Below are 142,339 nucleotides of genomic sequence, written 5' to 3'. Positions count from 1 at the left end.
ATTTTAGATGTTAATGATAATGCTCCGTCGTTTATTGAAAAATCACAAAGTATCAATATAGCAGAGAGTACATTACCTGGCTTGAGATTCGCCCTAGCAGAGGCAAATGATGCGGATGTGGGTAAGAATACTGTTAGTACATACATGCTTAGCCCTAATGAATACTTCGCTCTTGATATACACAAAGGAGGAGAAAGTGTGTGTGCTGAGTTAGTGCTGCAGAAAGCTTTAGACCGAGAGAAACAGTCTGTTATAAAGCTCACACTGACCGCTATTGATGGTGGCAACCCACCGAGGTCGGCCACATCAGAGATTGTAGTTAATGTTTTGGACATCAATGATAACGCTCCAGTTTTTAGTATCTCGTTGTATAAGACTCGACTTTTCGAGAACGTGGCAATAGGGACAACAGTAATCATTCTGAATGCGTCTGATGTCGATGAAGGCATGAACAGTGAAATGGTGTATTCGCTCAGAAGTAAAGGCCAAGATCATATATTAGATAGATTTCAAATCGATTCTAAAACGGGAACAATAACAGTTAAAGGGCATATAGATTTCGAAGAAAGTCCTGCCTTTGAGATCCGTGCAGAAGTGAGTGACAGAGGCCAGCCCCCGATGGCAGCTCACTGTAAAGTGTTGGTAGAGGTGGTGGACCTTAACGACAATGCCCCTGAGCTCTCTGTGACGTCACTCTTAGACACAGTGAAGGAGAACGCCAAGATGGGCACTGCTATTGCTCTCGTGTCCGTCCTCGATAAAGATGGTGGCAAAAATGGAATAGTGAATTGTGATATTGTAAATAAAGTTCCATTTAAACTGGAGACAAACTATAAAAACTATTATTCGTTAGTGGTCGACGGGCCTCTTGACAGAGAGAGTGCTTCTCAGTATAATGTCACCATCACAGCTACGGATGAAGGGACCCCGCCTCTCTCCAGCACCAGCGTTATTACTGTACACGTTTCTGATGTGAATGACAACGCTCCTCGCTTCTCAGAACCTGTGATGAATGTTTATGTGAAAGAGAACAGTCCGGTAGGAGACGTCATTTATACGATGTCTGCTTTTGACCCAGATTCAGATGAAAATGCAAAGATGACGTATTCATTATTAAATACAAGTGTTCCAATATCATCATCTGTAAATATAAACTCGGATACTGGAGATATAATCAGTCTGCAGTCTTTTAACTATGAGGAGATACAAACTTTCCAGTTCAAAGTTCAGGCCACAGACTCTGGTGTTCCTCCACTCAGCAGCAACGTGACTGTGAACGTTTTTATCCTGGATGAGAATGACAACAGTCCTGGGATTCTCGCGCCCTATTCTGAACACGGCTCCGTTAACGCTGAGAACGTTCCCTATTCTGCTGAAGCGGGCTACTTTGTGGCCAAGATCAGGGCTGTAGACGCCGACTCTGGCTACAATGCGCTGCTTTCTTATCACATCTCTGAGCCCAAGGGAACCAACCTCTTCCGAATCGGAACCAGCACCGGGGAACTAAGGACTAAGAGGCGAATGAGTGACAATGACCTGAAAACTCACCCGTTGGTCGTGTTGGTTTCTGATAACGGGGAACCCTCACTGTCAGCGACTGTGTCTATTGATGTAGTGGTGGTTGAAAGTACAGGTGAAATCCAGACTCAATTCAGAAATGTGCCGAGAAAGGAGGAGAACTTCTCTGATTTGAACCTGTATTTGCTGATCGCCATTTCCTCGGTGTCAATGATATTTTTACTGAGCCTCGTCAGTTTGATAGCTGTAAAATGCCACAGGACAGAGGACAGTTTCAGAAGGTACAGCGCCCCAGTGATCACCACACACCCTGACGGAAGCTGGTCTTACTCTAAATCTACTCAGCAGTATGACGTGTGTTTCAGCTCTGACACACTGAAGAGTGACGTAGTGGTTTTCCCCGCTCCGTATCCACCTGCAGATGCAGAACTGATCAGTATTAACGGAAATGACACGTTTAACAGGACTCAGACATTACCCAACAAAGAGGAGGTAAGAACTGTAGTTTTAACACAGCAATTCGTTTTCCTTCTATCCTTTCCTAAACATGTCTTTGTCGCTTTGTTTTGATTTTGAATGTTTTTGGTTAACTTTGTTATTTGCCTCATTATCTAATTTGAATGAACAGTGAAATTATAGACATATCACTGCCTATTTAAGATGTTAAACTTGCTTGCTATTTTCCCACATTGAAGAGAAACTTGGACGCGCTGTCCATGGTGCTGAAACGATTCACCCTCTTTTGCAGGTTGTCGGAACTATAATTTAGCAGAAGAGCTGAGGGGTATCCTATGAAGCAAGCTAGATGTAATCAGGGTTTTCTAAAGCTAACCATATTCAGTGAGCTTCGCATTCCCGCTCAGGCTTCATCCGTACTAGAACGGTGGATATTGCTGGTCTGCCTGCCGCTAATTGTAGCAGGCTTGTAACTGCGCGTGCATATCGCACAAGGCTAGTCGAACGCAGAACTCTTCATTGAGACAATGGTGAAACATCAATTTGCCTTGATGACACCTTTGCACACTCTTGGCATTCTCTCAACCAGCTTCATGAGGTAGTCACCTGGAATGCATTTCAATTAACAGGTGTTCCTTGTTAAAAGTTAATTTGTGGAATTTCTTTCCTTCTTAATGCGTTTGAGCCAATCAGTTGTGTTGTGACAACAAAAGATAGCCCTATTTGGTAAAAGACCAAGTTCATATTATGGCAAGAACAGCTCAACTAAGCAAAGATAAACGACAGTCCATCAATTACTTTAAGACATGAAGGTCAGTCAATGCTTAATATAAACAAACAAAAAACATATATTTTTTTTACACCATTTTCGTGGTATCCAATTGGTAGTTAGTCTTTTCTCATCGCAGCAACTCCCGTACATACTCGAGAGAAGCAAAGGTCGAGAGTCGTGCGTCCTCCGATACACAACCCAACCAAGCCACACTGCTTCTTGACACAATGCCCACTTAACTCGGATGCCAGCCACACCAATGTGTCGGAGGAAACACCGTACACCTGGGGACCGTGTCAGCATGCACTGTGCCCAGCCCGCTACAGGAGTCGATAGGGCATGATAGGACAAACCCTCCCCTAACCCCGACGACACTGGGCCAATTGTGCACCTCCCCATGGGTCTCCCGGTCACAGCCGGCTGCGACAGAGCCTGGAGTCAAACCCAGAATCTCTTGTGGCACAGCTAGCACTGCGATGCAGTGTCTTAGATGCCTGCACCACTCGTGAGGCCAAATTTCAAAATCTTTGAAAGTTTATGCAAGTTCAGTTGCAAAAACCATCAAGCGCTATGATGAAACTGGCTCTCATGAGGACCGCCACAGGAAAGGAAGACCCAGAGTTACCTCTGCTGCAGAGGATAAGTTAATTAGAGTTAACTGTCCCCCTGATATTGCAGCCCAAATAAATGCTTCACAGTGTTCAAGTAACAGACATATCTCAACATTACTGTTCAGAGGCGACTGAGTGAATTAGGCCTTCATGGTCGAATTGCTGCAAAGAAACCACTACTAAAGGACACCGATAAGAAAAAAAGACTTGCTTGGGCCAAGAAACACGAGCAATGAAAATTAGACAGGTGGAAACCTGTCCTTTGGTCTGATGAGTCTAAATTTGAGATTTTAGGTTCCAACCGTCGTGTCTTTGTCAGACGCAGAGTAGGTGAATGGATGATCTCTGCATGTGTGGTTCCCACCATGAAGCATGGAGGTGTGATGGTGTGGGGGAGCTTTGCTGGTGACACTGTCAGTGATTTATTTAGAATTCAAGGCACACTTAAAACTTCTTACGGCTGAAATCCCGCTAACGGGATCGATATGACAACAGCCAGTGGAAGTGCAGTGCGCCACATTCAAACAACAGAAATCTCATAATTCAAATTTCTCAAACATACAAGTATTAGACACCATTTTAAAGATAAAATTCTCGTTTATCCAACCACACTGTCCGATTTCAAAAAAGCTTTTAGGCGAAAGCAGAACATATCGTTATGTTAGGTCACCAACTAGTCACAGAAAGCATACAGAAATTTTTCAACCAAAGAGAGGAGTCACAAAAAGCAGAAATAGAGATAAAATGAATCCCTAACCTTTGATATTCTTCATCAGATGACACTCCCGGGACAACATGTTACACAATACATGTATGTTTTGTTCGATCAAGTTCATATTTATATCCAAAAACCTCAGTTTATATTTGGCTTTGCCTCCAAAACAGCCCGTGAATTTGCACGGAGCCACATCAATTTATAGAAATACTCATAATAAACATTGATAAAAGATACAAGTGTTATTCACAGATTTAAAGATATACTTCTCCTTAATGCAACCGCTGTGTCAGATTTCAAAAAAACTTTACGGAAAAAGCAAACCATGCAGTAATCTGAGTACGGCGCTCAGAGACCAACACAACCCAAAAAGATATCTGCCATGTTGGAGTCAACATAAGTCCGAAATAGCATTATAAATATTCACTTACCTTTGATGATCTTCATCAGAATGCACTCCCAGGAATCCCAGTTCCACAATAAATGTTTGATTTGTTCCATAAAGTCCATCATCCTATGTCCAAATAACTTATTTTGGTTTGCGCATTGAGTACACAATCTAAACTCAGACGCGCGGGCAGGTCCAGGCAAAAGTTCAGATGAAAAGTCATATTACAGTTCGTAGAAACATGTCAAACGAAGTATAGAATCAATCTTTAGGATGTTTTTAACATACATCTTCAATAATGTTTCAACCGGAGAATTCCTTTGTCTTTAGAAATGCAATGGAACGCAGCTAACTCTCACGGGTGCGTGCAAGAATGAGCTCATGGTACTCTGCCAGACCTCAGGTTGAAACAGCTCTCGTTCTCTCCCCCTTCACAGTAGAAGCCTCAAACAAGGTTTTAAAGACTGTTGACATCTAGTGGAAGCCTTAGGAAGTGCAATCGGACCAAATTTACACTGTATCTTGGATAGGCAAAGAGTTGAAAAACTACAAACCTCAGATTTCCCTCTTCCTGGTTGGATTTTTTCTCAGGTTTTTGCCTGCCATTTCAGTTCTGTTATACTCACAGACATCATTCAAACAGTTTTAGTAACTTCAGAGTGTTTTCTATCAAAATCTACTGATAATATGCATATCTTAGCTTCTGGGGATGAGTAGCAGGCAGTTTACTCTGGGCACCTTATTCATCCAAGCTACTCAATACTGCCCCCCAGCCATAAGAGGTTTTAACCAGCATGGCTTCCACAGCATTCTGCAGCAATATGCCATCCCATCTGGTTTGTGCTTAGTGGGACTATAATTTGTTATTCAACAGGACAATGACCCAAAACCCAACTCCAGGCTGTGTAAGGGTTATTTGACCAAGGAGAGTGATGGAGTGCTGCATCAGATGACCTGGCCTCCACAATCACCCAAACTCAATTGAATTGAGATGGTTTGGGATGAGTTGGACCGCAGAGTGAAGGAAAAGCAGCCAACAAGTGCTCAGCGTATGTGGGAACTCCTTCAGGACTGTTGGAAAAGCATTCCTCATGAAGCTGGTTGAGAGAATGCCATGAGTGAGGAAAGCTGTCATCAAGGCGAAGTGTGGCTACTTTGAAGAAACAAAAATGTAAAATATATTTTGATTTGATTAACACTTTTTTGGTACTTCATGATTCCATATGTTTCATTTCATATGTTTGATGTCTTCACTATTATTCTACAATGTAGAAAATAGTCAAAATTAAGAAAAATCCTTGAATGAGTAGGTGTGTCCAAACTTTTGACTGGTACTGTACTTCTATTACTTTTTACAACTGGTAAGGGGACCTTAAGACGAGTAATGTGAGGCCTATGGTTGTCCTAGAGCAAAATAACCGACATGTAGTGTTCATGAGTCTCACCTTTGCATAGAGGAGTATGTTAGTTTGTAGCCCAAATAGTTCAGACGCTACAGACAGAAGTTGGCAGATCGGCTATACCGACTTCAGACTAGTCTCCTACACTTGTGGAGGACATAGAGCATCACCATGTTCGTGAGAGTTTCATCTTTCCATAGATGTGTCATAATAGTTTTTAGGCCAAACTGTTCGGACGCTACAGACGATTTTGTGAGAAGACCAATTTTCCTGGTGTCTCATGGTGACAATCTCAAAGTCAATTCCTGTAAATATGTACAAAAAAGTATTTTAGCAGATTTAGTGTCGAACAAAATGCATTGCACCAAAAACTTTCAAAGATTGAACTGAAGTTTGCCCCAAAAAATGGATTTTTCTATGAATGAAGTCGCACAAAAATGTGTATTTTATTACGAATTAAGTCTCACAAAATGTGTGTCTTTTCACACGAATTAAGCCACACAAAAACGCACGAAATCTGCTGAAATACTTTTTGTATATATTTGAAGAATCTCAAAGCGCTTCAAAAGCAAAAAACAATCAAGCAATTCAACATCATGAGTAGCCTAGCCATAGCTAGGTCAACCAATAGAGGACAAGTATTTGAGTGCATGCATCCTCCAAATATGGAGAGGGACAGTTCATGGCTTGATCAGGGGAAAGTGGCCAGGGAGATGGTTGATGATCAGTCTAGTTACGATCTTGTAGAGGGCTGCTCTGCGAACCAGCCCGAGTCGTGTTGCTACTGGACTTCTCCTTCACAATGAGTAATGTAATGAAATGGTTGGATGGAAACGTGGTTAGTGTACGTGAAGTTTAAAATCCATTATGTCATTACTAAATGTGTAAAGTTATATATTTTAACATTACTATTTTTTAACACAGAAAAAAATACATTTGATTAATAAAATATTTAATACGTTGTCTTCCTCAAAGAAGGGGATGATGACGCAATCTTTGCCAGAGGGGGAATCTGATTTAATGGTCCTTGACTCGCGGCTCAGTCATTTCATTCAGGGGAAGTGGAGTTAGCCGTTAGTTAGCCTGCCCCGGAGCACGTTAGTTCTGAATAATTCGTTGCCATATAAATGTACCTGGCTAAAAGGTGAGCCACATTCGGATGACCGGCGATCCCAAATTTAACTCACAGTTGACCAAAGTTACCTCGCTAACTCCTCAAACCTGCTTCGTAAAATACCCCTCTTAACTTGGTTTCGTCTCGTTATTTTCAGTAAATCTTGCCATACAATTAGGCTATATTGTTCCCATAATGCTTCTTTGTGTATGGATGTCATTGAATAATGTAGCTTTCTAATGTGGTGTACGCTTAAATATTACCACGTAGCGTCACTGTTGACCATGGCATTGAGATATTGCATTCTAGTTTCGAGTCCCCTCCCAGTTTCACAGGGTGAGGAGATTTCACGGGGCTTTGTTACAAAAAGAAGCAAGACGAGAGAGACGGTGGTTGGAGGCCAAAACATTTACCATGTTGTAATTCAGCTGGATTTGAGACATATTTTCTGTGCTTTGATTTTTTTGCTGATATTTCTATTGTTGGATTAATGCTCGGCACACGTTCGATGGAATGATGTTTTTACCGAACAGAAGGAGCTCTGTTGTGACGTATGTAGTGCTTGTGCTGCTGGAGTGTTACTGGGAAGCGGTGTCTGGGCAGCTCTCCTACTCCGTCTCAGAGGAGGTAAACCCGGGGACTTCTGTGGGAAATATCGCTAAGGATCTAAACCTCAATGTCCTGGATTTGGAGTCGCGTATGTTTCAGATTGTCACCGGGTCCAAGAGAAAGTATTTCGAGGTAAATCTAAAGACTGGTGTTCTCTATGTGAATGAGAGAATAGACAGAGAAGAGCTCTGTGTGAAGGCTCCGAAATGTACCGTCAGTGTAGAGGCCGTTATAAACAGTCCGTTGAAGCTTTACCGTTTAGAAATCACTATTTTAGATGTTAATGATAATGCTCCGTCTTTTGCAGAAAAATCACAAAGTATGGACATTGCTGAGAGTACATTACCGGGAGCGAAATTCTCTCTTTTAGAAGCGTCTGATGTCGATGTTGGAAAGAATACTGTTAGCACATACAAGCTTAGTCCTAATGAATATTTCTCTCTTGATATTCACAAAGGGGGAGAGCGTGTATCTGCTGAGTTAGTGCTGCAGAAAGCTTTAGACCGAGAGAAACAGCCCGTTATTCAGCTCACACTGACCGCTGTTGATGGAGGAAATCCACCGAAGTCTGACACGTCAGAAATAAAAATTAATGTTTTAGATATTAATGATAACCGTCCCATATTCAGTAGCTCTTTGTATAAGACTCGTGTTTTCGAGAACGTGCCCATAGGAACAACAGTAATAAATGTGAATGCAAAGGATATCGATGAGGGGACAAACAGTGAAATAGTGTACTCCCTTAGAACTAAAGGTCAAGATCATATATTAGATAGATTTCAAATCGATTCTAAAACGGGAACTATCACAGTTAAAGGCACGGTTGATTTTGAGGAAAGTCCTGCTTTTGAGATTCATGCGCAGGCGAGTGACAGAGGCCAGCCCCCGATGGCAGCTCACTGTAAAGTGTTGGTAGAGGTGGTGGACCTTAACGACAATGCCCCTGAGCTCACTGTGACGTCACTCTTAGATACAGTGAAGGAGAACGCCAAGATGGGCACTGCTATTGCTCTCGTGTCCGTCCTCGATAAAGATGGTGGCAAAAATGGAGCGGTTCAATGTGAGGTCAAGAATAAGGTCCCTTTTAAATTAGAGACAAACTACAAAAACTATTATTCGTTAGTGGTCGATGGGCCTCTTGACAGAGAAAGCGCTTCTCAGTATAATGTTACCGTCATAGCTACGGATGAAGGGGCCCCGCCTCTCTCCAGCACCAGCGTTATTACTGTACACGTTTCTGATGTGAATGACAACGCTCCTCACTTCTCAGAACCCGTGATTAATGTTTATGTGAAAGAGAACAGTCCAGTAGATGTCATTAAAACCGTGTCTGCACTTGATTCTGACGTCAATGAAAATGGCCAAGTGACCTACTCATTATTAGAGAGAAACGGCAAATCAGCACCGCTGTCTACAATGGTTAATATCAACTCGGATACTGGAGATATAATCAGTCTGCAGTCTTTTAACTATGAGGAGATACAAACTTTCCAGTTTAAAGTTCAGGCCACAGACTCTGGTGTTCCTCCACTCAGCAGCAACGTGACTGTGAACGTTTTTATCCTGGATGAGAATGACAACAGTCCTGGGATTCTCGCGCCCTATTCTGAACACGGCTCCGTTAACGCTGAGAACGTTCCCTATTCTGCTGAAGCGGGCTACTTTGTGGCCAAGATCAGGGCTGTAGACGCCGACTCTGGCTACAATGCGCTGCTTTCTTATCACATCTCTGAGCCCAAGGGAACCAACCTCTTCCGAATCGGAACCAGCACCGGGGAACTAAGGACTAAGAGGCGAATGAGTGACAATGACCTGAAAACTCACCCGTTGGTCGTGTTGGTTTCTGATAACGGAGAACCCTCACTGTCAGCGACTGTGTCTATTGATGTAGTGGTGGTTGAAAGTACAGGTGAAATCCAGACTCAATTCAGAAATGTGCCGAGAAAGGAGGAGAACTTCTCTGATTTGAACCTGTATTTGCTGATCGCCATTTCCTCGGTGTCAGTGATATTTTTACTGAGCCTCATCAGTTTAATAGCTGTAAAATGCCACAGGACAGAGGACAGTTTCAGAAGGTACAGCGCCCCAGTGATCACCACACACCCTGACGGAAGCTGGTCTTACTCTAAATCTACTCAGCAGTATGACGTGTGTTTCAGCTCAGACACACTGAAGAGTGACGTAGTGGTTTTCCCCGCTCCGTATCCACCTGCAGATGCAGAACTGATCAGTATTAACGGAAATGACACGTTTAACAGGACTCAGACATTACCCAACAAAGAGGAGGTAAGATCTATAGTTTCACTTAACCCAGAAATCCATCCTTTAATTAGCCTTTTTTGTTGCTTTGTTGTGTGTCTCAATGTCTTTGGATGAAGTTGAACTTTTCTTCTCTATCTCATTTGCATGTTCAATTAAATAATAGACATCTTACTGCCGGTTCAAGTTGGAAAAATGCCGTACTCTTTTGCTCGCTGTCAAGATAGACATGCTGCCCATGGTTCTGAAATCTATCACCGTCTTGGCTACCTGCTTTTGCCTGTTGTTTCACGTAATGTACTGGATACGCTTTTTTTGCCCTGACTATGTTTTGTAGCTTTTCATATGAAACATCACATACATGCGTGCTCAGTAGTGATGGTCGTCATGCTTCTATTGTGTTTGGATGGGTGTCATGGAATGTGTTGGGATCTTCTGAGTTGCTGAAAGCTGGTACATTCCCCACGTGGCGTCACTGTTGACCGTGGCATTGAGATATTATTTCGAGTCTCGAGGTCCCTCCCAGTTTCAGAGAGTGAGGAGATTTTTGGGGGCTTTGTTATAAAGAGACGCAAGAAGAGAGAGAGACGGTGGTCTCAGGCCATACCGGTGTTTACCGCTTAGAAATTCAGCTGGATTTGATATATATATTTTCTATGCTAAGATTTTTTCAAGGATACTAATCTTTCGGATCTATGCGTTGCTGACTTTCGATGGAATTATGTTTTTACCGAACAGAAGGAGCTCTGTTGTGACGTATGTAGTGCTTGTGCTGCTGGAGTGTTACTGGGAAGCGGTGTCTGGGCAGCTCTCCTACTCCGTCTCAGAGGAGGTAAACCCGGGGACTTCTGTGGGAAATATCGCTAAGGATCTAAACCTTAATGTCCTGGATTTGGAGTCGCGTATGTTTCAGATTGTCACCGGGTCCAAGAGAAAGTATTTCGAGGTAAATCTAAAGACTGGTGTTCTCTATGTGAATGAGAGAATAGACAGAGAGGAGCTCTGTGTGAAGGCTCCGAAATGTACCGTCAGTGTAGAGGCCGTTATAAACAGTCCGTTGAAGCTTTACCGTCTAGAAATCACTATTTTAGATGTTAATGATAATGCTCCGTCGTTTAGTACGAAGTCACAGGTCTTAGATCTTACAGAAAACACTTTACCAGGGGCGAGGTTCCCACTGTCTGAAGCGTCAGATGTCGATAGTGGTAAAAATGCATTGGGCACATATAAGCTGAGCACAAATGATTATTTTTCTTTAGCGGTGCATAAGGGAGGAGAAAGTGTGTCTGCTGAGTTAGTGCTGCAGAAAGCGTTAGACCGAGAGAAACAGTCTGTTATAAAGCTCACACTGACCGCTATTGATGGTGGCAACCCACCGAGGTCGGCCACATCAGAGATTGTAGTTAATGTTTTGGACATCAATGATAATGCTCCAGTTTTTAGCAGTTATTTGTATAAGACTCGTGTTTTTGAAAACATTCCAATTGGCACGACAGTAATAACTCTGAATGCGACAGACGCAGACGAAGGAACACATGGTGAAATCGTTTACTCTCTAAGACAAAAAGACCAAGATTATGTGTTGAACATGTTTCAAATGAATCAACGGACTGGAGTGATAACAGTAAAAGGAAATATTGACTTCGAGAAAGACAATGCTTTTGAGCTCCGTATACAAGCTCATGATGGGGCACAACCCCCCATGACGTCTCACTCTAAATTATTGATAGAGGTTATGGATATGAATGACAATGCCCCTGAGCTCACTGTGACGTCACTCTTAGACACAGTGAAGGAGGACGCTAAGATGGGCACTGCCATCGCTCTAGTGTCAGTCCTCGATAAAGATGATGGCAAAAATGGAATAGTGGATTGTGATATTGTGAATACAGTCCCATTTAAACTGGAGACAAACTATAAAAACTATTATTCGTTAGTGGTCGACGGGCCTCTTGACAGGGAGAGTGCTTCTCAGTATAATGTCACCATCACAGCTACGGATGAAGGGACCCCGCCTCTCTCCAGCACCAGCGTTATTACTGTACACGTTTCTGATGTGAATGACAACGCTCCTCGCTTCTCAGAACCCGTGATTAATGTTTATGTGAAAGAGAACAGTCCGGTAGGAAATGTCATTAAAACCGTGTCTGCACTTGATTCTGACGTTAATGAAAATGGCCAAGTGACCTACTCATTATTAGAGAGAAACGGCAAATCAGCACCGCTGTCTACAATGGTTAATATCAACTCGGATACTGGAGATATAATCAGTCTGCAGTCTTTTAACTATGAGGAGATACAAACTTTCCAGTTCAAAGTTCAGGCCACAGACTCTGGTGTTCCTCCACTCAGCAGCAACGTGACTGTGAACGTTTTTATCCTGGATGAGAATGACAACAGTCCTGGGATTCTCGCGCCCTATTCTGAACACGGCTCCGTTAACGCTGAGAACGTTCCCTATTCTGCTGAAGCGGGCTACTTTGTGGCCAAGATCAGGGCTGTAGACGCCGACTCTGGCTACAATGCGCTGCTTTCTTATCACATCTCTGAGCCCAAGGGAACCAACCTCTTCCGAATCGGAACCAGCACCGGGGAACTAAGGACTAAGAGGAGAATGAGTGACAATGACCTGAAAACTCACCCGTTGGTCGTGTTGGTTTCTGATAACGGGGAACCCTCACTGTCAGCGACTGTGTCTATTGATGTAGTGGTGGTTGAAAGTACAGGTGAAATCCAGACTCAATTCAGAAATGTGCCGAGAAAGGAGGAGAACTTCTCTGATTTGAACCTGTATTTGCTGATCGCCATTGCCTCGGTGTCAGTGATATTTTTACTGAGCCTCATCAGTTTAATAGCAGTAAAATGCCACAGGACAGAGGACAGTTTCAGAAGGTACAGCGCCCCAGTGATCACCACACACCCTGACGGAAGCTGGTCTTACTCTAAATCTACTCAGCAGTATGACGTGTGTTTCAGCTCAGACACACTGAAGAGTGACGTAGTGGTTTTCCCCGCTCCGTATCCACCTGCAGATGCAGAACTGATCAGTATTAACGGAAATGACACGTTTAACAGGACTCAGACATTACCCCACAAAGAGGAGGTAAGAGTAATAGACTGCACTAATATTTATATATGTTTCATTCATAGGTATGATACATGTGTTTTCATGGTCAATTTAGTGTTTGATGTCATAAAATTATATATATATTAGCATAAATAGCTAGGTCAATGTGCAAAATAACCTTTCCGTGAACGGGAGGTCACTGTCCATGGTGCTGAAACGTTCATTGGTCTTCTGTTTTGGGTGGTAAAGGACTATTTGTAATTTTGCTATTATGTATTGACAGTGGAATTTGACTCTTCTAGTGTTGTAGAAAATTGGTTTAAATTATATTTTTTATCTCTCTACTTGTCTCCCCCTTGAAAACGACATCTGGCAGTTTCCTATATTGACAATCAAATGGGTTTATTGACTCCCTAACATCTGTCCTTTTTACAAACCTTTATCAGCACTGTTTCTACCTGACTAAGTAGTCATTTAATCATTACATGTTTTTCACTTCACATTATGCACTTCTTATCAGGAGCACGTGTATTCAAATTGGACGAAATCACGTGATGGTTTCAGATTTGAGACATTGGTCACTGATTAATATACAGTCATATTTGGCATTTCCTGACTACCATCACAAAAGTCAGTGATATCAATAAAAACAATCAAAAAGCAACACATGGTGGCGCTGTAGACCACAGATCGGAGAGAAGTCACTGATAATCCAAGACTCCTCCTCTGAATAAAATACAATCGACGCCTGTCCCGAGCGCATTGTCATGAGAAACACTCGAATGATCGTGAGACGGATGGCTGGGTTGTGTGGATCTCTATCATAACGGATTTTTGTGGTTTTAATGGATACGCCCTATGTGACTTTAATTCTGATATAATTTGTTTTATACAAGAAGCAATGGGTCGTCGAAGACAAAGAGAACGCGTTTGGATTCAGTGCGTCGCGTTGCTTTGTTTATTTGACTGGTCTGCAGCGCAGATCTCTTACTCCGTTTCAGAGGAGGTGGACAAAGGCACGTTTGTGGGGAATCTGGCTAAGGACTTAAACCTTAATGTTCAGGAACTGGAGTCGAGGGGTCTGAGGATTGTATCCGGACATAGCAAGATGTATTTTGAGGCTAATTTGAAAACGGGGAATCTGTATGTTAACGAGAGAATTGACAGAGAGGAGCTTTGTCCGAATACGGTAAAGTGCTCTTTAAACATAGAGGCCATATTGAGCCACCCAATGCTTCTCCACCGAATACAGGTGAATATTTTAGACATCAATGACAATGCGCCGGCCTTTGATGAAACATTGCACACATTTAATATATCTGAGTCATCATCAAAGGGCGAACGATATTTGCTTCCGCTCGCAGTTGATTCAGATACGGGTAGTAACTCGGTAAACAGCTACAAGCTGAGCCCGAATGAACACTTCTCCCTGGATGTACAGAGCGGTGGAGAGCAGAGTGTGTCTGCTGAGTTAGTGCTGCAGAAAGCTTTAGACCGAGAGAAACAGCCCGTTATCCAGCTCACACTGACCGCTATAGATGGAGGAAAACCTCCAAGATCCGGGACTTTACAGATCATTGTCAATGTGATTGATGCAAATGATAATTCTCCCACTTTTAGCAAACCGCTGTATAAGGTCCGAGTAAATGAAAATGCTCCGTTTGGAACTGTAGTAATAAAACTTATTGCCACAGATTTAGATGAAGGGTTTAACGGTAAGATTGAATATTCCTTTATCAAACGCGCGAACTTGAACCCGTCTGTTTTATTTGATATAAATTCAGAAACAGGTGAAATTATGGTCAGGGGAAATTTGGATTATGAGGGAAGTCCTGCATATGAAATTCGAGTGCAGGCGACAGACCAAGGCTCCTCCCCCCGTAGTGCACACGGTAAAGTGTTAGTTGAAGTTATTGATGTCAATGACAATGTCCCTGAAATATTGGTGACGTCACTCATGAGCCCAGTCAAAGAGGACGCTGAGATAGGGACCGTGGTCGCCTTGGTGACAGTAACTGATAAAGATGGGGGGGAAAACGCCCTCACCAACTGTAAGCTTGTTGGGTCTGTTCCTTTTAAGTTGAGATCGAACTACAAAAACTATTATTCCTTAGTGGTCGACGGGCCTCTTGACAGAGAGAGCGCTTCTCAGTATAATGTCACCATCACAGCTACGGATGAAGGGACTCCGCCTCTCTCCAGCACCAGCGTTATTACTGTACACGTTTCTGATGTGAATGACAACGCTCCTCGCTTCTCAGAACCCATGATTAATGTTTATGTGAAAGAGAACAGTCCGGTAGGAGACGTCATTTTTACGACGTCTGCTTTTGACCCAGATTCAGATGAAAATACAAAGATGACGTATTCATTATTAGATAAAAGGGTTTCAATATCATCATCTGTAAATATAAACTCGGATACTGGAGATATAATCAGTCTGCAGTCTTTTAACTATGAGGAGATACAAACTTTCCAGTTTAAAGTTCAGGCCACAGACTCTGGTGTTCCTCCACTCAGCAGCAACGTGACTGTGAACGTTTTTATCCTGGATGAGAATGACAACAGTCCTGGGATTCTCGCGCCCTATTCTGAACACGGCTCCGTTAACGCTGAGAACGTTCCCTATTCTGCTGAAGCGGGCTACTTTGTGGCCAAGATCAGGGCTGTAGACGCCGACTCTGGCTACAATGCGCTGCTTTCTTATCACATCTCTGAGCCCAAGGGAACCAACCTCTTCCGAATCGGAACCAGCACCGGGGAACTAAGGACTAAGAGGCGAATGAGTGACAATGACCTGAAAACTCACCCGTTGGTCGTGTTGGTTTCTGATAACGGAGAACCCTCACTGTCAGCGACTGTGTCTATTGATGTAGTGGTGGTTGAAAGTACAGGTGAAATCCAGACTCAATTCAAAAATGTGCCGAGAAAGGAGGAGAACTTCTCTGATTTGAACCTGTATTTGTTGATCTCCATTGCCTCGGTGTCAGTGATATTTTTACTGAGCCTCATCAGTTTAATAGCTGTAAAATGCCACAGGACAGAGGACAGTTTCAGAAGGTACAGCGCCCCAGTGATCACCACACACCCTGACGGAAGCTGGTCTTACTCGAAATCTACTCAGCAGTATGACGTGTGTTTCAGCTCAGACACACTGAAGAGTGACATGGTGGTTTTCCCCGCTCCGTATCCACCTGCAGATGCAGAACTGATCAGTATTAACGGAAATGACACGTTTAACAGGACTCAGACATTACCCAACAAAGAGGAGGTAAGATCTATTGACAATTTTTTTCTTTTTTGTCTCAAAACGCAAGAAAGTTCCGTATTGTAGCAGTTGTCAAAATGACAGACATTTGTCAAAAGCTTATATGGTATCATGAGGTCAGTTAGTTTATATGGTAGTAGCTGTGTTGTAATATATCGTTTGAAAACATGTATTATATATTGGCTTGACGTCAGACGAATTGTTGTTTGGACATTGCTGTGAAATTCCGGAATCTGTCAAAGTTGCTGAAATGGTTTTCAGGGGTAGAGGCCTATTTTGATACATGCTTTTCGTTGTTGAAAGTGCAATGCATTCATTCAAGTGATTTGTGTATTTTTAATCTAACAATCCATTTGTATATTTTGTGATTCCGTTTCTTTTAAGTCGATAATACTTTATTTGGTTTCTTGACTGCTCGAAAGCTTTGATCATGTCCACTTTCAACTCCGCCACTGTGTACGACTATCAATACTCATTTGAAGTGTTCCCCATTGTTTGTTCCCACATCTGTACTACTTATCATGAGTACGTGTATTCGAAATGAACTGTTTGATGCATGAAGGGATTGATTAACATTTGAGTCAACGTTGCTCGCTGGTTTCTCTCAGTTATCTTTTAATATGTGGTTACTATCGCAATAAGTCATACTATGGTATATAAAATGAAACGAAACAAATAAATAGTAACACATGGTGTCGCTATAGACCACAGATAGGAAAGAAGTCATTAATATCCTAAGACTCTAATTCTCTCTCTCTCTCAAAAAAAGAACTGCGTCAGCCACTAGTCTCGAGCGTATTGTGAGGATAAACTCTCGAATAGTGGTGAGACGGAGAGGGCTGGGCTGTACAGGATCTCTGGCATATAACGGAATATTCGAGAGTTTTCATGGGTACAAAACCATTACTTGGATTCAGTTGTTTTATACAAGCAGCGATGGGTCGTCGAAGACAAAGAGAACGCGTTTGGATTCAGTGCGTCGCGTTGCTTTGTTTATTTGACTGGTCTGCAGCGCAGATCTCTTACTCCGTTTCAGAGGAGGTGGACAAAGGCACGTTTGTGGGGAATCTGGCTAAGGATTTAAACCTTAATGTTCACGAACTGGAGTCGAGGGGTCTAATGATTGTATCAGGACATAGTAAGAGCTATTTCGAGGCTAATTTGAAGACAGGAATTATGTTCGTTGAGGAGAGAATAGACAGAGAGGAGCTTTGTCCAAATACGGTGAAGTGCTCCTTAAATATAGAAGCTATATTGAGCCATCCTACCCAGCTCCACCGGGTTGAAATTGATATTTTAGACATAAATGATAATGCTCCATCTTTCCTCGAAAGAATACATATACTTAATATCACCGAGGCGGCATTTCCTGGTGAGCGATATCCACTACCGATAGCGAATGACGCAGATACGGGCAGTAACTCGGTAAACAGCTACAAGCTGAGCCCGAATGAACACTTTTCCCTGGATGTACAGAGCGGTGGAGAGCAGAGTTTGTCTGCTGAGTTAGTGCTGCAGAAAGCTTTAGACCGAGAGAAACAGCCTGTTATCCAGCTCACACTGACCGCTATAGATGGAGGAAAACCTCCAAGATCCGGGACATTACTGATCACAGTAAATGTGGAAGACGTTAATGATAATGCACCTTCATTTAGCAAACCGCTTTATAAGGTTAGTGTTCCTGAAAACGTTTCATCTGGTACAGCAATAATAACTCTCACCGCGACGGATCTTGACGAGGGCGTAAATAGCGAGATTATGTACTCACTGATAGGTCGAGGTAGTTTAAGCCACTCCGATACATTTGCTATAAATTCAGATACAGGTATAATTACTGTTAAGAAAACTATGGACCATGAGGTAACTGCCGCCTATGAAATTCGGGCTGAGGCGATGGACCGAGGGCACTCCTCACGGAAAACGTATTGCAAAGTGTTAGTAGAAGTTATTGATGTCAATGACAATGTCCCTGAAATATCAGTGACGTCCCTCATCAGCCCAGTCAACGAGGATGCTGAGATAGGGACAGTGGTTGCCTTGGTGACAGTAACTGATAAAGATGGAGGTAAAAACGGCCTCACCAATTGTAAGCTTATTGGGTCTGTTCCATTCAAATTGAAATCGAACTACAAAAACTATTATACATTAGTGGTTGATGGGCCTCTTGACAGAGAGAGTGCTTCTCAGTATAATGTCACCATCACAGCTACGGATGAAGGGACCCCGCCTCTCTCCAGCACCAGCGTTATTACTGTGCAGGTTTCTGATGTAAATGACAACGCTCCTCGCTTCTCAGAACCTGTGATTAATATTTATGTGAAAGAGAACAGTCCGGTAGGAGACGTCATTTATACGATGTCTGCTTTTGACCCAGATTCAGATGAAAATGCAAAGATGACGTATTCATTATTAAATACAAGTGTTCCAATATCATCATCTGTAAATATAAACTCAGATAATGGAGATATAATCAGTCTGCAGTCTTTTAACTATGAGGAGATACAAACTTTCCAGTTCAAGGTTCAGGCCACAGACTCTGGTGTTCCTCCACTCAGCAGCAACGTGACTGTGAACGTTTTTATCCTGGATGAGAATGACAACAGTCCTGGGATTCTCGCGCCCTATTCTGAACACGGCTCCGTTAACACTGAGAACGTTCCCTATTCTGCTGAAGCGGGCTACTTTGTGGCCAAGATCAGGGCTGTAGACGCCGACTCTGGCTACAATGCGCTGCTTTCTTATCACATCTCTGAGCCCAAGGGAACCAACCTCTTCCGAATCGGAACCAGCACCGGGGAACTGAGGACTAAGAGGAGAATGAGTGACAATGACCTGAAAACTCACCCGTTGGTAGTGTTGGTTTCTGATAACGGAGAACCCTCACTGTCAGCGACTGTGTCTATTGATGTAGTGGTGGTTGAAAGTACAGGTGAAATCCAGACTCAATTCAGAAATGTGCCGAGAAAGGAGGAGAACTTCTCTGATTTGAACCTGGATTTGCTGATCGCCATTGCCTCCGTGTCAGTGATATTTTTACTGAGCCTCATCAGTTTAATAGCTGTAAAATGCCACAGGACAGAGGACAGTTTCAGAAGGTACAGCGCCCCAATGATCACCACACACCCTGACGGAAGCTGGTCTTACTCTAAATCTACTCAGCAGTATGACGTGTGTTACAGTTCAGACACACTGAAGAGTGACGTAGTGGTTTTCCCCGCTCCGTATCCACCTGCAGATGCAGAACTGATCAGTATTAATGGAAATGACACGTTTAACAGGACTCAGACATTACCCAACAAAGAGGAGGTAAGATCTATTGACTATTTTTCTGTTGAATTATATCTGAATTACTCCACTGATCTCCTTGCAGTCAAATAATATTGTTTTATAAATTACTCTTACCTTGAAAAAAGCCATCCATACATTGGTTTTGTTTTGCACTGTGCGTCTGGCCTTCTTTCTTCATTGAGCGAGTTTTGCTGTCCGTGGTTCTGAAAGCATGCTATACTTCAGAGCTGAGGATTCGTATTGATCTATAACATATGATTTGACTTCTATGGCGCTGTACAATAGTGTTGCGCTTCAGGAATGTGTAATCTGAATGTGAAATCTGTCAAATCACATTACACATTGTATGTAGGGTATTTTGAGAAAATAGACAGGAGTGTATACAATGTATTGGAAATATACAGTTACATCATGTTGCAGCTTAATCATACAGCTACACGATTACTATTAACGTTGTCAGCCTAAAGGTCCGTGCTGTATATTTATCCATTTCAAAGTGTATATTTCTTCCCTAAGGTAAAGTATTACCAAGTGCTGTCCATGGCGCAGCAACCGTTGTTGCTCTTTGCTAATTAGGGGCATTGTTCTTTTTTGGATGGATTCTTGTCACTGGTGTAATGGAATAGATGCAAAGTGGTCATTTACGTTAGAGAAAAATATTTCAGCAATCTTGACAATATCACAATGTTTACCTCTTGAGCTCTGTACATCAATGTGTGCCTCTGTTATGGCTTCTGTCATTGTTATCAAAACATTACTATCTGAACACATATTTCATTATGTTAGGTTGACTTTCCTTCAGCTACTTTCCCTGTGTTTTGCCATGACTAGAACCCGTGTCCTTTTAATACACAGGCATTTCGGGTAGTGAATGTCCAACACGATACTGGAGTTTATCCTAGTATTCTAACAAGTGAAATGATAATAACACGTGAAATAGTATACATTCTTATTTAACATGAGTAATATAGACTATGTACAACATTACACATGGTGTCGCTATAGACCACAGAAATTAATGTAGTCGCTTATATTCTATGACTCCTCCTCTCTGAATGAGAAAAAGACTTGCGTCATCAGTCCCGAGAGCTTTGTCAAAATAAACACTCGATTGGTGGTGAGACGGAAATGGCTGGGCTGTTCACGGTCTCTATAACGGATTTTTTAGTTTTCAAGCATATGCCACTATTTTCTGTTGGACTAATTCATTTTGTACAAGCAGCGATGGGTCGTCGAAGACAAAGAGAACGCGTTTGGATTCAGTGCGTCGCGTTGCTTTGTTTATTTGACTGGTCTGCAGCGCAGATCTCTTACTCCGTTTCAGAGGAGGTGGACAAAGGCACGTTTGTGGGGAATCTCGCTAAGGATTTAAACCTTAATGTTCACGAACTGGAATCGAGGGGTCTAAGGATTGTATCAGGACAGAGTAAGACGTATTTTGAGGCAAATTTGAAAACGGGGATTCTATTCGTTAACGAGAGGATAGACAGAGAGGAGCTTTGTCCGAATATGGTAAAGTGCTCTTTAAACATACAGGCCATATTGAGCCATCCAATGCTTCTCCACCGCATTGAGCTGAATATTACTGATATTAACGACAATGCTCCGTCTTTTCTTGAAAAAATACATAATTTGAATGTTACTGAATTAGCTTCTCCCGGTGAGAGATACCTGCTACCAATAGCGAATGACGCAGATACGGGCAGTAACTCGGTAAACAGCTACAAGCTGAGCCCGAATGAACACTTCTCCCTGGATGTACAGAGCGGTGGAGAGCAGAGTGTGTCTGCTGAGTTAGTGCTGCAGAAAGCTTTAGACCGAGAGAAACAGCCCGTTATCCAGCTCACACTGACCGCTGTAGATGGAGGAAAACCTCCTAGATCCGGGACATTACTGATCATTGTCAACGTAATAGATGTCAATGATAACTCTCCATTTTTTTCCCGGCCGCTTTACAAAGTACGTGTCCATGAAAATGCACATTTTGGGACAGCTATACTAACTCTCTTTGCAACAGATTTAGACGAGGGCTTAAATAGTAAAATAGTGTACTCTTTCTTTAAACGGGGTAATTGGGACCCATCCATTATGTTTAGCATCAATTCAGACACGGGTGAACTTACAATAAAAGGCCATTTGGATTATGAAGAAAGTCCTTCATACGAAATAAGAGTTCAAGCGACCGATCAAGGGCATTCTCGTCGTAGTGCACACGGTAAAGTATTAGTTGAAGTTATTGATGTCAATGACAATTCTCCAAAAATCTCAGTAACGTCACTCATGAGTCCAGTGAAAGAGGATGCTGAGATAGGGACAGTGGTCGCCTTGGTGACAGTGACAGATAAAGATAGTAGTAAAAATGGCATCACCAACTGTAAACTTACTGGGTCTGTTCCTTTTAAACTAAAGTCGAACTATAAAAACGATTATTCTTTAGTGGTTGATGGGCCTCTGGACAGAGAGAGCGAATCTCAGTACAATGTCACTATCACGGCTACGGATGAAGGGACCCCGCCTCTCTCCAGCACCAGCGATATTACTATATACGTTTCTGATGTGAATGACAACGCTCCTCGCTTCTCAGGACCCGTGATTAATGTTTATGTGAAAGAGAACAGTCCGGTAGGAGACGTCATTTTTACAAGTTCAGCTTTTGATCGAGATTCCGAAGAAAACGCAAAGATTAGGTATACATTATTAGATACAAGTAAGTCAATATCTTCATCTGTAAAAATAAACTCGGATACTGGAGATATAATCAGTCTGCAGTCTTTTAACTATGAGGAGATACAAACTTTCCAGTTTAAAGTTCAGGCCACAGACTCTGGTGTTCCTCCACTCAGCAGCAACGTGACTGTGAACGTTTTTATCCTGGATGAGAATGACAACAGTCCTGGGATTCTCGCGCCCTATTCTGAACACGGCTCCGTTAACACTGAGAACGTTCCCTATTCTGCTGAAGCGGGCTACTTTGTGGCCAAGATCAGGGCTGTAGACGCCGACTCTGGCTACAATGCGCTGCTTTCTTATCACATCTCTGAGCCCAAGGGAACCAACCTCTTCCGAATCGGAACCAGCACCGGGGAACTGAGGACTAAGAGGCGAATGAGTGACAATGACCTGAAAACTCACCCGTTGGTCGTGTTGGTTTCTGATAACGGAGAACCCTCACTGTCAGCGACTGTGTCTATTGATGTAGTGGTGGTTGAAAGTACAGGTGAAATCCAGACTCAATTCAGAAATGTGCCGAGAAAGGAGGAGAACTTCTCTGATTTGAACCTGTATTTGCTGATCGCCATTGCCTCGGTGTCAGTGATATTTTTACTGAGCCTCATCAGTTTAATAGCTGTAAAATGCCACAGGACAGACGACAGTTTCAGAAGGTACAGCGCCCCAATGATCACCACACACCCTGACGGAAGCTGGTCTTACTCTAAATCTACTCAGCAGTATGACGTGTGTTTCAGCTCAGACACACTGAAGAGTGACGTAGTGGTTTTCCCCGCTCCGTATCCACCTGCAGATGCAGAACTGATCAGTATTAACGGAAATGACACGTTTAACAGGACTCAGACATTACCCAACAAAGAGGAGGTAAGATCTGTACACAAATGAGCCTATGTATCTATTGCATCATACCTGCATCATACCTGCATTACTCATTTGAACTCCTTGCAGTAAATAATATTGTTTCTTCCACTTCAAAAACAGCATTCCACTCTAAAGTTGTCCTATTGACTTTGTTATGCATTATGCGTATGTCCTCCTTGCTTGATAGAGCGATTGTTGCTGGCCATGGTTTTGAAAGCGCGCCAAACTTCAGAGCTGTAGATGTAATGCTCTATGACGTGTGAATTGCTTTCTATGTCGCTGTGCAATATTGTTGTGCCTCGTGAAGGTGTAAAACCTCAGCAAATTGTATGTATCTTTTCTGATGACATAGGCAGGGACGTATGGGAAATATACACATCATGTTACAGATTAATATTATAGGCTACGCAATTACCCTTAACATTGTCAGCTTAAATGGTGTATACTTAATCTTTATCCATTTCAACAGTATATATTTGTTTCCAAAGTTCTATGTTCAGCAGGCGATGAAATCTTACCGAGTGCTCTCCGTGGTGCTGAAACCATTATTGCTTATTGCTGATTTGGGGACTGTTATTTTTAGATTGATGCTTGTCACTGATGTATTGGAACTGATGCAACGTGGTAATTTGCTTTGTATAATTTGTTTTGCTGTCTTGGTATTATACTGTTAACCCTATAGCTTTTCAGATGTCACTGTCCCTTGTGTGGCTTTGCTCCGCGTTACTCGTCCTTGATTGTTATAGTTTCTGTCATTCTAATCAGAACATGACGACGTGAATATTTATTTCATTAGATGAGATTGTTTATTTTGCTACGCTCCCTGGGTTTTGCATTGGACGTTCGTCCATTTAAACACATAGGCCTTTCGTGTGGTAAATATCCAGCACGATGTTGTCTGCTGGACTTTATCTCACTATTCTAACAAGTCTAATAATGAACATTCTTCTTGTACATGAGTAATATAGACTATGTGTAACAGTAACACATGGTGTCACTATAGACCACAGAAATGAATGTAGCCGCTGATATTCAATGACTCCTCCTCTCTGAATAAGTGCGACAGCGTCATCAGTCCCGAAATTATAGTGAAGAGATACACTCGAATGGCGGTGAGACAGAGAGGGCTGGGCTGTGTACAGGATCTATCTGACGGATTTCTGTTAGATTTAATGGATATGTAACTATTTACTATTGGATTTATTCATTTTGTGCAAGCAGCAATGGGTCGTCGAAGACAAAGAGAACGCGTTTGGATTCAGTGCGTCGCGTTGCTTTGTTTATTTGACTGGTCTGCAGCGCAGATCTCTTACTCCGTTTCAGAGGAGGTGGACAAAGGCACGTTTGTGGGGAATCTGGCTAAGGATTTAAACCTTAATGTTCACGAACTGGAGTCGAGGGGTCTAATGATTGTATCAGGACATAGTAAGAGCTATTTCGAGGCTAATTTGAAGACAGGAATTATGTTCGTTGAGGAGAGAATAGACAGAGAGGAGCTTTGTCCAAATACGGTGAAGTGCTCCTTAAATATAGAAGCTATATTGAGCCATCCTACCCAGCTCCACCGGGTTGAAATTGATATTTTAGACATAAATGATAATGCTCCATCTTTCCTCGAAAGAATACATATACTTAATATCACCGAGGCGGCATTTCCTGGTGAGCGATATCCACTACCGATAGCGAATGACGCAGATACGGGCAGTAACTCGGTAAACAGCTACAAGCTGAGCCCGAATGAACACTTTTCCCTGGATGTACAGAGCGGTGGAGAGCAGAGTTTGTCTGCTGAGTTAGTGCTGCAGAAAGCTTTAGACCGAGAGAAACAGCCTGTTATCCAGCTCACACTGACCGCTATAGATGGAGGAAAACCTCCAAGATCCGGGACATTACTGATCACAGTAAATGTGGAAGACGTTAATGATAATGCACCTTCATTTAGCAAACCGCTTTATAAGGTTAGTGTTCCTGAAAACGTTTCATCTGGTACAGCAATAATAACTCTCACCGCGACGGATCTTGACGAGGGCGTAAATAGCGAGATTATGTACTCACTGATAGGTCGAGGTAGTTTAAGCCACTCCGATACATTTGCTATAAATTCAGATACAGGTATAATTACTGTTAAGAAAACTATGGACCATGAGGTAACTGCCGCCTATGAAATTCGGGCTGAGGCGATGGACCGAGGGCACTCCTCACGGAAAACGTATTGCAAAGTGTTAGTAGAAGTTATTGATGTCAATGACAATGTCCCTGAAATATCAGTGACGTCCCTCATCAGCCCAGTCAACGAGGATGCTGAGATAGGGACAGTGGTTGCCTTGGTGACAGTAACTGATAAAGATGGAGGTAAAAACGGCCTCACCAATTGTAAGCTTATTGGGTCTGTTCCATTCAAATTGAAATCGAACTACAAAAACTATTATACATTAGTGGTTGATGGGCCTCTTGACAGAGAGAGTGCTTCTCAGTATAATGTCACCATCACAGCTACGGATGAAGGGACCCCGCCTCTCTCCAGCACCAGCGTTATTACTGTGCAGGTTTCTGATGTAAATGACAACGCTCCTCGCTTCTCAGAACCTGTGATTAATATTTATGTGAAAGAGAACAGTCCGGTAGGAGACGTCATTTATACGATGTCTGCTTTTGACCCAGATTCAGATGAAAATGCAAAGATGACGTATTCATTATTAAATACAAGTGTTCCAATATCATCATCTGTAAATATAAACTCAGATAATGGAGATATAATCAGTCTGCAGTCTTTTAACTATGAGGAGATACAAACTTTCCAGTTCAAGGTTCAGGCCACAGACTCTGGTGTTCCTCCACTCAGCAGCAACGTGACTGTGAACGTTTTTATCCTGGATGAGAATGACAACAGTCCTGGGATTCTCGCGCCCTATTCTGAACACGGCTCCGTTAACACTGAGAACGTTCCCTATTCTGCTGAAGCGGGCTACTTTGTGGCCAAGATCAGGGCTGTAGACGCCGACTCTGGCTACAATGCGCTGCTTTCTTATCACATCTCTGAGCCCAAGGGAACCAACCTCTTCCGAATCGGAACCAGCACCGGGGAACTGAGGACTAAGAGGAGAATGAGTGACAATGACCTGAAAACTCACCCGTTGGTAGTGTTGGTTTCTGATAACGGAGAACCCTCACTGTCAGCGACTGTGTCTATTGATGTAGTGGTGGTTGAAAGTACAGGTGAAATCCAGACTCAATTCAGAAATGTGCCGAGAAAGGAGGAGAACTTCTCTGATTTGAACCTGGATTTGCTGATCGCCATTGCCTCCGTGTCAGTGATATTTTTACTGAGCCTCATCAGTTTAATAGCTGTAAAATGCCACAGGACAGAGGACAGTTTCAGAAGGTACAGCGCCCCAATGATCACCACACACCCTGACGGAAGCTGGTCTTACTCTAAATCTACTCAGCAGTATGACGTGTGTTACAGTTCAGACACACTGAAGAGTGACGTAGTGGTTTTCCCCGCTCCGTATCCACCTGCAGATGCAGAACTGATCAGTATTAATGGAAATGACACGTTTAACAGGACTCAGACATTACCCAACAAAGAGGAGGTAAGATCTATTGACTATTTTTCTGTTGAATTATATCTGAATTACTCCACTGATCTCCTTGCAGTCAAATAATATTGTTTTATAAATTACTCTTACCTTGAAAAAAGCCATCCATACATTGGTTTTGTTTTGCACTGTGCGTCTGGCCTTCTTTCTTCATTGAGCGAGTTTTGCTGTCCGTGGTTCTGAAAGCATGCTATACTTCAGAGCTGAGGATTCGTATTGATCTATAACATATGATTTGACTTCTATGGCGCTGTACAATAGTGTTGCGCTTCAGGAATGTGTAATCTGAATGTGAAATCTGTCAAATCACATTACACATTGTATGTAGGGTATTTTGAGAAAATAGACAGGAGTGTATACAATGTATTGGAAATATACAGTTACATCATGTTGCAGCTTAATCATACAGCTACACGATTACTATTAACGTTGTCAGCCTAAAGGTCCGTGCTGTATATTTATCCATTTCAAAGTGTATATTTCTTCCCTAAGGTAAAGTATTACCAAGTGCTGTCCATGGCGCAGCAACCGTTGTTGCTCTTTGCTAATTAGGGGCATTGTTCTTTTTTGGATGGATTCTTGTCACTGGTGTAATGGAATAGATGCAAAGTGGTCATTTACGTTAGAGAAAAATATTTCAGCAATCTTGACAATATCACAATGTTTACCTCTTGAGCTCTGTACATCAATGTGTGCCTCTGTTATGGCTTCTGTCATTGTTATCAAAACATTACTATCTGAACACATATTTCATTATGTTAGGTTGACTTTCCTTCAGCTACTTTCCCTGTGTTTTGCCATGACTAGAACCCGTGTCCTTTTAATACACAGGCATTTCGGGTAGTGAATGTCCAACACGATACTGGAGTTTATCCTAGTATTCTAACAAGTGAAATGATAATAACACGTGAAATAGTATACATTCTTATTTAACATGAGTAATATAGACTATGTACAACATTACACATGGTGTCGCTATAGACCACAGAAATTAATGTAGTCGCTTATATTCTATGACTCCTCCTCTCTGAATGAGAAAAAGACTTGCGTCATCAGTCCCGAGAGCTTTGTCAAAATAAACACTCGATTGGTGGTGAGACGGAAATGGCTGGGCTGTTCACGGTCTCTATAACGGATTTTTTAGTTTTCAAGCATATGCCACTATTTTCTGTTGGACTAATTCATTTTGTACAAGCAGCGATGGGTCGTCGAAGACAAAGAGAACGCGTTTGGATTCAGTGCGTCGCGTTGCTTTGTTTATTTGACTGGTCTGCAGCGCAGATCTCTTACTCCGTTTCAGAGGAGGTGGACAAAGGCACGTTTGTGGGGAATCTCGCTAAGGATTTAAACCTTAATGTTCACGAACTGGAATCGAGGGGTCTAAGGATTGTATCAGGACAGAGTAAGACGTATTTTGAGGCAAATTTGAAAACGGGGATTCTATTCGTTAACGAGAGGATAGACAGAGAGGAGCTTTGTCCGAATATGGTAAAGTGCTCTTTAAACATACAGGCCATATTGAGCCATCCAATGCTTCTCCACCGCATTGAGCTGAATATTACTGATATTAACGACAATGCTCCGTCTTTTCTTGAAAAAATACATAATTTGAATGTTACTGAATTAGCTTCTCCCGGTGAGAGATACCTGCTACCAATAGCGAATGACGCAGATACGGGCAGTAACTCGGTAAACAGCTACAAGCTGAGCCCGAATGAACACTTCTCCCTGGATGTACAGAGCGGTGGAGAGCAGAGTGTGTCTGCTGAGTTAGTGCTGCAGAAAGCTTTAGACCGAGAGAAACAGCCCGTTATCCAGCTCACACTGACCGCTGTAGATGGAGGAAAACCTCCTAGATCCGGGACATTACTGATCATTGTCAACGTAATAGATGTCAATGATAACTCTCCATTTTTTTCCCGGCCGCTTTACAAAGTACGTGTCCATGAAAATGCACATTTTGGGACAGCTATACTAACTCTCTTTGCAACAGATTTAGACGAGGGCTTAAATAGTAAAATAGTGTACTCTTTCTTTAAACGGGGTAATTGGGACCCATCCATTATGTTTAGCATCAATTCAGACACGGGTGAACTTACAATAAAAGGCCATTTGGATTATGAAGAAAGTCCTTCATACGAAATAAGAGTTCAAGCGACCGATCAAGGGCATTCTCGTCGTAGTGCACACGGTAAAGTATTAGTTGAAGTTATTGATGTCAATGACAATTCTCCAAAAATCTCAGTAACGTCACTCATGAGTCCAGTGAAAGAGGATGCTGAGATAGGGACAGTGGTCGCCTTGGTGACAGTGACAGATAAAGATAGTAGTAAAAATGGCATCACCAACTGTAAACTTACTGGGTCTGTTCCTTTTAAACTAAAGTCGAACTATAAAAACGATTATTCTTTAGTGGTTGATGGGCCTCTGGACAGAGAGAGCGAATCTCAGTACAATGTCACTATCACGGCTACGGATGAAGGGACCCCGCCTCTCTCCAGCACCAGCGATATTACTATATACGTTTCTGATGTGAATGACAACGCTCCTCGCTTCTCAGGACCCGTGATTAATGTTTATGTGAAAGAGAACAGTCCGGTAGGAGACGTCATTTTTACAAGTTCAGCTTTTGATCGAGATTCCGAAGAAAACGCAAAGATTAGGTATACATTATTAGATACAAGTAAGTCAATATCTTCATCTGTAAAAATAAACTCGGATACTGGAGATATAATCAGTCTGCAGTCTTTTAACTATGAGGAGATACAAACTTTCCAGTTTAAAGTTCAGGCCACAGACTCTGGTGTTCCTCCACTCAGAAGCAACGTGACTGTGAACGTTTTTATCCTGGATGAGAATGACAACAGTCCTGGGATTCTCGCGCCCTATTCTGAACACGGCTCCGTTAACACTGAGAACGTTCCCTATTCTGCTGAAGCGGGCTACTTTGTGGCCAAGATCAGGGCTGTAGACGCCGACTCTGGCTACAATGCGCTGCTTTCTTATCACATCTCTGAGCCCAAGGGAACCAACCTCTTCCGAATCGGAACCAGCACCGGGGAACTGAGGACTAAGAGGCGAATGAGTGACAATGACCTGAAAACTCACCCGTTGGTCGTGTTGGTTTCTGATAACGGAGAACCCTCACTGTCAGCGACTGTGTCTATTGATGTAGTGGTGGTTGAAAGTACAGGTGAAATCCAGACTCAATTCAGAAATGTGCCGAGAAAGGAGGAGAACTTCTCTGATTTGAACCTGTATTTGCTGATCGCCATTGCCTCGGTGTCAGTGATATTTTTACTGAGCCTCATCAGTTTAATAGCTGTAAAATGCCACAGGACAGACGACAGTTTCAGAAGGTACAGCGCCCCAATGATCACCACACACCCTGACGGAAGCTGGTCTTACTCTAAATCTACTCAGCAGTATGACGTGTGTTTCAGCTCAGACACACTGAAGAGTGACGTAGTGGTTTTCCCCGCTCCGTATCCACCTGCAGATGCAGAACTGATCAGTATTAACGGAAATGACACGTTTAACAGGACTCAGACATTACCCAACAAAGAGGAGGTAAGATCTGTACACAAATGAGCCTATGTATCTATTGCATCATACCTGCATCATACCTGCATTACTCATTTGAACTCCTTGCAGTAAATAATATTGTTTCTTCCACTTCAAAAACAGCATTCCACTCTAAAGTTGTCCTATTGACTTTTACTTATGCATTATGCGTATGTCCTCCTTGCTTGATAGAGCGATTGTTGCTGGCCATGGTTTTGAAAGCGCGCCAAACTTCAGAGCTGTAGATGTAATGCTCTATGACGTGTGAATTGCTTTCTATGTCGCTGTGCAATATTGTTGTGCCTCGTGAAGGTGTAAAACCTCAGCAAATTGTATGTATCTTTTCTGATGACATAGGCAGGGACGTATGGGAAATATACACATCATGTTACAGATTAATATTATAGGCTACGCAATTACCCTTAACATTGTCAGCTTAAATGGTGTATACTTAATCTTTATCCATTTCAACAGTATATATTTGTTTCCAAAGTTCTATGTTCAGCAGGCGATGAAATCTTACCGAGTGCTCTCCGTGGTGCTGAAACCATTATTGCTTATTGCTGATTTGGGGACTGTTATTTTTAGATTGATGCTTGTCACTGATGTATTGGAACTGATGCAACGTGGTAATTTGCTTTGTATAATTTGTTTTGCTGTCTTGGTATTATACTGTTAACCCTATAGCTTTTCAGATGTCACTGTCCCTTGTGTGGCTTTGCTCCGCGTTACTCGTCCTTGATTGTTATAGTTTCTGTCATTCTAATCAGAACATGACGACGTGAATATTTATTTCATTAGATGAGATTGTTTATTTTGCTACGCTCCCTGGGTTTTGCATTGGACGTTCGTCCATTTAAACACATAGGCCTTTCGTGTGGTAAATATCCAGCACGATGTTGTCTGCTGGACTTTATCTCACTATTCTAACAAGTCTAATAATGAACATTCTTCTTGTACATGAGTAATATAGACTATGTGTAACAGTAACACATGGTGTCACTATAGACCACAGAAATGAATGTAGCCGCTGATATTCAATGACTCCTCCTCTCTGAATAAGTGCGACAGCGTCATCAGTCCCGAAATTATAGTGAAGAGATACACTCGAATGGCGGTGAGACAGAGAGGGCTGGGCTGTGTACAGGATCTATCTGACGGATTTCTGTTAGATTTAATGGATATGTAACTATTTACTATTGGATTTATTCATTTTGTGCAAGCAGCAATGGGTCGTCGAAGACAAAGAGAACGCGTTTGGATTCAGTGCGTCGCGTTGCTTTGTTTATTTGACTGGTCTGCAGCGCAGATCTCTTACTCCGTTTCAGAGGAGGTGGACAAAGGCACGTTTGTGGGGAATCTCGCTAAGGATTTAAACCTTAATGTTCAGGAACTGGAGTCGAGGGGTCTGAGGATTGTATCAGGACAGAGTAAGAGGTATTTCCAGGCTAATTTGAAAACAGGGATTCTATTCGTTAACGAGAGAATAGACCGAGAGGAGCTTTGTCCGAATACGGTTAAGTGCTCTTTAAATATAGAGGCCATATTGAGCCATCCTATGCTTCTCCACCGTATTGAGGTCACTATTTTAGACATCAATGACAATTCTCCATCATTTAATAAAAAGTTTTCTACGTTTAACATATCTGAATCTTCATACCCTGGGGAGCGATATCCACTACCAATTGCGAATGACGCAGATACGGGCAGTAATTCGGTAAACAGCTACAAGCTGAGCCCGAATGAACACTTCTCCCTGGATGTACAGAGCGGTGGAGAGCAGAGTGTGTCTGCTGAGTTAGTGCTGCAGAAAGCTTTAGACCGAGAGAAACAGCCCGTTATCCAGCTCACACTGACCGCTATAGATGGAGGAAAACCTCCTAGATCCGGGACCTTGCCTATTGTTGTGAATGTCATAGATGTTAATGATAATTCACCCACTTTTAGCAAGCCGTTATATAAGGCCAGTGTGCCTGAGATTGTGCCTTTTGGGACTACAGTGGTAACACTCAGTGCTACTGATTTAGATGACGGAATCAACGGTAGACTTGTGTATTCATTTATTGAGCGGGGGAATACAAATCCTGCTGATATGTTCGCCCTGAATCAAGACACAGGTGAAATTACTGTTAAAGGGAATTTGGATCACGAGAAAAACGCTGCATATGAAATACGTGTACAAGCAACGGACCAAGGCTCCTCGCCTCGCAGTGGTTATTGTAAAGTGTTAGTAGAAGTTATTGATGTCAATGACAATGCTCCTGAAATCACAGTAACATCACTTATGAGCCCAGTGAAAGAGGATGCTGAGATAGGGACCGTGGTCGCCTTGGTAACAGTGATAGATAAAGACGGAGGGAAAAATGGCCTAACTTACTCTAAACTTCTTGGGTCTGTTCCTTTTAAATTAAAGTCCAACTATAAAAACTATTATTCCTTAGTGGTCGATGGGCCTCTTGACAGAGAGAGTGAATCTCAGTACAATGTCACTATCACGGCTACGGATGAAGGGACCCCGCCTCTCTCCAGCACCAGCGTTATTACTGTACACGTTTCTGATGTGAATGACAACGCTCCTCTCTTCTCAGAACCCGTGATTAATGTTTATGTGAAAGAGAACAGTCTGTTAGGAGACGTCATTTTTACGATTTCAGCTATTGATCGAGATTCCGAAGAAAACTCAAAGATGACATATGCATTATTAGATAAAAGTGTTCCAATATCATCATCTGTAAATATCAACTCAGATACTGGAGATATAATCAGTCTGCAGTCTTTTAACTATGAGGAGATACAAACTTTCCAGTTCAAAGTTCAGGCCACAGACTCTGGTGTTCCTCCACTCAGCAGCAACGTGACTGTGAACGTTTTTATCCTGGATGAGAATGACAACAGTCCTGGGATTCTCGCGCCCTATTCTGAACACGGCTCCGTTAACACTGAGAACGTTCCCTATTCTGCTGAAGCGGGCTACTTTGTGGCCAAGATCAGGGCTGTAGACGCCGACTCTGGCTACAATGCGCTGCTTTCATATCACATCTCTGAGCCCAAGGGAACCAACCTCTTCCGAATCGGAACCAGCACCGGGGAACTAAGGACTAAGAGGCGAATGAGTGACAATGACCTGAAAACTCACCCGTTGGTCGTGTTGGTTTCTGATAACGGAGAACCCTCACTGTCAGCGACTGTGTCTATTGATGTAGTGGTGGTTGAAAGTACAGGTGAAATCCAGACTCAATTCAGAAATTTGCCGAGAAAGGAGGAGAACTTCTCTGATTTGAACCTGTATTTGCTGATCGCTATTTCCTCGGTGTCAGTGATATTTTTACTGAGCCTCATCAGTTTAATAGCTGTAAAATGCCACAGGACAGAGGACAGTTTCAGAAGGTACAGCGCCCCAGTGATCACCACACACCCTGACGGAAGCTGGTCTTACTCTAAATCTACTCAGCAGTATGACGTGAGTTTCAGCTCAGACACACTGAAGAGTGACGTAGTGGTTTTCCCCGCTCCGTATCCACCTGCAGATGCAGAACTGATCAGTATTAATGGAAATGACACGTTTAACAGGACTCAGACATTACCCAACAAAGAGGAGGTAAGATCTACACCTAAACAGGCCTATTTTCTATAAAATTGTACAGCATCTATATTCATCTTTTGAATGCCTTGCATTCAAATAATATGCATTTCTCAGTTTCTCTTACCTTGAAATCAGACATCCGAAGAGTAGTCACATTGGATGTGTTTTACACTCCGCCTATGGCCTACTGCAGGGATCATCAACTAGATTCAGCCTCTGGACGATTTTGTTTCTTGATTGGACGATCGGGACCGGATCAAAATTAAGCAATAAGGCCTGAGGGGGTGTGGTATATGGCCAATATACCAAGGCTAAGGTTAGATCTTATGCACGACCCAACGCTAAGTGCCTGGATACAGCCCTTAGCCGTGGTATATTGGCTATGTACCACAACCCCCCAAGGTGCCGTATTGCTTTTATAAACTGGTTACCAATGTAATTAGAGCAGTAAATATAAATGTTTTGTCATACCCGTGGTAGTATACGGACTGATTTACCACGGCTGTCAGCCAATCAGTATTCAGGGCTCGAACCAGCCATTTATGATTGCAAATAATTTGTAGATTGCATATTGACTGCAAGTAGCCCAAACAGATATAATGTTTGACTGAAACATAATCACTTCAACCCTTGCTTACATTTGTATACGGTCACGTCTCTCTTTTATGTGTGGGAATACTTGGGAACAGATTTCTTCAATTAAAATCACTTGGAGCTCATTTCCTGTCGTTACAGTCTTTTATGTCCAACAATGAAAATGTGAAGAAAAAGAAAATCTCTGAAAACTTGAGGGGACAACTAAAACCATCAGTTGGGGTACCCTGGCCTACTGGCTTGATAGAGCGAGTGTTGCTGTCCATGGTTCTGACAGCGAGCTAAACTTCAAAGCTGAAGCGCCTGGTGTTTAATGCGCTTTAACGTATGAATGGATTTCTATGACGCTGTACAATAGTGTTGTGCTTCAGGATTGTTTTAATATGTCACATCCCAGAAAAGGTGTATGTAGAGTATTTTGAGAAAATAGCCAGGAAGGTTTACAACGAATGGATAAATATACAGTTGCATCATGTTGCAGCTTGATCTTATAGGCGAAACAATTGCCATTGACATTGTAAGCTTAAAGGTCCGTGCTGTATATTTATCCATTTCACCCGTGTCTACTTGTTTCCAAAGCTGAAATCTTACTAAGTGCTGTCCATGGTGCTGCAACAGTTCTTGCTCATTGCTGATGAGAGGCAGTGTTCTTTTTAGATGAATACTTGTCACTGGTGTAATGCAATAGATGCAAAGTGAAATTTACGTCAGAGAAAAGTGTTTCAGCAATCTGGACACTATCACACTGTTAACCCTTTGAGCTTTGCATATCAATGTCCCTTTTGCGTTTTCACTCGTCCTTGATTGGTATGGCTTCTGTCGTTGTTATCAGAACATGACAATCTGAATATTTATTTCATTAGATTAGGTTGACATTTCTTCACCGACTTTCCCTGTGTTTTGCATTGAATAGAACGTTTTTCCGTTTAACACACAGGCATTTTGGGTAGTGAAAATCCAACACGATGTGGTCTACTGGAGTTTGTCTCAATATTCTAACAAGTGAAATGATAATAACACGTGAAATAGTATACATTCTTATTTAACATGAGTAATATAGACTATGTACAACATTACACATGGTGTCGCTATAGACCACAGAAATTAATGTAGTCGCTTATATTCTATGACTCCTCCTCTCTGAATGAGAAAAAGACTTGTGTCATCAGTCCCGAGAGCTTTGTCAAAAGAAACACTCGATTGGTGGTGAGACGGAAATGGCTGGGCTGTTCACGGTCTCTATAACGGATTTTTTTAGGTTTCAATGATATGTGACTATTTACTATTGGATTTGTTCATCTTGTACAAGCAGCGATGGGTCGTCGAAGACAAAGAGAACGCGTTTGGATTCAGTGCGTCGCGTTGCTTTGTTTATTTGACTGGTCTGCAGCGCAGATCTCTTACTCCGTTTCAGAGGAGGTGGACAAAGGCACGTTTGTGGGGAATCTGGCTAAGGACTTAAACCTTAATATTCAGGACCTGGAGTCGAGGGGTCTAAGGATTGTATCAGGACAGAGTAAGAGGTATTTTGAGGCAAATTTGAAAACAGGGATTCTGTATGTAAACGAGAGGATAGACAGGGAGGAGCTTTGTCCGAATACGGTAAAGTGCTCTTTAAACATACAGGCCATACTGAGCCACCCTATGCTTCTCCACCGTATTGATGTCACTATTTTGGACATCAATGACAATGCACCATCATTCCTCGAGAAATTGCATATACTCAACATAGCTGAATCTTCCTTTCCCGGTGAGCGATATCCTCTAGCAATAGCGAATGACGCAGATACGGGCAGTAACTCGGTAAATAGCTACAAGCTGAGCCAGAATGAACACTTCTCCCTGGATGTACAGAGCGGTGGAGAGCAGAGTGTGTCTGCTGAGTTAGTGCTGCAGAAAGCTTTAGACCGAGAGAAACAGCCCGTTATCCAGCTCACACTGACCGCTATAGATGGAGGAAAACCCCCTAGATCAGGGACGTTACTTATAATTATCAATGTGCAAGACGTTAACGATAATATTCCAGTTTTTAACAAACAGCTTTACAAATTTCGTGTTACTGAGAACGTGCGATTTGGTACTATTGTTGCAGCACTCAATGCCACAGATTTAGATGAGGGAATTAACAGTGAAATAGAATATTCTCTTATTGGTCGCGGGAGTTTAAGCGCCCCCGATGTTTTTACCGTTAACTCTGAAACCGGAGAAGTTACTGTGAAGGGGAGTATAGATTACGAGATTAACTCCGCTTTTGAGATTCGTGTTCAAGCTAAAGACAAAGGCACTCCGCCTCGTAGCACCCACTGCAAAGTATTAGTTGAGGTTATTGATGTCAATGACAATTCTCCAGAAATCTCAGTAACGTCACTCATGAGTCCAGTGAAAGAGGATGCTGAGATAGGGACAGTGGTCGCCTTGGTGACAGTGACAGATAAAGATAGTAGTAAAAATGGCATCACCAACTGTAAACTTCCTGGGTCTGTTCCTTTTAAACTAAAGTCGAACTATAAAAATGATTATTCTTTAGTGGTCGACGGGCCTCTTGACAGAGAGAGTGAATCTCAGTACAATGTCACTATCACGGCTACGGATGAAGGGACCCCGCCTCTCTCCAGCACCAGCGTTATTACTGTACACGTTTCTGATGTGAATGACAACGCTCCTCTCTTCTCAGAACCCGTGATTAATGTTTATGTGAAAGAGAACAGTCCGGTAGGAGACGTCATTTATACAATTTATGCATTTGATCGAGATTCCGAAGAAAACGCAAAGATTAGGTATGCATTATTAGATAAAAGTGTTTCAATATCATCATCCGTTAATATAAACTCAGATACTGGAGATATAATCAGTCTGCAGTCTTTTAACTATGAGGAGATACAAACTTTCCAGTTTAAAGTTCAGGCCACAGACTCTGGTGTTCCTCCACTCAGCAGCAACGTGACTGTGAACGTTTTTATCCTGGATGAGAATGACAACAGTCCTGGGATTCTCGCGCCCTATTCTGAACACGGCTCCGTTAACACTGAGAACGTTCCCTATTCTGCTGAAGCGGGCTACTTTGTGGCCAAGATCAGGGCTGTAGACGCCGACTCTGGCTACAATGCGCTGCTTTCTTATCACATCTCTGAGCCCAAGGGAACCAACCTCTTCCGAATCGGAACCAGCACCGGGGAACTGAGGACTAAGAGGCGAATGAGTGACAATGACCTGAAAACTCACCCGTTGGTCGTGTTGGTTTCTGATAACGGAGAACCCTCACTGTCAGCGACTGTGTCTATTGATGTAGTGGTGGTTGAAAGTACAGGTGAAATCCAGACTCAATTCAGAAATGTGCCGAGAAAGGAGGAGAACTTCTCTGATTTGAATCTGTATTTGTTGATCGCCATTGCCTCGGTGTCAATTATATTTTTACTGAGCCTCATCAGTTCAATAGCTGTAAAATGCCACAGGACAGACGACAGTTTCAGAAGGTACAGCGCCCCAGTGATCACCACACACCCTGACGGAAGCTGGTCTTACTCTAAATCTACTCAGCAGTATGACGTGTGTTTCAGCTCAGACACACTGAAGAGTGACGTAGTGGTTTTCCCCGCTCCGTATCCACCTGCAGATGCAGAACTGATCAGTATTAATGGAAATGACACGTTTAACAGGACTCAGACATTACCCAACAAAGAGGAGGTAAGATCTATACATAACTGGGCCGATTTTGCTTTTGAATGATCAATGTATTACTATTTTGAACTTGCAGTCAAATAAAATTGTTTTCTAAGTTCATCTTACTTTAAAAACGTCCCTCTACTCGAGAGTTGTCACATTGGCTTTGTTTTGCACTGTGCGCATGGCCTCCTTGTCTAACTGAACGAGTGTTGCTGTCCATGGTTCGAAAAGCGGGCTAAACTTCAGAGCTGAAGGATTCGCACCAAGCGTTCAGTGCTCTTTGACCCTCATAACTCAACTCTGAAACTCGAAGCATGTTCCACTGCATTTTTTCATTGTTCCCCTCTAATCAGGGACTGATTTCGACCTGGGTTCACCAGGTGTGTGCAATTTATGATCAGGTAGAACAGAACAGCAGCATGCTCCGGACCCCGGGTAAGAGTTGAATACCCCTGCTCTATGACATATAAATGTCTTTCTTTGACGCTGTGGTAGGGTATTGTAGTAAGTATAGTATTGTGAGAAAATAGGCAGAACCTTCTACGACGTATAGGAAATACACATCCATCATGTTACAGATTAATAATATAGGCTACGCAATTACCCTTAACATTGTCCGTTTAAATGGTGCATACTTCATCTTTATCCATTTCAACAGTAGATATTTGTTTCCAACGTTGAGGAAGTGGTGAAATCTTACAGTGTGCTGTCCATGGTGCTGAAACCATTATTGCTCTCTGCTGGTGGGAAGGGGGGGGGCAGGCAGTGTTCTTGTCACTGGTGTAATGAAAAAGATTCAACGTGGACGTTCACTTTTGAGAATTGTGTATTTGCCGTCTTGACAGAATCCCACTGTTGACTCCTTGAGCTCTGTACATCAATGGGTGTCTTTGTTATGGCTTCTGTCATTGTTATCAAAACATGACTATCTGAACATCTATTTAGTTATGTTAGGTTGACTTTTCTTCAGCTACTTTCCTTGTGTTTTGCATTGAATAGAATGGTTGTCCTTTCAAATGCACAGGCATTCCGGGTGTCGATGTCAAACACGATGTGGTCTACTGCACTTTCTCAGTATTCTAACAAGTCAAATAATCAGCCTGGTTACAAGAAACAGACATCGATAATATACACCCGTATTTTACGTTAGTAATATAGACTATGTACAACATTAGCACATGGTGTCGCTATAGACCACAGAAATTAATGTAGTCGCCGAAATTATATGACTCCTCCTCTCTGAATGAGATAGAGACGAGTGTCACCAGTCCAGACCGCTTTGTGAAGAGAAACACTCGAATAGTGGTGAGACGGAGAGGGCTGGGCAGGAGGCTAGTATAGGATCTATCTTACAGATTTTGTAGGCTTGATGGATATTTGAATATATTCTACTTGAATAATTAGTTGCTTTATACAAGCAGCGATGGTTCGTCGAAGACAAAGGGAACGCGTTTGGATTCAGTGCGTCGCGTTGCTTTGTTTATTTGACTGGTCTGCAGCGCAGATCTCTTACTCCGTTTCAGAGGAGGTGGACAAAGGCACGTTTGTGGGGAATCTCGCTAAGGATTTAAACCTTAATGTTCACGAACTGGAGTCGAGGGGTCTACGGATTGTATCAGGACAGAGTAAGAGGTATTTTGAGGCGAATTTGAAAACGGGGATTCTGTACGTTAACGAGAGGATAGACCGAGAGGAGCTTTGTCCGATTACGGTGAAGTGCTCTTTAAACATACAGGCCATATTGAGGGATCCAATGCAGCTCCACCGCATTGAGGTGCATATCTTAGATACAAATGACAATGCACCGATCTTCCTTGAACAAAATCACACGTTTAACATTTCGGAATCATCTTCACCTGGAGATAGATATCCATTACCGATAGGTAATGACGCAGATACGGGCAGCAACTCGGTAAATAGCTACAAGCTGAGCCCGAATGAACACTTCTCCCTGGATGTACAGAGCGGTGGAGAGCAGAGTGTGTCTGCTGAGTTAGTGCTGCAGAAAGCTTTAGACCGAGAGAAACAGCCCGTTATCCAGCTCACACTGACCGCTATAGACGGAGGAAAACCTCCTAGATCCGGGACTTCACAGATCATTGTCAACGTAATAGATGTCAATGATAACACGCCAACATTTGCTAAACCACTTTACAAGGTCCGTGTTAATGAAAATGTATCTTTAGGGACAAAAATATTAAAGATGGAAGCTACAGATTTAGACCAGGGTGTGAATAGTGAACTTGTTTATTCATTTAGCAAACGTGGTAGTGTTAACTCGGCCGATGTGTTTTCTATAGATCAACAAAGTGGCGAAATTACTGTAAAATCTAAATTGGATCATGAACAAAACGCAGCATATGAGCTACGTGTGCAAGCTACGGACCAAGGTCATTCACCTCGTAGTGGTTATTCTAAAGTGTTAGTTGAAGTTATTGATGTCAATGATAATGTTCCTGAGGTGTCCGTGACGTCACTCATGAGCCCTGTCAAGGAGGATGCTGAGACAGGGACAGTGGTTGCCTTGGTGACAGTAACTGATATAGACGGAGGTAAAAACGGACTTACCAACTGTAAGATTGTTGGGTCTGTTCCTTTTAAACTAAAGTCAAACTACAAAAACGATTATTCGTTAGTGGTCGACGGGCCTCTTGACAGAGAGAGCGCTTCTCAGTATAATGTCACCATCACAGCTACGGATGAAGGGACCCCGCCTCTCTCCAGCACAAGCGATATTACAATACACGTTTCTGATGTCAATGACAACGCTCCTCGATTCTCTGAACCCGTGGCTAATGTTTATGTGACAGAGAACAGTCCGGTAGGAGACGTCATTTATACGATGTCTGCTTTTGACCCAGATTCAGATGAAAATGCAAAGATTACGTATTCGTTATTAGAAACACGCCTTCCAATATCATCATCTGTAAAAATAAACTCGGATACTGGAGATATAATCAGTCTGCAGTCTTTTAACTATGAGGAGATACAAACTTTCCAGTTTAAAGTTCAGGCCACAGACTCTGGTGTTCCTCCACTCAGCAGCAACGTGACTGTGAACGTTTTTATCCTGGATGAGAATGACAACAGTCCTGGGATTCTCGCGCCCTATTCTGAACACGGCTCCGTTAACGCTGAGAACGTTCCCTATTCTGCTGAAGCGGGCTACTTTGTGGCCAAGATCAGGGCTGTAGACGCCGACTCTGGCTACAATGCGCTGCTTTCTTATCACATCTCTGAGCCCAAGGGAACCAACCTCTTCCGAATCGGAACCAGCACCGGGGAACTAAGGACTAAGAGGAGAATGAGTGACAATGACCTGAAAACTCACCCGTTGGTCGTGTTGGTTTCTGATAACGGGGAACCCTCACTGTCAGCGACTGTGTCTATTGATGTAGTGGTGGTTGAAAGTACAGGTGAAATCCAGACTCAATTCAGAAATGTGCCGAGAAAGGAGGAGAACTTCTCTGATTTGAATCTGTATTTGTTGATCGCCATTTCCTCGGTGTCAGTGATATTTTTACTGAGCCTCATCAGTTTAATAGCTGTAAAATGCCACAGGACAGAGGACAGTTTCAGAAGGTACAGCGCCCCAGTGATCACCACACACCCTGACGGAAGCTGGTCTTACTCTAAATCTACTCAGCAGTATGACGTGTGTTACAGCTCAGACACACTGAAGAGTGACGTAGTGGTTTTCCCCGCTCCGTATCCACCTGCAGATGCAGAACTGATCAGTATTAACGGAAATGACACGTTTAACAGGACTCAGACGTTACCCAACAAAGAGGAGGTAAGATCTATAGTTTCACTTAACCCAGAAATCCATCCTTTAATTAGCCTTTGTTGTTGCTTTGTTGTGTGTCTCAATGTCTTTGGATGAAGTTGAACTTTTCTTCTCTATCTCATTTGCATGTTCAATTAAATAATAGACATCTTTCTGCCGGTTCAAGTTGGGAAAAATGCCGTACTCTTTTGCTCGCTGTCAAGATAGACATATAGGCGCTGCCCATGGTTCTGAAATCTATCACCGTCTTGGCTACCTGTTTTTGTCTGTTGTTTCATGTAATGTACTGAATACTCTTTTTTTGCCCTGACTATGTTTTGTAGCTTTTCATATGAAACATCACATTCATGCGTGCTCAGAAGTGATGGTCGTCATGCTATCTATTTACTATTTTTCTATTGAATTATATCTGTATTTCTCCTTTGAACTCCTAGAAGTCAAATAATATTATTTTATAAGTTAGTCTTACCTTGAAAACAGCCCCCCACTCGAGAGTTGTCACATTGGATTTGTTTTGACCAGTGCGTATGGCCTCCTGGCTTGATTGAGCTAGTGTTGCTGTCCATGTTCTGAAAAGGCGCTAAACTTCAGTGCTTAATCTTCGCGCCAAGCGTTCAAGGTGTAAATTACTTCCTGCTACGCTGTACAATAGTTTTGCGCTTCACGAATGTGTTAATGTGTCAAATCCCAACAAAGTTGTACGTATATTAGGTATTGTGAGAAAATAGGCACGAAAGTTTACAACGCATGGCAAATATACATTTACGTCATGTTTCAGATTGATGATAGACTGCACAATTGCCATTGACATTATAAGCCTATAGGTGCATACTGTAACTTTATCCATTTCAAACCTGTCAAAAGGTTTGTTCAGCAAGCGTGAACGCTTATCAAGTGCTGTCCATGTTGCTGAATCCGTTCTCGCTCTCTGCTGATGAGCGTTCATTTTAGATTGATAGGCCAGCATGTTGCTGGTGTGATCAATGTCTCGTGTTTGTTTAATTAATTGATTCTTATAGCTTCTGCCATTGTTATCCGAAGATGACACTAGATGACACTTATTTCATTACACGAGGGTGATTTACTTTTCTTATGCTTTCCATTTGTTTTCCATTTAACAGAACAGTTTGACTTTTACATATATAGGCCTTTCTGTGAGTGAATGATCAACAGGAGGTTGTCTACTTCAGGTTATCTCAGTATTGTAAAAAAAAAACTGTAAAAAAAATACATTGTAATGTTAAGAATAATATATGTATAAAAGTAACACACGGTGTCACTATGGACCATAAATGGGAGAGAAGTTATCGAGATACTATAACTCCTCCTCTCTGAATGAAAAAGAGTCGAGCGCCACCAGTCTCGAGCGTATTGTGGAGAGAAATTCTCGAATGGTGGTGAGACGGAGAGGGCTGGGCTGTACAGGATCTCTGGCATATAACGGAATACTCGAGAGTTTTCATGGGTACAAAACCATTACTTGGATTCAGTTGTTTTATACAAGCAGCGATGGGTCGTCGAAGACAAAGAGAACGCGTTTGGATTCAGTGCGTCGCGTTGCTTTGTTTATTTGACTGGTCTGCAGCGCAGATCTCTTACTCCGTTTCAGAGGAGGTGGACAAAGGCACTTTTGTGGGGAATCTCGCTAAGGATTTAAACCTTAATGTTCACGAACTGGAATCGAGGGGTCTAAGGATTGTATCAGGACAGAGTAAGAGGTATTTTGAGGCGAATTTGAAAACGGGGATTCTGTACGTTAACGAGAGGACAGATAGAGAGCAGATTTGTCCGAATACGGCAAAGTGCTCCTTAAATATAGAAGCCATATTGAGCCATCCTATGCTTATTCACCGTATTGAAATACATATATTAGACATCAATGATAATGCACCGACATTTCTAGAAAGCTTTCATATATTTAACATATCAGAGTCTTCCTCCTCTGGAGAGCGATATCCTCTACCGATAGCGAATGACGCAGATACGGGCAGTAACTCGGTAAACAGCTACAAGCTGAGCCCGAATGAACACTTCTCCCTGGATGTACAGAGCGGTGGAGAGCAGAGTGTGTCTGCTGAGTTAGTGCTGCAGAAAGCTTTAGACCGAGAGAAACAGCCCGTTATCCAGCTCACACTGACCGCTATAGATGGAGGAAAACCTCCAAGATCCGGAACGTTACAGATCATTGTTAACGTGATTGATGTCAATGATAACTTGCCAACATTTGCTAAACCACTTTACAAGGTCCGCGTTAATGAAAATGTATCTGTAGGGACAACAATATTGATGCTAGAGGCTACGGATTTAGATGAAGGTACACATGCTGACATTGCATATAGTTTTATGAAACGTGGAAATGTGAATTCTGCAGAAGATTTTTCATTAGATTCGCAAAGTGGTGAAATTACTGTAAAACGGATATTGGATCACGAGAAAAACGCTGCATATGAAATACGTGTACAAGCAACGGACCAAGGCTCCTCGCCTCGCAGTGGTTATTGTAAAGTGTTAGTAGAAGTTATTGATGTCAATGACAATGCTCCTGAAATCACAGTAACATCACTTATGAGTCCAGTGAAAGAGGATGCTGAGATAGGGACCGTGGTCGCCTTGGTAACAGTGATAGATAAAGACGGAGGGGAAAATGGCCTAACTTACTCTAAACTTCTTGGGTCTGTTCCTTTTAAATTAAAGTCCAACTATAAAAACTATTATTCCTTAGTGGTCGATGGGACTCTTGACAGAGAGAGCGCTTCTCAGTATAATGTCACTATCACGGCTACGGATGAAGGGACCCCGCCTCTCTCCAGCACCAGCGTTATTACTGTACACGTTTCTGATGTGAATGACAACGCTCCTCTCTTCTCAAAACCCATGATTAATGTTTATGTGAAAGAGAACAGTCTGTTAGGAGACGTCATTTTTACGATTTCAGCTATTGATCGAGATTCCGAAGAAAACTCAAAGATGACATATGCATTATTAGATAAAAGTGTTCCAATATCATCATCTGTAAATATAAACTCGGATACTGGAGATATAATCAGTCTGCAGTCTTTTAACTATGAGGAGATACAAACTTTCCAGTTCAAAGTTCAGGCCACAGACTCTGGTGTTCCTCCACTCAGCAGCAACGTGACTGTGAACGTTTTTATCCTGGATGAGAATGACAACAGTCCTGGGATTCTCGCGCCCTATTCTGAACACGGCTCCGTTAACGCTGAGAACGTTCCCTATTCTGCTGAAGCGGGCTACTTTGTGGCCAAGATCAGGGCTGTAGACGCCGACTCTGGCTACAATGCGCTGCTTTCTTATCACATCTTTGAGCCCAAGGGAACCAACCTCTTCCGAATCGGAACCAGCACCGGGGAACTAAGGACTAAGAGGCGAATGAGTGACAATGACCTGAAAACTCACCCGTTGGTCGTGTTGGTTTCTGATAACGGGGAACCCTCACTGTCAGCGACTGTGTCTATTGATGTAGTGGTGGTTGAAAGTACAGGTGAAATCCAGACTCAATTCAGAAATGTGCCGAGAAAGGAGGAAAACTTCTCTGATTTGAACCTGTATTTGTTGATCGCCATTGCCTCGGTGTCAGTGATATTTTTACTGAGCCTCATCAGTTTAATAGCAGTAAAATGCCACAGGACAGAGGACAGTTTCAGAAGGTACAGCGCCCCAATGATCACCACACACCCTGACGGAAGCTGGTCTTACTCTAAATCTACTCAGCAGCATGACGTGTGTTTCAGCTCAGACACACTGAAGAGTGACGTAGTGGTTTTCCCCGCTCCGTATCCACCTGCAGATGCAGAACTGATCTGTATTAATGCAAATGACACGTTTAACAGAACTCAGACATTACCCCACAAAGAGAAGGTAAGAATTACAGTTCAGTGAACGAAATGTGTGCCGTAATGACTCCATTATATGTCTTCTATAGGTCCTTATGACATTGTTATTTTCTTTTTTTGTCACTCATTTTAAATGATAATTGAAATACTGGACATTTCAATGTTTTCACCTGTTGTAAAATCGGCTTACTATTTGCGTGCGGTGAAGAAGCTGCAGGCCTTGCTGTCCATGGTTCTGAAAAGCACCACGTCCTTTAACTGTTAAACTGTAGGCCTATGAACATTGTAAATTGTTTGTGTATGTTTAGTACAGACCCTAATCATGTTGATCAGATCTCACCAAGGTCATAATTTGGTCATCTTGTGGTCACTAACTTTTTGGGGGGAGATTACTGTGTTTGGTCTCCACTTCCACAGAAATATTTGATTGTTTTTATATATCCACACGGTATCGCTATCCGCTCACGCAGGATAAATCCTCGCTCGCCGTGCGAGGCTCCGCCCTACACAGGAGCATTGGTCGTTGTTGAAAAAAAAGGCTTTGTTCGGGTGAGCACCAGAACACCGTGGCTCTCGTCTGGTTCTGTTTTGGTTTACGCATCTATGCGGGTGATAGCCTCTGTTCTTCACATAATGTTTCCTTAACGGAATACCGACACAATGACTCACAAATGGGTTATGTTTCCTTCGCGGATGTACTATCTCCTCCCGTTATGTCATCTTTGGAGTATCGCGTCAGCACAGATCGTCTACTCCATATCAGAGGAATCTAACCAGGGCACTGTTGTTGGACATTTGGCCAAGGATTTGCATCTAGACGTGCAGCAACTTGAATATCGTGGGTTTAAGATATCCGGACCCAATCAGAGGTATTTTGATGTAAATAAAACAACTGGAATTCTGTCCGTGAGAGAGAGAATAGACAGAGACGAGCTCTGTGCTAGGAGCACGAAGTGTTGGTTAGAACTGGAAGCCATTGTGAATTTGCCATTGAATCTATACAGATTTGAAGTGAATGTTTTGGATATAAATGACAACTCGCCGTCGTTTAGGTCCTCTAAAACATATTTGAATGTATCTGAATCTGCATTTCCAGGGGAGAGATTTCCTTTGGAAAGCGCCTACGACACGGATGTAGGGACTAACTCAGTAAACAGCTACATCCTGAGCGCGAATGAACACTTCTCCCTGGATGTACAGAGCGGTGGAGAGCAGAGTGTGTCTGCTGAGTTAGTGCTGCAGAAAGCTTTAGACCGAGAGAAACAGCCCGTTATCCAGCTCACTTTGACCGCAGTAGATGGAGGAAAACCTCCAAGATCCGGGACATCACTTATCATTGTAAATGTGAAAGACGTTAACGATAATATACCCATTTTCAAAAAAACACTTTATAAAGCTCGTATTCCTGAGAATACGCCTATAGGTGCATCCGTCATCACGGTCCAAGCGAGTGACGCAGATGAAGATCTGAATGGGGAAATTGTTTATATTTTCATTAACCAAAACAGTGATAATAACATTGCCGCATTTGCCATTAATGCAGCTACCGGTGAAATAACGGTTAAAAGCGAGTTGGATCACGAAAAAAACAATGCTGTTGAAATACGTGTCCAAGCTCAAGACAGGGGACACAATCCTAGAGCATCTCACTGTAAAGTCCTGGTTGAAATAACTGACGTGAATGACAATACACCAGAGCTATTTATCACTTCTTTAGTTAACGTTGTGAAAGAGGATGCGTCATTAGGGACAACGGTTGGTCTGATAACAGCGAAAGACAATGACGCAGGCACAAATGGCGCTGTGCAGGTTAAAATACTAGGCTCTGTGCCATTCACGATAAACAACTCATACAAGAATCATTATTCCTTAGTGGTTGATGGACCTCTTGACAGAGAGAGCGCTTCTCAGTACAATGTCACTATCACAGCTACGGATGAAGGGACCCCGCCTCTCTCCAGCACCAGCGTTATTACTGTACACGTTTCTGATGTGAATGACAACGCTCCTCGCTTCTCAGAACCCGTGATTAATATTTATGTGAAAGAGAACAGTCCGGTAGGTGACGTCATTTATACGATGTCTGCTTTTGACCCAGATTCAGATGAAAATGCAAAGATGACGCATTCGTTATTAGATAAAATCGTTTCAATATCATCATCTGTAAATATAAACTCAGATACTGGAGATATAATCAGTCTGCAGTCTTTTAACTATGAGGAGATACAAACTTTCCAGTTTAAAGTTCAGGCCACAGACTCTGGTGTTCCTCCACTCAGCAGCAACGTGACTGTGAACGTTTTTATCCTGGATGAGAATGACAACAGTCCTGGGATTCTCGCGCCCTATTCTGAACACGGCTCCGTTAACGCTGAGAACGTTCCCTATTCTGCTGAAGCGGGCTACTTTGTGGCCAAGATCAGGGCTGTAGACGCCGACTCTGGCTACAATGCGCTGCTTTCTTATCACATCTCTGAGCCCAAGGGAACCAACCTCTTCCGAATCGGAACCAGCACCGGGGAACTGAGGACTAAGAGGCGAATGAGTGACAATGACCTGAAAACTCACCCGTTGGTCGTGTTGGTTTCTGATAACGGAGAACCCTCACTGTCAGCGACTGTGTCTATTGATGTAGTGGTGGTTGAAAGTACAGGTGAAATCCAGACTCAATTCAGAAATGTGCCGAGAAAGGAGGAGAACTTCTCTGATTTGAATCTGTATTTGTTGATCGCCATTGCCTCGGTGTCAATTATATTTTTACTGAGCCTCATCAGTTTAATAGCTGTAAAATGCCACAGGACAGACGACAGTTTCAGAAGGTACAGCGCCCCAGTGATCACCACACACCCTGACGGAAGCTGGTCTTACTCTAAATCTACTCAGCAGTATGACGTGTGTTTCAGCTCAGACACACTGAAGAGTGACGTAGTGGTTTTCCCCGCTCCGTATCCACCTGCAGATGCAGAACTGATCAGTATTAATGAAAATGACACGTTTAACAGAACACAAACGCTTCCTAATAAAGATAAGGTAAGATCTATATACATAAACGGACCTATTTTCTATTAAATTAAACCTGTATTGCTCATTTTAATGTGATGCCTTCAAGATTATGGTTTTCGAAATGTCTCTTTTCCGGAAATCAGCCCACCACTCGAGAGTTGTCACATTGGCTTTGTTTTGCACTGTCCGTATGGCCTCCTAGGTAAATAGATCGAGTGTTGCTTTCCAAGGTGCTGAAGGCGGGCTAAACTTTCAGAACTAAATATTCGCGCTAAGTGTTTATTCCCCTGTGAGGTATGAATGGCTCTTCATGACGCTGGTGGAAACTAGTTGAAAGCTACTTTTGTATTGATTCTATTGCAATTATTATTATTATTTTTTTTTTACCACGGAGAGAGTTGTAGACTGATTGGGAAAGGGCAAATTGTGAACTTTGTAATGAAAGCAGAATCAGAATGTCAGCTGTTTTTTTTCTTTGATGGATTATTGGTTGTTCAATTGTGAAGGAACCAATACTTTCACAGGATGTAGGTTTATTGTTTTTTTGTAATTATATCATGTCAATGCCTATCCCCATGTTCGGAATGCTACTACTCAGTACAATCTTCTGAGTCCATCACTCCCTCTCTGAACATTGAAAATAGGCTCCTCTGTCAGTCAGTAAGGCAATCCCTTACATTCACAAGGTCGATTGATAGATCATGATTGCATGTTGTTGAATCTTTCACCAACACCACCCAGGTTAACGGATATAGCAATTGAAACAAACAGACCATCATTTTTATGGAGGAGTATGTGTTTCTGTGTGCGAGTGAGCTGGCCTGGCACAGTCAGGGGTCTGTCTATCTCTCTGAGTCCCCAGGAGGTATGTGGATGACAGAAGAAGCTTTCCTCTCTGCTCTTATTTATGCTGTTCCCACGCCCTGCAAGATGTCTGCTGTAACAACCCTTGCTTTCTCTTTTTAGTGCATGAGTAATCCTTCTCTTCCATTCTCTACCCTTTTTTAAAATATATATATATCTCCCTCTTTCTCTCCCCTTCTTTCTACATTTCCCTGGCTCACTGTGCCTTTCTCTCAATCTCATGGCCTCTGTTTTTCTCTTGGGTTCCCAACTTTTAATATCGATTTCTCTCTATCCCTCTGCCCTTCCCCTGTCTCTCTATCTCTCTCCCTTGAAAAGATGGCGCCGAAGGACATGGCTGACTTTTTACATTCTCCCAACCAAATGTGCTATTTTGTTTGTTTTGTTTGCGTTTTGTGTAACATATGTTAAAAGTTATTTTGTACATAATCTTGCTGCTACCGTCTCTTATGACCGAAAATAACTTCTGGACATCAAAACAGCGATTACTCACCGTGGACTGGGAAAAACTGTTTCCTTTAACGAGTCTGACGAAAAGGATATACTGCATTCAGTGGAACAGGCCCAGATCCCCGTAATTTGCTTGAAGAAAAGATGCAGGAAAAGGGGCCGTAGATCGGGCTTCCTCCTGAGAATCCGTAGGCGAGCGAGTAAACTCCCACTGCCGTTCGTTCTTCTTTCTAACGTGTAATCATTGGAAGATAAAATTGATGACCTACGATTAAGATTATCCTTCCAACGGGACATTAAAAACTGTAATATCTTAAGTTTCACTGAGATGTGGCTAAACGATGATACGTATAATATAGAGCTGCCGGGATTTTCCATGCACCGACAAAACAGAGAAGCTACGTCTGGTAAGACGAGGGGTGTGGGTGTGTGTCTATTTGTCAATAACAGCTGGTGCGCAATGTCTAATATTAAAGAAGTCTCGAGGTATTGCTCGCCTGAGGTAGAGTATCGTATGATAAGCTGTCGACCACACTATCTACCAAGAGAGTTGGCATCTATATTATTCATAGCGTCTATTTACCACCACAGAATGGAGCTGGCACCAACTCTATAAGTGTCACGTTCCTGACCTGTTTTCTCTTGTTTTTGTATGTGTTTAGTTGGTCAGGGCGTGAGTTGGGGTGGGCATTCTATGTTTTGTGTTTCTATGTTTAGGTCATTGGTAATTAGCCTTATATGGTTCTCAATCAGGGACAGGTGTTTGACGTTTCCTCTGATTGAGAACCATATAAAGGTAGGCTGTTCACACTGTTTGTTTGTGGGTGATTGTCTTCCGTGTCTGTGTCTGTGCACCACACGGGACTGTTTCGTTTGTTCGTTCGTTTGTGTCGTCTGTACCTGTTCATGCGTTCTTCGTGTATATGTAAGTTCGTTTGTTCAGGTCTGTTGACTTCGTTTATTATTTTGTAAATTCTCAAGTGTGTTTAGTTTTCGTCTTGTTTAATAAATATCATGTCGTATAACAACGCTGCGCTTTGGTCCAATCCCTACTCCTCCTCTTCGGACGAATTTTTACCAGCATGTCACATGTGCAACCAGAGGGGGAAAAAATCCTAGACCACCTTTACTCCACACACAGAGATGCATACAAAGCTCTCCCCGCCCTCCATTTGGCAAATCTGACCATAATTATATCTTCCTGATTCCCGCTTACAAACAAAAACTAAAGCAGGAAGTACCAGTGACTCGCTCAATATGGAAGTGGTCAGATGACGCGGATGCTACACTACAGGACTGTTTTTCTAGCACAGACTGGAATATGTTCCGGGATTCATCCAATGGCATTGAGGAGTACACCACCTCAGTCATCGGCTTCATCAATAAGTGCATCGACGACGTCGTCCCCACAGTGACCTTACGTACATATCCCAACCAGAAGCCATGGATTACAGGCAACATCCGCATCAAGCTAAAAGCTAGAGCTGCCGCTGTCAAGGAGCGGGAGACTAATCCGGACGCTTATAAGAAATCCCGCTATGCCCTCAGACGAACCATCAAACAAGCAAAGCGTCAATACAGGATTAAGATTGAATCCTATTACACCGGCTCTGACGCTTGTCGAATGTGGCAGGGCTTGAAAACTATTATGGACTACAAAGGGAAACCCAGACGCGAGCTGCCCAGTGACGCAAGCCTACCAGACGAGCTAAATGCCTTTTATGCTCGCTTTGAGGCAAGCAACACTGAAGCATGCACGAGAGCACCAGCTGTTCTGGGTGCCAGTGTGATAACGCTCTCGGTAGCCGATGTGAACAAAATCTTTAAACAGGTCAACATTCACAAAGCCGCTGGGCCAGATGGATTACCAGGACGTGTACTAAAAGCATGCGCAGATCAACTGTCAAATGTCCTTACTGACATTTCAACCTCTCCCTGACCGTGTCTGTAATACTTAAATGTTTCAAGCAGACAAACATAGTCCCTGTGCCCTAGGATGCGAAAGTAACCTGCCTAAATGATTACCGCCCGTAGCACTCATGTCGGTAGCCATGAAGTGCTTTGAAAGGCTGGTCATGGCTCACATCAACAGCATCCTCCCAGACACCCTTGACCCACTCCAATTCGCATACCGTCCCAACAGATCCACGGATGACGCAATCTCAATCGCACTCCACACTGCCCTTTCCCACCTGGACAAAATGAACACCTATGTGAGAATGCTGTTCATTGACTACAGCTCAGCGTTCAACACCATAGTGCCCACAAAGCTCATCAGTAAGCTAAGAATTCTGGGACTAAACACCTCCCTCTGCAACTGGATCCTCGGCATCCTGACGGGCCGCCCCCAGGTGGTAAGAGTAGGCAACAACACGTCTGCCACGCTGATCCAACAACTGCGTGGGCAAACATGACTCCAACACCATCATTAAGTTTACTGACGACACAACAGTGGTAGGCTTGATCACCGACAACGATGAAACGGCCTACAGGGAGGACGTCAGAGAACTGGCAGTGTGGTGCCAGGACAATCACCTCTCCCTTAATGTGAGCAAGACAAAGGAGCTGATCGTGGACTACAGGAAAATGCGGGCCGAACAGGCCCCCATTAACACCGACGGGGCTGTAGTGGAGCGGGTTGAGAGTTTCAAGTTCCTTGGTGTCCACATCACCAACAAACTATCATGGTCCAAACATACCAAGACAGTCGTGAAGAGGGCACAACAAAACATTTTCCCCCTCAGGAGACTGAAAAGATTTGGCATGGATCCCCAGATCCTCAAAAGTTTCTACAGCTACACCATCGAGAGCATCCTGCCCGGTTGCGTCACCGCCTGGTATGGCAAATGCTCGGTATCTGACCGTGTAAGGAGCCAAACTTCCTGCCATCCAGGACCTATATAATAGGCGGTGTCAGAGGAAATCCCATAAAATTGTCAGAGCCTCCAGTCACCCAAGTTATAGACTGTTTTCTCTGCTATCGCACGGCAAGCGGTACCGGAGCGCCAAGTCTAGGACCAAAAGGCTCCTTAACAGCTTCTACCCCCAAGCCATAATACTGCTGAACAATTAATAAAATCGCCACCAGACTATTTACATTGCCCCCCCCCCCCCCTCCCTTTTGTACACTGCTGCTTCTCGTTGTTTATTATCTATGTGTAGTCACTTCACCCCTACCTAGATGTACAAATTACCTCAACTAACCTGTACCCCCGCACACTGACTCGATACCGGTACCCCCTGTATATAGTCTCGTTATTGTTATTCTTGTTGTGTTACTTTTTATTAGAATTCTTTACTTTAGTCTATTTGTTAAATCTTTTCTTAACTCTTCTTGAACTGCACTGTTGGTTAAGGGCATGTAAGTAAGCATTTCACGGTAAGGTCTACACTTGTTGTATTCGGCATGTGACAAATTAAGTTTGATTTGATTTGTATTTCGGTCTATGTCACCTTGTCTCATTCATATTTTTTTCCTTTCCTCCATTCTCACTGTTTCTCTATCTTTCCCCTCCCCCTTTCTGTCAGTCCATCTCTGTATCCATCTCTCTTTCTTTCTCTGTCTATCTTTCTGTCAGTCCATCTCTGTGTATCTTTTTTTACGTATCATGTTGCTTTCCATCAGTCTCAGGTATTTCCCTCAATATCAATGTACAGTATATCTATCTCTTTGTCTCCCTATCTCTCCCCACCCCCTCCTTCCCTCTCCCCTCCCTATCTCTCCCCACCCCCTCCTTCCCTCTCCCCTCCCTATCTCTCCCCACCCCCTCCTTCCCTCTCCCCTCCCTATCTCTCCCCACCCCCTCCTTCCCTCTCCCCTCCCTATCTCTCCCCACCCCCTCCTTCCCTCTCCCCTCCCTATCTCTCCCCACCCCCTCCTTCCCTCTCCCCTCCCTATCTCTCCCCACCCCCTCCTTCCCTCTCCCCTCCCTATCTCTCCCCACCCCCTCCTTCCCTCTCCCCTCCCTATCTCTCCCCACCCCCTCCTTCCCTCTCCCCTCCCTATCTCTCCCCACCCCCTCCTTCCCTCTCCCCTCCCTATCTCTCCCCACCCCCTCCTTCCCTCTCCCCTCCCTATCTCTCCCCACCCCCTCCTTCCCTCTCCCCTCCCTATCTCTCCCCACCCCCTCCTTCCCTCTCCCCTCCCTATCTCTCCCCACCCCCTCCTTCCCTCTCCCCTCCCTATCTCTCCCCACCCCCTCCTTCCCTCCTTCCCTCTCCCCTCCCTGTGGAAGTGTGTGTGTATCTGTATCTGTGGAAGTGTGTGTGTGTATTGTGGGAGTGTGTGTGTATCTGTGGAAGTGTGTGGGTAGCAACTGAGAGGAGGTATGGTGAAATATCATCCCTCTCCCCAGACATGCGCACTCTCTGCCTCAGCACGCTGTAACCAGGATTCTCCCCATTTTCATTAACATACACTAAGTATGTCAGGGCGGCTTGATCCGCTCAGCATGTAAGCTGCTCAGACCCTTTTATTTGACCACAAACTGTGTATATCAACTGCAAACGCTATCTACTTGTGTGGATTTAGCTTTCTTTTGGCCATTTAAAGTGGTGCTTGTTTGTAACCAGTGGCATTCAAGTGGTTTTGTTAATATTGTGTGCTCTTAGGCACTGCCTCACATTAAGCGCTATGATGTATCCTGTTTGTTAATACATTCTTTCATACTATTTGATAATGCACTGACCTCATTTTAGTGAGTGGTGGGTCAGTATAAACAACTAAGTAAAATACCAGCTCAGAGCCACTGTGTGATCTTTTGGTTGGTTCATATTTTAGTCTTCTCCATGTGCTTTGGGGCTCTCTATGATCACACAGGGGTTCTGAATGTTGCAGTGCTGTGCATGTGGAAGTGGGCCAGGGTGTGTTAGGAAGATCACGAGGTGTCAGAGTAATAAATAACAGATTCTCTATATTACCATGCTATCTCTCTCTCTGATGCGTTTGGGCCCAGTATGGCTCCAGCATGGCTCCAGTAATAATGCCTGGAGCTGTCTCTTTGCTTTGAGTGGTTCAGTATGCGCTGTGTAGACTGCTGCTCACTGTGTGTGTGTGAGAGAGAGGGAGAGTGAGAGAGAACAGGAGGGGGTGGCTCTGGTAATTTTCCGTTCTGCGCTGCAGCAGCAGGGATCTCTCGGAGCCTTGGCGTCTCAGCGAGGTACACCCTGGGCTGGGCGGGGCTGACATCACCGGCAGGAATCCAGCTGTCAATCACAGCTAAACAGGGGAGGCGGGACAAAGGGCAAGGGGAATGAGGTCGAGGGGCTTATTCATATCCCTCAGATCACCACTACTTCTGTGTGTGGGTGGGTGTGTGTTTGTCAGTGTGTTCTCTGAGTATGTGTGAGTGTGTGTTTGTCAGTGTGTTCTCTGAGTATGTGTGAGTGTGTGTTTGTCAGTGTGTTCTCTGAGTATGTGTGAGTGTGTGTTTGTCAGTGTGTTCTCTGAGTATGTGTGAGTGTGTGTTTGTCAGTGTGTTCTCTGAGTATGTGTGAGTGTGTGTTTGTCAGTGTGTTCTCTGAGTATGTGTGGGTGTGTGTTTGTCAGTGTGTTCTCTGAGTATGTGTGGGTGTGTGTTTGTCAGTGTGTTCTCTGAGTATGTGTGCGTGTGTGTTTGTCAGTGTGTTCTCTGAGTATGTGTGCGTGTGTGTTTGTCAGTGTGTTCTCTGAGTATGTGTGAGTGTGTGTTTGTCAGTCTGTTCTCTGAGTATGTGTGAGTGTGTGTTTGTCAGTGTGTTCTCTGAGTATGTGTGAGTGTGTGTTTGTCAGTCTGTTCTCTGAGTATGTGTGAGTGTGTGTTTGTCAGTCTGTTCTCTGAGTATGTGTGAGTGTGTGTTTGTCAGTCTGTTCTCTGAGTATGTGTGAGTGTGTGTTTGTCAGTGTGTTCTCTGAGTATGTGTGAGTGTGTGTTTGTCAGTGTGTTCTCTGAGTATGTGTGAGTGTGTGTTTGTCAGTCTGTTCTCTGAGTATGTGTGAGTGTGTGTTTGTCAGTGTGTTCTCTGAGTATGTGTGAGTGTGTGTTTGTCAGTCTGTTCTCTGAGTATGTGTGAGTGTGTGTTTGTCAGTCTGTTCTCTGAGTATGTGTGAGTGTGTGTTTGTCAGTGTGTTCTCTGAGTATGTGTGAGTGTGTGTTTGTCAGTGTGTTCTCTGAGTATGTGTGAGTGTGTGTTTGTCAGTCTGTTCTCTGAGTATGTGTGAGTGTGTGTTTGTCAGTCTGTTCTCTGAGTATGTGTGAGTGTGTGTTTGTCAGTGTGTTCTCTGAGTATGTGTGAGTGTGTGTTTGTCAGTGTGTTCTCTGAGTATGTGTGAGTGTGTGTTTGTCAGTGTGTTCTCTGAGTATGTTTGCGTGTGTGTTTGTCAGTGTGTTCTCTGAGTATGTGTGAGTGTGTGTTTGTCAGTGTGTTCTCTGAGTATGTGTGAGTGTGTGTTTGTCAGTGTGTTCTCTGAGTATGTGTGAGTGTGTGTTTGTCAGTGTGTTCTCTGAGTATGTGTGAGTGTGTGTTTGTCAGTGTGTTCTCTGAGTATGTGTGAGTGTGTGTTTGTCAGTGTGTTCTCTGAGTATGTGTGAGTGTGTGTTTGTCAGTGTGTTCTCTGAGTATGTGTGCGTGTGTGTTTGTCAGTGTGTTCTCTGAGTATGTGTGAGTGTGTGTTTGTCAGTGTGTTCTCTGAGTGTGTGTGAGTGTGTGTTTGTCAGTGTGTTCTCTGAGTATGTGTGAGTGTGTGTTTGTCAGTGTGTTCTCTGAGTATGTGTGAGTGTGTGTTTGTCAGTCTGTTCTCTGAGTATGTGTGAGTGTGTGTTTGTCAGTGTGTTCTCTGAGTATGTGTGAGTGTGTGTTTGTCAGTGTGTTCTCTGAGTATGTGTGAGTGTGTGTTTGTCAGTGTGTTCTCTGAGTATGTGTGAGTATGTGTTTGTCAGTGTGTTCTCTGAGTATGTGTGAGTGTGTGTTTGTCAGTGTGTTCTCTGAGTATGTGTGAGTGTGTGTTTGTCAGTGTGTTCTCTGAGTATGTGTGCGTGTGTGTTTGTCAGTGTGTTCTCTGAGTATGTGTGAGTGTGTGTTTGTCAGTGTGTTCTCTGAGTATGTGTGAGTGTGTGTTTGTCAGTGTGTTCTCTGAGTATGTGTGAGTGTGTGTTTGTCAGTGTGTTCTCTGAGTATGTGTGAGTGTGTGTTTGTCAGTGTGTTCTCTGAGTATGTGTGAGTGTGTGCGTTGTGCGTCATAGCAATAGATATTATTTGTATTTCAGAATATTGCAGTATATATGGTGTGTTTATTTTTTTGTAATAGCAACAGTGTATGTAGTCATGTATTTAGCTGTTTGTCAGTTCTTTATTAATATGTGTATTGCAGTGACTGTATGTTAATGTGTGTTGGCTAAAAGCCTCTTCCTCTGCTCTGCTGGCCCCAGTGTTGCAAAAAGCATTACATTATTGATTATCTAAGTACATTATCCGGGATGAGGTAGCCAGCTAAATGCTTCACATCTGAACTGGATGGTATTTCTACACAGCAGGGCCATTATTCACCTGCTGTAAGTCATTTGGGTTCAGTAACCATCCAGATGGGATCAACTATTGTGACCCAAAAACATGACTTAGAATTGTTCTCCTCACCCCACCCTTACCCCCAGAGATCTGGCTCAGATGTTGATTGAATCGTGGTCAATGTGATTGGGCTAATGATAATTGGGCCCCTCCAGACAGTCTACTCCTTGTCCTAGTTTTGTTTCATGGACGTGTGTTAAAACGTCACTTCCTGTTTTCCTCCCTCCTGGGTGTGGGTTTTGGCAAGGGGATGGGAGCTCAGCTGAGGTTGCCATGGAGGTTGCCATGGAGATGATCCTCATTACTGATAGTGCACCAGTCTGTTTCTCAGAGAGAGAGAGAGAGAGAGCTGCAAATGTGCATCCACCCCCACTAAGCCATCCTCTCATTTATCACATTCAAAGATGGACAAAGAGAGAGTGGAAAGGAAGAAAGTCATAGTGAGAGAATAGAGAGGAAAGGGGACTGAGAGAGAGGGAGAGAGAGGAAGACAGCAATAAGGGTACAGGTTTGACCAGGGAGTGTGAGATCATGTAAAAGAGAGACAAGGAGAGGCTGTCAGGATGAGGAGGAAGAAAACAATTAAATATGTGTTTCCCAGGTAAGCGGACATACTAAGGGTTGAGAATTGGTCACAGATAAAATGACTGAACACACACACACACACACACACACACACACACACACACACACACACACACACACACACACACACACACACACACACCCTTTATGGCGTAAGGCTGTTGTGCAGTCATTAGATTAGCTTTGTCATGCTCAGAACCACAGGGTTCTTCCACATCCATCCCCATCCACCCAGCATGGATACAAAGCCGGGGTTCTGAGTGGAGCGATAGAGGGGATCGGTGGCTGCCTGCTGTCTCAGATAGCATTGTTTACCACATCATGAATATGTTTGATTTATTTTCAGGCAGAACAGGGACAAGTTCTGTTTAACCCTTCCAGGACTCCATGGGAGAGGTTTACATGGCTTTTAGTTCTGTCATGCCCTTTACACTGAAAGGGAGGTACACTGGGGAAGGCATAGCCAAGCACATCCAGAACAGTCTCTCCCCCTCATTCTTTATACATGGGAAAGGAATCATCATCTCTATTGAAACTACGATTTGATATCTGAGATGAAGAGGTTCTAAAGCATGTTATTAATTAGTTAAATACACAGGGGTAAACCCGCACAACACTTTCGAATAGGGCCTTAGATTCCTGAGTCTTTAGATGGAGATTCTTGGTAGAAGTATATGCAGTCTTTAATAATACATGGTTTTAAAAAGTTAAAGTGCTGATGCTGCTAGAGTAGTAGAATGTTATTAATCAGACATGATGCAATGCAGTTAATAGTTTTGCCGCATAGTTGTCTTTGATCTCATCTCAGTGCACCGGGAGGTGTTGAAGATATATGTTTCTGCTCTGGATGTATTAATAGGAGATACAGTGCCTTCAGAAAGTATTCATACCCCTTGACTTATTCCACTTTTTTTGTGTTACAGCCTGAATCCAAAAAGGATTAAATAGATTTTATTTCTCACCCATCTACACACAATACCCCATAACGCCAAAGTTTTTAGGCATTTTTGCAAATTTATTGAAAATGAAATACACAAGTTTACATACAGTATCAGTCAAAAGTTTGGACACAACTACTCATTCCAGGTTTTTTCTTTATTTTTACTATTTTCTACATTGTTGAATAATAGTGAAGACATCAAAACTATGAAATAACACATATGGAATCATGTAGTAAACAAATCAAATATATATATATATTTGAGATTCCTCAAAGTAGCCACCCTTTGCCTTGATGACAGCTTTACAAACTCTTGGCATTCTCTCAACCAGCTTCATGAGGTAGTCACCTGGAATCAGAGGCGACCCGTCATTCAGGGCAGGTGGGGCTTTGAGCCCCACATTTTTTGCAAAAAATATATAATATACTGTATATATACACTACCGGTCAAAAGTTTCAGAACAATTACTCATTCAAAGGTTTTTCTTTATATAATTACGTTTTTCTACATTGTAGAATAATAGTGAAGATATCAAAACTATGAAATAACACATATGGAATCATGTAGTAACCAAAACATTTTTCTTAAAATAGCCACCCTTTGCCTTGATGACAGCTTTGCACACTCTTGGCATTCTCTCAACCAGCTTCACCTTGAATGCTTTTCCAACATTCTTGAAGGAGTTCCCATTGCAAACACGATGCATGTTTTGGAAAAATAGTATTCTGTACACGCTTCCTTCTTTTCAATTTGTCATTTCGGTTAGTATTGTGGAGTAACTACAATATTGTTGATCCATCCTCAGTTTTCTCCTTTCACAGCCATTAAACTCTGTAACTGTTTTAAGTCACCATTGATCTCTTGGGGAAATCCATGAGTGGTTTCCTTCCTCTCCGGCAATTGAGTTAGGAAGGACGCCTGTATATTTGTTGTGACTGGGTGTATTGATACACCATCCAAAGTGCAATTAATGTTAATCACTGTTATTGCACACAGAGTGAGTCCATGGAACATATCATGTGACTTGTTAAGGAATTTTTTACAACCAGCTCTCACAGTCTCACGTCAGAACTAGACGTTCATCCGTGTTTCTCAAACGTCACATTTCAAAGTTGTTCCAAACGTCAAATGTCAAAGTGATTGGTTACTTCTCTGTATCGTTCCAAGGTTAAGTATTGCGAGCTCCCTAAAACTTTGCAACAGCAATACAAATTTGATTTACCAACCCAGACATTCCTGACCTACAACATCTGGAGCTCATACTTGTATCCATATTTCACAGTGACGATAACAACACAGAATTGTTACTGCCCAGTCTAATTCAGAGCTTCAGAGAATCAACAATGATAATGAATAATGCATTTGAGGATTATGGTGGCCTAAGTCTATTACTGGTGCACTGAGATGGTTCTTAGTTGTAGCACTCCTCAGTGTCGCTTTGGCTAGGCTATTAAAGCAATATTTTCTCCATTTATGAATTATGGATGTAAATCTAGCAGCATTACATGTAACAGTGACTGGACCTTAGTTTGAACTATCTTGCTAGACAGGTTCCCACAGTAGCATGGGATACCATCCGGTGAGTGGACCACTTAATCCAATCTTAGTCTACACCGGAATGGATTGTAGGTTTGCATTGTTCGGTTACTTTGAGAGAGAGAAGACATTTTATCTCCATTGGTCTACCTCCAACTCTCCATCACCTTTTGAGAAAGTGGGTGTCTGTACTTTTTGGTGGTGTTTTAAATTTGGCTGACACAGTCTAGGGTTTCAGACACTGAGATGATGATTCCTGATGCCTGTGTAAATGAAATCTGTCTTCAGACATTAACTCAGAAATCGTAAGGTTAGGAATTCGAATGGTTAAGGTTAGGGTTAAGGTTTGGGATAGGCTTAAAAATATATCTATAAAAACAGAGGCAGATGCTGTTACGCACGCATCTATAAAGAGGGAACGCAACTCCCTGCTACAACTCAACTCCCCGTGAAGTGAAAGAGGTATGGACTGTAGGTGCGAATAAGGATGACAAAAGTCAGAATTTACCGTTACTAGGATTTATTTCCTACACGGTAATATGGGGAAAAGGGGCTGGACGGAACCAAAGGAAAGAAAGTAAATATCAAAGCTCCCCCTCTCCTATCTAACCTGCCTACCCACTTAACTTACCTAACTTAGCACCACCTGGTGCCCTAACCAAAATACAGGGGGTGGTCCGCCCAGGTCTTACCTAGTGTGCCTAGACATTGAATATACTACGGGTATATGTATGCCCTCGGGCCTCTTGCCTAAGCACTCCCTAAGTGCCTTCCCCTTCCCCCCTGGGAACAAATGAAACAGAATAATTATTAACAATTTCACAAACACTTTACAACAAAACTGAGTAAACTAACTCAGGCCACTAAAGAAGCTTTGACAAAGCAACAAACACAGAACTCTTTCTAATGATTTCTCCAAAACATTCAATCTCCCTCTAATCTTTTCTCCAAAATATTCAATCTCCCTCTAACCTCCAATCATTTCTCTCTCCTTCTGAACAGAACACTGGCTTTTATATCTTCTGGTGGCAATGGTGATTAGAGTCAGCTGCTTCTTGACGAGGGGGCGGAGTCAGCTCCAATCATCAATTAGCCTGGTGTCGACCAATCAGCTGGTTGGGGAGGCTTCCAGGAAGCCATCTCCTGAAACACACACACTCAAATACAACACAGAAACTGGGGAACGTAACACGCCCACCACAAAAATTGCAAACATAGTTTGTAATAACAAAACCCAACGCTTCCCCAGTTAGTAAACCCGTGATAGAGCGTCAGCAACCACATTCGCCGAGCCCTTCACATAAGCTATCTGTACATTATATCTTTGTACAATCAGAGCCCACCGCATAAGGCGGCGGTTCTGATTGTACATTTGCTTCAAGAACACTAAAGGATTATGGTCCGTGAAGACCATTACAGGCAAGGCACTGGATCCCACATATACTTCAAAGAACTGTAAGGCTAGCAATAAAGCTAGCGTCTCTTGTTCAATTGTGGAGTACCTTGACTGACACGAGTTGAACTTACGGGAGAAGAAACTGACGGGCCGATCCACTCCGTCTTCATCTTCCTGTAAGAGAACCGCACCCACCCCCACTATACTAGCGTCAACCTCCAACTTAAAAGGTTTGTCAAAGTTGGGGGCGGCAAACACTGGGGCACTACAAAGTAGCGCTTTAGCGGACTCAAAAGCATGGTTACAGTCCTTGGACCACCTAAATGGTACCTTGGGACTAAGCAGAGATGAAAGGGGAGCTACTACCGTCGAGAAATTCTTACAGAATGTACGATAGTACCCTACCATCCCTAGGAATCTGCGCAACTGGCGTCGAGTCGTGGGAGCAGGAAAAGCAACAATTGCTTCCACTTTGCCAGTTACTGGGCGCACTTGACCTCGTCCCACTTGTTTCCCTAAGTAAGTCACCGTAGCCTTCCCAAACTCACACTTGGCCAAATTGAGGGTTAAAGAAGCATTCTCCAACCGCTGAAACACACTTTTCAAAGTGGAGAGATGATCAGACCAAGTAGACGAATGTATCACCACATCATCAAGGTATGCAGTACAATTTGGCACATCTGCAAACACAATGTTAACTAGACGCTGAAAAGTAGCAGGTGCATTACACATGCCAAAGGGCATCACAGTGTATTGTACAAAGTTATCAGGCGTAACAAAAGCCGATATGTCAGAAGCTCTAGAGGTCAGAGGCACCTGCCAATAACCTTTTAACAAATCTAACTTACTAACGTAAGCAGCAGAGCCAATTCTATCAATGCAGTCATCTAATCGAGGTAGAGGAAAAGAATCAGACTTTGTACTCCTATCTCGCCCATCCGCCATCCCTGTCCACAACAGCCTAGCAAAACCAAAGCCTACTTGAAGGTCACAGTGCTCACTGTTGCCCATAGTGGCTGGTTTCCACGTCATCTCCCAACATTGAATACCACCTGACTGAATTTTTACTCCTGAACTTATTTTTGCTTCCATAACAAAGGGGCTTAATACTTACTGACTCGTGACATTTCAGCTTTTCTTTTTTAATTAATTTGTGATATAAAATCTAAATGTAATCCATTTTAAATTCAGGCTGTAAAAATGTGGAAGAAAATGTGGAAGAAGTCAAGGGGTATGAATACTGTCTGAAGGACTGTAGGATGTCTGATGGTTAGGTCTGATTTTGTGCTTAATGGTTGATCATTTTTACCTCAGAGTGTTGTGATCAATCTGCGAGATGTGTCTTGTGTGATTACTAATGCTTTGTGGTAGAGACATACTCTCTTGCAGAGTGAGGGTGTTGTCCTTGGAAACAGATTCTCTCATCAGCATATTTTGTTTCCATCTCTCTCCTCTGGAGGGGGCCTGAATCTGCCCTTCACAGTCACACCGTCAGACACTGAAGGAGAGGAAAGGAGGCCATCTGCGGCTTGGGACACACACACACACACACACACACACACACACACAGACACACACACAGGCACACACACAGGCACACAAGCACACTCAGCAGCTTGCAATCAGGTTTCAGTAGTGACATAGCTTAGCGATGGCAGTCAGTAGATGGAGTCCACTGTCTCTGCAGTACCCCCTTACACCAATAGAGGTCCCAGTACTACTGTCTCTCTCTCTCATCCTGTACTGGCTGCAAGCTGCAGTACTACTGTCTCTCTCTCATCCTATACTGGCTGCAAGCTGCAGTACTACTGTCTCTCTCTCATCCTGTACTGGCTGCAAGCTGCAGTGCTACTGTCTCTCTCTCTCATCCTGTACTGGCTGCAAGCTGCAGTACTACTGTCTCTCTCTCTCATCCTGTACTGGCTGCAAGCTGCAGTACTACTGTCTCTCTCTCTCATCCTGTACTGGCTGCAAGCTGCAGTACTACTGTCTCTCTCTCTCATCCTGTACTGGCTGCAAGCTGCAGTACTACTGTCTCTCTCTCATCCTATACTGGCTGCAAGCTGCAGTACTACTGTCTCTCTCTCATCCTGTACTGGCTGCAAGCTGCAGTACTACTGTCTCTCTCTCATCCTGTACTGGCTGCAAGCTGCAGTACTACTGTCTCTCTCTCTCATCCTGTACTGGCTGCAAGCTGCAGTACTACTGTCTCTCTCTCATCCTGTACTGGCTGCAAGCTGCAGTACTACTGTCTCTCTCTCATCCTGTACTGGCTGCAAGCTGCAGTACTACTGTCTCTCTCTCTCATCCTGCACTGGCTGCAAGCTGCAGTACTACTGTCTCTCTCTCTCATCCTGTACTGGCTGCAAGCTGCAGTACTACTGTCTCTCTCTCTCATCCTGTACTGGCTGCAAGCTGCAGTACTACTGTCTCTCTCTCATCCTATACTGGCTGCAAGCTGCAGTACTACTGTCTCTCTCTCATCCTGTACTGGCTGCAAGCTGCAGTGCTACTGTCTCTCTCTCTCATCCTGTACTGGCTGCAAGCTGCAGTACTACTGTCTCTCTCTCTCATCCTGTACTGGCTGCAAGCTGCAGTACTACTGTCTCTCTCTCTCATCCTGTACTGGCTGCAAGCTGCAGTACTACTGTCTCTCTCTCTCATCCTGTACTGGCTGCAAGCTGCAGTACTACTGTCTCTCTCTCTCATCCTGTACTGGCTGCAAGCTGCAGTACTACTGTCTCTCTCTCATCCTATACTGGCTGCAAGCTGCAGTACTACTGTCTCTCTCTCATCCTGTACTGGCTGCAAGCTGCAGTACTACTGTCTCTCTCTCATCCTGTACTGGCTGCAAGCTGCAGTACTACTGTCTCTCTCTCTCATCCTGTACTGGCTGCAAGCTGCAGTACTACTGTCTCTCTCTCATCCTGTACTGGCTGCAAGCTGCAGTACTACTGTCTCTCTCTCATCCTGTACTGGCTGCAAGCTGCAGTACTACTGTCTCTCTCTCTCATCCTGCACTGGCTGCAAGCTGCAGTACTACTGTCTCTCTCTCTCATCCTGTACTGGCTGCAAGCTGCAGTACTACTGTCTCTCTCTCTCATCCTGTACTGGCTGCAAGCTGCAGTACTACTGTCTCTCTCTCTCATCCTGTACTGGCTGCAAGCTGCAGTACTACTGTCTCTCTCTCTCATCCTGTACTGGCTGCAAGCTGCAGTACTACTGTCTCTCTCTCTCATCCTGTACTGGCTGCAAGCTGCAGTACTACTGTCTCTCTCTCTCATCCTGTACTGGCTGCAAGCTGCAGTACTACTGTCTCTCTCTCTCATCCTGTACTGGCTGCAAGCTGCAGTACTACTGTCTCTCTCTCTCATCCTGTACTGGCTGCAAGCTGCAGTACTACTGTCTCTCTCTCTCATCCTGTACTGGCTGCAAGCTGCAGTACTACTGTCTCTCTCTCTCATCCTGTACTGGCTGCAAGCTGCAGTACTACTGTCTCTCTCTCTCATCCTGTACTGGCTGCAAGCTGCAGTACTACTGTCTCTCTCTCTCATCCTGTACTGGCTGCAAGCTGCAGTACTACTGTCTCTCTCTCATCCTGTACTGGCTGCAAGCTGCAGTACTACTGTCTCTCTCTCTCATCCTGTACTGGCTGCAAGCTGCAGTACTACTGTCTCTCTCTCTCATCCTGTACTGGCTGCAAGCTGCAGTACTACTGTCTCTCTCTCTCATCCTGTACTGGCTGCAAGCTGCAGTACTACTGTCTCTCTCTCTCATCCTGTACTGGCTGCAAGCTGCAGTACTACTGTCTCTCTCTCTCATCCTGTACTGGCTGCAAGCTGCAGTACTACTGTCTCTCTCTCTCATCCTGTACTGGCTGCAAGCTGCAGTACTACTGTCTCTCTCTCTCATCCTGTACTGGCTGCAAGCTGCAGTGCTACTGTCTCTCTCTCTCATCCTGTACTGGCTGCAAGCTGCAGTGCTACTGTCTCTCTCTCTCATCCTGTACTGGCTGCAAGCTGCAGTACTACTCTCTCTCTCTCTCATCCTGTACTGGCTGCAAGCTGCAGTACTACTGTCTCTCTCTCTCATCCTGTACTGGCTGCAAGCTGCAGTACTACTGTCTCTCTCTCTCATCCTGTACTGGCTGCAAGCTGCAGTACTACTGTCTCTCTCTCTCATCCTGTACTGGCTGCAAGCTGCAGTACTACTGTCTCTCTCTCTCATCCTGTACTGGCTGCAAGCTGCAGTACTACTGTCTCTCTCTCTCATCCTGTACTGGCTGCAAGCTGCAGTGCTACTGTCTCTCTCTCTCATCCTGTACTGGCTGCAAGCTGCAGTACTACTCTCTCTCTCTCTCATCCTGTACTGGCTGCAAGCTGCAGTACTACTGTCTCTCTCTCTCATCCTGTACTGGCTGCAAGCTGCAGTACTACTGTCTCTCTCTCTCATCCTGTACTGGCTGCAAGCTGCAGTACTACTGTCTCTCTCTCTCATCCTGTACTGGCTGCAAGCTGCAGTGCTACTGTCTCTCTCTCTCATCCTGTACTGGCTGCAAGCTGCAGTACTACTGTCTCTCTCTCTCATCCTGTACTGGCTGCAAGCTGCAGTACTACTGTCTCTCTCTCTCATCCTGTACTGGCTGCAAGCTGCAGTACTACTGTCTCTCTCTCTCATCCTGTACTGGCTGCAAGCTGCAGTACTACTGTCTCTCTCTCTCATCCTGTACTGGCTGCAAGCTGCAGTACTACTGTCTCTCTCTCTCATCCTGTACTGGCTGCAAGCTGCAGTACTACTGTCTCTCTCTCTCATCCTGTACTGGCTGCAAGCTGCAGTACTACTGTCTCTCTCTCTCATCCTGTACTGGCTGCAAGCTGCAGTACTACTGTCTCTCTCTCTCATCCTGTACTGGCTGCAAGCTGCAGTACTACTGTCTCTCTCTCTCATCCTGTACTGGCTGCAAGCTGCAGTGCTACTGTCTCTCTCTCTCATCCTGTACTGGCTGCAAGCTGCAGTGCTACTGTCTCTCTCTCTCATCCTGTACTGGCTGCAAGCTGCAGTACTACTCTCTCTCTCTCTCATCCTGTACTGGCTGCAAGCTGCAGTACTACTGTCTCTCTCTCTCATCCTGTACTGGCTGCAAGCTGCAGTACTACTGTCTCTCTCTCTCATCCTGTACTGGCTGCAAGCTGCAGTACTACTGTCTCTCTCTCTCATCCTGTACTGGCTGCAAGCTGCAGTACTACTGTCTCTCTCTCTCATCCTGTACTGGCTGCAAGCTGCAGTACTACTGTCTCTCTCTCTCATCCTGTACTGGCTGCAAGCTGCAGTACTACTGTCTCTCTCTCTCATCCTGTACTGGCTGCAAGCTGCAGTACTACTGTCTCTCTCTCTCATCCTGTACTGGCTGCAAGCTGCAGTACTACTGTCTCTCTCTCTCATCCTGTACTGGCTGCAAGCTGCAGTACTACTGTCTCTCTCTCTCATCCTGTACTGGCTGCAAGCTGCAGTACTACTGTCTCTCTCTCTCATCCTGTACTGGCTGCAAGCTGCAGTACTACTGTCTCTCTCTCTCATCCTGTACTGGCTGCAAGCTGCAGTACTACTGTCTCTCTCTCTCATCCTGTACTGGCTGCAAGCTGCAGTGCTCTTGGCACTGGGACAGAACCCCACCGCCCCTTTGATTTTCTCTCGCTCTCTGTGGCCCAGATTCTAATACGTTTAGTTCCTGAAAAACATTTCTCTCCCTTCTGTTCCTCACAACATGGCATATATTGTACCTATCAAGTAATCCCCTTGTCGATTGACGCACCGGTGAGTCAATCTCAGTTACATAACAAAAAAAATCCCCATCAAAATCCGTCAGTTTAAGATAGATATATGTTGTTTTTTTTTGCAAGGGATGAGTCTCAAAATTACCACATCCGCTAGTCGCACTTCCGCATCTGCGGTGAAAGGTGACAGAGCCATCCCGAAAATCGGTCTTCTCACGTAAACGTCTGTAGCATCGAACAGATTGACCTACAAAAAAGTGTCAGGAGACTCGTCTGAAGTTGGAGTCGTATGGCTTGAGGGTAGAAGCTGTTAAGAAGACTTTTGGACCTAGACTTGGCGCTCCGGTACCGCTTGCCGTGCGGTAGCTGAGAGAACAGTCTATGACTAGGGTGTCTTTGACCATTTTTATGGCCTTCATCTGACGGATTCCGAGCCGTTTGGACTACAAACTAATGGACCCCACTGTGGAACGGGGAGATTCTCACGAACACTATGGTCTTCTCGGTTTTACTCTACGCCCCCCACAAGTGTCACACAACTCGTCTGAATGTAACTGTACTGGTTAAAAAAATGAAGGAAGGTATGAAGGTAGTTTTACGCCTACCCTTAAAAAGGGGTTAAATATGTGCAAAAAAATATCTATATCTTTTTTTTATATCTCCTAGATTTAGGACAGACACTAAAAAACCTTGTTTCTTATGATTTATGTTTTGACTATATGTTTGCCATATGAATGTGTTATTCAATGCGTTTCTATGCGTTTTAGTAGTACAGGCCAAAATCAATATTTTTCATTGTTATAATGGAATCATCTCCATCTCCATATGTGATTTGGCCGAACGCTTATGCACTGAAAAGCAAGCATTTATTTAATTCTCCGTGATGGTGTGGATATTCTGAAAATAAAATGTTGATATAAAAGTGTGATTTTGTTGCTAGATTGTCAGCACTTCTATTCTATGTATTTCATGGTTGTCAGCCTCTCCTGCTATAACCTAAATAATTTTCTCTGAGGAAATTGATGTTTTGTCATTTTCTGTCTGTCGATGCAGATTCTTTATCGCTCTGGCCTTTCCCTCTTGCAACACAGACACTGTGATTACTGTCTTCCTACACAACAGCAGGCGGGCATTTCCATGTGTAAAATAATGAAAGATCGAAAGAGAGAAATATATTTTTTGTATTTTCATAATTTCTTTAATGTATTTTCTAAAAGCAAAAGTCCTAGAAGGCCATGTTGTATGTGTTACCCTATATTATATGTGTCATATGGCATCAATTGTCATGTAAAAGCCATGTGTCTCACTGGGGGGCCTAAACACTAAGTATTAACTTTGTAGTTTAAAAAAATCACGCTGTAATAACCATGTTGTCTGTGTGTCTGCATGATGAACAGTAGACGACTCAGAGCTCGTACTCCGTCTGGTGTGGCGAGAGTGAGGCGGAACATGTATGAGGTCATCACTCCTTGCCCTGAGCACACCAGACGAGACAGCAGCTGACAATAACAAAGAAAGACTCTCAGAGAGAGAGAGAGAGAGCGGCTCCAGCCCAGACACTCATTCAGACTCTTCCCAGTCAGTCCCGGTCCCAGTCGTGTGTGGGAAATCTGACTCACAAATGGCGGTCTTCCACATGGGATAACAGACACTTAGGGAGTGAAAGGATGGCTTTTAAACAGGGACGATTACTGTGTATTAATAGAGAGGGTTACTGGAGAGCGTTTTATTAATATGTCCGCCATCTTGCATAATGGATGGTGAGAAGGTAGTTAATATTCCACTTTTCAAAAAGGCTCCTCTATTTCCAAAAAGAGATGATAGGGCGAGTACTCAGAGTTCTCCCTTTATCTGCTGTCGAGCTCGTCTGTTAGTCTCTCTCCCTTCTCTATCCACCTGCTCCCCTGTTCCTTGTCTCTCCCCTCCCCCTCTCTCTTCCTGCTCCCTTTCTCTCTCTGAGGTGTTTTTTTTAGAGAAGACGGGGCAGTGTAGAGGCAGAGGCAGCAGCGGAGACATTAGCTCCTGTCTTTCCACTTCAGACGTTCCGGTGCCCCTCGGCCACAGCTCTCCCAGCTGGAGCAGCGGATGTCACAGAGAGATGGGGGTAGAGGAGGGAGGGGGTGGAACGGGGAAGAAGAGGTGAGACAGGAGAGAGGGGGGATAGATGCTCTGAGAAGGGGAGTGTGAGGCAGTTGGGAGGGGGAGTGAGAGTGTGGTGAGAGTGGAATGTTTACTGTTTCTGTGAGTGTAATGTTTATTTTGTGTAAACTGTTTATTTTTATTGTTTATTTCACTTTTGTATATTATCTACTTCACTTGCTTTGGCAATGTTAACATATATTTCCCATGCCAATAAAGCATCTTGAATTGAATTGAGTGGGGAAGGGTAAGGGTAGGTGACAATTGAAAGATGGGATAGAGGGAGACAGAGAGAGGGATCCATTTAAGAGCATTAGGACGTGTTTGTTCTTGCGATACAGATGTCTGTTAGTCTTCCGGAGAAGGAATTGAGATAACTTAATCTCGAGCCCCTTGAGTGAAAATAAAACAACCCACAGCTCTGTTGCGCACAATTAACGGCGGGACAGATGGGCGGGACTCTAACAGGTACAGAGAAAGAGAGATCAGTTACCTGCCCGTGTACAGCTCAATATACAGAGAGAGAGAGAGGAGACAACATAGCGAATTGGAAAAGGACAGGTGTACATCCGACGGCGTGTGCAATTGACGAGATAATAGTCTCCTATTTTCATCTCTGTCTCAAATTGCCTTAAAGCTTGCGCGCACCACCGGGAGAATCTGCTAAACGTCTGGAGCTCTGCTACTCGCATACCTCTGAGACTTACGAGAACGGACTGACATGAGACCCACGCTGTCTCATCTCCACCGCGGAGTTAAATTGGAGTTAGTTGATGTGTAAAAAAAATCACAAAACGTCCATCTCTGCACAAAGGAAAAGTTCCTTCTAGGCCCGTCGAACCTAACGGAAGTTCCGTTCCATCTCTGTTCTCTTCAGTTGTATCTCTCCAGCTCCCCAGTTCACCACCCCCTCAGTCTGGCTTTGGAGTGTGAAGAAGAGTCTCTCAGCTATCTATCCATCCACTCCTAACAACGGTGTGACTCACCGCTGAGCGGGGTTCTCGCAGGCTGCCAGCGCCTTTCACAGCTGTAGGCAGAGGGGTCGGTGGAGGAGAGCTGGAGCCGCACTGGGAGAGGGTGAATCAGACTGGCACTGGGGCTCTCTCAGGCCACATCCCAAATAGACACAGCACAACAACTTCATGCTCAGTCTACCATACAGATATACCACTCAGGCTATACTTACTAACCTGAATGTTTGACTTATTCAGAGATAGATATACACACCAATGAATGACCAAAGGCAGTCTATCTAAGCCAATATTGTAATTTTGTTTGTCTTTTTTTACATTAATTGGGCTCCAGGAAATGCTAATAGATCTCAGACAGTCTCCTTTTGGATTGCATAAATCCATATGATGAGACCAGCATTCAATGACATCACCTTTTAGGTCACAATGTCCTTCCTAGCGGTGCTTTGAATGGCACTGCACTCACTGCATGACTCAATCAATGTGAATGGTGTGAAAGCCGATTGTCTAGTATACTGTCTGTCTGAGTGTTATCCAACTATTGAGCTTTTCCAGAGGTAAAGGGCTCGGAGATGAGACGAGAGCCGCGATTCAATTCAGTATGAACCGCTGCCGCTAGCGTAGAAATGAAATTAGTGTCGAAAGATGCTCCCTCTCACTTTGTCGTACTGATCGCGTTTGTACTAGATGCCCCCTCTTAATTGAATTGAATCCGATTTAAATTGGATTTTAATAGGGGTACATGGGTTCAGACTGTACTAATTAGGAGGAAAGTCTGAGCGGGATGATTTGGGCATTTAACGCTACTATCTGACCACCTGCGGCCAGACATGCACATATGAAACATCTCGGCCACATGAGCAGATGTTTGAGGTGTTTGAGATATTGAGTCGAATTTAAATGAAAAACCAGCAAAGGCTTAACACCACTACAACATTTGATGAACATACGTTGGTTGTGCAATTATATTGTACTTGAAATGTATTTAACCCTCATGTTGTGTTCGTTTCATGTTCATTAATTCTGTGTTCCCGGTTCAAAATGACCGCCCCATTACAGCTGATTATAAATCCATAATAAAACATATATTATCACCTAAGGTTGTGTTAGATCCTTTTTTCAAATTAAGTTCTTGTGAACGTTACACGTTTTGAACTTCTAATTGCTATTTATGGCTTTTAGGCCTCATTGACTTGAGCTCATACAACTCGTTTTTGAGTAAATAAAAGCATTATGTATGGATTATTTTGACTCAACCAATAATCAATACAATTTTGACTCAACCAATACTCAGATGAAACATATTGCGCTATTTATCACAGACTACTTTGTGTCAAAGTTTAACAAGGACTCTCTCCTCCTCACCAGTGTCATGATCAAAGATATGATCAAGAGCCTCACATACAGTATATCGTTTGGTCATTGTGCTGCCACAGAATGAATTGTGAGCAAGGCCCCAAAAAAACGTTATATACCAGAGATGCGAGAAACATTATATTTATTCTTGAAACAATGTTGCGATTGTTTGTGAGAATGCCAACAGGTGTGGTTCGTGTGGGGGAAAGATTATATTGGGGGTTCCCGTGGGGGTTGCCATGGAAGCCAAGAAGGTGTGTGTGTGTGTGTGTGTGTGTGTGTGTGTGTGTGTGTGTGTGTGTGTGTGTGTGTGTGTGTGTGTGTGTGTGTGTGTGTGTGTGTGTGTGTGTGTGTGTGTGCTCAAACACACATGCATGTGGGGGTCTGGAAGAGGAAGTGTGTCCATCTGATGAATGGGCATGTGCCTGAACTCAATTGTATACACTAATTGTAGTCTCACCCATTCATTTCTAATGACCAGTCATTTTTGACCGGGAACACTACAAGTGTACAAAAGTTAAATAAAGCACTTCAAATGTAATGAAAATCATCAAAATGTATTTTGTGTGTTCAGATGCCTTGTGGAACCTTATGACAATCAGATTAAATGAATTACATTTTTCAGAGAGAACTTGTAAATCGGTCCAATTCGACCGGAACACAGCAGGAGGGTTAATATAGCCAGACAGTCTGTGTACAGTGTGATTGCCAAGTCAGAAGGGTCGGTGGCGCAGGATTTTCAAGAAAGTAAAACACGTCACGATCGTCTATAAAGCTGAGGTCCACTTTTTAATGGATTAATGAAAGTATATCAAGGCGCCAGGAGACAGGGCAGTGTGTGTCTATTAATGTCTGACAGACTATTACATTACCATTGCTTGGTGTGAACTGCCCCCAAAGCAATCTCTGAAACTGTCAGGAGTTAAGGTGTCTGTAAAAGCCATCCCAGCACTCATGGATTCAAAATATTTTTGGGGGTGGCAAACAGTTAGCCCTAGTTGTTTTTAAGTCGGTCTTTTACACCAGGTGGACATTTTTATTTGCTGAATTGTATTGGGCTATAGCTTAGATGTTTGGGACAAGTGAGACTTTCGAAAGGAAATGGAGAACTACTTGTCAACAAATCGACATGAGTCTAAATTCTTTGTGCTTTCCGCATCTGCAGCGTGCACGAGCTCTGTATTATTCCAGCAATTTGGGTCTGACAGAAGAGGGCATGCTAGTTTGTTTTGACAGATATGGCGAGGGGCTAAGTCTCGAGCATCTTGTTGGTGACCTGGTTCGTTTCGCCCGCTCACCCCGAGTTAACATGCTTCATATGATAACATATAGGCCTAAAGGGGGTGGTCCTGTGTACTGCGAGTAATATGATGCGAAACTGAAGCGGCAGTCAAGTACCCCTGTAGTCCTAATATACGATCAACCCAGCTGTCACTCCCAGGGCAGTAAGTGAGAGGAGGGCGCGAGCAGCAATATTTCAGCACTATGGCTCGTGGGACAGCGAGAGAGCACTGGACACAGTATGCTTTGTTTTGAGAGCTGCTGTACCTAATAAGAGGAGAGGGATACATACAGCTTTCATTTTTTATTGTTTTTATTGTTTTTCTCGTTCTATTGTCTCTGTTGGTTAACTCCATATTTTAATGTTCAGCCTAACTTGATTTGCACTGCCCTGTTGATTCCATTGAGGACAGAGCCTCTCTTCTCTACAATAATGCAAATATTTCAATAAACTGCCGTGATTATACTTCAAATGTAACGACTACTTTTATGATGATAATTGCTGCACAAATACATTTCATTTGTTAGTGAATTTATTGATCTATTTCCATAGACTTTTCGATTATATGTCCGTTATTCGTTTTATTTCTATTTATTCGTTTGGGTCCAGAGCTTTGGCTTAATGGCAGGTTTGGATCAATGAAAAGAGAGAAGTAATCGCCTGGGCGTACGGTTAAATCAGATCAGCAATGTATCTGCCGCACACAATGAAAAGGGCGGTGGCACTCGCTCGCTCACTCTCTCTCCCTCTCTGATAAAAAAACACAGCCTGCTCGAGCGCGCTCTCTTAAAAATAGAAAAACGACCGACGGTTAAAAATAATGATGAATTGCAATACAATTATTGCTATTATTGCTATTCTCAAGGTATTAATGTGTTTTTTCTTTTTATTTGACGTTGTTTTCAATCGGTGAAATGCAGCCAGTACGTTTTGAGAGCAATGCTCCCCCTCCCCCGCTTCCAACAGACACCATTGCACAGATAGGGAGAGAGGGAGGGGGAAGGAGAGAGAGGAGATGAGAGGGAGAGCGATAGTCAGCACCCGTGAGAGGGGAACAATTTTCAGCCGCGCGGAGAGAGAAGAGAAAAAAGCAGTAGCCAAACGGACAAAGGAAAACATGGATGTAACGGAAAAACGCTATTTAAAACAAGCACATGTACCGGAGAGGATGCTTTGGTCGTCCTGCACATAGTAGGGGGTAACTCAAGGACTCTTCCCCCCGTTTTTAATGTTGCGTGTGGGGACGCATGGAAAGCTTTCTCTAATCCGTCTGCGGATCCTGCCTGCTTGCAATGGCTGTGGTGGTGCGATGCGGTTACAGCATAACTCAGAATGTGCCTTTTACTTTTTATTTGGTAATTTTTGTACTCAGTGGCCTTACAAATGCACAAATACGATACACCATTCCGGAGGAGCTAGAGAATGGGGCTGTGGTCGGCGACATTGTTCGCGATTTGGGTCTGGACCTGCAAAAGCTCTCCTCCCGACGCATCAGAATCACCTCGGACAGCGCACGGAGATATTTCAACATAAATCATAAAAATGGCAAGCTGTCGGTGAGTGACCGCATCGACCGGGAGACGCTGTGTGAATTCAGTGGCACCTGTTTGCTCAACCTAGAAGTGGGGGTTGAGAACCCGCTCGAGGTGCATAATGTGGAGGTGGAGATTCTGGATGCGAATGACAACTCGCCACAGTTCCCCCGGGACGAGTACCAGCTGGAAATCTCAGAGTCCGCCATAACTGGGTCCCGGTTCCCCATCGAGGGCGCACAGGATGCAGATGAAGGCTCCAACTCAGTTCGCCTCTACCGGCTCAGCAACAATGAGCACCTCGCGCTGGACTCCAACAAGCCCGCGGCAAATAGCAAGAACATCCAGCTCGTGCTCAAAAAGCCATTTGACCGTGAGCATACACCATCTCATCAGTTGATACTGACTGCTGTCGATGGAGGCACTCCGGCGAGCACAGGTACAGCCAAAATCAACGTGCGTGTCCTGGATTCCAACGACAACGTGCCTGTGTTCGACAACTCCGTGTACAAAGTGAAACTGTCGGAGAACTCGCCCAAGGGTGCTCTAGTGATAAAGTTAAACGCCACAGACCGGGATGAAGGCACAAACGGGGAGGTGTTTTACTCTTTTAGCAGTTACACCCCAGAGAGGGTGAGACAAATGTTCTCCATGGACACAGATACAGGAGAGATCAGAGTGAAGAACAACATAGACTATGAGGAGACTAACTCCTATGAGATGTACATACAAGCTATGGACAGGGGTCCTTCTGCAGTGGTCGTCCACTGTAAAGTGGTGGTGGAGGTTTTGGATGTGAACGACAACATTCCTGAAATCGTGCTGTCATCTCTTTCCAGCCCGGTCCGTGAGGATGCACGGGCTGACACCGTGGTGGCTCTGATCAGTCTTAATGATCGGGACTCCGCCCAGAACAAACAGGTGACCCTGGAGATCCAACCTGGTGTTCCCTTTAAGATCAAGTCCTTCCGGAACCACTACACCTTGGTCACTGCTGCGTTCCTGGACCGAGAAACCATCTCCACCTACAACGTCACAGTAACCGCCATCGATGGGGGAACCCCGGCCCTGTCTTCACACATGTCCATTAAAGTTGACGTGGCCGATGTCAATGACAACCCTCCCCGCTTCGAACAGACTTCCTACACGGTGTACATGATGGAGAATAATGCACCTGGCGCGTCGATGTGCGTTGTAAAGGCAATGGATGCAGACGCTGGGGAGAACGCTCGCATCACCTACACCGTCCTCAATGACAACAACCACGGCATCCCTGTTGCGAGCTACGTCAGCATCAAACCCGACACGGGAGAGGCCTATGCCCTGCGAGCCTTCGACTTCGAGAAGCTCAGAGAGTTCCACTTCCAGGTGAAAGCCCAGGATGGTGGCGTGCCGCCCCTCAGCCGCGTAGCAACAGTCTACGTTTACATTATGGACCAGAACGACCACTCCCCTAGGATAGTCCATCCTCCAGCCAATGGAACGCGGACCACCGAGACGCTGATGAAGAATGCAGAGGCGGGGGCTCTGGTGACCAAGGTGGTGGCGTGGGACGGAGACGCAGGTCAGAACGCCTGGCTGGTGTACGCCCTGGAGCAGACCACCTCTGAGCTGGACCTGTTTAAAGTCCACGAGCACACGGGGGAGATACGCACCATGCGGCGTGTCAGCGAGGACAACTCCACCTCTTTCCTGCTGACCGTTCTGGTTTGTGACCATGGCCTCCCGCCGCTCTCCTCCACCGCCACCATCAATGTGCACGTCATGGAGCTGCCACCCAAGTTGACCCCCGACCCCAAACGCATCATCAGGCCTCACAGCCCGCTGCTGTTCTCCAACGTGACCCTCTACCTGATCGTGGCCCTGAGCGCCACCACCTTTGTGTTCCTGGTCACCATTGTGGTGCTGGCCATCGTCCGCTGCCACGCCTACTGCACCCAGCCCGGCTCCTGCTCGCCCTGCTGTGTGTCCCAAAAGAGTGTCCCCGAGGGCGGCACCTTGGCTGGTGGGGGTGGAGGGTCATTGGGTCGAGGTGGCGGTGGCGGTGGTGGGGGAGGTGGAGGAGGTCAGGGTCAACCCAACAACAATGTTGCTCTGCGGAGAGACCTGAAGGTTGAACCTCACTACATCGAGGTGCGGGGGAACGGCTCCATGACCAAAACGTACTGCTATAAGACATGCATGACAGCCACGTCGGGGAGTGACACCTTTATGTTCTATAACACGGGCCGGCCCCACAGCGGCACCTGGAGCTCCGGGGGATACGTTACCAGCCAGAGTGGACAGAGCCAGATGTTTGTACGCAGGCTCAGCATGCCAGATGCAACCGCCATACAGGTGTGTGTGTGTGTGTGTGTGTGTGTATCTCTGTGTGTGTCCTGTCATCCCATCCCAACAACACACCCTCCACAATACACTGAGAAGCTATTCATGCATTGTTTTTTTGGTATTTGGGTTTTTCTCCACAGGCAATGTTTTGTGGAACAGTGGTGTTTGGCATTTAGAGTTCCAAGGAACGTGAGGGATGTGTGAGGGCTTCCATCTTTTTTGTTGGGTTTATGCAATATTAAAGGGAAAGTCCTCTTCATTAGTCCACTATTGATACAGTCACAACATCTTTTGCATGTCAGCAGTCAAGTTTTCAAGATATTGGACGCTGAAGAAGCAAAGTGTCACCGGCCACATCAGCATTTTGCGTCATCGTGATGGTGTGTAAAGTTACACTTTGCTGCTTGATGCCCAAATCCTTAAAAACTTGACTGCTGACATGCAAAAGATGTTGTGACTGTATCATCAGTGGACTAATTAAAAAAATAACAAACGTTTTTGAGTGGATTTTACCTTTAAGCAGGGCTCTTTTTTATCCAATAAAAAAAAAAAAAAAAAAAACGTATTTGGCAGATATGAAGGATTTAGAATTTGCATAAATCATTTACACTGAGTGTACTAAATGTAAGGAACACCTGCTCTTTCCATGACATAGTATGACCAGGTTAATCCAGGTGAAAGCTATGATCCCTTATTGATGTTACCTTAAATCTATTTCAATCAGTGTTAATGAGACAGGTTAATAAAGAAGGATTTTTAAGCCTTGAGACAGATGAGATATGGATTGTGTATGCGTGCCATTCAGAGGGTGAATGGGCAAGACAACATTTTGAAGTCCCTTTTAACAGGGTAAGGCAGTAGGTGCCAGGTGCACCGGTTTAAGTGTGTCAAGAACTGCAACGCTGCTGTTTATTTCACGTGCAGCAGTTTCCTGTGTGTATCAAAAATGGTCTACCACCCAAAGGACATCCAGCCAACTTGACACAACTGTGGGAAGCATTGGAGTCAACATGGGCCAGCATCCCTGTAGAATGCGTTAGACACCTTGTAGAGTCGACATTGTAGGATAATAGTGAAGACATTAAAACTATGAAATAACACATTAAATAATATAGTAACCCAAAAAGTTTTCAACAAATCTAAAAATATTTTATATTTGAGATTCTTCAAATTAGCCACCCTTTGCCTTGATGACAGCTTTGCACACTCTTGGCATTCTCTCAACCAACTTCATGAGGTAGTCACCTGGAATGCATTTCAATTAACAGGTGTGCCTTGTAAAAAGTTAATTTGTGGTATTGATTTCCTTCTTAGTGCGTTTGAGCCAATTAGTTTTGTTGTGACAAGGTAGGGGTAGTATACAGAAGATAGCCCTATTTGGTAAAAGACCAAGTACATATTATGGCAAGAACAGCTCAAATAAGCAAAGAGAAACAAAAGTCCATGATTACTTTAAGACATGAAGGTCAGTCAATGCGGAAAGTGCAGTCGCAAAAACCATCAAGCGCTATGATGAAACTGGCTCTCATGAGGACCGCCACAGGAAAGGAAGACCCAGAGTTACCTCTGCTGCAGAGGATAAGTTCATTAGAGTTACCAGCCTCAGAAATAATAATAAGAGACTTGCTTGGACCAAGAAACACGAGCAATGGACATTAGACTGGTGGAAATCTGTCCTTTGGTCTGATGAGTCCAAATTTGAGATTTTTGGTTCCAACCGACATGTCTTTGTGAGACGCAGAGTAGGTGAACGGATGATCTCTGCACGTGTAGTTCCCACCGTGAAGCATGGAGGAGGAGGTGTAATGGTGTGGGGGTGCTTTGCTGTCTGTGTTTTATTTAGAATTCAAGGCACACTTAACCAGCATGGTTACCACAGGATTCTGCAGCGATACACCATCCCATCTGGTTTGCGCTTAGTGGGACTATCTTTTGTTATTCAACAGGACAGTGACCCAACACACCTTCAGGCTAGTAAGGGCTATTAGACCAAGAAGGAGAGTGATGGAATGCTGTATCAGATGACCTGGCCTCCACAATCACCCGACCTCAACCCAATTGAGATGGTTTGGGATGAGTTGGACAGCAGAGTGAAGGAAAAGCAGCCAACAAGTGCTCAGCATATGTGGGAACTCCTTCAAGACTGTTGGAAAGCACTCCAGGTGAAGCTGGTTGAGAGAATGCCTCGATGACAGTTTGGCACACTCTTGGCAAAGGGTGGCTACTTTGAAGAATCGAATATACTGTATGTATCATTTATTTCGATGTGTTTTATAGTTTTGTGGTTACAACATGATTCCATATGTGTTATTTCATAGTTTTGATGTCTTCACTATTATTCTACTATGTAGAAAATAGTAAAAAGAAAGAAAAACCCTTGAATGAGTAGGTGTGTCCAAACTTCTGACCTGTACTGTAGATATATTGTATATATATCACTTTTATGTCAGAGACCTTGAACACTAAAAACCTGAAAATCGCAGTGCCACTGCCAGGTCTCCTTCTTATCCTTTGTTTATTTTTGTCAGTAGTCTGGTACTGTTACCTGCGCAGGCTGCATTGTGTTGCGGTAGCATAGGTGTTTTGCATTTGCAGTGCTCTATCGCGAGCTCAGTATGTACAAACATGCAGTTTCCTACAATATGTTCTCTAGTTTTTCCGGCACTTTATGCATGTGTTCAGATTTGAGGTGTGAGTGTTCACCCATGCGCAGAGCTTCTTTGTGGGAGCAGTGTGTTTGTGTGGGAGGGTACGCCCTCAGCTCTCTCTCTGTGTGTGTGTGTGTGTGTGTGTGTGTGTCTTCAGAGAGCTGGTGGTTGTTTCTGTTGAGTCAGGGTATCAGAGGTTTAAGCGCCTCGCTTCTCTGCAGTCGTTTAAAGAGCTGTCATCAGAACACTTTTCAACATGGATATTCAGAGTAAACATCTCTCTCCTCCATTTCCTACTCCCTTCCCCTCTCCTTTGTGAACTCTACTGCTGGATCCATATGTAGAAAATACATATGGAAATGGGATCCATGGTTGGTCCAGGGGTAGTGGTATAGCTGTTGGGAACTTGATTGGAATGTTGAAGGTTAAAGTGTAAAGGGTTAGTGTGATTGGTCTAGTACGACCTCAGCCAGTCAATAGGATTGGTCCACTAGTTGTGGTCCAATAGGCACAGACTTGTCTGGTGCGGTTGTCTCTGGGCAGAGAGATAGTCTGGGCATTAGTGTTGTTCTGTCCAGCTTAAAGAGTCATGGGTCCTACTGCATTAAAATCCCCCACAGGTCAGTCGCGCTCAGGGCACAAAACGATTGCCTTGAGTTGGTTCGGTGGGCTAGAGATGGGATGAGAGGCAGACACTCGGAGCTGGATTAAAGACCCATTTTCAGTTCAGTGGGTTTTCTCATTTGTTTGCCATCATGTGAGAAGCAGGGAAAAATAGATAAAAACCATTAGTATGTTTCTGGTGGCTTTACATCATTATTGGAGTGGTTCGTTCTTACTGACAGGTGTGACGTGGAAACTGGTGACTGTTGACTGACTCACTGTTTCTAGGAAACTGTTATGACTGCAGTGTTGTCATAGAGACACAGTAGAGAAAATGACCATTACTACAACTTATTTAACAGCTAATGTTAAATTCAGACATCATTTAAGGCTTTCATTCAGAAATAGCTGTATGGTGTCCTGGTCGTTATTGTCAACCCCTGCATATGTATGGGTGGTCTGAGCAAAGAAAATAAAAGTGATTAAAGAGGAAAATAGGAGGGAGATGAAAAGGGAGACATACAACAATGTTCAGGTAATTGCTCCTCTATCCCCTGGCCTTTTCCTCATTAAATGCCATTCATGTTTGTTCTTGCCGTGTAATTAACCGGCAGCGACGTGTTTCTCTATACCACCGTGGGATTGGTCGGTTCAGTGAGGACGGGGCCGGGGAAAGCAAGGTCATTGGACGAGGCTTCGATGGCGGAGGTGCGCACACTGTATCCATGCGAGGGGTTTCTACTCAGAGAGAGAGAGGGAGAGCGAGAAAGAGAGGGAGAAACAGAGGGAGAGAGAAAAAGAAAGGGGCGAGGAGATAGATGCCAAATCAAACCCAGGGCCCTAATTTGTGTCCACACAGCTAGGCAGGGAGGGAAGGAGTACACGAAAAACCCATAGGGATAAATCTCTCTCTCTCTCTCTCCCCCTCTCTCTCTCTCTCTCTCTCTCTCTCTCTCTCTCTCTCTCTCTCTCTCTCTCTCTCCCTCTCTCTCTCTCTTTCTCTCTGTTTCTCTCTGTCTCTGTCTCTGTCTCTGTCTCTCTCTCTCTCTCTCTCTCTCTCTCTCATTCTATTTATCTTGCTCTCTCTCAGATACGGTGCTGATATACTCCAAGCCCATGTGTGTGTGTGTGTGTGTGCGTGTGTCCTCCTGTGGGAGTGCATCAGACTGTGGATGTGTTTAGGGTCCAGATGCTCGTCTCTAACCTGCAGTGTTAGTGTGTGTCTGTTCTCATTTACACATACAGACACCATAAGGACGGCCAGACCACTCCCCCATCGGCCATTCTGGTACAACAGGGTAAATGCTTAATGATGGCGTTTGTATTCCTTAACCATCTCCCCTCTCTTTAACGCTCTTATTTGTGAGCGTTAGTGTGGACTGTGAAGTCAGTCTCTCACTGTAAGTATCACAGGTGGTTGGAATGTTGAAATATGCCTTTGAATATTGTAGGTGTGATGTCTATCGCCATTCTCATTGTGCTAACAAAGTATTTTATCCTTGGATTTGCAAGACCAGTATAGAGTTTATCACTCCTCCATAACATGTACTTCTTTGTGGATTTGACGCAACATGAATACAAATATGGTTTCTCAGTGTTCCTGTTCCTGTGTAGAGGAGTGTGTCTGTGTGTGTAGCTTTCTCTGTGTGTGTAGCTGTCTGTGTGTGTAGCTGTCTCTGTGTGTGTATCTGTTTGTGTGTGTAGCTGTCTCTGTGTGTACCTGTCTGTGTGTGTAGCTGTCTGTGTGTGTAGCTTTCTCTGTGTGTGTAGCTTTCTCTGTGTGTGTAGCTGTCTGTGTGTGTAGCTTTCTCTGTGTGTGTATCTGTCTGTGTGTGTAGCTTTCTCTGTGTGTGTATCTGTCTGTGTGTGTAGCTGTCTGTGTGTGTAGCTTTCTCTGTGTGTGTATCTGTTTGTGTGTGTAGCTGTCTCTGTGTGTACCTGTCTGTGTGTGTAGCTGTCTGTGTGTGTAGCTGTCTGTGTGTAGCTGTCTGTGTGTAGCTGTCTGTGTGTGTAGCTGTCTGTGTGTAGCTGTCTGTGTGTAGCTGTCTGTGTGTGTAGCTGTCTGTGTGTGTAGCTGTCTGTGTGTAGCTGTCTGTGTGTAGCTGTCTGTGTGTGTAGCTGTCTGTGTGTGTAGCTGTCTGTGTGTAGCTGTCTGTGTGTAGCTGTCTGTGTGTGTAGCTGTCTGTGTGTGTAGCTGTCTGTGTGTAGTTGTTTGTTTCCCTGTGGATGTGGATGATGTGATGGGCTGTCTGAATGACTCCTGGAGGGATACCAAGACCTTCTCATTAGGCCCACATATTAGATTTTGGCGTCATGAATGTGTTGTGTGGAGAGACTATGGTCGATTTTCCATCGCCAGGAAGTTAACATCTGTCTTGTGGACAGCACAAGAAATGGGTCAACACTGTGGAGAAGTTAGAGGTTGTTCCTACTACCTGTCCTGGAACAGAGATGTTTTTTTATTGAATATTTAAAACATATAATATACTTGCAGTGAAGCCGCTCAACAACCACATCACACCAATCATCTAATAGACTCCCAAACAGAGATGTTTTGAATCTGTAATGGTGAAGGTTTGGAATGGGAAATGGGTCATCTGCCAGATGGAGGAGAAATTCCATCCTTTAGCCACACATTTGTAGTACATGGAAACTCTGGAAAGGTGTCCATTCAAATTATTACTTTATGACGCTTACATTTTTTTCATTGACCTTTTAGGGTAAAATGGTGGTTTGGTGGCTAGTTCCCCAGGTGTTGGCTGGTATTCATAGTTCACCTGATGATGTCACTACACTATAATGTGATTTTCCTGCAGACAGAGGTTATGACCCTTTCATGTGCCTCTCTCACGGCTCTGTTGTGATGGTGATGTCACATATTCTCTGTCCAGGTGCAGACCTGAGGGCGTTAAACTGATATCGCTTCTCCCTACCCTTCCCCTCACCTCCCCATCACCTCCCCCTCGCCTCTATGTCTCCACCTGTGACCTTGAATGGAGAGAGACGAGGGGGGTGGGGTAGGGGGATCCATGTGGTTACCATGATGAGGTCTGTGGGACCAGCTCAGGCTGATTCTGTGACAGTGACACTCAAGGTTTAGATCAGAGGAGGGAAGGAAAAGAAAGAGAGAGCGAGAGAGAGATAGATGAGAGAGAGGAGAGAGTAGGGAGCAGGAGAGAGAAGGGAGCAGGTTAGAGGAGGAGAGAGGAGGAGATGAGAGGAAAGAGAAAGAAGAAGGAAAGAGAAAGAGAGAGATTAAAGGAGGAGAGAGAAGGAGACAGACAAGAGAAGGAGAGAGAAGAAAGAAAGTGAGGGGAGAGAAGGGGAGAGAAGGAGAGAGAAACAGAGAGAAGGAGAGAGAAGAAAGAAAGTAAGGGGAGAGAAGGAGAGAGAAGGAGAGAGAAAGAGAGAGAAGGAGAGAGAAGGAGAGAGGAGAGAAGGAGAGAAGGAGAGAGAGCTGAACCAAGCCTAGTACAAGAGAAGTCAGAAAGAAAATAGTAAATTGGTAAGAAGGAGATTCAGAGTGAAAGAGAGAAAGTGTGAAAGACCGAGAGAGAGAGTGCGAGAGATAGAGCTGCAGCCCTGATGGAGTCCATCAACACAAACTGCCATGTGAGAATTCCACTGCGTCTCCATGGTAACGGAGCATACCACCGGAAGCTGAGTGGTTTGACCCAGGGTGAGGGTGGCCTGAGGGCCTGTGGCAGAGAGGCAGGGTCACTGGACCGGTCTGGTGTGGGCAGTCTGTGAACAGGCTTATCTCTTGAAGTCATCACTCTCACAGAGGACAGGGAGGGAGGAGGAGGGGAGGAGCAGGGAGCTCCAACGCAACTCAGAATTAATTTCTCTCCACAGGCAGAGGCAAGCTGTCACTGTTATGATGTGTGTGTATGTGTGTGTGAGCGCACATACTTGTGGTTCACGCCATGATTCATTAATGAGAAGATATTGGGTTTTGCCTGTGTGATCTCTTGCAGTACTTAAGACTCAATCCCTTTCTCTCACTCTCTCTCTTGCAGCCCAAGGTGCCGAATTCAGACTGGCGTTACTCTGCCTCACTTAGGACTGGGATGCAGAGGTAAGCACATATATCCTTTTAGCATTCCTCAATAAGTGTCCGCTGTCCATAAGAATGATCATTCACATTTCACCAGTATTTCATTCCTCTAATTCCTCTTAAATCCTAAACTACTCTACCCATTGCCCTCTACCAAAGGAACCTCTCATGATGCTGCTTGTTTAACAAACCCCATTGAACTACAGAGTCATTTCCTTCTGTCAATACATTACAATTAAACCAGATATTATCCTATTTATAAGCATCCGTTTGACAGTCTTCTATCAGCTTGGCCATTGGACAGTAGTAGACAGACAGAGAGCGAGGGGTGAACAAGGGGTTAGTGAAAGACTGAGGGGACTGAAGGAGGGATGGAGAGAGGGATGAAAGGGAAGGCAGTCAGGTGGAAATATGGCCCGTCGGGACACTGGGAATGCACAATTCAGGGATCACACTACCCATGAGCCATTGGGCCACTAGCTGCTGTGGGTATGGTCTGAGCCTGACTCAAACGAGTAGCATGCTAATGAGAGGGAGGGACCAAGTTAACGAGCAGAGCCAGCCATAACGAGCCAGGCGAACCACATCGCCCTCTGCACTGCGCCCGGGCCATCTCATAGTGTGCGCACACACACACACACACACACACACACACACACACACACACACACACACACACACACACACACACACACACACACACACACACACACACACACAGAGAGAGAAGTCTGTCCCTCCGGCCGTGGCGGACAGCATTGTGAAAGTGATGAGGGACATGAGAGATGACAGAACTGACGGCGCTTTCACAGCTCCCTGTAAACAACGTCTGTCTGTCCGTCCGTCCTAATGTCTGCTCAGAGACATGCTGCTTTATCAGGGTCAACTAGTGCTGAGCGATTAACCAAAGTTTATTTCCCCCTCGATTATTAAAGACCTAATTAACCAACGTCGGTTCAATTACTTGAATTCCCATTTAGTTCTAGTTTTTTTTGTGAGCTCAACACACTGTTTCTCGAAAGAGAGAAATCCTATCAAGCATGAGAGACATCAAATCAAGACCGAACTGCGGGGCGTTGTAGTGAGTTTTCAATAGGGAAATATTCTACCTGGTTCAGTGGAGAAAACGTGGTAAATAACTTCAATGACCAGAAACCATTGCACCTATTCTTCTCGGCGATGCACATAGACCGCATGAGAGAGGAATGTACACAACACATAGACCGCATGAGAGAGGAATGTACACAACACATAGACTGCATGAGAGAGGAATGTACACAACACATAGACCGCATGAGAGAGGAATGTACACAACACATAGACTGCATGAGAGAGGAATGTACACAACACATAGACTGCATGAGAGAGGAATGTACACAACACATAGACTGCATGAGAGAGGAATGTACACAACACATAGACGACTACAGCGATTAAGACAGTGCGTGAGGTAGCTCTACCCAATTGATAGTTGTAGCAGTCTTGAAAGTGTGCCTTATCTTCTTAAAATAACTACTAAAATAGTGATTTTGTCAGACAGCTCTGCAGCATGGGCAGCTGTGGCAACCCAATGATCACGGCTATCCTTTTCACTAGCCAAGAGGAGCCTGGCTCGTTGGGGAGCACAGCGACAGCGCTAGATGGGTGTCCGTCTGTCTGTCTGGCTGTCTGGCTGTCTGGCCGGCTGGCTGGCTGGCTGGCTGGCTGGCTGGCTGGCTGGCTGGCTGGCTGGCTGCTACTGCCTGAGCTGAGATGATGACTTTAAGAAATGAAACAATGAAGTCATAAAAATCTAATCAGAATATACACAACTGGAATATTTGATTTAAGTAAAGTAATGTGAATAAATGATGGTTAATAAGTCATAAGCAGTAATGGGCAGCCCCTACCATCATGGGGCTCTTATTAATTCCTTCATTCTGTGTTGTTGGAGACAATGGAATGCTTTCAATGTTTTGGCAATTGAACTTTCTCAATATTTGTCTTTGGATTTTCAATTCAAAAACTCAAAAAATATATTTCAAGGTCATTTTTCATAATGCGTTCAATGTAAAACAGAATGAATCCAAAAAACACTATTATGTTTTACAAACCGAAATCAAAAAACACTATTATGTTTTACAAACCGAAATCAAAAAACACTATTATGTTTTACAAACCGAAATCAAAAAACACTATTATGTTTTACAAACCGAAATCAAAAAACACTATTATGTTTTACAAACCGAAATCAAAAAACACTATTATGTTTTACAAACCGAAATCAAAAAACACTATTATGTTTTACAAACCGAAATCAAAAAACACTATTATGTTTTACAAACCGAAGCGAAATCGACCTCAAAAAGCACAAATTGCTCAGCACTATGGTCAGCACTATGGTCAGCACTGTGGTCAGCACTGTGGTCAGCACTATGGTCAGCACTGTGGTCAGCACTATGGTCAGCACTGTGGTCAGCACTGTGGTCAGCACTATGGTCAGCACTGTGGTCAGCACTGTGGTCAGCACTGTGGTCAGCACTGTGTTCAGCACTGTGGTTAGCACTAGGCTCAGCACTATGGTCAGCACTGTGGTCAGCACTGTGGTCAGCACTGTGGTTAGCACTAGGCTCAGCACTATGGTCAGCACTGTGGTCAGCACTGTGGTCAGCACTGTGGTCAGCACTGTGGTCAGCACTAGGCTCAGCACTAGGCTCAGCACTATGGTCAGCACTGTGGTTAGCACTAGGCTCAGCACTATGGTCAGCACTGTGGTCAGCACTGTGGTCAGCACTGTGGTCAGCACTGTGGTTAGCACTAGGCTCAGTACTAGACTCAGCACTGTGGTCAGCACTAGGCTCAGCACTGTGGTCAGCACTAGGCTCAGCACTATGGTCAGCACTGTGGTTAGCACTAGGCTCAGTACTAGGCTCAGCACTGTGGTCAGCACTAGGCTCAGCACTGTGGTCAGCACTAGGCTCAGCACTAGGCTCAGCACTAGTCTCAACACTAGTCTCAACACTAGGCTCAGCACTGTGGTCAGCACTAGGCTCAGCACTATGGTCAGCACTGTGGTCAGCACTGTGGTCAGCACTGTGGTTAGCACTAGGCTCAGCACTATGGTCAGCACTGTGGTCAGCACTGTGGTCAGCACTGTGGTTAGCACTAGGCTCAGTACTAGACTCAGCACTGTGGTCAGCACTAGGCTCAGCACTGTGGTCAGCACTAGGCTCAGCACTATGGTCAGCACTGTGGTTAGCACTAGGCTTAGTACTAGGCTCAGCACTGTGGTCAGCACTAGGCTCAGCACTGTGGTCAGCACTAGGCTCAGCACTAGGCTCAGCACTAGTCTCAACACTAGTCTCAACACTAGGCTCAGCACTGTGGTCAGCACTAGGCTCAACACTAGGGTCAGCACTAGGCTCAGCACTAGGGTCAGCACTAGGCTCAGCACTAGGCTCAGCACTGTGGTCAACACTAGGCTCAGCACTAGGCTCAGCACTAGGCTCAGCACTGGGCTCAGCACTAGTCTCAACACTAGTCTCAGCACTAGTCTCAACACTAGGCTCAGCACTAGGCTCAGCACTAGTCTCAACACTAGTCTCAGCACTAGTCTCAACACTAGGCTCAGCACTAGGCTCAGCACTAGGCTCAGCACTGTGGTCAGCACTAGTCTCAACACTAGTCTCAGCACTAGTCTCAACACTAGGCTCAGCACTAGGCTCAGCACTAGGCTCAGCACTGGGCTCAGCACTAGGGTCAGCACTAGGCTCAGCACTAGGCTCAGCACTGTGGTCAACACTAGGCTCAGCACTAGGCTCAGCACTAGGCTCAGCACTATGGTCAGCACTAGGCTCAGCACTAGGCTCAGCACTAGGGTCAGCACTAGGGTCAGCACTAGGGTCAGCACTAGGCTCAGCACTAGGCTCAGCACTAGGCTCTTTAATGTTTTAATGTTTTATGTGTCTGTCTACAGTATAAGTCTCATTCTACAAGTACATTAATGTGTCTTTAATGTTTTAATGTTTCATGTGTCTGTCTACAGTATAAGTCTCATTCTACGAGTACATTAATGTGTTTGTGTGTCAGATTAATACGAGTGTAACATCCTCGTGTCATTAGTGTTACACCGATTCCCTCATAATTACAGCAGGGTTTACTGTGAGTTAATTGGCTAGAGCAAATCCTTCTAATCCATTCATCCCTCCTCTCTATTTCCCTCCCTCCCTCCCTCCCTCCCTCCCTCCCTCCCTCCCTCCCTCCCTCCCCCAATCTGAATGTTGGTTTATCTCTTTATACTCTAATCTAATGAGATTACAGTTTGCTTGAAACATTTTGAGAGATTTTGAATGTATACCCCAAACACAATATCAACTTCTGTAATGATTTTGACCTGCTGTAATTATGAACCATGCTTACCTAGAGGGCAGTGTGTCTGTATGGGTTCATGGCTGTAAGTACGACAGGCAAAGAGACAGACAGAGACAGACAGACTGCCTTTCAGAAAGACAAAAGACATTTAGAGGGACACAAGGAGAAAGTGAAACAATGAGAGGGAGAAACAGATACAGCCATTAGCTGAGGGAACATGTTTTTCGGTCCCGTGTTCCCCATTAATAATTGACTCCAGCTCTACACAGCAGTCTACACAAAATGGCTACCCTACCAAATCTCTATTCATCTCCTTACACCGCTACACAAAGACAGGAGGACATTTACACACACACACATACACACACCACACACACTTTTCAATATAGCTAGAGTGAAAAATTGCATAGCAAGAAAGAGAGGGAGAGGGGGAAGGGACAAATGAATAAAGAGAGAAAGGGGGGAGGGAGAGAGAGAGGCAATCAGATAGGAAGAGAGCGAGGAGAGGATGGGAACCGAGCTGTGACTGCCTGACCTTGGACGTGTAAATGCGCGCACGGACACACGCGCACACGTGTACGCGCAGACAACCAGACGTGTGTAGAGCATTGAGAAGAAGTGCAACTAAAATGGTGGCTGTCCTGCTACCTCCTCCCACAATGTTCCCCTTCCTCTTGTCTCTCTTACTGTATATGTTCAACTATTATATCATACAATACTTTAATTTACCTCATGGAGAACATGTCCTTGCAGCTGAACATTGACGTTTTTCAGTATAGAGGTGGGGGAAAACGTAGAGAATTTTCGTAGTCAATAACATATTGGCGTGTGTGTCTGTGTGAGTGAAAAATACAGCAACAGAGACAGTGAAAGAGAAAGGCAGAGCGATTCCTGCTGAAGTGGCTAATGGTTTCTTCTCACCTGACCTTAGTGAGACTAAATGAGACCCAGTTCTCCAAGCAGGGACAAATGGAGAGGAGAGGGGGATGAAAAATGGAAGCGCAGGGGGGATTGAGAGAGGGAGAGCACTGCCTTAAAACCACATGCATGGGTTTCTATCTTAATCAGGAGATGCTCTGATACCTGGTTCCATCCTCTATCTGCTAACACAATAAAGAGAAAGATAGAGAGAGTCTTTAATCCTCGGGTAAAACCCTGCTCTGCAGCTCACTGTTCCAGAAGGTGCCACCCCTGTTGGATAAATGATACTGGAATATGCAGATTGTTTCAAAAGCGACATGAAATGTTCCTGAACCTTTGCATAATTAAACTCCGTAATTATGTTTTGAAGTTTGAATAGAGAACAATGGATTTATTGAAATTTGATCCGTTACATGTTAATATGGTGGGAGTCTATGTGTTTAAGGTTCTGTATTTGCTGTGTTGTGGCGGCACCCTGTCGCTTTTTTTTATCACACTGCAAAGCTCAGTAAATTTTAGTGGGAGGGTGTGCTGAAATCCCTGGGGTGGGCGTGATTTATCCTAATCCAGGGTCCTGCTTGAGTTCCTCAGATGGAATTGGCTGACCCCCACTACTGACTGTATACACACACACACACACACACACACACACACACACACACACACACACACACACACACACACACACACACACACACACACACACACACACACACATCCTGTAGTTCCCTGCCATGGTTAAATGATATTATTATGGGGAAAATGCAGAGTGAGAGAGGATTGGGTCCACAGAAGCTTATAGCTGCTGCCACTATAATATTACGCTCACCCAGAAAATGTGGGTGTGTTTGTGTGTATGAACTAGAGAAACACTCTCATAGTATACCATCAGACTGTGTGTGTGTTATATTTCTCCAGTGTGTAACCTCAGAGTGTGTTATATTTATCCAGTGTGTAACCTCAGACTGTGTGTTATATTTTTCCAGTGTGTAACCTCAGAGTGTGTTATATTTATCCAGTGTGTAACCTCAGACTGTGTGTTATATTTTTCCAGTGTGTAACCTCAGAGTGTGTTATATTTCTCCAGTGTGTAACCTCAGACTGTGTGTTATATTTCTCTCCAGTGTGTAACCTCAGAGTGTGTTATATTTCTCTCCAGTGTGTAACCTCAGAGTGTGTTATATTTCTCTCCAGTGTGTAACCTCAGAGTGTGTTATATTTCTCTCCAGTGTGTAACCTCAGACTGTGTGTTATATTTCTCTCCAGTGTGTAACCTCTGAGTGTGTGTTATATTTATCCAGTGTGTAACCTCAGACTGTGTGTGTTATATTTATCCAGTGTGTAACCTCAGACTGTGTGTTATATTTTTCCAGTGTGTAACCTCAGAGTGTGTTATATTTCTCTCCAGTGTGTAACCTCAGACTGTGTGTTATATTTCTCTCCAGTGTGTAACCTCTGAGTGTGTGTTATATTTATCCAGTGTGTAACCTCTGAGTGTGTGTGTTATATTTCTCACCAGTGTGTAACCTCTGACTGTGTGTGTTATATTTCTCTCCAGTGTGTAACCTCTGAGTGTGTGTGTTATATTTCTCTCCAGTGTGTAACCTCTGAGTGTGTGTGTTATATTTCCCTCCAGTTTGTAACCTCTGAGTGTGTGTGTTATATTTCCCTCCAGTTTGTAACCTCTGAGTGTGTGTGTTATATTTCTCTCCAGTGTGTAACCTCTGAGTGTGTGTGTTATATTTCTCTCCAGTGTGTAACCTCTGAGTGTGTGTGTTATATTTCTCTCCAGTGTGTAACCTCTGAGTGTGTGTGTTATATTTCCCTCCAGTTTGTAACCTCTGAGTGTGTGTGTTATATTTCCCTCCAGTTTGTAACCTCTGAGTGTGTGTGTTATATTTCTCTCCAGTGTGTAACCTCTGAGTGTGTTTGTGTTATATTTCCCTCCAGTTTGTAACCTCTGAGTGTGTGTGTTATATTTCCCTCCAGTTTGTAACCTCTGAGTGTGTGTGTTATATTTCTCTCCAGTGTGTAACCTCTGAGTGTGTGTGTTATATTTCTCTCCAGTGTGTAACCTCTGAGTGTGTGTGTTATATTTCTCTCCAGTGTGTAACCTCTGAGTGTGTGTGTTATATTTCTCTCCAGTGTGTAACCTCAGTGTGTGTGTTATATTTCTCTCCAGTATGTAACCTCAGTGTGTGTGTTTGTGTTGTTCCAGCTCAGTGCACATGGAGGAGTCGTCGGTGATGCAGGGAGCCCAGGGGGTTCTGGTCCAGAACTGGCCGACCGTGTCTAGCGCCACCGGAGGTAAGAGCCAGGCTCCGACCCCACACACTGAACTGCTCTGATCTTGACCAACCCAGACCAAAGCAGAAGAAACCAGACTAAGACCACCCCGACTAACGAATCCTGACCAACGCAGAACAATCCAGACTGACCAACCCAGAACAATCCAGACTGACCAAAGCAAACCTTTACTGACTTTGACTGACACAGTTTAACCCAGACCAACTATAACTTAACTGAGGTAGAGATCAGGTACTCAATCACCCTGACTCTTCTGCTCACCGCCCCTTATCCACTCAGAGAGGAAATGACACATGTTCTGTGGGAGGGAGGGAGGGAGGGAGACAAACCTGCTAGTTTACACAGAACACACTACTGCCTGGCATACAGCTGTAACCAGGCATTTCAGCAAAACAACAAAGAAAGGAATCTACAAGGAAAGGACAATACACATTTTGTAGGACAGCGAGAAGGACCAGGAAAACAGGTTTCAGACGGTAAACATGTATCAGAACGGCAGTGTCGTGGTCCAGGGCAGTGAGGCTGCACTCAGCTCTTTTGTGCAGGACTTCCCCACCCTAACGAAGATAGCGGGGAAAAAGGACAAGGACAGTGCCCCTACCTCTCCCCTCACCTCAGGCACTCCAACAGCAGGAGCCCAAACACAGATCCACCAACAGGTCTATCCTAGCCCCCCTCCCCCTGCCCGTCTACGATCACCAGAGCCAAGACCAATCCACCACCAGCCTGCTGAGAGACAGGCTGGCTCTGTTAGAGGTATGGGTTACTGAGCTAAAGGAGCAGTCCCCCAGCTACACCACCTCCAACCCAGACACAGAGCTTCTACAGGACCAGATCTACCAGTGCAGGACCCAGCTAAAGAACTTGTCCAGGAGCTGAGAGAGAGCCTTACCACAGCACTTGACGAGGTAAAGGCCACCATGAGGAGAGAGCAAGTGCAGGTGAAGGAGGAGATGGAAAAGGAGTCTGTCAACAAGAAGGTGAAGGGAACAGACTGTAGAGACTCCTAGAGAGCCCCCCTCCCCCCAAGAGAGTAGGTAGCCTGGTCAGTAGAGAGGAGCAGGAGAGAGTAGGCTGCCTGGTCAGTAGAGAGGAGCAGGAGAGAGTAGGCAGCCTGGTCAACAGAGAGGAGCAGGAGAGAGTAGGCAGCCTGGTCAACAGAGAGGAGCAGGAGAGAGTATCCAGCCTGGTCAGCAGAGAGGAGCAGGAGAGAGTAGGCAGCCTGGTCAGCAGAGAGCAGCAGGAGAGAGTAGGCAGCCTGGTCAACAGAGAGGAGCAGGAGAGAGTAGGCAGCCTGGTCAACAGAGAGGAGCAGGAGAGAGTAGGCAGCCTGGTCAGCAGAGAGGAGCAGGAGAGAGTAGGCAGCCTGGTCAGCAGAGAGCAGCAGGAGAGAGTAGGCAGCCTGGTCAACAGAGAGGAGCAGGAGAGAGTAGGCAGCCTGGTCAGCAGAGAGGAGCAGGAGAGAGTAGGCAGCCTGGTCAACAGAGAGGAGCAGGAGAGAGTAGGCAGCCTGGTCAGCAGAGAGGAGCAGGAGAGAGTAGGCAGCCTGGTCAGCAGAGAGGAGCAGGAGAGAGTAGGCAGCCTGGTCAGCAGAGTGGGCTTGAGTCCTTCCCCAACTCCCGCATCACCATCTCCCCTCTGCTGCCCTGCAGAGACTTTCATCCGTACCATCCAGAAAGTCAATACTGACATCATGTTGACAGCTTACCCTGCTCCCGAATGTACACGTTGCTCACAACCCAACAATCATCCAGAGCACCTGCACAACCACTCCCACTAGAGGATGCAGAAAGTGGGGATGTTTGCCAAGATCCTAAAGGATGTGACACTTGGTAGACAAACAGTCCATGCCGCACTGGACAGAGGACCACCCAGATACCCCTACCAGACCACCAACTCTACCAGACCACCAAGGAGCCCCAGGCTCCCTCAATGCCACACCAGACCCAACGCACGCCACAGGCCCTACCCACCACCAGACCACCAACTCTACCAGACCAAACAGGCAGCCCTCCGGCCCAGACTTCCACAGGGCCCAACAGCAGGACCAGCGCAGCCACGCGGAAGTCTTCAGAGGACAGGAGAACTTTGTAGGATTGAGTGAGATTAAACAGCTCATCCAATACATCAGCACTAATCAAACACACACAGCTAGTGTACTAAAGTTTACTTGTTCAATGAATAGGAAGAAGGAAAATTAAAGAGAACAAATGTTTGCTGTTATCTATATTGTTTACCTTACTCTTAAAAGAAAATTCTACCCAAAAACTATCTTTTAGTATTTGTTTCATTAGTTTATTGTTGATATGGTTCCAAAATGTTTTGCATGTCAGCAATTAGGTTTTCAAGATATACAACTTTCAAAATACAGAAATACAGCCTGATGCATTTTGCATCATATGATGCAAAATGCATTATACCGGCTGTATATTATCCTACATGTCCAGAGGTAAACTACAAACAATGCATGCAGGGTAGATTTAGGCCATTATCCACTACTAATAAAAGCTCCAAAACTTGCTATTAAGTTTTGGAAACATCTAAAATACAGTGACCCCCTCTCATATCACTACTAAGACCTGCAATGCCAAGAGCTGAGCAAAGAAAAGAGTCCCCTCATCCAGCTGGTCCTGGAGCTGAGTTCACAAACCTGTTCTACTAACACACTAAAGCCTCAGGACCAGAACATCCAATCAATCAGAATAAACCAAATTACCCGAGACAGAATTGCATTTCCTGAAAAAATATAAAACAATTAGAGAGTGTCATTTCCCCAAATTTGAAACCCTTATTCAAGGTTTCAAAGACCTCTCTGATGAGAATAGGTGACCAGTCCTGTTGGGGGAGGACGCAGAGAGCTGTGGGTTGGCAGCGCACTACATTGCTGCCTGCCTTAAATGAGGGACAGTGTCTGACAGACCAACCAACCTGCACATGTCCTCTATGCCATTGTTAAATGTATGGTTATTTTGACCCTTGATTGTTGTTGTCACTGTCGTCTTGTTGACAATATTGATTATTATTATTTTAATGACGTTAATATTGTAAATTAATCACTTAAAGTATGCTTTGGTAATAGGTACGTCATACCAATAAAGCAATTTAGAGAGACAGAGAGACAGAGAGAGATGTCCAGAGTCAATAGGATAGATAACATTTACAGAGGCTAAGAGATTCTGAGCCTCATAGACATAATCACAGAGACATAATCACAGAGACATATTAAACACACACACTCTCTCTCTCTCTCTCTCTCTCTCTCTCTCTCTCTCTCTCTCTCTCTCTCTCTCTCTCTCTCTCTCTCTCTCTCTCTCTCTCTCTCTCTCTCTCTCTCTCTCTCTCTCTCTCTCTCTCTCTCTCTCTCTCTCTCTCTCTCTCTCTCTCTCTCTCTCTCTCTCTCTCTCTCTCTCTCAATTCAATTGTCATATTATATATATACAGTGTTGTAACAATGTACAAATGGTTAAAGCACACAAGTTAAAATAAGTAAGCATAAATATGGGTTGTATTTACAATGGTGTTTGTTCTTCACTGGTTGCCCTTTTCTTGTGGCAACAGGTCACAAATCTTGCTGCTGTGATGGCACACTGTGGAATTTCACCCAGTAGATATGGGAGTTTATCAAAATTGGATTTGTTTTCGAATTCTTTGTGGATCTGTGTGATCTGAGGGAAATATGTGTCTCTAATATGGTCATACATTGGGCAGGAGGTTAGGAAGTGCAGCTCGGTTTCCACCTCATTTTGTGGGCAGTGTGCACATAGCCTGTCTTCTCTTGAGAGCCATGTCTGCCTACGGCGGCCTTTCTCAATAGCAAGGCTATGCTCACTGAGTCTGTCTCTCTCTGTCTCTCTCTTGCTCTCTCAATTTCAATTTAGGGTCTTTATTGGCATGGGAAACATATGTTTACATTGCCAAAGTAAGTGAAATAGATCATTAACAAAGTGAAGTCAAAAATCTAAAATGAATAGTAAACATTACACTCACAAAAGTTCCAAAAGAATAAAGACATTTCAAATGTCATATTATGTATATATACAGTGTTGTAAAGATGTGCAAAATAGTGTGAAATAGTGGGAGTTTATCAACATCGGGTTTGTTTTCAAATTATTTGTGGGTCTGTGTAATCTGAGGGAAATATGTGTCTCTAATATGGTCATACATTGGGCAGGAGGTTAGGAAGTGCAGCTCAGTTTCCACCTCATTTTGTGGGCAGTGTGCACATAGCCTCTCTTCTCTTGAGAGCCAGGTCTGCATTCGGCGGCCTTTCTCAATAGCAAGGCTATGCTCACTGAGTCTGTACATAGTCAGGTATTCTGCCACTGTGTACTCCCTGTTTAGGGGCAAATAGCATTCTAGTTTGCTCGTTTTTTTTGTAAATTCTTTCCAATGTGTCAAGTAATTATGTTTTTGTTTTCTCATGATTTGGTTGGGTCTAATTGTGTTGCTGTCCTGTGGCTCTGTGGGGGTCTGTTTGTGTTTGTGAACAGAGCCCCAGGATCAGCTTGCTTAGGGGACTCTTCTCCAGGTTTATTTCTCTGTAGGTGATTGCTTTGTTATGGAAGGTTTGGGAATCGCATCCTTTTTAGATGGTTGTAGAATTTAACGGCTCTTTCTCTGGGTATCGGCCTAATTCTGCTCTGCGTGCATTTTTTTGTGTTTCACGTTGTATACGGAGGATATTTTTTCATAATTCTGCATGCAGAGTTATTATTTTTGTCTTACTGAGATTTACTGTCAGGGCCCAGGTCTGACAGGATCTGTTCAGAAGATCTAGGTGCTGCTCTATGCTCTCCTTGGTTGGGGACAGAAGCACCAGATCATCAGCAGTAGACATTTGACTTCAGATTCTAGTAGGGTGAGGCCGGGTGCTGCAGACTGTTCTAGTGCCCTCGCCAATTCGTTCTCTCTCGCCCTCTCTCTCTCGCTCTCTTTTTCTCACTTTCTCGCTCTCTCTCTCTCCCTCCTTCCCTCCATCCCCCACTCACATAAACACTCTTCCTTCTTATTAATGGCCCAATGTGATGCAGTGTCAGCTTGCCTTTTTGCCAAAACCGCATTCATCCACCATCATTTTGTAACCCTGTTGACTGTTCTTGTCACTGCTGTAATCCGTGGAGGACAAGACCTGTTGACTGTTCTTGTCACTGCTGTAATCCGTGGAGGACAAGACCTGTTGACTGTTCTTGTCACTGCTGTAATCCGTGGAGGACAAGACCTGTTGACTGTTCTTGTCACTGCTGTAATCCGTAGAGGACAAGACCTGTTGACTGTTCTTGTCACTGCTGTAATCCGTGGAGGACAAGACATGTTGACTGTTCTTGTCACTGCTGTAATCCGTGGAGGACAAGACCTGTTGACTGTTCTTGTCACTGCTGTAATCCGTAGAGGACAAGACCTTTGACTGTTCTTGTCACTGCTGTAATCCGTGGAGGACAAGACCTGTTGACTGTTCTTGTCACTGCTGTAATCCGTGGAGGACAAGACCTGTTGACTGTTCTTGTCACTGCTGTAATCCGTGGAGGACAAGACCTGTTGACTGTTCTTGTCACTGCTGTAATCCGTAGAGGACAAGACCTGTTGACTGTTCTTGTCACTGCTGTAATCCGTGGAGGACAAGACCTGTTGACTGTTCTTGTCACTGCTGTAATCCGTGGAGGACAAGACAGGTCATGGCTTCTTGCTCTCAGCTGCTCTATACATAATTAGCATACTCATTATGACTGCAGAAGCAGCATTAACATCTGACTCAAGGTCAGTACCATCCGGAAAAGACGTCTGTTTGGGTGGAGAGGAACTCGGCTAGAATGTGTTATGTAGTAGAAAGCCAAGGAAGGAGGGAGGGTTAGAAGAGATAGAAAGTGGAGGGTACAGGGAGGGTTAGAAGAGATAGAAAGTGGAGGGTACAGGGAGGGTTAGAAGAGATAGAAAGTGGAGGGTACAGGGAGGGTTAGAAGAGATAGAAAGTGGAGGGTACAGGGAGGGTTAGAAGAGATAGAAAGTGGAGGGTAAAGGGAGGAGTAGAAGAGATAGAAAGTGGAGGGTAAAGGGAGGGTTAGAATAGATAGAAAGTGGAGGGTAAAGGGAGGGTTAGAAGAGATAGAAAGTGGAGGGTAAAGGGAGGGTTAGAAGAGATAGAAAGTGGAGGGTAAAGGGAGGAGTAGAAGAGATAGAAAGTGGCGGGTACAGGGAGGGTTAGAAGAGATAGAAAGTGGAGGGTACAGGGAGGGTTAGAAGAGATAGAAAGTGGAGGGTACAGGGAGGGTTAGAAGAGATAGAAAGTGGAGGGTACAGGGAGGGTTAGAAGAGATAGAAAGTGGAGGGTACAGGGAGGGTTAGAAGAGATAGAAAGTGGAGGGTAAAGGGAGGGTTAGAAGAGATAGAAAGTGGAGGGTACAGGGAGGGTTAGAAGAGATAGAAAGTGGAGGGTACAGGGAGGGTTAGAAGAGATAGAAAGTGGAGGGTACAGGGAGGGTTAGAAGAGATAGAAAGTGGAGGGTACAGAGAGGGTTAGAAGAGATAGAAAGTGGCGGGTACAGGGAGGGTTAGAAGAGATAGAAAGTGGCGGGTACAGGGAGGGTTAGAAGAGATAGAAAGTGGAGGGTACAGGGAGGGTTAGAAGAGATAGAAAGTGGAGGGTACAGGGAGGGTTAGAAGAGATAGAAAGTGGAGGGTAAAGGGAGGAGTAGAAGAGATAGAAAGTGGAGGGTAAAGGGAGGGTTAGAAGAGATAGAAAGTGGCGGGTACAGGGAGGGTTAGAAGAGATAGAAAGTGGAGGGTAAAGGGAGGGTTAGAAGAGATAGAAAGTGGAGGGTAAAGGGAGGGTTAGAAGAGATAGAAAGTGGCGGGTACAGGGAGGGTTAGAAGAGATAGAAAGTGGAGGGTACAGGGAGGGTTAGAAGAGATAGAAAGTGGAGGGTACAGGGAGGGTTAGAAGAGATAGAAAGTGGAGGGTACAGGGAGGGTTAGAAGAGATAAAGTGGAGGGTACAGGGAGGAGTAGAAGAGGTAGAAAGTGGAGGGTACAGGGAGGGTTAGAAGAGATAGAAAGTGGAGGGTACAGGGAGGGTTAGAAGAGATAGAAAGTGGAGGGTACAGGGAGGAGTAGAAGAGATAGAAAGTGGAGGGTAAAGGGAGGGTTAGAAGAGATAGAAAGTGGAGGGTACAGGGAGGGTTAGAAGAGATAGAAAGTGGAGGGTAAAGGGAGGGTTAGAAGAGATAGAAAGTGGCGGGTACAGGGAGGGTTAGAAGAGATAGAAAGTGGAGGGTAAAGGGAGGGTTAGAAGAGATAGAAAGTGGAGGGTAAAGGGAGGAGTAGAAGAGATAGAAAGTGGAGGGTACAGGGAGGGTTAGAAGAGATAGAAAGTGGAGGGTACAGGGAGGGTTAGAAGAGATAGAAAGTGGAGGGTACAGGGAGGGTTAGAAGAGATAGAAAGTGGAGGGTACAGGGAGGAGTAGAAGAGGTAGAAAGTGGCGGGTACAGGGAGGGTTAGAAGAGATAGAAAGTGGAGGGTACAGGGAGGGTTAGAAGAGATAGAAAGTGGAGGGTACAGGGAGGAGTAGAAGAGATAGAAAGTGGAGGGTAAAGGGAGGGTTAGAAGAGATAGAAAGTGGAGGGTACAGGGAGGGTTAGAAGAGATAGAAAGTGGAGGGTAAAGGGAGGGTTAGAAGAGATAGAAAGTGGAGGGTACAGGGAGGGTTAGAAGAGATAGAAAGTGGCGGGTACAGGGAGGGTTAGAAGAGATAGAAAGTGGAGGGTAAAGGGAGGGTTAGAAGAGATAGAAAGTGGAGGGTAAAGGGAGGAGTAGAAGAGATAGAAAGTGGAGGGTACAGGGAGGGTTAGAAGAGATAGAAAGTGGAGGGTACAGGGAGGGTTAGAAGAGATAGAAAGTGGAGGGTACAGGGAGGGTTAGAAGAGATAGAAAGTGGAGGGTACAGGGAGGAGTAGAAGAGGTAGAAAGTGGCGGGTACAGGGAGGGTTAGAAGAGATAGAAAGTGGAGGGTACAGGGAGGGTTAGAAGAGATAGAAAGTGGAGGGTACAGGGAGGAGTAGAAGAGATAGAAAGTGGAGGGTAAAGGGAGGGTTAGAAGAGATAGAAAGTGGAGGGTACAGGGAGGGTTAGAAGAGATAGAAAGTGGAGGGTAAAGGGAGGGTTAGAAGAGATAGAAAGTGGAGGGTACAGGGAGGGTTAGAAGAGATAGAAAGTGGAGGGTACAGGGAGGAGTAGAAGAGGTATAGAATGTGGAGGACAGAGAGATGGAGAAAGAGTGGGAGAGAGATGGATTGACACAGGAAGAGAGGGATGACAGTGCAATAACGGAGTAGATTGTGATCTCTCTGTCCACACACACACACACACACACACACACACACATGCACACACACACACACACGCACACGCACACGCACACACACAATCTCTCTTTCATAGATAAAAATACATACACATAGGTGCTTACATATGTGAGAGCACATACGCACACTCACAAACAAACACACCAAAGCACCCTGGGGGATAAAACAGAGGTGTAATGTTTTGCTGTGGCTCTTCATCCAACAGGCAAAAATAGACTGTCAGACACAAACCCACCCTGCATTACACCTCTGTTTCATCCCCCAGGGTGCTTTGGTGTGTTTGTTTGTGAGTGTGCTTATGTGCTCTCACATATGTAAGCACCTATGTGTATGTATTTTTATCTATGAAAGAGAGATTGTGTGTGTGTGTGTGTGTGTGTGTGTGTGTGTGTGTGTGTGTGTGTGTGTGTGTGTGTGTGTGTGTGTGTGTGTGTGTGTGTGTGTGTGTGTGTATGTGTGTGTTGACTCCCTACTTTGTGTGCAGCTCCTGGTGTGACAGATGGAGCCCAGATTAACAGACTCACATTAATGAAATCAGGGTTCTGCCTGCTGCCTAACTATCTCTCTCCCTCTCTCCTCTCCTCCCTCTTTCCCTCCATCCCTCCATTTCAGGGCTCTGTCTCTGAAGCAGAGGCACGTATTGGGATTCACAGAGTACAGTGTAGGAGCTGAACGATCCCCTGGGAGAGAGAAAGGAGAAGGAGAGGGAAAGGAAGGAGAGGAGAGATGGAGAGCAGTGGGAGGCAAGAGAAGGAAAGGGGAGTTAAAGGGGGGGACTGTGAGAGAGAGGGGAGAGTGTGACAATGAGTAAAAAAAGAGAATGAGAGAGGGAGGGAGAGAGAGAAAATGAGAGATGGAGGTAGAGGAGAGGGTACAAGGCTGCTGTTGCTAGCGAAGAGTGGTTGGACTCTCCGCTAGCAACAGGGAGAGTGTGAAAGAGGGAGAGTGTGAAAGCTTGCAGCATTATTCTCCATCAGCATCAGTACTGTCACTGTGACGCCCATGTCCTACCGCTTCACTGGAGGATGCAGTTTCCACGGCAACCATTCATAGCCCTGAACTGAGTGTCGAGAGAGAGAAGGAGAGATACTGTGGATAGAGAGAGCAAAGAGAGGGTGTTGGGAGAGAGAGATGGAGGGAGGGAAAGAGAGACGGAGGAATGGATGGGGGGAGAGAGACGAAGGGAGGGGGAGAGAGAGAGACGAAGGGAGAGAGAGAGAGACGGGGGGAGGGAGGGAGAGGGATATGGAGAGAGAGAGGAAGGGAGGGAGAGAGAGAGACGGAGGGAGGGAGGGAGAGAGAGACGGAGGGAGGGAGGGAGAGAGAGACGGAGGGAGGGAGGGAGAGGGATATGGAGAGAGAGAGGAAGGGAGGGAGAGAGAGACGGAGGGAGGGAGGGAGAGCGATATGGAGAGAGAGAGGGTAAGGGAGGGAGGGAAAAGGAAATGGAAATATGGACGTGGAGTGTGTTGAGGTTGAAGCATGTTTATAAAGAGAGAAAAATGGAGGTGACTGTTGGTTAAAAACAAAACTACGAGGGAGGGAATAAAAACAAGTGTTAGAGGAAAGGTGAGAGGAAAGGAGGGAGACGTATTTGGAGGGAGGAAGAGGTTGTGTTAGCTAGAAATGTTCTGAGAAGGGCATGGCAAGGGTAAAAAGGAGAGAGGGAGTGAGGGAGAGAGGGAGGAGAGAGAGTGAGATAGAGAGGGAAGGAGAGAGGGAGTGAGGGAGAAAGAGAGAGGGAGACTGACCTACATAGAAAGGGCTGTGCTGTACTGCAGAGGTGGAGGCAGGTTTAGTGCAGGTCTTTCTGCATTACTGCTGTATCTGATGACATACACATACACACACACATGCTCACACACACAAACACACATACACACACACACATGCTCAAACACACATACACACACACACAGCCTGATTTGATGAGGGGGGACAGGATTCAACAACAGCCTGCACCTGTCGAGGCTAAACAGAGGATAGAGGATGAGGGTGGAGGGAAAGATGATAGAGGGTTCGGAAGGGTGATAGAGGGTTAGGAAGGGTGAGCGAAGGGGAGGAAGGGAAAGAGAGGGAGAGGAAGGGTGATAGAGGGTTTGGAATGGTGATAGAAGGTTAGGAAGGGTGAGCGAAGGGGAGGAAGGGAAAGAGAGGGGGAGGAAGGGGGAGAGAGAGGTAGGAATTGTGAGAGAGGGGGAGGAAGGGTGAGAGAGGGGGAGGAAGGGGGAGAGAGGGGAAGGAAGTGTGAGAGAGGGGGAGGAAGGGGGAGAGAGAGGGGGGAAGGGTGAGAGAGGGAGGAGGGTGAGAGAGGGGGAGGAAGGGGGAGAGAGGGGGAGGAAGGGGAGGAAGGGAAGAGAGGGGGAGGAAGGGTGAAGAGGAAAGCGGAGGTATTTTGTGCTTCCTCTCTTCAGGAAATTAGCTCCTCGGCATGTGGTCCATTCTGTGTCACTCTACCTCAACTCAACCCCCTTGGAGTCTAACAACATGACCACAGAGCACTGCTGGGTTAGATTGGAGGAGGGTGCAGACATAGAATTCCCATTTTATGAATGCAGAGTTGGAGCGTTGAAGATGCAGCTTTCAGCTGCTTAAGCAGAGACTCCATGGTGGTAGAATTGTTATGTGGGCAGGTGTGCTGGATGGAACTCTCTGGAAATTGCCTGGGGCAGAGAGGCAACTCAGGAGGGGAAGACTAAGCTGTTCCTCTCTGCTCATCCAAAAATGCCTCTTTTCTTCTTTCTCCTCAACCCCCCATTTCCATCCATCTGACTTCTGTCTGCAGTGGCTTGCGAAAGTATTCACCCCCTTGGCATTTTTCTTATTTTGTTGCCTTACAACATGGAATTAAAAGGGATTTTTTGGGGATGGGTTGTATTATTTGATTTACACACATCTAGCCACTGGGATTTTTGCCCATTCTTCAAGGCAAAACTGCTCCAGCTCCTTCAAGTTGGATGGGTTCTGCTGATGTACAGTAATCTTTAGGTCATACCATAGATTCTCAAATGGATAGAGGTCTGGGCTTTGACTAGGCCATTACAAAACATTTAAACGTTTCCCCTTATACCACTCAAGTGTTGCTTTAGCAGGATGCTTAGGGTCATTGTCCTGCTGGAAGGTGAACCTCCGTCCCAGTCTCAAATCTCTGGATGACTGAAACAGGTTTCCCTTAAAGAATTTCCCTGTATTTAGCGCCATCCATCATTTCTTTAATTCTGACCAGTTTCCCAGTCCCTGCCTATGAAAAACATCCCCACAGCATGATGCTGCCGCCACCATGCTTCACTGTGGGGATGTTGTTCTCGGGGTGATGAGAGGTGTTGGGTTTGAGAGACATAGTGTTTTCCTTGATGGCCAAAAAGCTCAATTATAGTCTCATCTGACCAGAGTACCTTCTTCCATATGTTTGGGGAGTCTCCCACATGCCTTTTGGTGAACACCAAACGTGTTTGCTTATTTAGTTCTTTAAGCAATAGCTTTTTTTCTGGCCACTCTTCCGTAAAGCGTAGCTCTGTGGAGTGTACGGCTTAAAGTGGTCCAATGGACAGATTCTCCAATTTCCACTGTGGAGCTTTGCAGCTTTTTCAGGGTTTTCTTTGGTCTCTTTGTTGCCTCTCTGATTAATGCCCCCCTTGCTTGGTCTGTGAGTTTTGGTGGGCGGCCCTCTCTTGGCAGGTTTGTTGTGGTGCCATATTCTTTCCATTTTATAATAATGGATTTAATGGTGCTCCGTGGGATGTGCAAAGTTTCAGATATTTTTTTATAACCCAAACCTGATCTGTACTTCTCTACAACTTTGTCCCTCACCTGTTTGGAGAGCTCCTTGGTCTTCATGGTGCCGTTTGCTTGGTGGTGCCTCTTGCTTAGTGGTGTTGCAGCCTCTGGGGCCTTTCAGAACAGGTGTATATATATATATACTGAGATCATGTGACAGATCATGTGACACTTAGATTGCACACAGGTGGACTTTATTTAACTAATTATGTCACTTCTGAAGGTAATTAGTTGCACCAGACCTTATTTAGGGGCTTCATAGCAAAGGGGGTGAATACATATGAACGCACCACTTTTCGGTTTTAAATATTTTTGCATTTTTTAAAACAAGTTATTTTTTTCTTTTCACTTCACCAATTTGGACTATTTTGTGTATGTTCATTACATGAAATACAAATACAAATCAATTCAAATTACAGGTTGTAATGCAACAAAATAGGAAACACACCAAGGGGGATGAATACTTTTGCAAGACACTGTATCTCTGTCTGTCTTACTTTTTGGTTTCATTTCTGCTCCTCACCATTTCATTATCTGTCTCTTTTTCTTCTGCCCTGTCTCATTCTCCCTTTCCCAATTCAATTTTCAATTGAAGGGGCTTTATTGGCATGGGAAACATACAGTATGTTTACATTGCCAAAGCAAGTGAACTAGATGATTAACAAAAGTGAAATAAACAATAAAAAATGAACAGTTAACATTACACTCACAAAAGTTCCAAAAGAGTAAAGAGATTTCAAATGTCATATTATGTCTATATATAGTGTTGTAATGATGTGCAAATAGTTTAAGTACAAAATAAATAAAAATAATTGTAGTTTGTATTTACAATGGTGTTTCTTCTTCACTGGTAGCCCTTTTCTTGTGGCAACAGGTCACAATGCTGCTATGAATACACACTGTGGTATTTCACCCAATATATATGTGAATTTATCAAAATTGGATTTATTTTCAAATTCTTTGTGGATCTGTGTAATCTGAGGGAAATGTGTGTCTCTGATATGGTCATACAATTCGGCAGGAGGTTAGGAAGTGCCACTCAGTTTCCACCTCATTTTGTGCGCATTGTGCACATAGCCTGTCTTCTCTTGAGAGCCAGGTCTGCCTACGACAACCTTTCTCAATAGCAAGGCTATTTCTTTCTTTCTTTCTCTTTCTCTCTCTTTCTGTCTCTCTCTCTCTCCCTTTCTCTCTCTCCCCCCCTCTCTCTCTCTCCCCTTTCTCTATCTCTCTCCCTCTTCCTCCTGCTCCCTCCCTACCCCTCTCTCCCTCCCTCCCCCTCTCTCCATCCTCCCCTCTCTCTGCTCCACTGAGAATAAATATGTTTCTTCTAGTCTGCTATTTAGTCACTATTAATGACTCTATCATCCTCATTAGAAGCACTACTCTCCTTTAGACGAGCACACACACACACATACCCTTGGCAGTGGCTCGTCCTCCTGTTGAAGACTGTCTCTTGGGAAAGCTTGTCTCCACCATGTGTCACATGATCCATCTGGACATTACACTTCAAGGTGTGCGCACGGGCACACACACACACACACACATGCGCGCGAGCACACACACACACGCGCGCACACACAAACAGAGCACAAACACACAGAGCATATACGTAGCATATGTGTTTTGATAGAGAAGGGTGTGGTCCCAGCATGGAGAGCTTTCTATTATGACAAGTATCCTCCACCACTGCAGTGCCCCTCTCTCTAAAAAAATCTGCACCTTCAGAATATTTAGTAGAATGTTTTCTGCCTTTCTGGGTGGATCACATTTCATACTTGCATCCCTGCACTTCCTCTCTCCCTTCTTCCTCTCTCCTCCTCCTCCTCTCTTCTCCTCCTCCTTCCCTCGTTATGTAACGCTGCACTGCGCTCCACTGCGCTTCTGCCCAAGCGGCCAATAGATCGTGGGGCGAGACGAGGGGATGAATAAAGTAGACGTGGCAAAATGGAGCTCCTGGATGATTTAAGTCACTGTGAAAACCTTGGATAGCAGAGAGAAGAGGGGAGACATTAACAAACCGAGAGAGAGAGGGAGAGTTAGGCTACATTAGAGAAGTGTATTGCTTTCTATATCTGCTTCAGAGAGAGAAAAAAATCCATGTTTTTGTAGAAGTTATGAAATTCTTGGAGTGTGAGAGTGTCGGGCTATGATTTGTATCTTTGTTAAAAACAGAGGCAGAGGAAGAGACTGAAAAATGTAGAAACACAACAGAGAGAGATACACTGATACAGAGAGGGTGTTAGGCTGTGATCATCTCAGTGTAAAACAAATCATTCCCATCACTAATGTGCCTCTTAGTGATCAGTGATGGACAAGCGGTTTAATTTCCAATCACAATAATGTTTCCACAACAGTGATAGGCATAATGCATGCTCTATCAGTAACTGGAAGGGACGGGTGTTTGCTGGACCAGGTTTCGCGCTAGATTAGACGAAAGGTCAGAAGAAATGAGGGAGATGGAGCGGGAAGGAGGGAGCGAGGGAAGAAGGGAGGGAGGGAGAATCAGTGAGAGAGTTTTTTGCACTGCAACAGCCATCGACAAATCAGATAGTCGCTGTGGCCGCGTGTGGATCTGTGCTGGGCGAGGCATGTGATGATGGAACACAGTCAGATGTTCTCTTCCTGTTTGATTGTTATGGCTGAATCTAATCTAATTGAGGCTTGAGGGCAGTGAGCAAAAAGATAGAAAGATATAGACAAGCAAGTAATGTAGCATTAATGGATTCAGAGTGGAGGGAGGAGAGGTGGCTAGATTCATTTGGACCTGGATTTTGATATCCCGATGTGCAGTCAGACCCAGTCATGGGGCTTTTGGCTTGGTCATGATATGTCAGAGACAATTATAAGGCTATTCTACCAAGCCATAATGTCTGCTCTCTCTCTCCCAGTGTCATCACTCTCTGGAATCCTCTTTGTTTGTATCACGGGTGTCTCATCACCTGCCTGAGCCGTTTTAGACAGGAAATGACTTAGGGGCAGGAAAGCTGAGCAAAGGCATTGTAGAGTAAATACCCTGCCACTTTCTAGGATCGCTCTCTTTCCTTTTCTCTCATTCCTCCTTTCACTTATTGTTTTCCCTTTTAAAGAGCAGAATCAGTTCACAATGTTGGCTGGGAGTCAGATAATGGCATTTAGCCGAGGTTGATTCAGAGAGGGAGAGTGGGATCTCTCACAGCAAATTAATCTGACTTTCTCACTATCTCCGAGTCTGAGAGAGAAAGAGAGAGAGAGAGCAGTGACCGTGTCTGTCTCCTGCTCTTCTTCTCCTCTTCTCCTCATCCTCTGTCTTTCTGTCGTTCTGACTCTGTCTATTCATAGGTCTCATGGCTCTGATGACAAAATCAGTGGAGGTCAGATAGCACTCCTGGCTAGAATCGGAAGTGAGAAGTAGGACTATGTCACTGCTGGAACCATAGTGTCTGTCTGTCGGGCGGTCTGTGGTATGCGCCCTCTCACAGAGAAGACAATGCAAAATGTCTGGTAGTAGTGAGGATATTCTCTATAATGTTTCCTTCCTTGCGTTCAAATTGTGCAATCCTCTCCATGTATTTAAAAAGCATTGGATTAGTTTGAGCGTTGGTTAGAGAGAGTTGCCGCCATATTTCTTACACCAGTCATTTCCTTTTAAATCCACGAAGGGAAGTGAGCAAGTGTACAATGTAGGAGAGAAGAGTAGAGAAAGAGGACTATGTACGAATACAGCCTGGTCTCATAGACTAGACGTAACATAGTAAACGTCAATCCGGGACAGTCAAATTAGTATGATATGTTACGTTTGGTATGGTTACATAAGACAGATGGTTACTTAAGGCAAAAACAAAAGTACGGGGGATGGTCATGGTGGATGGGTAGGCAACCCAAAGATTGCGAATTTGAATCTCATCAGAGACAACTTGAGCATTTTAGCTAATTTGCCACTCACACCTACTTTTTAAATACTTTGCAACTACTTAGCATGTTAGCTAACACTTCCCCTAACCATAACTTTAACCTTTTTAGCTAACACTTCCCCTTGCACTAACCCTAACCTTAACCCTTTTACCTAACTCCTAAACATAACCCTAACCTTAACCCTAACCCCTAACCCCTAACTAACGTTAGCCAGCTAGCTGACATTAGCCACCTAGCTAGAATTCGTAACATATCATACGTTTTACAAATTCATATCATATCGTACGTTTAGCAAATTTGTAACATATTCTACATTTTGCGAATTCATAAGCCATAATGCGAATCGTAATTCCTAACATATCATATGAAATGGGTGATGGACATCCACAAATTAATACATACCATACAAAACTTAATATATCATACAAAATGGAGTGTCTTGGGTTTACATACAGAATAATATGAAATGCTCTGAGACCAGGTTGGTGAATAGGACAGCTTTTGTAGGCTATGTATGAGAGAGGTGAATAGGACACCATCCCATCAGCCTGAAAGACTTCCTGCACTGTTTGACTCCATAAGAGAGATTAGGAGTGTGTGCCATGCAGGGGACGTGACGCTGCCCACGCCTGGCCTGGATTTACTCCCACAATCCATCACTCTGAGCAGCTCCAGCAGAGAGCCCGGGCTGGGACAGAGAGCAGGGAGGGAGAGGGGGAGGAAAGGAGAAGGGATGGCAGGGGAAGAGGGCGGGAGAGAGATAGAGAGGAGAGAAAAAAGTGGGGTAGAGAAGGGGTGGGGGAGAAATGGAGAGGGAGGAGAAGAGATGAGAGGTTTGGTTAAAGCAGAGGAGAGAAAGAGAAAGAGGGGAGGATAAAGAGATTTGTAAACAGCATCATAATCCATAGTTTTAATTATTTTAATGGTCACTAATTGTCATAAAATGTGTTTTTGCTTATTCCCTCACCTACTGTTTATAGTACTTAGAAATGCTTTGGGCAAGAAACAACTATTTTGGTTCCCTTTGAATTCAGAGAGAAAGCGAGAGAGAGAGAGAGGAATAGTGCAGTTTTAGAATGCATCAGTGTTCTAGTTGTGAGCTTTGTTTGGTGGAGGTGGTGGTGGATGTGGTGGTGGTGGTGGATGTGGTGGTGGTGGATGTGGTGGTGGTGGATGTGGAGATGGTGGTGGAGGTGGAGATGGTGGTGGAGGTGGTGATGGTGGAGGGGGTGAAGGAGGTGGAGGTGGTGGAAGTGATGGAGGTAGTGAAGGTGATGGTTGGAGGTGGTGAAGGTGGTGTCACGAATCCCGTTTCCTGAGTCTGGTTTTTGCCTGTGTTCTGTTCTGGAGTGTTTTTCCGGTGTCCTGGAACGCACCCTGTCTGGTTGCCGGGCGTTTTAGCTAGTTGGGAGATCTCAGATTACCCGCACCTGTATCCCATCAGCTATCTGTGCACCTGGTCCTGATCATCATCTCTCCTCTTCATAAGCCCGGACCTGACATCCATTCCCTGCCGGATCGTTAGCCATAAACAGTATGTTGTGCCAGCGTATCAGCCTCCAGCTTGATAGTATTTGTTTTGTTGTTTTGTACGTCTTGCTTGCCTTAAACTTAACCCCGTTTGTTCTGTCTTCAGTTATTCACCCGGATCACTTACCCCATTCCTGCCTGGTCGTCGGAGGCTTCCGCTACTCCTTTGGACCCACCTATTCACTCCCATCAACTCACCCCCGCTGCCCGTTACGCTACCTGGATATTTCTACACCTTCATATTCACTTGTAAATAAATACTCACCTTCTTCCTACTCTCCTTGTCCTGGTCTGCTTCTGGGTTCGATTTTGAAAGAACGTGACAGGTGGAGGCAGGCTTGTTCCTGTTCTTTGAAGCCATGTAACAATGCCTCCCTCTGGCAACATCAATTACTACCTGCTAGATGAGATATGTACTGGCTGATCAAAACTGACTCACGGAACTCTTGCCCTGTACCAAGGGATGGGGCTCTGTCCCATGGGGTGCTTCATAGTCCTTAAAACCTAGTAGTCCCATTCTTCTGTACATGTACAGTACCAGTCAAAAGTTTGGACACACCTACTCATTCAAGGGTTTTTCTTTATTTTTACTATTTTCTACATTGCAGAATAATAGTGAAGAAATCAAAACTATGAAATAACACACATGGAATCATGTAGTAAGCAAAACAGTGGTAAACAAATGAAAATATATTTTATATTTGAGATTCTTCAAAGTAGCCACCCTTTGCCTTGATGACAGCTTTGCACACTCTTGGCGTTCTCTCAACCAGCTTCATGAGGAATGCTTTTCCAACAGTCTTGAAGGAGTTTCCACATATGCAAGGCACTTTTTGGCTGCTTTTCCTTCACTCTGCAGTCCAACTCATCCCAAACAATCTCAATTTGGTTGAGGTCAGGTGATTGTGGAGGCCAGGTCATCTGATGCAGCACTCCATCACTCTCCTTCTTGGTCAAATAGCCCTTACTAGCCTGGAGGTGTGTTGGGTCATTGCCTTGTTAAAAAACAAATGATAGTCCCAGTAAGCACAGACCAGATAGTACAGTGCCTAGCGAAAGTATGTTTTGTTGTTTTATAACCTGGAATTAAAATAGATTTTAAGGGGGTTTATATCGTTTGATTTACACATGCATACCGCTTTGAAGATGCTAAATATTTTTTTATTGTGAAACAAAAAAGAAATAATACAAAAAAACAGAACACTTGAGCGTGCATAACTATTCACCCTCGCCCAATGTAAATACTTTTTTAGAGACACCTTTTGCAGCAATTACAGCTGCAAGTCTCTTGGGATATGTCTCTATAAGCTTGGCACATCTAGCCACTGGGATTTTTGCCCATTCTTCAAGACAAAGCTGCTCCAGCTCCTTCAAGTTGGATGGGTTCCTGCTGGTATACAGAAATCATTAAGTCATACCATAGATTCTCAATTGGATTGAGGTCTGGGCTTTGACTAGGCCATTCGAAGACATTTAAATGTTTCCCCTTATACCACTCAAGTGTTGCTTTAGCAGGATGCTTAGGGTCATTTTCCTGCTGGAAGGTGAACCTCCGTCCCAGTCTCAAATATCTGGAAGACTCAAACAGGTTTCCCTCAAGAATATCCCTTTATTTAGCGCCAATATTTATTCCTTCAATTCTGACCAGTTTCCCAGTCCCTGCCTATGAAAAACATCCCCACAGCATGATGCTGCCGCCACCATGCTTCACTGTGGGGATGGTGGTCTCGGGGTGATGAGAGGTGTTGGGTTTGTGCCAGACATAGCGTTTTCCTTGATGGCTAAAAAGCTACATTTTAGTCTTATCTGACCAGAGTACCTTCTTCCATATGTTTGGGGTACACCAGACGTGTTTGCTTATTTAAGCAATGTTTTTTTTTCTGGCCACTCTTCTGTAAAGCCCAGCTCTGTGGAGTGTACAGCTTAAAGTGGTCCTATGGACAGATACTCCAATCTCCGCTGTGGAGCATTGCAGCTCCTTCAAGGTTATTTTTGGTCTATTTCTTGCCTCTCTGATTAATGCCCTCCTTGCCTGGTCTGTGAGTTTTGATGGGAGGCCCTCTCTTGGCAGGTTTGTTGTGGTGCCATATTCTTTCCATTTTTTATAATGGATTTAATGGTGCTCCGTGGGATGTTCAAAGATTCAGATATTTTTTTATATCCCAACCCTGATCTGTACTTCTCCACAACTGTCCCTGACCTGTTTGGAGAGTTCCTTGGTCTTCATGGTGCCGCTTGCTTGGTGGTGCCCCTTGCTTAGTGGTGTTGCAGACTGTGGGGCCTTTCAGAACATGTATATATATATACTGAGATCATGTGACAGATCATGTGACACTTAGATTGCACACAGGTGGACATTATTTAATTAATTATGTGACTTCTGAAGGTAATTGGTTGCACCAGATCTCATTGAGAGGCTTCATAGCAAAGGTGGTGAATAAATATGCACGCACCTCTTTTCCCCTTTTTATTTTTTTGATTTTTTTGAAACAAGTCATTTTTTTCTTTTCACTTCACCAATTTTGACTATTTTGTGTATGTCCAGTACATGAAATCCAAATACAAATCATTTTAAATTACAGGCTGTAATGCAACAAAATAGGAAAAATGCCAAGGGGGTGAATACTTTGCAAGGCACTGTATGGCGTATTGCTGCAGAATGCTGTAGTAGCCATGCTGGTTAAGTGTGCCTTGAATTCTAAATAAATCACAGACAGTGTCACCAGCAAAGCACCCCCACACGATCACACCTCTTCCTCCGTGCTTCACGGTGGGAGCCACACATGCGGAGATCATCCGTTCACCTACTCTGCGTCTCACACAAAGACACGACGGTTGGAACCAACAATCTCAAATTTGGACTCATCAGACCAAAGGACATATTTCCACCAGTCTAATGTCCATTGCTTGTGTTTCTTGGCCCAAGAAAGTCTCTTCTTCTTATTGGTGATCTTTAGTGTTTTCTTTGCAGCAATTTGACCATGAAGGCCTGATTCACGTAGTCTCCTCTGAACAGTTGATGTTGAGATGTGTCTGTAACTTGAACTCTGTGAAACATTTATTTGGGCTGCAATCTGAGGTGCAGTTAACCCTAATGAACTTGTGTTCTGCAGCAGAGGCAATTCTGGGTCTTCCTTTCCTGTGGGGGTCCTCATGAGAGCGAGTTTCATCATAGCACTTGATGGTTTTTGCGACTGCACTGAAATGTTCCGGATTGACTGACCTTCATGTCTCTTTGCTTATTTGAGTTGTTCTTGCCATAATATGGACTTGGTATTTGACCAAATAGGGCTATCTTCTGTATACCAACCCTACCTTGTCACAATAGAACTAATTGGCTCGAACGCATTAAGATGGAAATAAATTACACAAATTAACTTTTAACAAGGCACACCTGTTAATTAAAATGCATTCCAGGTGACTACCTCATGAAGCTGGTTGAGAGAATGCCAAGAGTGTGCAAAGCTGTCATCAAGGCAAATGGTGGCTACTCTGAAGAATGTCAAATATAAAATAGATTTTGATTGGTTTAACACATTTTTGGTTAGTACATGATTCTATATGTGTTATTTCATAGTTTTGATGTCTTCACTACTTTTCTACACTACTTTTCCTAACTGTCCAATAGAGGCTTGGTTGGGGAGGACAGGGAATGGTGAGATGGGCTTCCATACCCTGGGTGTTATGAGGCCAGCACTCCCTCTTCCAGACACAGTTCATTCTACTTGGGTGAATACAGTTTTGTTAAATTCCACTTTGGAAGGAAGTCAAAAAAGAGAGAGAAATAAAAGGAGAAACGTGAAGGAAGTGTAGAAACTAGGTCATAGCTGTGAGGAACGAGGCAAAGTGGTGTGGGGAGTGTTTTGCTGTTGTGTGTGTGTGTGTGTGTGTGTGTGTGTGTGTGTGTGTGTGTGTGTGTGTGTGTGTGTGTGTGTGTGTGTGTGTGTGTGTGTGTTAGGGGACTGAGAAGACATAACAGGGGGTAGTAGTTAGAACAGTCCTCCCTCTCTGGATCCCTGGGTCTTCAAGTTGGTGTGTGAGCTTTGTTACAAGCACCCTGGGTTGTCAACACACACACACACACACACACACACACACACACACACACACACACACACTTTGAATAACGCAGAGTCACAGTGAGTTTGACCGACCAAGCACCTCTGCCATCCCCATCTCCTTTAATGAGAAGTTATTTATGTGTGCACTCTCGCCCCTTTAATTGTATTATTTATGTGTACAGGGGAGTGTTCTCTCTCCTTGGGTAGACTGATTGGGTCGGGAGGGGAGAGCTGAGAGCTGAGCCAAGAGTCACTCTGCTCTGCTGCAGTGAGTCATGACATGTGTCTAGAGATGGAGGCAGTATAGAGAGGCTGTGTCACACCTGTCTGTCTCAAAGCACTGAGTACAGCCTTGTTTAACTAACTGGAGACCACTTAAAATACTGAGTGTTGGAGAGGGTTGAAGCTACTGACTGACACACCTTGCACACACACACGCAAGCACACACCTGGCTGGTCATCTATGAACGTTTGAAAATCTTGAAGAGCGATCTGGCCTTAATGGCCATGTACTCTTATGATCTCCAGAGGAGGACTGGCCACCCCTCAGAGCCTAGTTCCTCTCTATGTTTCTTCCTAGGTTCCTGCCTTTCTAGGGAGTTTTTCCTTGCTACCGTGCTTCTACATCTGCAATGCTTGCTGTTTGGGGTTTTAGGCTGGGTTTCTGTATAAGCACTTTGTGACATCGGCTGACGTAAAAAGGGCTTTATAAATACATTTGATTTGATTTTGACACAAGCACGCACGCACACACACATACACACACAGCTGTATACTGTGTATAATGTAGGCTCTTCAGTCTGTGCTGGCCATAACCACTTCTATTGAACAGGAAAAGTCTGTATTTACCATTTTTAGTTTAGCGCTTCAGTGGTGATCTGTGATGGAAGTTAAAGCACAGTCATCTCCCAGGACAAGCACTCAGTCTGTAAACTGCTTGTTGGCTTTCCTTTCAAATGTCATGTCTTTATTCCCTGACCTTTCCCTGCCTCTCCCGGCGTGATGGAGCGATTCATGTCTTATCTCATAGCACCAATTGAGGACGCTAGACGTGGGAAGGACAGGTGTGACAGACGCTTTGATTCTGTATAGCCGCTTACCAGCGGAAGCATTTGAAAGCTTGCATTCTGAGTCGCCACCCCTTCCTTTTGAGGGGTGTTATGGCTGTTTCTGTGGATTAGTGACCGATTAGTGACATCACAATAGGAGTCAGGGTGATCAGAGTACTCCTGTGGTTTTTCGATGCAGCACGGTGTGGACTGTGTGTCATGATGCATCACCAAAGGATGCAGTCTGACATGGCAGAGGTTTCTCATGATTTTCTGTGAAGTGTCCATTGCCATGACAATGACAGTAACACCGATCTTACAACCCCCTTTATGCACTATAGATGAGATTGATGATTCTATCTCAACATCAATAACCCCCCATCTTTCTCTCTCTCCCTAGATGCTGAGGGTGGAGAGACGTCCCCACCCATGGGAGCCGGAGTGGATAGTAACAGCTGGCACTTCCGTTACGGTGCAGGCGGCCCCGGTGGGCCCCCCCAGCACCTGAAGCCTGGCGAGGTCCCCCCCGAAGCCTTCATCATCCCCGGATCCCCCGCAATCATCTCAATCCGCCAGCAGGGAGGAGAGGACGACAAGAGCGACTTCATCACTTTCGGAAAGAAGGAGGAGGCCAAGAAGAAGAAAAAGAAGAAGAAGGAGAAGAAGGATAAGAAGGATAAGGGGAAGGATGATGACGAGTAGCGGTGGAGGAGGAAGAGGAAGAGAAGGAAAGGGAGCTGTTAAAACAGAGGTACCAACCAAAGTCCAACTGGTAACAAAAATAAAAGTATTTGAGACAACAGGTGAAAAGAGAGATCCCCAGTTCAACTTCATTATCTCTGGCTCAGTAACACAGACAGGCAGACAAAGTCACACTGCCGTCCTCCGCTCGATACCCACCCCTGGAACAAAGATAATAGCCCAGGTCTTTCTAACTCTCTCTGGTAATAATTTGGCCTTACCAAGATTACTGTAGTTTAACGTCTCCTTCAAATCCCTGTCTTGGGTAATTGCTTAATAATCATGCCTTGATGAGAAAAAATGTATTGATACATTTTCCTCCATGCCCCCTGGTGCCTGCCTATACACCCTGAGCCAAATAATACCCTCCCACTCCTCTCAGCAAGGGGACAAGAGCTACTGTCTCCCCTTGCCCTCTGCTATTCACCTTCTCTACCACGGATACGTTGGCACCTCGGTCTTACCCTTTCCCACCATGTTGTATAATCTCTTTTCTTTGAGACGAAAAGAAAATCTGAGGATGAGAAGAAAACAGCTCTGTGCCAGCCTCGGAAAAAGAACAAAAAAAGCAAATGTCAAGAAGAAGAAAAGAAAGTAAATGGAAGAGGACACAGACAGAGCTAAATGTTTAGAGCTGGACACTCACACTTGTAAATAGCACAGGAGAGAGTCGCTAAAGCTGAGGCTAAATGCTAACATGACACTGCTGCTGCAGCTTCCTATCGCGTTCTCTATCTGTCAGTGTTCCCTGAGACGGCAAGTAAAACATGGCTGTCAATGATACACACAGACACGTTGACACACACACGCTCACAAACATGGACACTGAGAACACCTGAGACCTGGAGAGAGGTACAAAATCTAGGAGCTGCCAACAAACAACAGCGAACAAATAACAATATGTTTAATACAGAACGCAAGCTTTTCCCCCAGCAGCACAGTCTCCTCAGCAGGACACACATGTACTGTAGATCTAGCCTCTCAGGATCGACACAGCCGCATCCCCTGCAATTACTCCTGGTTGGTCTGCTCAATACTCTATTTTGGGACAATGAGGTCTCTCTCTCTCAAAGCAGCCAACAGCTCAATGAGATCCCTCTCTCTCAAAGCAGCCAACAGCTCAAGGTGATCCTCTGTCAAAGCAGCCAACAGCTCAATGAAATCCCTCTCTCTCAAAGCAGCTAACAGCTCAATGAGATCCCTCTCAAAGCAGCCAACAGCTCAATGAGATCCCTCTCTCTCAAAGCAGCCAACAGCTCAATGAGATCCCTCTCTCTCAAAGCAGCCAACAGCTCAATGCGAAGAGAGAAAAAGAGGGAATGAGAGAAAGGAGGAACACTCTTCAGATTATCTTGAGAACGGAAGAGAGGAGTCCAGCTGAGTTGGCCTGTGATCCAGCTTGTTGAGCAGGGCTCAGTTGGAAACTTGTATAATAGCAGGACTGTCTCTAGCTAAAGATGATCTCTCCCCTGCCACTCAGCAAAAGCCTGATGCTTTCTGCTCTGAATGTTTGGTAGCAACCATCCTTTACCTGATACCCAACCTGATCTCCATCCTCCCCACTCCCCTGACCTTTCCACCCTCAACCCCACCCTTATCCCAACCACAGACTGCTTCTTCACGTGATGATGATGATGATGACATTTGTGAATTTTTTCTCTTTTTATTTGTTCTTGGAGAAGAGCCACGATTTCCTGCTCTGTTTTGTTAGCTTTAACTGATCTGCAGTGCTTCTTCTTGTCCCCCCCCCCCCCCCCTGCCCTTCATCTCTCTCTTTTTCTGGCCATAGACTCCCCCTCTAACCCCCTGTTCATTCAGGGTGAACTGGGAAGGCCTATTCTGAACCTTGTGGTGTGCTGGGGTCAGTAATATGTGTGAGGCCTGTAGAACCCAGTCGGTGCCGGTGGTCCAGTATTCTGTTAGCCAATGTCAGATCCCTCTAAGTGCAAAACGGTTGACTGCTTTTAACTTGTGAATACTACGCTGTTCATTCCTGTTTGTGGTCACTGGCGAGAGGGGATGAGGTGGGATGGGGACAGGGATGGAGGTCTGGGACATGGTGCTGAGGGCTATCCCTGTCCTTCTTGTTCCTGGGTAAACATATATGAAAACAGTAGGTCACCCATTGGCTTTTATGTACACGATAAATGTAGATTTAGACTTGCTTTTCATACATGAACTTTGCATTAATAAATGCGATGTGTAACCTAATTATTACATTATTAATGACTAAATACGAGCATCTAAGGATTCCTACCCCACAGCTCTATCCCACCAATCCTCTCTCAGGAGGTTTTGTGAGGGGGCGGAGACATGCTTCAGCCCTGCTTCTATTGGTTCCCCCTTGCCTGTAAGTTGTTGCCACACCCCCCCAAGTTCTGCAGCTCAGTATGACTTCACTCCACTAAAGTGGCTGCTGCATGTAAGTCTCAAAGGAAACATAGTATATAGAGAAATATATATATATAGAAATAGATGGCTATGATTTTATTATTTTCTATTATCATTTTACTTCATGACTCGCAAAGGAGATATTTGTGTGTACCTTGTGCATATGACATCCTACGCACTCCACTGTGGTGTTATACGTGAACTAAACCTCATAGATATTTGTAAATGCTATAGTGTGATGGCCTTGAATGCAACTCTGTTCATTTTGTTTTACCAAAATATCATTTTCGTTTTTGAGAACAAGCAAAGAAAAGGAAATAAAAAATAAAAAAATGATAATAATATGTTTTGTGTCCGGCTTTGACATGATGCTCTACCTAACACTAATATTGTAATTGAAATATGTATGATCCTGTGTTGAGCTATATTTTCCCTTCCACCCCCTTTCAACAGATAAAAAAATAAAAAAATGACAGAAAAAAAAGTCCAATGTAAAAATGGTATATGTAGTGTATGCTTGTGTTTAGTGAGCGTTCACGCTGTCATTCATTATTTAGAGTACGGTGGTGACCAATGGTGGTGCTGTCCTGGCCTACTGGGCAGTACTGATCTGTTGTAAAACCTTTTTTTGTACACCTGCTCATCTACTATGACTGTAAAATTGTGAAATTGCATTTCTTTCCGTTTTTTTAATTTGCCCTAAATGGATACAGTGGTAATGTGTTTTGTTTATAAATCACTAAATAAAGTTTTCTTTCATAAAAATGAGACTGACGTTGTCGCCTTACAGCTTGTTTGGAAACAGGCATTCATCCATGCACAGCACATCAGTATATTTGCCTCACAGTGGGACATTGTTGCTAGGGAGAGTGAGAGTGAGAGAGTGAGAGAGTGAGAGAGTGAGAGAGTGAGAGAGAGAGAGAGAGAGAGAGAGAGAGAGCACAGTGGATACAGTGAAGCCTCATAATGCATTAGGAGATCACAACGACGGTCCACCAAGAAGACAGCAATGGTTGGTAAATGGTATGTAGAGTACAGCGGACAAGTATAAGTGAAATCACAAGCATAACATTGGAACAATACTGCTTAGTAATACCATACTGATATACATCTTTATCAAGTCGCTAGATGAGCCCTGCGTATGTATTATAATGATCCAGTAACTTGTAAATGAATCTCCACCCAGCACTGTCAGAAGAGGACTGGCCACCCCTCAGAGCCTGGTTCCTCTCTAGGTTTCTTCCTAGGTTCCTGCCTTTTCTAGGGAGTTTTTCCTAGCTACCGTGCTTCTACATCTGCATTGCTTGCTCTTTGGTGTTTTAGGCTGGGTTTCTGTATAAGCACTTGGTGACATCTGCTGACTTAAAAAGGGCTTTATAAATACGTTTGATTTGATGTACAAATGATGGTGTCTGACTGCATATTCTCATGAACTCTACTGATCTCCAAAGGGCTCATTTAGAATTCTAGGAATATTCCAATCAGACTATTAACCATTGACTGTGTTCTCTGGATTCCACGGTGCTCATTATGGGGTTTAGATTCTGGGGTAACTAAGTGTTTCTCCAGCACATTGCTACTGTAGCTCAGTGATTAATGGCTGTTTATCAAGCACAAAGCTTTGAAAGATCAGGGAGCTCTTGTCTCTTTTCAATTGTCTATTCTCTGCTGCCTGTCATCTGGGTCTTTGAGCTGCAGACGATGTTTGCTGCTTATCATCTTTCACCCTCCTCTCTCATTTTCTCTCTATCGCTCTCTTTCTCTGTCTCTTGTCCTCTCTTTCATCCTGCATCTTGGAGAGGGTAGGGAGACAGCGGTGAAGAGAGTTCAAGGGTTAATGTCTGCCAAAACAACCCTCTCTCTCCCTCGCCCCCTGTGGGAGCCAGACAAGGAAGTTTCTATGGTTACCACCAGTAGGGGACAGTCTCCATGGCAACAGCCTCCTGATTTAAAAAAAAATATTTAACCTTTATTTAACTCGGCAAGTCAGTTAAGAACAAATTCTTATTTACAATGACGGCCTACCCCGGCCAAACCTGGACGAATCTGGGCCAATTGTGCGGCGCCCTATGGGACTCCCAATCCCAGCCGGATGTGATGAAGCCTGGATTAGAAAAATGTACTGCAGTAACGCCTCTTGCACTGAGATGCAGTGTCTTAGAGCACTGCAACACTCGGGAGCCTGATAAACTCCTTGTGCAGAGCTGGAGGGTGGAAACAGTTCTGAACCAGGAAGGCAGGATGGGTGGGGTCCCTTATGTCTGACAGAGACAACTTCAAAGGTTCAAAGGACTGTCAGAGTTCTAACACACACATACACACACACACCTTTCTTTGTCCTGGTGTCATCGTCAATGAGTCCTCCACCGATCAAAGCTATAGTACACTGTCAGGAAAAACTGCAGTTTGAATCACCACTACAACATATGTTCCAGACACACCGCCAAAGAAACATACACTCACAGACATCCTGGTCTGCATGCGTGGGAACAACATCTTAGCTCTCCCCAGAGCATTCACAAGGGGGTCCTGGCCGTTCCTAATTTCTGCATTTTGTCTCATTTCAACTTCCTCAGTAAAATAAACAAACATACAAGCGAAGGGGAAAAAAGCATAGCCAGCAGCATTTGGTCTGTAGAGTATTGCGTCGCTCCAGTTAATGAATATAGATATGCATTGTGGCAGAATGAACAGACCTCCAGCACTACTAGCAATAGGCTGCTGCACTAACAGGGGTCTCTGGTCTCTCTTCTACCAACCATGATCCACTCATATGCAATCCACACAGATAAATAGGAGCCCATTTAGTCCCACACAACAACAATGAATAGTAGGACTGTTTTTTAGAGAATGAATAATAAAAGGCCCTGAATGACTCCAACCCTTTAGCAAACTGCAAAAGAAAAAGAAGAACGAAATGAACCCTGAAAATGGAGAGAGGGATGAAGGAGATGAAGGAGTGCGGCCTAACCTGAAGTCAAGAGGACTGCTGACCTGAAGTCAAGAGGACTGCTGACCTGAAGTCAAGAGGACTGCTGACCTGAAGTCAAGAGGACTGCTGACCTGAAGTCAAGAGGACAGCTGACCTGAAGTCAAGAGGACAGCTGACCTGAAGTAAAGAGGACTGCTGACCTGAAGTCAAGAGGACTGCTGACCTGAAGTCAAGAGGACAGCTGACCTGAAGTCAAGAGGACAGCTGACCTGAAGTCAAGAGGACTGCTGACCTGAAGTCAAGAGGACTGCTGACCTGAAGTCAAGAGGACTGCTGACCTGAAGCGCTGGAGGACTGAAGTGCAAAAAGCAGGTAGAGTAAGGTTCTGTGAAATGTATATATCAATGGCTGAAACATTTCACTATCGTGTCTGTCTCACTAATTCTCCCACAGCATTCAAACTAATAATAATATGGTTGCTTTTAGTTGATGTTAAGAGAGTATTTGGCCATTGGGGTGTGAATGTATATTGTAGGGGGTTTGAGTATTTGGGGTTTGAGGGATTGGGATATAATGTTTCAAGGGGTAAGGGTTTGGGGGTGTCTGTGGTGGGGGTTGTCATGTTGGGGTCAGCCAGCTCTCCAGCCGCAGTGACTCAGAAAGAACAACATCCTGCTGAGAGAAGCAAACAGCGCGGGTCGGAGACACGATCACAGCCACGCAGACGGGGAGATTAATCTCTGTAATAAATTCACTCGACAGCAACAGGAGCACCAAACCTTGCTGAGAGCAATACAGAGTGTCTAGAGAGTCTGAGAGAGAGATAATGAAAGATGTGAAGACAGGAAGAGGAGACAGGCAGACAATTAAGTGACTGACATAAACTCACATTTGATCTGGGAGACGGAGAGGGAGTGGGCAAGGACAGAGTCAGTGTGTGACTGACGGACACTCCAGTATCAGAAGGTGACTTAGAGACAACACTTAAACACAATCTGAAGAGAGTGAGCGTGTTTGAGCAGTTCTGATGAAGGATACAATGCACACTATAGATTTTATAAAGACACAGATTTTTCTATGAAGTGTTGCAACCTGGACTCAGGGGTAGACATAACACAGTAAATGAAAATCCGGGACCCTCCAATTAGAATGATATGTTACGTTTCATATGGTAGTTATTAATTTGTGGATGTCCATCATCCATTTTGTGTGATATTTTCCGAATTACATTTTGTTTTTAGTAACGATAGCTCGGTGGCTAATGCTAGCTAGATGGCTAATGTTAACAAGGCTAGGGTTTAGTGTTAGGGGTTAAGGGTTAAGGTTAAGGTTAGTGTTAAGGTTAAGGGTATGATTAGGGTTAGGGTTAGCTAACATTCTAAGTAGTTGCAAAGTAGCTAAAAAAGTAGTAAGTAGTTGCAAAGTTGCTAATTAGCTAAAGTTGTCCATGATGAAATTCGACCAGGAAACCTTTTGGTTGCTAGATGTTAGCGTTATACACTTACCCATCCATCACAATCAATTACCCTACTTTAGTTTTTGGCCCTTAAGTAACCTTCTGTCTTATGTAACCATACTAAACGAAACATATCATACTCATTTGTGTGTCCCGGATATACATTTACTATGGTAAACCTAGTCTATGAGACCAGGCTAAGTGTTGTGTATGTCATTTGCACTTACAGAAGGAGTTTCAGTATGATGAATGTCAACCTTTGCAGTATTTCCCTATTCTATTATAGCAGAGCTGGGTAGTGTTGCTGGCTCACAGACCTGGCAACCACACCTGTCTCACAGGATGTGCCAGACAAACACCATCTCCCCATGTTGCCCACTCTGCACAAAGCAGGCTGCAGCAGCATAGCACTGTCCGGCTCTGATGACCAACCAACCTTCACGGTCACGTTCACAGCCATACCACACCTCACAACCACACCACAGAGGTTACCTGTTCCTTCTGCTTGGGTGGACACCGTTTTGTTAAACTCCACTTTGGAAAGAAGTCAAAACAGTGAGAGAAATAAAAGGAGGAATATGTGAAGGAAGTCATAGCTGTGAGGAATGAGGCAAAGTGGTGTGTGTGTGTGTGTGTGTGTGTGTGTGTGTGTGTGTGTGTGTGTGTGTGTGTGTGTGTGTGTGTGTGTGTGTGTGTGTGTGTGTGTGTGTCCTCTGTCCCGCTGCAGGCTATGTGTCAGGGGCATGGCTGTAGCTGGACGGTCATGAAAGCCAGGGCACAGTGAACGGGGCACAGGGGAGGTCTGAGCTGATTAGACCAAAGAAAATGGCTACTGATGCTATCTTGGCCGCAGTGGCCAGAGAGACTGGTCTAATGAGGAGCCCAGAGACCGCAGGGGTGAAGAGTTAACCACGTTTAATCTGAGTCTCCGTTCTATGTTCTCGGTTCTCTTTTCTCTCTCTCGCTCATATGCATAACAGTCTACTCTATAGAAAACACTAAATGCATTCTCAGTGTTTCTTCATGGACATAAATCATGTGGTTATAGATTTCAATCTGCCTCCTACCAACGAGCGCTTCCTTGCCTTGTACTGAGGGAAATGACCAGACTACACGCCCTGGTTTTGAGGTGCATTGACCTTGCAGAACGTGGCAGCGTAGATTTGAGTGTTGTTAAGTAATATCAAAGACGTTTAGCGCGCTGATCCCTCGTCAGTATTCTGGAATCATTATCATGTCAAACAGGCGCCGGCATGCACATACAATTTGTACGAACGCCAATATTTCAGAGAAGAAGAAGACACTCGCTCCTATCTCCCGGAATGAATACTTTATCATCACACACAAACAAACAATTTACAGGTTGATAACACATCTGAAATAATGTATGCAATTTAAATATGCTTTAGACCAACAACGTGACATGTTGCAGAGCTGTTGTAAAGCACAAGTGGTGTGAAGACATTGTTAATAGCTTTCGCTCGCATTGAGTCTTGCTGAGTTGCTTGGGCTGGCGCGCTCTGAGTGAAAGTCGCTCTCTGCTGGAGAAACACAACACACACAGACAAAGCTGTTACAGTCAAGCAAGGGGACCAGCGTTGTTAAACATGCTTTCGTTTACATTCAAGCAAGGGGACCAGCGTTGTTAAACATGCTTTCGTTTACAGCCGATGACAGGCAGTGCATTTTCAACACAGTATCATCATCCTTGCCCCAAAATGCATGTTCACACGAGAATATAGTCTGATGGAGCCATATGTAAGTTAAGCAAGCCAGCGCATACCCAGGCCAGTCTACCCCCGCGACCAATACAATTTGATTTGATTGGAAAAATAAGCATATGAAAGCTAAACGTGCAGTTACGGTTACATTCCGTGATTTCCAAGCAAACAGCAATATGTAAGCAATGATATTTAACGAGCTTTTTATCATTGCAGATTGTTTCCCACGACCACGGGATCAGTTTCAGGGAGGATGAAGGTCTTCATGGATCCCACAGAGAAAAGGTAAGGTGCTATGGATTCATCGCTACATGTAGAACGTTTGATGGAGGATTGACAGGTGATGGCTATGCTTCAGTGTATGTCCAGCCCGTTGGAATGTTGAATAACAGGGTTGCAATCATGAAGCTTTGTGTGTCTGAAACGTAGCCTTACAGAAAGTAAATATTAGCCTACATCTCTTTTGAAGAATACTGCCTCGGCCTCGCAAACCCGAAAACGTAGGCTAACTATGTTGTTTAATATCACTGGAAGAAATACCTTGCATTTAAGTACAAAGGCTAATCAGTCGATTTGGCCGGTGACTATTTCATCGCTGTGTGCAGTTCTAAAATGACTCTCTGTATGCCGCTGTGTAGCACCAGGCACGAGCTGCTTCGAATGAATTGCGCACGCGCTGCTCTTTCCCTCCCTCCCGAGCTCTCTATCCCTTCAGTATACTAACAGTAGGCCCATAGAATGGGATCCCAGCACTTGTTAACGACATGTGTATTAACACATGGGTATGGGTATCTTTATAGCAGCCCAACTAAATTGAGATGAGGGTTGACAGGTTTGGGACTTTCGGTTCGTTTTGTTGATATGCATGCTCTTAGAATGGTGTGATTCCATTTTATCTATTTTTTTCTAAACAACCATATCTGTCGCCTCAAAAAGTAAAGGAGCCTTAACTGTAAGAGTAGCAGCATGGTAAGTTGGTTTTTAGTTTCCAACTCGTAACACTATTTGTATAGAGAGACTCGAGAGACGAGAAGTTTGAGAGTGTACGTCCACCGCGGTCCCTAGTGGTCGCTGTCCATGGCGCTGAAACATACTGGCTGTGACCTACGGCTATTGATTGCTCTATACGTTTACAATGGCTTCGTTTCCTCAACATAGAAGCCTACAGGATATACAATGAGTAAGTATACGTAAATATTTCCTATATCAAACATATTTAACAGTGCAATGTAATTAAGTATGCGTCATTTCTGAAGGTTGCTCTAAGTGTCGCTGTTCACCAGCTGAGGTTGAATATACTGTATACACCTCTCCTCCCACTGCTGTCGTATTTACAGCTCAGGGTTTGCCACTAATGCAGAACACCGTGGAAATGGTCAGATTGCGCATTCTCTTGGTTTATATTTTGTTGTAATTTTCTATCAAACCATATCTCAGCCAGTGGAATCGTTATACTTCGATCGATCTGAATATAAGGGGATCTCTTCACCGCATTCTAACGATGGGGCACAAAGGAATCTCGGTGACAGGCCTGGTCTGCGGCTTTATTTTCTTTCTTCTACCGCTGCACTTCGCCAATGGAGACGTAAGCTATTCTTTTCCGGAGGAGATGAAACGCGGATCTGTTATTGGAAATATAGCCAAGGATCTCGGGCTGGAGGCGAGCAGACTTTCCGCTCGTAAGGCCCGTATTGATACCGAAGGGAACCACGAACGGTATTGTGACATTAATCTAAGTACGGGAGATTTGACTATAGCTGAAAGGATTGACAGAGATGGGCTTTGTGGCAAGAAGGCTTCGTGTGTTTTAAACCAGGAACTTGTATTGGAGAATCCTTTGGAGCTGCACCGCATTACTCTTCATGTTCAAGATATTAATGACAATTCCCCGCAATTTAAGGAAGAGGTGATTAAAATTGAAATAGCAGAATTGTCCGTAAAAGGAGCTCGCTTTTTATTAGATGAGCCTCGTGATGCGGATATAGGACAGAACACGGTTCAAAGCTATAAACTTGAAAGGAATGACCATTTCATTTTGAATGTTAATACAAAAAGTGGCGGACGGAAAAATGCCGAATTAGTCTTAGACAAAGAGCTAGACCGTGAACAACAGCAGGAATTTAAATTATTACTCACAGCTGTAGATGGGGGCACTCCGCAGAGATCAGGTACTGTAGTCATACACGTCACTGTACTGGATGCTAACGATAACGCCCCAGTGTTTAGCCAGGCCGTCTATAAAGCCAGTCTGCCTGAAAACTCTCCTTTAGATACTCTTGTAATTACAGTGAGCGCCAGTGATATAGACGAGGGACCCAATGGCGAAGTTCTGTATGATTTTGACCATGTTTCAGATGAAAATAACATTGTATTTTCTCTTGATCATAAAACGGGAGAACTAAGAGTTATTGGGTCTCTGGATTATGAAGATGAGTCATTATATGAAATGCAGATCAGCGCAAAGGACGGTTTAGGATTAGCATCTTCCTCTACCTTGATAATAGAAATCACAGATATTAATGACAACGTCCCTGTGATATATCTACAATCTCTGACTAGCCCCATACCTGAGAACGCGTCACCTGGTACAGAGGTGGGCATCATTAACGTGCATGATAGAGACTCTGAGAATAACCGACAGGTCCGCTGCTCCATTCAGCAAAACGTTCCTTTTAAGCTGGTGCCATCAATCAAAAACTACTATTCTCTGGTGACCACGGGCGAACTGGACCGGGAACTAGTGTCTGATTACAACATTACAATCACTGCCACCGACGAGGGCTCTCCACCTCTGTCCTCCTCTAAAAGTGTTCAGTTATCTGTAGCTGACGTCAACGACAACCCACCTGTGTTTGAGGAACAGTCCTATAAAGCCCACGTGACTGAAAATAACAAACCCGGTTCCTCCGTGTGTTCCGTTACTGCACGGGACCCAGACTGGAGACAGAACGGAACAGTGATTTATTCTCTCTTACCTGGTGAGGTGAACGGTGTCCAAGTGTCCTCGTTTTTATCCGTTAATGGAGACACGGGGGTGATCCACGCTGTGAGCTCGTTTGATTATGAGCAGTTCAGGAGTTTTAAGGTCCTCGTGGTGGCCAGAGACAACGGTTCTCCTCCGCTCAGCAGCAACGTCACGGTCAGTGTGTTCATAACGGATGTGAATGACAACTCTCCTCAGATACTATACCCCGCCCCGGAGCGGAACTCCTTCATGACCGAGCTGGTCCCCAAAGCTGCGCACGGAGGCTCTCTGGTTTCCAAGGTGATAGCGGTGGACGCGGACTCCGGGCAGAACGCCTGGCTGTCCTATCATGTGGTCAAATCCACAGATCCGGGACTTTTCGCTATTGGTCTCCACAGTGGAGAGATCCGGACACAGCGGGACATTTCTGAATCTGACAGCATGAAACAGAACCTCATTGTGTCAGTGAAAGATAACGGACAGCCCTCTCTCTCTGCCACCTGTACAATGTATTTAGTGATTTCTGATAACTTGGCTGAAATGCCGGAACTGAAAGATGTCTCTTATGATGAGAGCAATTCCAAACTCACCTCTTATCTGATCATCGCGCTGGTGTCCGTCTCCACCTTTTTCCTCACCTTCATTATTGTCATCCTGGCCGTGAGGTTTTGCCGCAGGAGAAAGCCCAGACTGTTGTTTGACGGAGCGGTCGCCATCCCCAGTGCGTATCTCCCTTCCAACTACGCAGAGGTGGATGGCGCGGGAACTCTCCGCAGCACATACAATTATGACGCATACATGACAACGGGATCGCGCACAAGTGACTTCAAGTTCGTCACATCTTACAACACACTACCCACGGACCAGACTCTGAGAAAAATTACTACAGACTTTGCTGATGATCTTGAAGATGCCGATGTTTCCCCAGAGGTAGGACTTTACCGTTAATAATAGACTTGGCACTAATTAGGCTCTGTATCAGTGGTGGTTTTTGCATGTATATCCTGGTGGGGTGAACTTCCAAAAAAATAAATAATAATCATGCCAGCAAAGTCACTACACAACACAACACGAAACCATACATGAATTGCACTGTAATGGTGACAAAAAGGTGCCCATAAACTGTTAGGGCCTACATAAAGCTGTCCCAACAGAGGAGCTTTCCTTTCAGCACCATGGAGTGAATCCTTACCCCTGCTACACCTGTCAATCAGCGGAGCCTTGTCTGGCAGCGAAACAGTTCATTCAGCCTCATTTATTGCCTTAAAAAAACATAGCTGATATGGCTGACTTGCTTAAACAAATGTAAATTCTACTGACAATTGAGCTGTACAAACTATGGCATAAGGGAACGATGAGTGGAAATGAGGCAATCCGTAATTTCGATTAAGACATGAATGAGTGAGCTAAGACGGACATAGTCAATACAACTATTTGTTCAGCCCTTTTGAAATGTACAGCGACAGAATTCAGAACATGGGCCATTCTTACAGTATTCTCCCTGTACACCAAATCAGAACCATAGGACAAATAAACGGGGCATGTAAGCAGACAATGAAAGCTCTTACAATATTCGATGATGACATTTCTCTAAAACAGGCTAAAGCCTACATGTGCACCACCAAGTCAGATGAGGGGAAAGGGACCGAATTATTAAGGTGAGGCACATGGGCTACAAACAGCTTACTACTTAACATACACTTAGTATTACCTTCTTAGTTACAGTATACATATCTCCCTGGCATATTACATAATATATTACATAATTTCTGTAGCAGCATACAATACATTTTTGGACTCACAGTTGTGCTGTGCTAACTTGAACAGGAAGGTGGCACGGCGGTCCTTCTTAAGGGCACATTTTGTCATAAAACTTTGTCATCAAAGTCTGACATTCTCTGGGTTTATGCTGCTTTCAAGACAACTGAGAACTCTAAAAAAAAAAACAAGGTTGAATCACGTCAGTGACGTCAGTGAGGATCGGGTCGGAGCTCTAGAAAGAGGCCTGAGTTACCCGACTTGGAATTGTGAGATGGATGATCGTTCAAACATATTTCCCCAGTCGGAGTTCATTTTGTTCAGAGTTCCCAGTTGTTTTGAACTCACTGAAGTCTGAGATTTCTCAGTTCTGAGTTTCCAGTTGTTTGAACGCAGCAGAAGTCATGCTGGCTTGACAGCATCGCCAAAGTATTTAACCTTTTAAGCTTTGAGAAGAGACCATTAAAACCAGACATGGGCCACACACTCTCTCCACCGGATAGCAGGCAGGGGAAGACAAATAGGGATTTGTTTTTTTCAACGCTTGCAGTTAGCCACTGATATCTTCCAAACAACTCATTGTTGAATTTGCAATTTCCAACTTGTTGTGTAATGTTTATGTCTAATGGCTGATGAGCACTGATACGTTTTATCTATAATTTCTCTTCATATGACAAGGACTGAAAAGGATTTGCCAGTAGATTGTCAATGTGAATCATGATGGTGACTGCCTGTGTAGTTTGCTAGCTAAGATTTTGAAAGTATGATGTTGACATGATCACTCCAATCAAAGCTACGGTAGATATAATGTGATTTGATGTAATTTTATCTGTGGCCAATGACTTTGTGCCTTCTTGGTTGGGCACTTCTAATGTAAATCTAAGGCAGCAACCAAGGGGTCTTGAACTTTAAAGCTCTCCCTGTAGATTTTGCAGTGAGGGAGTGTCCCCATGAGTGACAGAACACTGAGCCAATAATGGCGCAACTAGAGAAGATTACCAAGCCCTACGCTTTGTATTACCCACTGGCTGCCCCTCCATCACAGAAAGCAATGAGCTAGGCTGAAACACCTGCATTTTGGAACAGCCTTACTCAAGAAAGCGAAAAAGAGACGTTGGCTGCGTTTCAAACTCAAAATAGACAGCCCTCGTACCCAAACCCTCAGCGCTTGAATTACGTTTTACATCGTCAAATCTGAGTGTACCTTAAATGTCCCTTGCCCAAGCGAGGGAGAGTGATGATCGGAGAGGCAACATCCTTGTTGGAAATCGTGAAGTTTAAAACCAACCAACCTAAAGCTTTCAATGTACCTAGCAAACGAATGTATTTAGCTGGCTAGCTACAGTTACCAATAGCTGGCTAGCTAGTTCCCTAGTTTGGTAATTTATTCCAATCCATTTCAGATATTCCCAAAATATGTTTATGAATCTAGCTACGTTTTATATTTATAGGCTGTTTACGACGAGACTAAGCCAATTTGCCCACGCTAAAATCAATGTCTATATATCTTTTTTAGCAAGCTAGCTTCATACTTTTTTCTGACATGCTGAATATGCAGCCTTGTTGATTAAATTTGAGACTTTGCGGGCACCAGAGTTTGACGTCACTACAGTTTGCATTGAATTGTGGGTTATATCAATCCCGCAAGTGACCAACGTTGTTCACTCTCTCCCTCGAGCTAATTCGAAGGCCGAGGGGGCAACTTTAGTGAATTGGACCTCCACTTAAAATGGCAATCTGCATCCAATTTCGACTGGGATTTCCCCGAGGGACAGTGGCTAGCGCAAGAGCTGAGAGGGTAAATATAACTTTCTTGAACTGCAGCCCATAGTTGTGCAGCTTTATTAACTCATTAAAATGGTTTACATTGTTTGCAAACTGAAATGTGACAAGTATTAATGAAGAAATAACATACAAAACAGTCAATAAAAAAAATATATACATATATATACAGTACCAGTCAAAAGATTGGACACACACACCCATTCAAGGGTTTTTCTTTATTTTTACTATTTTCTACATTGTAGAATAATAGTGAAGACATCCAAACTATGAAATAACACATATGTAATCATGTATTAAACAAAAAAGTGTTGAACAAATCAAAATATATTTTATACTTGAGATTCTTCAAAGTAGCCACCCTTTGCCTTGATGACAGCTTTGCACACTCTTGGCATTCTCTCAACCAGCTTCATGAGGAATGCTTTTCCAACAGTCTTGAAGGGGTTCCCACATGCTGAGCACTTGTTGGCTGCTTTTCCTTCACTCTGCGGTGCAACTCATCCCAAACCATCTCAATTTGGTTGAGGTCGGGTGATTGTGGAGGCCAGGTCATCTGAAGCAGCACTCTATCACTCTCCTCCTTGGTCAAATAGCCCTTACACAGCCTGGAGGTGTGTTGGGTCATTGTCCTGTTGAAAAAAAAGTGATAGTCCCACTAAGCGCAAACCAGATGGGACGGCGCATCGCTGCAGAATGCTGTGGTAGCCATGCTGGTTAAGTGTGCCTTGAATTCTAAATATATCACCAACATTGTCACCAGCAAAACACCATCACACCTCCTCCTCCATGCTTCACGGTGTGAACCACAAATGCGGAAATCACCCGTTCACCTACTTTGCGTCTCACAAAGACACAGGGGTTGGAACCAAAAGTCTCCAATTTGGACTCATCAGACCAAAGGACAGATTTCCAGCAGTCTAATGTCCATTGCTCATGTTTCTTGGCCCAAACAGGTGTCTTCTTCTTATTGGTGTCCTTTAGTAGTGGTTTCTTTGCAGAAATTCGCCCATGAAGGCCTAATTCACGCAGTCTCCTCTGAACAGTTGATGTTGAGATGTGTCTGTTACTTGAACTCTGTGAAGCATTTATTTGGGCTGCAATCTGAGGTGCAGTTAACTCAAATTAACTTATCGTCTGCAGCAGAGGTAACTCTGGGTCTTCCATTCCTGTGGCAGTCCTCATGAGAGCCAGTTTCATCATGGAGCTTGATGGTTTTTGTGACTGCACTTGAAGAAACTTTCAAAGTTCTTGAAATGTAATGCATTGACTGACCTTCATGTCTTAAAGTAATGATGGACTGTTGTTTCTCTTTGCTTATTTTCGAGCTGTTCTTGCCATAATATGGACTTGGTCTTTTACCAAATATTCTGTATGCCACCCCTACCTTGTCACAGCACAACTGATTGGCTCAAATGCATTAAGAGGGGGAAAAAATCCACAAATTTAACTTTTTAACAAGGTACACATGTTAATTGAAATGCATTCCAGGTGACTACCTCATGAAGCTGGTTGAGAGAATGCCAAGAGTGTGCAAAGCTGTCATCAAGGCAAAACATATTTTGATTTGTTTAACACTTTGTTGGTTACAACATGATTCCATATGTGTTATTTCATAGTTTTGATGTCCTCACTATTATTCTACAATGTAGAAAATAGTAAAACATTAAGAAAAACCCTTGAGTGAGTAGGTGTGTCCAAACTTTTGTCTGGTACTGTATATACATTATTTACTTTTGTGGCTAAACAGCTGGAGCTCAAAACAGGTGGGGTTTTCCCTGAATGACGGGGTGCTACTGCTCTGTAGCAGGTTTTACACTTGTAGTTAAAGTATTTTGTGGCCACAATTTCAAAACAGTTTTTGTGATTCATGATGAAAACACTGTTTCCACAGGTCTCCTATATGTAGATTTCCATTCATTATCTGTCCCATGTTTTGTATTTTCAAATATGGTGGATGTGTTGTATTTTCTGCTTTGAAATCAACCCTCCTCATTTCAAGGCAGACATCCCGGATGATATTATGTTCTTTGCATTGTGTTTGGGTACGTTTGGCTTGGGATTGATAATCAAATCATTTTTTCTCCCTCATAGCCAACCGCCCAGTTTTAATATTACAGAGGGCGTGTTATAGCCTGGTTCTATTTGGAACCGTTGATTGTATGTACCCTCAGAAGGCTAAAGAACAACGTGTAGAGAGCACAATGTTGAGAAAAGTACTGAAGTGTATCGGAGTGTCGCTGTCCATTGTGTTGAAACGCTCGTGTTGTTTTTGTAAAGTCTGTAGCGGCAACGCTACCAAATACTAACTGAGTGTATGTAAACTTCTGACCCACTGGGAATGTGATGAAATAAATAAAAGATGAAATAAATCACTCTCTCTACTATTATTCTGCCATTTCACATTCTTAAAATAAAGTGGTGATCCTAACTGACCTAAGACAGGGCATTTTTTACTAGGATTAAATGTCAGGAATTGTGAAAAACTGAGTTTAAATGTATTTGGCTAAGGTGTATGTAAACTTCCGACTTCAACTATATCTTCCTTGACAGTTCTATTCACTGGCTTTGTGCATTTTACCAATGAGTGACAGTTGAGAGATAGAAGGACCCTGCACCTCTTCAGACTTTATAGGCCTAGCTACCATTTGGTAAATAGTAGTTAATTTCTACCTGGCATATACCTAACTCGAGAGTGCGAATGGTTTTAGGGAAATGAGTGCTTGTGGTTTTATGTTGTTTCCTGTGCCTATTTGGTAATGCCCTTCCTTATGCTGGGGGCATACATCATGTTTCCAATGTTTACCTACTATTTTTTTTTAAGTATTTTGCGCAATGTCAGCGTGTATGTGTACACTATGTGTAATTTTGGAAGGGTACACACAGTGTCGCTGTTCACTAGCGGAGGTATAGTATATGTAGCTCTCCACCCATTGCTGTTGTCATTGACAAAGCTCTGGTGCCATTTCACTGCAGATAACAGTAGAGGTAGATGCACATATACTTTGTTGATAATATAGGGAATTTTCATGGTTTTGTCGAACAATTTTTCATTACATCGATCTGTCTAACTGTGAGGTGGTTATTTGACGTTTTAATCTAAGGATGGGAAACAAAGGACTCTCGGTGACAGGTCTGGTCTGCGGCTTTGCTTTCTTTCTTCTACCGCTGCACTCCGCCTATGGAGACGTGAGCTATTCTTTTCCAGAGGAGATGAAACGCGGATCTGTTATTGGAAATATAGCCAAGGATCTCGGGCTGGAGGCGAGCAGACTTTCCGCTCGTAAGGCCCGTATTGATACCGAAGGGAACCGCAAACGGTATTGTGACATTAATCTGAGTAACGGAGATTTAAATGCTGCCGAAAGGATTGACAGAGATGGGCTTTGTGGCAAGAAGGCTTCGTGTGTTTTAAACCAGGAACTTGTATTGGAGAATCCTTTGGAGCTGCACCGCATTACTCTTCATGTTCAAGATATTAATGACAATTCGCCACAATTTAATGATGACATGATAGATATAGAGATAAGGGAATCAGCGGAGAAAGGTTCTCGTTTTTTATTAGGAGAGGCTCATGACGCGGACATAGGGCAGAACTCAGTTCAAATATACACTCTAGAAAAGAATGACAAATTTGTGTTGTCCATTGATAGTAACAATGTTGAGCTTGTTCTAGATGAAAAGCTTGACCGTGAAGTAAAGCAGGATATTAAATTATTGCTTACAGCGATGGACGGAGGCTCTCCGAAGAGATCAGGTACTGTAGTCATACACGTCACTGTACTGGATGCTAACGATAACGCCCCAGTGTTTAGCCAGGCCGTCTATAAAGCCAGTCTGCCTGAAAACTCTCCTTTAGATACTGTAGTGGTTACAGTGAGTGCTACGGATGCAGATGAGGGAGTTAATGGAGAGGTGACATATGATTTCGATCACATTTCAGATGATGATAAAAAAGTATTTTCTATAGACCGTAAGGGAGGAATAATTAAAGTTATCGGTTCTGTTGACTTTGAAGAGGTTCCGTCGTTTGAGCTGCGCATCAAAGCGAAGGACGGTTTAGGGTTAGCATCATATGCCAAAGTGATAATAGAAGTAACTGATGTTAATGACAACGCTCCTGTGATATATCTAAAGTCTCTGAAAAGCCCAATACCTGAGAACGCGTCTCCTGGTACAGAGGTGGGCATCATTAACGTGCAGGATAGAGACTCTGAGAATAACCGACAGGTCCGCTGCTCCATTCAGCAAAACGTTCCCTTTAAGCTGGTGCCATCCATCAAAAACTACTATTCTCTGGTGACCACGGGCGAACTGGACCGTGAACTAGTGTCTGATTACAACATTACAATCACTGCCACCGACGAGGGCTCTCCACCTCTGTCCTCCTCTAAAAGTGTTCAGTTATCTGTAGCTGACGTCAACGACAATCCACCTGTGTTTGAGGAACAGTCCTATAAAGCCCACGTGACTGAAAATAATAGACCCGGGTCTTCCCTGTGTTCCGTTACAGCACGAGACCCAGACTGGAGACAGAACGGAACAGTGATTTATTCTCTCTTACCTGGTGAGGTGAACGGTGTTCCGGTGTCCTCGTTTTTATCCGTTAATGGAGACACGGGGGTGATCCACGCTGTGAGGTCGTTTGATTATGAGCAGTTCAGGAGTTTTAAAGTCCACGTGGTGGCCAGAGACAACGGTTCTCCTCCGCTCAGCAGCAACGTCACGGTCAGTGTGTTCATAACGGATGTGAATGACAACTCTCCTCAGATACTATACCCCGCCCCGGAGCGGAACTCCTTCATGACTGAGCTGGTCCCCAAAGCTGCGCACGGAGGCTCTCTGGTTTCCAAGGTGATAGCGGTGGACGCGGACTCCGGCCAGAACGCCTGGCTGTCCTATCATGTGGTCAAATCGACTGATCCGGGACTTTTCACTATTGGTCTCCACAGTGGAGAGATCAGGACACAGCGGGACATTTCTGAATCTGACAGCATGAAACAGAACCTCATTGTGTCAGTGAAAGATAACGGACAGCCCTCTCTCTCTGCCACCTGTAGCATGTATTTGGTGATTTCTGATAACTTGGCTGAAGTGCCAGAACTGAAAGATGTCTCTTATGATGAGAGCAATTCCAAACTCACCTCTTATCTGATCATCGCGCTGGTGTCTGTTTCCACCTTTTTCCTCACCTTCATCATTGTCATCCTGGCCGTGAGGTTTTGCCGCAGGAGAAAGCCCAGACTGTTGTTTGACGGAGCGGTCGCCATCCCCAGGGCGTATCTCCCTCCCAACTACGCAGAGGTGGATGGCGCAGGAACTGTCCGCAGTACTTACAATTATGACGCATACCTGACGACGGGTTCGCGCACAAGTGACTTCAAGTTCCTCACATCTTACAACGACAACACACTGCCCGCGGACCAGACTCTGAGAAAAACTCCAACAGACTTTTCTGAAAATCTTGACGACTCGGAAGGGTCCCTAGAGGTAGGCTTTTAATGCAAATAATAACGCGATTTTTTTTTAGGCTTATATGATAGGTTGGGGCTCTATTATTTTAAAATTGCAGCTAATATGCTTTGTGTAATATTTTTGTTGTTGTTGGAGAAACCACCTTTCGTCATTAACCCAGCTTGACTATTAAGCAAAATTATTTATGCTTCAGTTTCATTCAATTTGAAATGTTTTAGATTATTATTTCAGTCCCGTCGCAATTTAATTGCAAAATCCCGAGGCGCGATTATATGTGGTTTGCTAGAGTTGTAACGTCGTGTGTGCTCTTTTTGTAATTGCTAGAATCGGTGGATTTTTCAAATAATAGACTTCAGTCGCCTCTCGGTTTTGTGATTAGGGTTGTACTGACAATTAATTGCTCTTGTGTGTTTGGCACTGGAGGAGTGAAAACCTGTTTGGAAAGAGGCTCGAAAATAGAACTGCTGTGTTTTGAGAGATAATTATTTATTAGACATCTTGCAGGATGAAATCTCTTGAGATGCACCTTCTCGGGTTAAAGAATGTCCAAATAATAAAACAACCCCCAAAAACAATACTTATAATATGGCAACTACTGTCTAATAATACTAACAATTAAATAAAAATAATAATAATAAAAGGTCAATTATGAGCATAAAAAAGTTATACACCTACTAATAGGCCTACAACAAATACAAATAAATGATGCAACTAATAACACTAAGTTGGCTGCCTATAATATATACATAATTACAAATATCGTCACATGTTGACGTTTCTACTAGTTAAAAACACAAACAGTTTGTTCTTAACATTGGAAAAGGGGCTTTCTTAACTTCACTGTGTGATTTTAATGCCCTGATTTCTATAAGTAAATGATTCCAGCCAGTTGGTCCTTTCTATTTATTAGTAACAGAGTGATGTGAGAGCAGTGTCACTGTCCATGGTTCTGAAATGTCTAAAATCCTATTTAAACCAGTAGGCTTTACTATTGATCGCTGTTTGACCATATTCTTATTCCTTCCCATGCTCTGTTTTTTCTATAGCAGTTATGAGTTTGCTCTGGCTGAGGAACCAGCATCGGATATATTGCATTGTTGCCTCTCTTGCAGATGTGTTGTATTTTATATTCATGGTATACCTGATCTTAACTGATGAAAAAAGAGTGGGGGTGATTTTAATAATTTATGTTTGTATGGTTTAATATCCTATTGTAACGGCTTTCCTCCTGGGATGAAGAAGAGGACCAAAATGCAGCGCGGCTAGTGTTCAACATGTTTAATAAACAAAGAGACGATAACGTGAACACTATACAAAATACAAAATAACAAACGTGAAAACCGAGACAGTCCTATCTGGTGCAGAACACAAAGACAGAAGACAACCACCCACAAACCCTAACACAAAACAAGCCACCTAAATATGATTCCCAATCAGAGACAACACAAAACACCTGCCTCTGATTGAGAACCATATTAGGCCAAACATAGAAACATGTTGTGTGTCTAGTTTGTCTGTTTCTATGTTTGGCCTAATATGGTTCTCAATCAGAGGCAGGTGTTTTGTGCCCACCCAGCTCACGTCCTGACCAACACTAAAACAAGTAAAACACACAAGAACTATGGTCAGAACGTGACACCTATCGTTTTCTGTGTTTCTCTTTCGTTTTCCAATAGTTAATTGACCAAATAAACTTACTTAAGCGTATTTATAACCTTCTGTTAAAAAAAACATGAAGAGAACTGTAAGTAAATAATGTACATTCTGTTGAGTACGCACAGTGTCGCTGTTCACCAGCTGTGTTTGGATAGATCCAGTTCTCCACCCACTGGTGTTGTAACAAGACTCGGGTGCTCGGATGTCATTCTGCAGAAAATATTGGACGCGGTCAGATTGCTTGAACATTTTGAGGATATTATTTTCATCAAGCTGAACCTTTTTGTGGAATACTATTTGTTCACATTGTATTATCAAGTCTATATTGTGTTTTGACGTTTTAATCCCAGGATGGGGCACAAAGGAATCTCGGTGACAGGCCTGGTCTGCTACGTTGCTTTCTTTCTTCTACCGCTGCACTCCGCCAATGGAGACGTGAGCTATTCTTTTCCGGAGGAGATGAAACGCGGATCTGTTATTGGAAATATAGCCAAGGATCTCGGGCTGGAGGCGAGCAGACTTTCCGCTCGTAAGGCCCGTATTGATACCGATGGGAACCACGAACGGTATTGTGACATTAATCTAAGTACGGGAGATTTGACTATAGCTGAAAGGATTGACAGAGATGGGCTTTGTGGCAAGAAGGTTTCGTGTGTTTTAAAACAGGAACTTGTGCTTGAAGATCCGTTGGAGCTTCACCGTATTAGTCTTCATGTCCAAGATATAAATGATAATTCCCCACAGTTTAAAAGGGATGTAATCAAAATGGAAATGAGTGAATCAGCAGTCAAAGGCGTTCGTTTTTCTCTAGATGAGGCCCATGACGCTGATATAGGACAGAATACGGTTCAGAGCTATACACTACAAAGAAATGAACATTTTATTTTGAATGTCAAAACCAAAAGTGGTGGACGCAAATACAGCGAGTTAGTGTTAGACAGAGAGCTAGACCGCGAGGGGCACCATGAAATCAAGTTGTTACTGACAGCGATGGACGGAGGCACTCCGCCGAGATCAGGTACTGTAGTCATTCACGTCACTGTACTGGATGCTAACGATAACGCCCCAGTATTTAGCCAGGCCGTCTATAAAGCCAGTCTGCCTGAAAACCCTCCTCTAGATACTGTAGTGGTTACAGTGACTGCTACGGATGCAGATGAGGGATTGAATGGGGAAGTTACTTATGAATTTGATGACGTTTCAGATGAAAATAGCAATGTATTTTCTCTTGATCATGAGACTGGAAAAATTACAGTTGTTGGTCCAATAGATTATGAAAAGGAGTCTTCATATGAAATGCAGATCAGTGCAAAGGACGGTTTAGGGTTAGCATCCTACTCTACATTGATAATAGAAATCACTGATGTTAATGACAACGCCCCTGTGATTTATCTACAGTCTCTGACTAACCCCATACCTGAGAACGCGTCTCCTGGTACAGAGGTGGGCATCATTAACGTGCAGGATAGAGACTCTGAGAATAACCGACAGGTCCGCTGCTCCATTCAGCAAAACGTTCCTTTTAAGCTGGTGCCATCCATCAAAAACTACTATTCTCTGGTGACCACGGGCGAACTGGACCGTGAACTAGTGTCTGATTACAATATTACAATCACTGCCACCGACGAGGGCTCTCCACCTCTTTCCTCCTCTAAAAGTGTTCAGTTATCTGTAGCTGACGTCAACGACAACCCACCTGTGTTTGAGGAACAGTCCTATAAAGCCCACGTGACTGAAAATAACAAACCCGGTTCCTCCGTGTGTTCCGTTACTGCACGGGACCCAGACTGGAGACAGAACGGAACAGTGATTTATTCTCTCTTACCTGGTGAGGTGAACGGTGTCCAAGTGTCCTCGTTTTTATCCGTTAATGGAGACACGGGGGTGATCCACGCTGTGAAGTCGTTTGATTATGAGCAGTTCAGGAGTTTTAAAGTCCACGTGGTGGCCAGAGACAACGGTTCTCCTCCGCTCAGCAGCAACGTCACGGTCAGTGTGTTCATAACGGATGTGAATGACAACTCTCCTCAGATACTATACCCCGCCCCGGAGGGAAACTCCTTCATGACGGAGCTGGTACCCAAAGCTGCGCACGGAGGCTCTCTGGTTTCCAAGGTGATTGCGGTGGATGCGGACTCCGGGCAGAACGCCTGGCTGTCCTATCATATAGTCAAATCCACTGATCCGGGACTTTTCACTATTGGTCTCCACAGCGGAGAGATCAGGACACAGCGGGACATTTCTGAATCTGACAGCATGAAACAGAACCTCATTGTGTCAGTGAAAGATAACGGACAGCCCTCTCTCTCTGCCCCCTGTACAATGTATTTAGTGATTTCTGATAACTTGGCTGAAGTACCAGAACTGAAAGATGTCTCTTATGATGAGAGCAATTCCAAACTCACCTCTTATCTGATCATCGCGCTGGTGTCCGTGTCCACCTTTTTCCTCACCTTCATTATTGTCATCCTGGCCGTGATGTTTTGCCGCAGGAGAAAGCCCAGACTGTTGTTTGACGGAGCGGTCGCCATCCCCAGCGCGTATCTCCCTCCCAACTACGCAGAGGTGGATGGCGCAGGAACTGTCCGCAGTACTTACAATTATGACGCATACCTGACGACGGGTTCGCGCACAAGTGACTTCAAGTTCCTCACATCTTACAACGACAACACACTGCATGCGGACCAGACTCTGAGAACAACTCCAACAGACTTTACTGAAGAACTTGACGACTCCAATGTGTCCCAAGAGGTAGGACGTTATTGTAAACAAAAATATACCTTTGGTTTTATGTTTTATTAAATTGAGGCTATACTTTTCCATACATGTTCAGGTGTCATGCTTCGCAAAATAATAACATTCTCAATTAGAGCAAGATCCTTTGTCCTATAGAAAATCACACTTTTCACAATAATACATTCATTTTCCAATGTTTGTCTACATTGTCAGTCTGTATTTGCAACAGAAAGAGACAAATGGTTGTTAAATGTGTTTTACAGAATAGCTTACAGTCTATAGATTTCACTCCATTATGGGTAAAATGCTGAAAAATGCTTTTATTCATTGTAATTGGAAGCCTCCTGTAAAAATGATTGTATTATACTCCATTTTTTTACAGTAATAGTTTATGCCTACTGTAGATTACAATTTTCAGTTTCAGGCACCAAACTCATGCGGTGGGTAAGACACATGAGGTTCAGACTATTAATTCCTTACCCTGAATAGATTTGCCCCTGATCATAGATCTAAGATTGTACCCAATCCCAATGTTAACTCCATCTCCTTCTCTCTCTCTCTTTGTCTCTCTCTCTCCTAACACCTACCAACAAAAACCAGCACATAATATACTGTAGGTTTTGAATTAGTGTTGTAATTATGCTTTTCTTTGGTTACATACATTGTTGTTTTTACAGTATTATACAATAAAACTAACAGCAATTTACTGTATTACCTGTTTATAGCCATAAATATGATGCCCTCTGGGTGATATTAGGCGTATCTGGTAAATGGTAGATGATCCCTCGATTCCAATAAAACGTTGGTTTAACAGTACGTTACTGTAAATAAGTTAACATTGTACTATATTTCCACCCCACAGTATATATGAATATATTACCATACCATATTTTTTGCTTGACAAAAACCTTTTGACCTCTATATGGTATGGTTGTTTCTGGCTCATTAACATATTTTGAGGCACAAATTCAATATGTGTAGGGGATAGATTGGAGTGGCAGCAAGCATCTAACCTTTAATGGTTGAGTATTTGTTATGTTCTTGGTCTGTTTTTCCCTGTAGTCACTGAACATTTGGAAGTCTTTGTAAATGTGCAAGTGATTGTGCAAGTGATTTTAAACACCAATTATTTATATATATTTGTTTGATATGCTGTAATATGAAAACACATTACCTAGCTGCCAACCTGCTTGCACCAATCCCATGGAATTACACTAAAATACTGTAAAATACAAACCCGCCTCCCCTCAATGAATTTAATTAATTAATCCCAGTATTAAAATATTTACTGTAAAATATTTACAATTACAGTATTCGCCTGGCAACTCTGCTGATAATATAATTCTGTAAATTTACAGGGAAAAGTTTGACAGTGTATAGGCAAGTTGATAGACTCCAGGTTTGATGTAATTTGTAATGTCGCCTGTTAAATGATTGTTTTGACCCACTCAGTTGAAGTGAGAAATATTGAGGTGCTGATATATAATCTGAGTTGTGATGGGGTTAGTTTATTTATTTAACTAGGCAAGTCAGTTAAGAACAAATTCTTATTCACTATGACGGCCAACCCCGGCCAAACCCTAACCTGGACGATGCTGGGCCAATTGTGCGCCGCTCTATGGGACTCCCAATCACGGCCGGATGTGATACAGCTTGGAAACAAACCAGGGTCTGTAGTGACAACTTTATCACTGAGATGCAGTGCCTTAGACCGCTGCGCCACTCAGGAGTGAGGTTGTTCCTACAGTGATTACAGTCACCTCCAAAATGATTGA

At 44.1% G+C, this 142,339-nt stretch overlaps 15 protein-coding genes across 16 annotated transcripts in view; all 15 read left to right on the top strand.

The window, feature by feature from the left end:
- LOC120061936 (protocadherin alpha-8-like) overlaps positions 1-2,287 on the top strand; it is a 2,653-nt gene extending 366 nt beyond the window's left edge. Inside the window, exons 1-2 of the mRNA XM_039011720.1 lie at positions 1-2,010; positions 2,267-2,287. The exon at positions 1-2,010 is cut by the window's left edge and continues 366 nt beyond it. Of these exons, the coding sequence (XP_038867648.1) occupies positions 1-2,010; positions 2,267-2,287 (2,031 nt within the window). The remainder of the gene's footprint in view (positions 2,011-2,266) is intronic.
- Positions 2,288-7,487: 5,200 nt separating this feature from the next.
- On the top strand, positions 7,488-10,324 carry LOC120061935 (protocadherin alpha-3-like). Its single transcript, XM_039011719.1, has 2 exons — positions 7,488-9,875; positions 10,208-10,324. Exons 1-2 carry the CDS (start codon positions 7,488-7,490, stop codon positions 10,322-10,324), a joined length of 2,505 nt encoding a protein of 834 aa, XP_038867647.1.
- A 239-nt stretch (positions 10,325-10,563) lies between these two features.
- On the top strand, positions 10,564-16,964 carry LOC120061934 (protocadherin alpha-8-like). The gene is made up of 3 exons (XM_039011717.1): positions 10,564-12,951; positions 15,389-16,180; positions 16,947-16,964. The coding sequence occupies exons 1-3, from the start codon at positions 10,564-10,566 to the stop codon at positions 16,962-16,964; spliced, it is 3,198 nt and encodes a 1,065-aa protein (XP_038867645.1).
- Positions 16,965-17,113: 149 nt separating this feature from the next.
- Positions 17,114-20,041, top strand: LOC120061933 (protocadherin alpha-2-like). The gene is made up of 2 exons (XM_039011716.1): positions 17,114-19,483; positions 19,982-20,041. The coding sequence occupies exons 1-2, from the start codon at positions 17,114-17,116 to the stop codon at positions 20,039-20,041; spliced, it is 2,430 nt and encodes an 809-aa protein (XP_038867644.1).
- A 648-nt stretch (positions 20,042-20,689) lies between these two features.
- On the top strand, positions 20,690-23,080 carry LOC120061932 (protocadherin alpha-3-like). Its single transcript, XM_039011715.1, has one exon. It carries the CDS (start codon positions 20,690-20,692, stop codon positions 23,078-23,080), a length of 2,391 nt encoding a protein of 796 aa, XP_038867643.1.
- Positions 23,081-24,279: 1,199 nt separating this feature from the next.
- Positions 24,280-30,246, top strand: LOC120061931 (protocadherin beta-3-like). Its single transcript, XM_039011714.1, has 2 exons — positions 24,280-26,649; positions 29,434-30,246. The coding sequence occupies exons 1-2, from the start codon at positions 24,280-24,282 to the stop codon at positions 30,244-30,246; spliced, it is 3,183 nt and encodes a 1,060-aa protein (XP_038867642.1).
- Positions 30,247-31,447: 1,201 nt separating this feature from the next.
- On the top strand, positions 31,448-33,853 carry LOC120061930 (protocadherin alpha-8-like). The gene has a single exon (XM_039011713.1). The coding sequence runs from the start codon at positions 31,448-31,450 to the stop codon at positions 33,851-33,853; it is 2,406 nt and encodes an 801-aa protein (XP_038867641.1).
- A 1,857-nt stretch (positions 33,854-35,710) lies between these two features.
- On the top strand, positions 35,711-38,122 carry LOC120061929 (protocadherin alpha-2-like). Its single transcript, XM_039011712.1, has one exon. The coding sequence runs from the start codon at positions 35,711-35,713 to the stop codon at positions 38,120-38,122; it is 2,412 nt and encodes an 803-aa protein (XP_038867640.1).
- A 1,360-nt stretch (positions 38,123-39,482) lies between these two features.
- Positions 39,483-42,181, top strand: LOC120061928 (protocadherin alpha-8-like). Its single transcript, XM_039011711.1, has 2 exons — positions 39,483-41,852; positions 42,170-42,181. The coding sequence occupies exons 1-2, from the start codon at positions 39,483-39,485 to the stop codon at positions 42,179-42,181; spliced, it is 2,382 nt and encodes a 793-aa protein (XP_038867639.1).
- Positions 42,182-43,355: 1,174 nt separating this feature from the next.
- Positions 43,356-45,746, top strand: LOC120061927 (protocadherin alpha-8-like). The gene has a single exon (XM_039011709.1). The coding sequence runs from the start codon at positions 43,356-43,358 to the stop codon at positions 45,744-45,746; it is 2,391 nt and encodes a 796-aa protein (XP_038867637.1).
- A 647-nt stretch (positions 45,747-46,393) lies between these two features.
- LOC120061926 (protocadherin alpha-8-like) lies at positions 46,394-48,951 on the top strand. Its single transcript, XM_039011708.1, has 2 exons — positions 46,394-48,730; positions 48,934-48,951. The coding sequence occupies exons 1-2, from the start codon at positions 46,394-46,396 to the stop codon at positions 48,949-48,951; spliced, it is 2,355 nt and encodes a 784-aa protein (XP_038867636.1).
- Positions 48,952-74,831: 25,880 nt separating this feature from the next.
- On the top strand, positions 74,832-118,841 carry LOC120062307 (protocadherin alpha-C2-like). 2 transcript variants are annotated; one of them, XM_039012172.1, is made up of 4 exons: positions 74,832-77,408; positions 84,670-84,728; positions 92,197-92,285; positions 115,352-118,841. In XM_039012172.1, exons 1-4 carry the CDS (start codon positions 74,832-74,834, stop codon positions 115,651-115,653), a joined length of 3,027 nt encoding a protein of 1,008 aa, XP_038868100.1. In that variant the 3' UTR covers positions 115,654-118,841. The 2 variants fall into 2 exon arrangements, with proteins under 2 accessions (XP_038868100.1, XP_038868099.1); XM_039012171.1 differs by having other exon boundaries at positions 74,832-77,420.
- A 6,852-nt stretch (positions 118,842-125,693) lies between these two features.
- LOC120061925 (protocadherin gamma-A11-like) lies at positions 125,694-128,105 on the top strand. The gene has a single exon (XM_039011707.1). It carries the CDS (start codon positions 125,694-125,696, stop codon positions 128,103-128,105), a length of 2,412 nt encoding a protein of 803 aa, XP_038867635.1.
- Positions 128,106-133,802: 5,697 nt separating this feature from the next.
- Positions 133,803-136,199, top strand: LOC120061924 (protocadherin gamma-A10-like). The gene has a single exon (XM_039011706.1). The coding sequence runs from the start codon at positions 133,803-133,805 to the stop codon at positions 136,197-136,199; it is 2,397 nt and encodes a 798-aa protein (XP_038867634.1).
- A 1,980-nt stretch (positions 136,200-138,179) lies between these two features.
- On the top strand, positions 138,180-142,025 carry LOC120061923 (protocadherin gamma-A11-like). The gene is made up of 2 exons (XM_039011705.1): positions 138,180-140,579; positions 142,017-142,025. The coding sequence occupies exons 1-2, from the start codon at positions 138,180-138,182 to the stop codon at positions 142,023-142,025; spliced, it is 2,409 nt and encodes an 802-aa protein (XP_038867633.1).
- Positions 142,026-142,339: the final 314 nt, after the last annotated feature.

Source organism: Salvelinus namaycush, chromosome 17, assembly GCF_016432855.1.
Source record: "Salvelinus namaycush isolate Seneca chromosome 17, SaNama_1.0, whole genome shotgun sequence".
Classification (NCBI taxonomy): domain Eukaryota; kingdom Metazoa; phylum Chordata; class Actinopteri; order Salmoniformes; family Salmonidae; genus Salvelinus; species Salvelinus namaycush.
Note: the sequence above shows the minus strand (reverse complement) of the source record. Positions and strands in the feature narration are given on the sequence as shown.

Coding starts and splice junctions, on each gene's coding strand:
- LOC120061935 (XM_039011719.1), top strand. CDS start 7,488: ATGATGTTTTTACCGAACAGAAGGAGCTCTGTTGTGACGTATGTAGTG. Junction 9,876..10,207: donor CCAACAAAGAGGAGGTAAGA/TCTATAGTTTCA, acceptor TCACATACATGC/GTGCTCAGTAGTGATGGTCG.
- LOC120061934 (XM_039011717.1), top strand. CDS start 10,564: ATGTTTTTACCGAACAGAAGGAGCTCTGTTGTGACGTATGTAGTGCTT. Junction 12,952..15,388: donor CCCACAAAGAGGAGGTAAGA/GTAATAGACTGC, acceptor CAAACTTTCCAG/TTTAAAGTTCAGGCCACAGA.
- LOC120061933 (XM_039011716.1), top strand. CDS start 17,114: ATGGGTCGTCGAAGACAAAGAGAACGCGTTTGGATTCAGTGCGTCGCG. Junction 19,484..19,981: donor CATTACCCAACAAAGAGGAG/GTAAGATCTATT, acceptor TTCTTCCCTAAG/GTAAAGTATTACCAAGTGCT.
- LOC120061932 (XM_039011715.1), top strand. CDS start 20,690: ATGGGTCGTCGAAGACAAAGAGAACGCGTTTGGATTCAGTGCGTCGCG.
- LOC120061931 (XM_039011714.1), top strand. CDS start 24,280: ATGGGTCGTCGAAGACAAAGAGAACGCGTTTGGATTCAGTGCGTCGCG. Junction 26,650..29,433: donor CATTACCCAACAAAGAGGAG/GTAAGATCTATT, acceptor CAAACTTTCCAG/TTTAAAGTTCAGGCCACAGA.
- LOC120061930 (XM_039011713.1), top strand. CDS start 31,448: ATGGGTCGTCGAAGACAAAGAGAACGCGTTTGGATTCAGTGCGTCGCG.
- LOC120061929 (XM_039011712.1), top strand. CDS start 35,711: ATGGGTCGTCGAAGACAAAGAGAACGCGTTTGGATTCAGTGCGTCGCG.
- LOC120061928 (XM_039011711.1), top strand. CDS start 39,483: ATGGTTCGTCGAAGACAAAGGGAACGCGTTTGGATTCAGTGCGTCGCG.
- LOC120061927 (XM_039011709.1), top strand. CDS start 43,356: ATGGGTCGTCGAAGACAAAGAGAACGCGTTTGGATTCAGTGCGTCGCG.
- LOC120061926 (XM_039011708.1), top strand. CDS start 46,394: ATGTACTATCTCCTCCCGTTATGTCATCTTTGGAGTATCGCGTCAGCA.
- LOC120062307 (XM_039012171.1), top strand. CDS start 74,832: ATGGCTGTGGTGGTGCGATGCGGTTACAGCATAACTCAGAATGTGCCT. Junction 77,421..84,669: donor CCATACAGGTGTGTGTGTGT/GTGTGTGTGTGT, acceptor TCTCTCTTGCAG/CCCAAGGTGCCGAATTCAGA. Junction 84,729..92,196: donor CTTAGGACTGGGATGCAGAG/GTAAGCACATAT, acceptor GTGTTGTTCCAG/CTCAGTGCACATGGAGGAGT.
- LOC120061925 (XM_039011707.1), top strand. CDS start 125,694: ATGGGGCACAAAGGAATCTCGGTGACAGGCCTGGTCTGCGGCTTTATT.
- LOC120061924 (XM_039011706.1), top strand. CDS start 133,803: ATGGGAAACAAAGGACTCTCGGTGACAGGTCTGGTCTGCGGCTTTGCT.
- LOC120061923 (XM_039011705.1), top strand. CDS start 138,180: ATGGGGCACAAAGGAATCTCGGTGACAGGCCTGGTCTGCTACGTTGCT.